Source organism: Pseudophryne corroboree, chromosome 9 (assembly GCF_028390025.1).
Source record: "Pseudophryne corroboree isolate aPseCor3 chromosome 9, aPseCor3.hap2, whole genome shotgun sequence".
Classification (NCBI taxonomy): Eukaryota; Metazoa; Chordata; class Amphibia; order Anura; family Myobatrachidae; genus Pseudophryne; species Pseudophryne corroboree.
Genome location: NC_086452.1, coordinates 24,151,212 through 24,295,390, shown reverse-complemented (window position 1 = coordinate 24,295,390; position 144,179 = coordinate 24,151,212). Strand labels below are relative to the sequence as shown.

General features: G+C 48.5%; 2 protein-coding genes, 2 non-coding genes and 2 pseudogenes across 7 annotated transcripts in view; 2 read left to right on the top strand and 4 right to left on the bottom strand.

The window, feature by feature from the left end:
- Positions 1-20,972, bottom strand: part of LOC134957294 (zeta-crystallin-like) — a 75,111-nt gene extending 54,139 nt beyond the window's left edge. For 2 of the 3 annotated variants that reach the window (XM_063939073.1, XM_063939074.1), the window contains exons 1-2: positions 20,803-20,972; positions 18,644-18,764 (exon numbers count right to left, since the gene is read on the bottom strand). In XM_063939073.1, coding sequence (XP_063795143.1) covers positions 18,644-18,754 — 111 coding nt within the window. In that variant the 5' untranslated portion in view covers positions 18,755-18,764; positions 20,803-20,972. The remainder of the gene's footprint in view (positions 1-18,643; positions 18,765-20,802) is intronic. The other variant, XM_063939072.1, reaches the window with a different exon arrangement.
- LOC134959553 (U6 spliceosomal RNA) lies at positions 13,541-13,647 on the bottom strand. Its single transcript, XR_010187568.1, has one exon. It is a non-coding gene; the product is annotated as a U6 spliceosomal RNA (small nuclear RNA).
- On the bottom strand, positions 14,241-14,355 carry LOC134959503 (U5 spliceosomal RNA). The gene has a single exon (XR_010187534.1). It is a non-coding gene; the product is annotated as a U5 spliceosomal RNA (small nuclear RNA).
- A 17,069-nt stretch (positions 20,973-38,041) lies between the features above and the next one.
- Positions 38,042-110,414, bottom strand: LOC134957291 (quinone oxidoreductase-like). 2 transcript variants are annotated; one of them, XM_063939066.1, is made up of 9 exons: positions 110,323-110,414; positions 88,276-88,396; positions 85,982-86,134; positions 63,965-64,128; positions 60,407-60,458; positions 59,831-59,980; positions 39,194-39,295; positions 38,942-39,043; positions 38,042-38,300 (listed from the first exon to the last, which is right to left on the bottom strand). In XM_063939066.1, exons 2-9 carry the CDS (start codon positions 88,384-88,386, stop codon positions 38,139-38,141), a joined length of 996 nt encoding a protein of 331 aa, XP_063795136.1. In that variant the 5' UTR covers positions 88,387-88,396; positions 110,323-110,414; the 3' UTR covers positions 38,042-38,138. The 2 variants fall into 2 exon arrangements, with proteins under 2 accessions (XP_063795136.1, XP_063795137.1); XM_063939067.1 differs by lacking the exon at positions 88,276-88,396.
- LOC134961773 (5S ribosomal RNA) lies at positions 71,526-71,645 on the top strand (annotated as a pseudogene).
- On the top strand, positions 76,327-76,446 carry LOC134961772 (5S ribosomal RNA; annotated as a pseudogene).
- Positions 110,415-144,179: the final 33,765 nt, after the last annotated feature.

Sequence of the window (144,179 nt, the reverse complement as noted above, 5' to 3'; positions counted from 1 at the left end):
AGTGATTATTTCATTGCATATACCAGTACTATTTATTTGTATCTACAATTATCTTTGACATATTTTCTGTTCCTTACACCAGTACCAATGTACACATATATATAAAAACATTTCTTGATCCGTGTTTCCTTATCCATTTGTATCTATACGGACGGGTAATTTTTATCACCCGTTCCTAATAACTACAGCCTAATTGATCTCCATTTTCCTTTTTAGGGTTTTTTTCATAAATCTATATATCTTCGTTTTTTTCATAAATCTATATATCTTCCTTTTTCGTGGACTCTCATTTGTGATCCAGGGACACAATACCACCGGTGTGGGACTTGATGTCTCCTGCCTAACACAAAAAGCAGATCCACACTGTATCTATAAGACCCAGCTAATTATCCCCCCCTATATAGGTGCACTCTCATTGGACGTCTGACCAAATCCTTCTACTATCAAACTACACTGCTAATGCCCGATCTCGTCCGATCTTGGAAGCGAAACAGTGTGGGCTGAGTTAGTACCTGAGGTGGAGACTCACAGGGAATACTCAGTGTTGTAGAACATCAATCATTGCATATGATGTGTGGTATGTGACTCCAACAGCAGCATCACCATTTGTTCCTATCCTTTTCTTTCTTTACCCTGGTATATCCTTTGATTTGTTTCTATTATTACTCATTGCCATAATAACTGTTATTCCTTCATTAGGATTATGACAGAATCTAAAATCAATTGACTTAATTGATCTCATTAACACAGATCATCTGTACTGGCCGGGTGAGAAAGGGTTTATGACTTGCAGTGTCTCTACCCCTCTCCATCTCATTTCCTGAGGCAGGACCAGAACATTTTTATCTGGGATCATTCACATCTCCTCAACCAGGGGCAATTATATTCTTAATATTTCCAAATAAATTTTGTTTTATCTGCTGACTAATCAACCTAGTGTTATTCATTCTAGTTATTTAACTATCATGAATGAGTGCGCCCACACAAGAGCCTTCTTCTTTCTCCCTTTTGTTTATGCATATGTCACTGGCTCTGGGCGCACCCCCAAACTGGACATTATATTAAAGATTTTACTTGAAAATTGTCCAAATTTGGTTTTTCTGTAATCAAAAACTATTTTTAGACCGGTGCCGGGTCGCCCCCTTTGTGTAATAGCTCGGATAACTCCCTGGCTTTCTCTTCCGGGAGAAACACCTTTTTTCTGGACTGTGTCCAGGAACATCCCTAGGAAACAGAAGACAAGTCGTCGGAACCAGCTGCGATTTTGGAATATTGAGAATCCAATCGTGCTGCCGCAACACTACCTGAGATAGTGCTACACCGACTTCCAACTGTTCCCTGGATCTTACCCTTATCAGGGAATCGTCCAAGTAAGGGATAACTAAAATTCCCTTCCTTCGAAGGGATATCATTTCGGCCATTACCTTGGTAAAGACCCGGGGTGCCGTGGACCATCCCTACGGCAGCGTCTGAACTGATAGTGACAGTTCTGTACCATAACCTGAGGTACCCTTGGTGAGAAGGGTAAATTTTGACATGAAGGTAAGCATCCTTGATGTCCCGAGACATCATGTAGTCCCCTTCTTCCAGGTTCGCAATCACTGCTCTGAGTGACTCAATCTTGAATTTGAACCTCTGTATGTAAGTGTTCAAAGATTTTAGATTTTAGAATCGGTCTCACCGAGCCGTCTGGCTTCGGTACCACAATAGTGTGGAATAATACCCCGTTCCCTGTTGCAGGAGGGGTACCTTGATTATCACCTGCTGGGAATACAGCTTGTGAATGGCTTCCAAAACTGCCTCCCTGTCAGAGGGAGACGTCGGTAAAGCCGACTTTTGGAAACGGCGAGGGGGAGACGTCTCGAATTTCAATATGTACCCTTGAGATATTACCTGAAGGATCCAGGGGTCTACTTGCGAGTGAGCCCACTGCGCACTGAAATTCATTGAGAACGGGCCCCCACCGTGCCTGAGCTTGTAAGGCCCTAGCGTCATACTGAGGGCTTTGCAGAGGCGGGAAAGGATTTCTGTTCCTGGGAACTGGGTAATCTCTTCAGCCTTTTTCCTCTCCCTCTGTCACGAGCAGAAAAGAGGAACCTTTTGTCCGCTTGCCAACAAAGGACTGCGCCTGATAATACGGCGTCTTATTTTGAGAGGCGACCTGGGGTACAAACGTGGATTTCCCAGTTGTTGCCGTGGCCACCAGGTCTAAAAGACCGACCCCAAATGTCCCCTTTCAAAGGCAATACTTCCAAATGCCGTTTGGAATCCGCATCACCTGACCATTTTACTGGTAGAATTGGACAACGCACTTATACTTGATGCCAGTCGGCAAATATTCCGCTGTGCATCATGCATATATAGAAATGCATCTTTTAAATGCTCTATAGGCAATAATATACTATCCTTATCTAGGATATCAATATTTCCAGTCAGGGAATCCGACCATGCCAACCCAGCACTGCACCTCCAGGCTGAGGCGATTGCTGGTCGCAGTATAACACCAGTATGTGTGTGAATACATTTTTGGATACCCTTCCTGCTTTCTATCAGCAGGATCCTTAAGGGCAGCCATCTCATGAGAGGGTAGAGCCCTTGTTCTTACAAGCGTGTGAGCGCCTTATCCCCCCTAGGGGGTGTTTACCAACGCACCCTAACCTCTGGCGGGAAAGGGTATACAGCCAATACTTTTTAAGAAATTATCAATTGTTATCGGGGGGAAACCCACGCATCATCACACACCTCATTTTATTTCTCAGATTCAGGAAAACTACAGGTAGTTTTTCCCTCACCGAACATAATACCCCTTTTTGGTGGTACTCGTATTATCAGAAATGTATAAAACATTTTCCATTGTCTCAATCATGTAACGTGTGGCCCTACTGGAAATCACGGCTGTCTCTTCACCGTCGACACAGGAGTCAGTATCCGTGTCGGCGTCTGTATCTGCCATCTGAGGTAACGGGCGCTTTAGAGCCCCTGACGGCCTATGAGACGTCTGGACAGGCACAAGCTGAGTAGCCGGCTGTCTCATGTCAACCACTGTTTTTTTATACAGAGCTGACACTGTCACGTAATTTTCCGTAAGGACATGGGGATTATACCAAAGCTCCCAAACGGGCGGGAGAGTGCGGATGACTCTGCAGCACCAAATGAGAGAACTCCAGGTCCTCCTCAGCCAGGGTATCAATTTTGTAGAATTTTACAAACGTATTTGCTCCTGACCAAGTAGCTGCTTGGCAAAGTTGTAAAGCCGAGACCCCTCGGGCAGCCGCCCAAGATGAGCCCCCTTCCTTGTGGAGTGGGCATTTACAGATATTTGGCTGTGGCAGGCCTGCCACAGAATGTGCAAGCTGAATTGTACTACAAATCCAACGAGCAATAGTCTGCTTAGAAGCAGGAGCACCCAGCTTGTTGGGTGCATACAGGATAAACAGCGAGTCAGTTTTTCTGACTCCAGCCGTCCTGGAAACATATATTTTCAGGGCCCTGACAACGTCTAGCAACTTGGAGTCCTCCAAGTCCCTAGTAGCCGCAGGCACCACAATAGGTTGGTTCAGGTGAAAACGCTGAAACCACCTTAGGGAGAAACTGAGGACGAGTCCTCAATTCCGCCCTGTCCGAATGGAAAATCAGATAAGGGCTTTTACAGGATAAAGCCGCCAATTCTGACACGCGCCTGGCCCAGGCCAGGGCCAACAGCATGACCACTTTCCATGTGAGATATTTTAACTCCACAGATTTAAGTGGTTCAAACCAATGTGACTTTTGGAACCCCAAAAACTACATTGAGATCCCAAAGTGCCACTGGAGGCACATAAGGAGGTTGTATATGCAGTACCCCTTTTACAAACGTCTGAACTTCAGGGACTGAAGCTAGTTCTTTTTGGAAGAAAATTGACAGGGCCGAAATTTGAACCTTAATGGACCCCAATTTCAGGCCCATAGACACTCCTGTTTGCAGGAATTGTAGGAATCGACCCAGTTGAATTTCCTCCGTCGGACCTTACTGGCCTCGCACCACGCAACATATTTTCGCCAAATGCGGTGATAATGTTTTGCGGTTACATCCTTCCTGGCTTTGATCAGGATAGGGATGACTTCATCCGGAATGCCTTTTTTCCTTCAGGATCCGGCGTTCAAAACCGCCATGCCGTCAAACGCAGCCGCGGTAAGTCTTAGAACAGACAGGGTCCTTGCTGGAGCAGGTCCCTTCTTAGAGGTAGAGGCCACGGATCCTCCGTGAGCATCTCTTGAAGTTCCGGTTACCAAGTCCTTCTTGGCCAATCCGGAGCCACGAATATAGTGCTTACTCCTCTCCATCTTATCAATCTCAGTACCTTGGGTATGAGAGGCAGAGGAGGGAACACATACACTGACTGGTACACCCACGGTGTTACCAGAGCGTCTACAGCTATTGCCTGAGGGTCCCTTGACCTGGCGCAATACCTGTCGAGACGGTTTATAATCATGTGGAAGACTTCTGGGTGAAGTCCCCACTCTCCCGGGAGAAGGTCGTGCTGAGGAAGTCTGCTTCCCAGTTGTCCACTCCCGGAATGAATACTGCTGACAGTGCTATCACATGATTTTCCGCCCAGCGAAGAATCCTTGCAGCTTCTGCCATTGCCCTCCTGCTTCTTGTGTCACACTGTCTGTTTACGTGGGCGACTGCCGTGATGTTGTCCTACTGGATCAACACCGGCTGACCTTGAAGCATAGGTCTTGCTAAGCTTAGAGCATTGTAAATGTCCCTTAGCTTCAGGATATTTATGTGAAGTGATGTCTCCAGGCTTGACCATAAGCCCTGGATATTCCTTCCCTGTGTGACTGCTCTCCAGCCTCGCAGGCTGGCATCCGTGGTCACCAGGACCCAGTCCTGAATGCCTAATCTGCAGCCCTCTGGAAGATGAGCACTCTGCAACCACCACAGGAGGGACACCCTTGTCCTTGGTGACAGGGTTATCCGCTGATGCATCTGAAGATGCGACCCGGACCATTTGTCCAGCAGGTCCCACTGGAAAGTTCTTGCGTGGAATCTGTCGAATGGGATTGCTTCGTAGGAAGCCACCCTTTTACCCAGAACCCTTGTGCACTGATGCACTGAGACTTGGCTCGGTTTTAGGAGGTTCCTGACTAGCTCGGATAACTCCCTGGCTTTCTCCTCCGGGAGAAACACCTTTTTCTGGACTGTGTCCAGGATCATCCCTAGGAACAGAAGACACGTCGTCGGAACCAGCTGCGATTTTGGAATATTGAAAATCCAATCGTGCTTCCGCAACACTACCTGAGATAGTGCTACACCGACCTCCAACTGTTCCCTGGATCTTACCCTTATCAGGGAATTGTCCAAGTAAGGGATAACTAAAATTCCCTTCCTTCGAAGGAATATCATCATTTCGGCCATTACCTTGGTAAAGACCCGGGGTGCCGTGGACCATCCATACGGCAGCGTCTGAACTGATAGCGACAGTTCTGTACAATAACCTGAGGTACCCTTGGTGAGAAGGGTAAATTTTGACATGAAGGTAAGCATCCTTGATGTCCCGAGACATCATGTAGTCCCCTTCTTCCAGGTTCGCAATCACTGCTCTGAGTGACTCAATCTTGAATTTGAACCTCTGTATGTAAGTGTTCAAAGATTTTAGATTTAGAATCGGTCTCACCGAGCCGTCTGGCTTCGGTACCACAACAGTGTGGAATAATACCCCGTTCCCTGTTGCAGGAGGGGTATCTTGATTATCACCTGCTGGGAATACAGCTTGTGAATGGCTTCCAAAACTGTCTCCCTGTCAGAAGGAGACATCGGTAAAGCCGACTTTAGGAAACGGCGAGGGGGAGACGTCTCGAATTCTAATTTGTACCCCTGAGATATCACCTGAAGGATCCAGGGGTCTACTTGCGAGTGAGCCCACTGCGCACTAAAATTCATTGAGACGGGCCCCCCACCGTGCCTGATTCTGCTTGTAAAGCCCCCGCGTATACTGAGGGCTTGGCAGAGGCGGGAGAGGGTTTCTGTTCCTGGGAACTGGCTGATTTCTGCAGCCTTTTTCCTCTCCCTCTGTCACGGGGCAGAAATGAGGAACCTTTTGCCCGCTTGTCCACGAAAAGACTGCGCCTGATAATACGGCGTCTTCTCATGTTGAGAGGCGACCTGGGGTACAAACGTGGATTTCCCAGCTGTTGCCGTGGCCACCAGGTCTGAAAGACCGACCCCAAATAACTCCTCCCCTTAATAAAGCAATACTTCCAAATACCGTTTGGAATACGCATCACCTGACCACTGACGTGTCCATAACCCTCTACTGGTAGAAATGGACAACGCACTTAGACTTGATGCCAGTCGGCAAATATTCCGCTGTGCATCACGCATATATAGAAATGCATCTTTTAAATGCTCTATAGGCAAAAATATTTTCAGTCAGGGAATCCGACCACGCCAACCCAGCACTGCACATCCAGGCTGAGGCGATTGCTGGTCGCAGTATAACACCAGTATGTGTGTAAATACCTTTTAGGATACCCTCCTGCTTTCTATCAGCAGGATCCTTAAGGGCGGCCATCTCAGGCGAGGGTAGAGCCCTTACAAACGTGTGAGCGCTTTATCCACCCTAGGGGGTGTTTCCCAACGCACCCTAACCTCTGGCGGGAAAGGATATAATGCCAATAACATTTTAGAAATTATCAGTTGTTATCGGGGGAAACCCACGCATCATCACACACCTCATTTGATTTCTCAGATTCAGGAAAACTACAGGTAGTTTTTCCTCACCGAACATAATACCCCTTTTTGGTGGTACTCGTATTATCAGAAATGTGTAAAACATTTTTCATTGCCTCAATCATGTAACTTGTGGCCCTACTGGAAGTCACATTTGTCTCTTCACCGTCGACACTGGAGTCAGTATCCGTGTCGGCGTCTATATCTGCCATCTGAGGTAACGGGCGCTTTAGAGCCCCTGACGGCCTATGAGACGTCTGGACAGGCACAAGCTGAGTAGCCGGCTGTCTCATGTCAACCACTGTCTTTTATACAGAGCTGACACTGTCACGTAATTTCTTCCAACAGTTCATCCACTCAGGTGTCGACCCCCTAGGGGGTGACATCACTATTACAGGCAATCTGCTCCGTCTCCACATTATTTTTCTCCTCATACATGTCGACACAAAAGTACCGACATACAGCACACACACAGGGAATGCTCTGATAGAGGACAGGACCCCACTAGCCCTTTGGGGAGACAGAGGGAGAGTTTGCCAGCACACACCAGAGCGCTATATATATATATATATATATATATATATATATATATATATATATATATATACAGGGATAACCTTTATAAGTGTTTTTCCCCTTATAGCTGCTGTATAGTTAATACTGCGCCTAATTAGTGCCCCCCTCTCTTTTTTAACCCTTTCTGTAGTGTAGTGACTGCAGGGGAGAGCCAGGGAGCTTCCCTCCAACGGAGCTGTGAGGGAAAATGGCGCCAGTGTGCTGAGGAGATAGGCTCCGCCCCCTTATCGGCGGCCTTATCTCCTGTTTTTCTATGTATTCTGGCAGGGGTTAAATGCATCCATATAGCCCAGGAGCTATATGTGATGCATTTTTTTTTGCCATCTAAGGTGTTTTTATTGCGTCTCAGGGCGCTCCCCCCCAGCGCCCTGCACCCTCAGTGACCGAAGTGTGCTGAGAGCAATGGCGCACAGCTGCAGTGCTGTGCGCTACCTTGTTGAAGACAGGACGTCTTCTGCCGCCGATTTTCCGGACCTCTTCTGCCTTCTGGCTCTGTAAGGGGGCCGGCGGCGCGGCTCTGGGACCCATCCAAGCTGGGCCTGTGATCGTCCCTCTGGAGCTAATGTCCAGTAGCCTAAGAAGCCCAATCCACTCTGCACGCAGGTGAGTTCGCTTCTTCTCCCCTTAGTCCCTCGATGCAGTGAGCCTGTTGCCAGCAGGTCTCACTGAAAATAAAAAACCTAAACTAAAACTTTCACTAAGAAGCTCAGGAGAGCCCCTAGTGTGCACCCTTCTCGTTCGGGCACAGAGATCTAACGGAGGCTTGGAGGAGGGTCATAGGGGGAGGAGCCAGTGCACACCAGATAGTCCTAAAGCTTTCTTTAGATGTGCCCAGTCTCCTGCGGAGCCGCTATTCCCCATGGTCCCCAGCATCCACTTAGGACGTTAGAGAAATATACAGGATAGAAACAGTAAAAAAAAAAAAAAAAAAAGAGTGATTTGAAACATCATTATCAAACGTGTTCAACAATAGGTGCCCATAAGCCCAGAACTCTAAATTATAAGTATAAAAGAACAAAGTCTATGTTATAAATGGAAATGATCAGACTAGGTTCATAATACTGAATATACTATAGGAAAGAAAATGGATAATCCATAAATCAAATCGATAAGAATATCCTAACAGCAAAAACGGAGCAAGATTCGCCGTTGTCTGACGGCATCACACAATGACGCGGTAGTCCGGAGTGGCGTTGGCAGCTGGTACACAATCCACTGGTGTTGCCTGCTTGGCGCCCGGCAATGGCGGACACACACATCTGACGTCTATGTTATATAAGGTATGTCAAGCGCATTTTTTGCTACATTGTTCTTCAAAAAAGTCTGACGGACTGAAACATCAAACAGAACTACCCTGTGTGGTTGTGGATTTTTTGTTGGGAGACCTGTGAGCGCCAACTTGTGTTAGTGGATGTGTTTGGTTCCAGTTTACCCCGGAGGGCACCAGGACAGAGTATCATCATTATCAGTGGAGTTCCAGCTGTTTTGGTTTGGTTTTTTTTTGTTTTTTTTTGTTCCCTTGTATTACAAATGAACTTACATCAGTTTACTTGGATTGCATGGGATGTCTAAACATTACCTGTGACTTGTGCATTATCAACAGATGGTTCAGTTATAAAGGGAACATCTTGCCAATAGATTGGCTTTGTATGTTTGTTACATTATGGGGTATATGCAATTGCGGTCGAATTCCCGAAATTGTCGAATTTCGGGTCATTTTCGCCCAAAAAAAAAAATTCGTCAATGCAATTCAGTACTTTCCGACAAAAAAACTGACTTTCAAAATTCGACTTTTTGAAATTCGATTTTTTGCAAATTCGACTTTTCTGCAATGATACAAGTGCTGTAATTCGACAAAAGCATATTCAATTCAAGTTTGGAAATTCGACAGCAGTGCTTTTAGACAGCAAATTCGTCATTTTCAATCCGCCACACTTTGGAGGGTGAAAACAATAAAAAAAAATTTAAACATGTTTTTTTTTGTGTTTTTTTTTTTTTGGGAATAGCATATCTATTTATATTAGAAGGGATTAGGTACTTTTTTTTTTTTTTTTTTTGGAGGCACAAGTATTATTTATATATTTTTTAAAATATTTTTTTATTTTTTATTGCTGGAATGGTAAATAGCCTCGGGCTTCACCCCTGGCCCTTGGGTGGCTGGGGGGGGGGGACCCCTTGATTGAAGGGGTCCCCACTCCCCCAGGGTACCCCGGCCAGGGGTGACTAGTTGGATATTTAATGCCACGGCCGCAGGGCACTGTATAAAAGTGACCCCCGGCTGTGGCATTATCTGTCCAGCTAGTGGAGCCCGATGCTGGTGTGAAAAATACGGGGGACCCCTACTCGTTTTGTCCCCCGTATTTTTTGCACCAGCACCAGGCGCAGAGCCCGGTGCTGGTTTTAAAAATACGGGGGATCCCTTGTCAATTTTTCCCCTGCATTTTTAGAACCAGGACCAGCTCGAAGAGCCCGAGGCTGGTTATGCTTTGGAGGGGGACCCCACGCCATTTTTTCCCGATTTTTAAAATCGCGGCAAAATCCGGCAAATCGGCCGTTTTTCGCCCGCGGGAATGTCGAATCCGTTTTTTCATTGAATATGGTGAATTCCGGCAGCCACCTGCCGGAATTCACCTGTCGAATTGTGTCGAATTAAAAAACGGCGATAATTTGCCGCGATTCGCCGTGAATTGCATATACCCCTTAGACTGCTATAAGGACATTATGCCTACAAAAGACAATACTACAACAACCTCTACTGAAGGAGGATCGTTCCTATTTACAACTGCCCATTGGAGACGCTTTAAGTTTTAGAGAATCTGAGGCAGAAACCGCGTATTTTAAAGAGTCACTGTTAGACACAGCAGGGCCGGACAGCAAGAAAGATCTGTATAATTCTCTTAAAATTAAAGAAAAAGGAGATTGATTACTAATTACAGAGGTTTCCGGATTAGAATCCTACCTACGAAAGGCAGAATTAACCCTGAATTTAGCAGGCGATGGGGCGCTGTTTTAAACAAATGCTCACTTGAATTTAATATTTTGGTGATCGCAGAATCCGCAAAGGAGCGGAGTTCACTCAGGACAAAATTAAAATCTTTGAAGTCCAACATTTGTCAGCTCTTGCAGAGCTCACCAGTGATAATTTGTTAATTAAGTTTAACACTGAAATAGAGAGGTACAAGAAAGGATTTATCAAGTACAAGAAAGAAAAATTAACCAAGGCCAACTTGGATTACCAAGAGTAGAGGGTGTATCTGGGCGACGGGTAGAACACAATCCAATAAAGTCGCAAAGTTTGGGGACCTGATTTATTCTGCAGGAAGACAATGATCCCAAACATACAGCCAATGTCAGAAAGAACCATCTTCAGAGTAAAGAAGAACAAGGAGTCCTGGAAGTGATAATATGGCCCCCACAGAGCCCTGATCTCAATATCTTCGAGTCTGTCTGGGATTACATGAAGAGACAGAAGGATGTGAGCAAGCCTACATCCACAGAAGATCTGTGGTTATTTCTCCAAGATATTTGGAACAACCTCCCTGCCGAGTTCCTTCAAAAACTGTGTGCAAGTGTACCTAGAAGAATTGATGCTGTTTTGTAGGTAAAGGGTGGTCACACCAAATATTGATTTGTTTTAGATTTCTCTTCTGTTCATTCACTTTGCATTTTGTTAATTGATTAAAATAAACTATGAACACTTCTATTTTTGAAAGCATCCTTACTCTGCAGCATTTTTTCAAAACCTGCCTACAATTTATCGATATAAAAATAATTATTTGTGTGTGAATAAAAGGCATGGTAGACAGTATCAACAGCTGTAATGGTGGCATGTTACCTTTTGTATTACAGCCTGGATCATTTTAAATTGTCTATTTATAGTCTCTTTAAAACGTACTCGTTATGACGGTAGTGTGGATATCCTACTTAACATAGATATCATTGTTTGTTAACATTTTTACTTAAACGCCCTCTTTTTGGCATGTGCAAGTTCGGCATTCGGGTTGAGTTTTCGGGTATCAATATTTTTTGAGATGGCGGACAAAATTCTTGCTCCGTTTTTGTTGTTAGGATATTCTTGGCGTGTCAGTCGGTTATTAGTCGGATTTTCCTTCAGGCTTATTTCTACCTATTGTAGGTAGGTTTCTAATCAGGAAACCTCTGAGAACTTATCTTTCCTTAGGGTAATCTGTGAGTGTAACACCGTGTAATTAGTAATCAATCTCCTTTTTCTTTCATTTTAAGAGAGAATTATACAGATCTTCCCTGCTGAATAATGGGGGTCATTCCAAGTTGATCGCACGCTGCCGTTTTTCGCAGCACAGCGAACAGGTCACTACTGCGCATGCAGCACAATGCGCAGGCACGTCGTACGGGTACAAAGCGGATCGTTGCTGAGCGATGGATTTAACAAAGGATCCATTCGCTCAGCCGATCGCAAGGAGATTGACAGGAAGAAGGCGTTTGTGGGTGGCAACTGACCGTTTTGTGGGAGTGTTTGGAAAAACGCAGGCGTGTCCAGGCGTTTGCAGGGCGGGTGTCTGACGTCAATTCCGGCACCAATAAGACTGAAGTGATCGCAAAGGCTGAGTAAGTTTTGAGCTACTCAGAAACTGCACAAAATGTTTTTGCAGAGCTCGGCTGCAAAGCCGTTCGCACACTTGCAAAGTGAAAAATGGGATTTTGGTACTTACCAGGTAAATCCTTTTCTTTGAATCCATAGGGGGCACTGGAGTACTCTTGGGATATGGACGGGCGTAGCCGAACAAAGGCACTGAATATTCAAATTTAGGACCCTCCCCCCCCTCCATATCCCCAAGTACCTCAGTGTACTTTGCCAGTGTTTTTTTACTGAGCGAACAGGATATAGAGAGGTTGACAATGGAGAATCCCTATAACATAACGGACAACCACAAAGTTGATCCGTAACCTTATTGTCAACTAAACAGTTGACACCTTAACCGATAGAACCTTATAATTTGAGCCAATCGGTGAAAATGTGTTACCATAAGCTCCTTTGAGCTTAATACCCCCCAAGTAAAATTTGTTCACTAAGCTCCCTTGAGCTTAAAACAACCCAGGTAAAACTGCTCTGGGTGGGCGTCCAGTGCCCCCTATGGATTCAAAGAAAAGGATTTACCTGGTAAGTACCAAAATCCCATTTTCTTTATCATCCACTAGGGGTCACTGGAGTACTCTTGGGACGTACCAAAGCTTCCCTCGTGGGCGGGAGAGCTGTTTGATACTTGTAACAGTAGGCAGCCAAAGCTAAATGCTGATGGCGCCACCATTTATAACGTATAAACGTGCACAAACGTGGTGCACTGAAGGCTATGTAGCCGCGTCGTAGACGCTCCACGACCCGTTGGGTCTGACATTCCCACAGAACCTGTGGGATGAACTATTACTGACGTAGGCGATTGTAACTTAGCCTTAAAGTAAGTCTGACTTGTAGTCATTATTATCCAACTGGATAATGTCTGCTGAGAAACTGGCTAACCCCAGTTTGCAGTATCATATAGAACAAACAACATATTCATATCACGTACTGTAGACGTTTGGTACATATATAAACGCGTAATGCGTGTACCACATTCCGAATTCTAGAATGTGCTGTCCCCACAGGAACCACTATTGGTATATTGATGTGAAGAATACGAAAGCGGCTTTCGTCCGAAGATCTGCTTTGTCATGAGAAACTCAAATACGGTGGCTTGGAATACAAGGCACCCAAATATGAAAACAAAACCCTTGCCGAAGCCAAGGCTAGAAGCCAAGGCTAGAAGAAAAATGTTTTCCAAAGTGAGAAACTTAATTCTCATTTGTTGTAAAGGTTCAAAAAAATATGAAACTTAATTTCCCTTTGTTGAAAGGGTTCCAAAATATGAAAACTGTAATAAATCTGATCCCAACCTCAAATCGCCTGGCGTTGTAGGTGGGATAAATAGAGTCTGAACTTTGGTGACACCTTGTAGAAAGATATTTACAGACGCAAATAGAGGCAAACGTCTTTGAAAATACGTTTACCACACAGATACCTGCACTGTTAGTGCAGATGAACGCAGTTTTCCATCCCATCCCGTTTAACAGAATACGGGTACTTGAAGTATGATGTTGGAAACTTCCGAGGTTTACAACCTATGTAAGCACACGAAATTTTTTTAATAATGAGCTGCCTTAAGCGGCTTACTATTTCGTTACATGGTTGGTATAACCGATACTGTAATGCTCTATTTTTTTTAAGAGGGCGGTCTTATGGAACGCTTCACGAATTTGCGTGTCATCCTTGCGCAGGGGCCATGCTAATCTTCTCTGTATCGTTCCAATTTTAGTATATGTGCTGCCGAAGCGAGCACTGAACCCTCATCCCGTCAACTGCAGCTGCGGTACATAGATAATAGGTACATAGGTAACTATGGGTAAAAGAACGTTCCCTGATGTAACAGGTTGGACGTATTATGAGCGGGCCAAGATCGTGTGCAAGTATTCCTTGAAAATTCGAGAAGCAAACTTCTCCGAAACCCATGAGATACCACCAGTATGACTGTGACGAACTGTCTTCTGATCCGTTTTGGCAACGAAGAGAGAAGCGGAAAATGGTGGAGCCAGATACACGATGCTGAATGACCCCATGAATGTGATGTACACATACTGAGCTTTTGTAATTGTGGCGAGATGCCATCATGTATACTTGAGGGTAACCCCCTTCTGTGGACTCACATATGAAACACCTCTGGATTTAATGTCCAGTTTTCAAGATCCAAACCCTGACGGGTGAGATCGTATGTCTAACAGATGTCCACTCACGGATTGATCTCTTGACATTTTCACATAATGGCGTTCTGAGCCATTGAAGATTTGAGTTACCTGCCGCATTGCCATGCGGCTTCTTGGTTCTCACTGGTTGTTGAGTATGCAACTGCCGTTGCTTTGTTTGACTGCTTAAGGGCAGCGTGAGCCAGGCATGAAAAACAAAATTACATGAAACTCACGGTTGTTCCTCTCCACAGAAATCTTTAGTAAAAAGCGAAAGATTTATTCGTTCTGAAGAGAAACCAGAGTCTATCCCTGGTCAGACTGAAAGCGAATCCTTTATTGCATTGTAAAATGCACAGAGTTCTAGGACATGTATCGACAGCCATCTGTCGTGTTTTAGAACCTTTGCGCTGATTGTAACTACAAATCCCGACTCTCTGCGACTGTCGTCCAGAGTATATGCACCCTTGTCCCTCTGTGGGAAACGCGAGTGAAGGGTGGGGACCTAAATTGAAAACACATCTTTATTCTTAATAGGTGAATACACCAATGTACCGCTAGTGTGCGTGTTTTGCACTAATTACTAGATGTACCTTCTTGCTGGTGTAGTAGGTAAAAGTCTTTGATTTACCGTATTTGTAATCTTACCTAGGAATTGACATCGTTTAGACAGAATTAGATGCGATTGTTTTCGAACTTGATCTGCTATCGCAGTATACCTTAATAGCGCAAGTTAGAGGAACTTTGTTAATACATAGTTCGTATGTGAGATGAGCTATCATCCCATCATCACATTGGTAAATACCGGAAGCGATAAGCAACGGTCGACATGAAGATCAAATGCAATTATGCAATTTTGTGGCTCCAATAAGCAAATACTAACTGCAGAAAATCCATTTTCTAACTGTAGTAAATGACTTGCTTATTGATATAGCAACGGAGCTGTTTGGTTTTGCTCAAACAGAGGGGAATAAGTAACTTGGCGTACTATTGCCTGGTTTATAAGCCAGCAAAGAGTAAATGATCACCTGCCAAACCCTTCGACAGAAGCAGTTTTGTACTTTAAGCTGTAAATAGCTGAGACATATATGAGTTGAAGTCATGAAACCTCTCAAATGTAACATGTAAAGACACGCTTCCACAATTGTAAAAGAGGTCATCAAACCACTGGTTTGCTGACTGTAACGTCCTGTCGTTACAAGGCGTGACTAAAAACACCGTGACAAGTATACTGTATGCGCTAATGGCTGAATATCATCAAGGGATAAAATGCCGTTACAAGCATATCAAATTTAGGAGCAAACAAGCTCTGGCCTTGTCGCGTTTACTAGCGACAATGAAAATAACCGGCGTTAGCAGAAGCTTTACAGATATACTCTGCAGCTTCTTTTAACAGTGATCGGCATGGTTTCATACATAGCTTCTAGTGACCCAAATGTATCCTGGGTTTTTATAATGTTTGACAGAAACGCATCTACCAATGGCGGATCGCATTCTTTTGGAAACGATTATGTATGATTGTCCAAAACCCCGCACTATCTGAGTGCTGGAGTAATGTACCGTTCTTACTCGTAGTTATTGGTGTGAGATTTGACCTATAATCGTGCATTAAATTATAAGACCAGTGAAATAAACCCTCTGGTACCCAAAGGGAAATTGGCCCTTTGGAAAAAAAAACTGTCTTTTGTTAGAGCTGGCGGAGTAACTCCGAGACTCCGATTACCGCTCTTTTAATTTGAATTGCCACTGTAATATTTTTAAAAGTAATTTTAGTCTGCACTAGAGCCTTATTCGCTATGTAGACAGACAACATAATTGGCAACAGACAGACACTTGCCCGATTATATGGCACACATATATATATATATATATATATATATATATATATATATATATGTTATTGCTGAACAGCATATTTATATGAAACTCATGGTTGTTTCTCTGTACGGAAATCTTTAGGAAACTAAAGTGTTCTTTATGTGAAAAGCAGTTCACATGGGCATATGAAACCCGAACCAAATTCCTATTAACACCCCTGCGCCTTCTGGTGGCTTAAAGATGTAGGGCAGGAATGTTCTAGAATTATCCTGAACAAAAAATTCCCACTAACACCCCTGCGCCTCCTTGTGGAGCAGAGGTGTATGGCCGGAATGTATAACTGGAAAAACAGCAATGATTGAAATGGCCGTCATGCCATGCTTTTACAGAAAATCACAGTACAGTTACCTGCTGCAGTTTTAATATAGGCTTAATAGCCTATTATACAGATTATACAGTGATAATACAGGTGTATGTCTGTATTATTATGAACACTGCCTGCAGTGTTATTATCTTGCAGTCTTAACAGAAAAGAACAGAAAACATGATTAAACCTGCAATAGGCTATGCCCCTGATAGGCCATTGCTAGGCCAAGCCTCATATATATATTATATATATAAAATGTACTTAACCATATAATCACAGTTGATACTGATATTATACACAGTTGTGCTAGCAAACAGCTTCATTATATATTATATATATAAAATTTACTTAACCATATAATCACAGTTGATACTGATATTATACACAGTTGTGCTAGCAAACAGCTTCATTATATATTATATATATAAAATGTACTTATTATATATATATAAATTGTGCTGAAACATAATTTCCTGATATTATAGCCCATGACTTTAAAATTGCTGCACTGCTTGTGATAGTTTGAGCAGCCTATCTTTAACCCATGCAGCCTTCTGCTGCTGCTATGGGCATTACTCCCCCTCCCCCCCCCTGCCTCCCCATGTTACCTTACGGGGATCGGGTGCAGGGAAAGGAGGAAAGCGCTGTATATAGCGCCGGGGAGCCGTCCGGAAGAGCGGGCGGCGGCGGCGCCTTCCTACAGCCGTACACAGTCTCCCTGTGTCCGGCCTCAGCGGCGTGCGGTGACTGGAAGAGCGGCCGGCGTCCGTGAGTGACGTGTGGCCGCTCGTTAGCACACGGGTAATCTCGGCGGCGTGTGCCGGGGCATCAGCGTAGTGAGAGCGGCCGGCGTCTGAGTGACGTGCGGCCGCTCTGCGCATCGTTCAGGAAGACTTTCAGCGGCGTGTTCAGCGGCTATAACACTCACACACAGCAGGGCGGCAGCGTGAGCTGACCGCCTTGACACTCATACCTTGTGCCGCCTTCTCTTGGCTGTGACGAGCTTCCGAAATGTGGCCTTGCCACAAGCCGATGTTCATCTGTGAGCACCGAAAAAACACTGGCAAAGTACACTGAGGTACTTGGGGATATGGAGGGGGGGGAGGGTCCTAAATTTGAATATTCAGTGCCTTTGTTCGGCTACGCCCGTCCATATCCCAAGAGTACTCCAGTGACCCCTAGTGGATGATAAAGAAATACACTCCCCCGTGGGCAGCGACTAAGCGTTTGTACGGCTGCTAAAAGTAGCTAGCGAGTGATCAACTCGGAATTACCCCCAATGTCCTGAGAGCAGTCTAAATAAAACAAATACACAAAGCCTATCTATTGGCAAGCTGTTCCCTTTATAACTAAACCATCTGTTGATAATGCACATACTCGTGTTCCAAAAAAAGGTTTCTGTTACACAAAGTCGCAATTAATGTTTAGAGGCGCCATGAAATCCAAATAAACTGATGTAAGTTCATTTGGCAATACAAGAAAGCTAAAAAAAACAACAGCCGGCACTCACGAGTTTATCCGCGGTAGTCCGGAGTGGCAGCTGGTACACAATCCAATGGTGTCGCCTGGCAATGAGGGACACACACATCTGTGCACTTTGGCTCCCATGTTATATAAGGTATGTTCAGCTCATTGTTCTTGAAAAAAAAAAAAAAAAAGTCTGGCCGACTGAAACGCCGAACAGAAGTACCTTGTGTGGCTGCAAAATCTTTGTTGGGAGACCTGTGAGCGCCACCTTGTGAGATTCACTAGAACGTGAGCTGCGATGGGAGGTTTGAACGCATATTATAAACAGCAGTGGTCGCCAACGAGACAATTCCCTGCTGGTCCTGTCACCAGGGAGAGCTGGTATGAGGACATCCCACTTTATACACTGTCTCAGCTTCAGTGGGCCTAATTCAATCCTGATCGCTCGCTAGGGTTTTTTTGCAGTCCTGCGTTTGCATAGTCGCCGCCCATAGGGGAGTGTATTTTCGCTGTGCAAGTGTGCAGACGCATGTGTTGCACAGCAGTTCAAACAGATTTTGTGCAGTCTCTGAGTAGACCAGGACTTACTCAGCCGCTGCGATCACTTCAGCCTGTCCGGGACCGAAATTGACATCAGGAACCCTCCCTGCAAACGCTTGAACACGCCTGCGTTTTTCCAACCACTCCCTGAAAACGGTCAGTTGACACCCGCAAATGCCCTCTTCCTGCCAATCTCCTTGCGAACGCTGGTGCGAATGGACTCTTCGCACAAACCCATCGCTGAGAGGCGATCCGCTTTGTACCCGTGTGATGCGCCTGTGCATTGCGGTGCATACGCATGCGCAGTTTACACTGGTGACTATGCGTACGCAGGACTGCAAAAAAAACCTAGCGAGCGATCAGGTCTGAATTAGGCCCAGTAACGGATAAGCAGAGGCCTGTACCTGGTTGTCTCCTGGGGAAGGCAGCGGGACATCTGTGAAGAGCTTAAGAACATCAGGTTTCCCGAATTCCAGCACCCGGATCGCACGCATGACTCTCCCCACTGCTGCCATGTTCCTTTATCTGCAACACACGTCATCAATATATACAGTATTTAAATATGGGCAACAGCTTATATCCATCATATGAGAGTCTTGCCACACAGGAACCTTCTGAAGGGGTTACTCCTCCAACTAGATGCCACCAGTGACAGCCCAGACGGATATGGGCGTGATAAAGGACTGGGTGCCCACAATTCCAGTCCCTCCCCACCCTTACTGCGTTTGACCCATGTAATGTGGTTTTCATCTTGTTTTTTTTCCCTCAGTCCAAACACATACTGATCGGCTAGTGGCCTCTCACAGTGTGCTAAGGCAATTAGATTGTAAGCTCCACTGGTGCAGGGAATAAGAACATGAAACAATCTGCTCTGATAATATATTATAACATATTTTTTTGCCGTTTTGTTCACTTATGTGACACAGCCCAAAAATTGTTGCATTGCCTACAGGTGTTTAGACACCCTAAAAACCGCTGCCAGTACCCGGATTACAGATTGGGGGTGCTGACTGGATAATCGGTTAGGGGCAGCAGGTGACCTCTGCAGATTACTGAATCTGCCGCAGATACATGAATCACCCAATCCCCAGTGTTTTTAAGAATAAAAAAACAAAACTTGTAATCACTCCACTTCCCGTCTGTATATTGCGGTATATAAGCGCCATTCACTCTGTAATGCTCAATGTGTTGAAAGCAGGGCACGGACAGTATTGGAGCATCAATAAACATAGCCTATTAGAATGCAATTCTAGACAAGTGCCGAAACAATATTCCCCATATATCTAAAATCATCTGGACGCCCAGCCCATCTGTTCCCCAAATACACAACGTGAAATCCCACACAGGTAATAAAAATGATTACTGAGATGTGATTTCAGTGTTTCTGGAACCAATTAAAAGTGTATACGTTAAGGATTCTGGCTGTCGGTATCTGGCAACCATCAGAACACCAACGATCGCATCCCAAAAGGATCAGGATGCTGACGTTGGAATTCCGACAGCCAGGATCTTGAAGGTAAGTATTAACGGCCGGGTTAGGTTTAGACTGTGAGAGGGGGTGGGGGTGGGGGGGGGGGGGGTTTGGGCAGGGGTTCAGGGATTGGCTGCGGGTGAAGGAGGTTAGGGTTAGGCACCACCTGTGGGAGGTTAGAGTTAGGCACCAATAGGAAGGCTAGGGTTAGGCTGCCGACAGGCAGGATACAGACGCCAGAATCCCGAATGCCGACAGCCGGAATTCCAGCGTTCAGCAGCTATTCCCAGTCGTGGGTGAGAATAGAACCTGTGGAGAGTGCAGCGAGCCTTCAAGGGGAATCTTAGCGTTCGCCCCGATGCTGGCGGGCGGGATGCAGCTGTCAGAATGTTCACAGCCGGCATCTCGCCCGCCGGTAAACATTATGTATTCTGTACAATCAGTTGGTTTAGTTGATGACAGTGTTGCTTGTATAAGGGCCCCATTTATCAACGAGTCTTATCATACGCAACGAGTTTTGAAACTCGTTGGGTACGATAAATGGTGCTCCAAGCTGATTGGCTGGAGCACCATTTATCATACGCAGCGAGTTTCAAAACTTGTTGCATATGATAAAACGCGTTGATAAATGGGGGCCTAAGTTAGTATAAGGGTTAATATCCGCACATAGCGGCATGTATGGCCTTCTGTACCGGTGACCTGCGCTCTGCCCCAGTGGCGCCCCCTATAGGAGGCCGGTGAGAGCTCTCTGACCAGTAATATCTGACATTATGCGACATATTAGTTACAGTAACACAGAGGAAGTGACACTATGCCTGAGAGTAATGCGGCCAGCGGAGGCTCAGGGGCCCTGCTCATACTGCACTATTATATTACTCTCTGCAGTCCAGCACCCACCTGCAGGAGACCAGGGGCAGCTGCACTCAGTGCTGGGCAGTTATAGTCCAGCATGCAACCACAGATTGTGTGGCACTACAAGACACAGCATGCACTGACAGTCTGATACATGCTGGGATTTGCAGTACTACAGCTCTGTACTGTTGCTCTGTAACATCTAATCACTCAGATACATGTATATAAATATATACATACATAATAAGCAATGTTACTGCCGGGTCCCCGGGAGCACGCACTCCGTCCGCTCGGCTGCAGGTGCCCGGCCACCAGGGGGAGTGTCACTCACTGACAGGGGTGATCTTCAGGATGAATCGCGGCGGCCGCCATGTCTGTGTAGGGAAACCCAGCCACTGCGGTACGTTCACGGGTCCGTCTGTAGTCCCTGGCTGCCAGTACTCAATATGGCCGCCGGTCTCTGCGGAATGTTAATCTTCTGTACATAGTGTTTATGTTTCTTCAAATTAAAAATATGCTGATAGAACACTAGACTGTCAGCGCCCCTGGCTCGTTCTTCAGCATGCCCCCGCCCTGCACACAATGCTCTCCTCAGCCTGGTGCATATTCCCCTCCAGCATGTCCCCTGTCTCCCACCGTGCACACAGGGCTCTGCTCCTGCACCGCCCACTTACTTATTTAGTTAAACTAATTAGCTGATTAATAGAAAGTTTTTCTTAAACAGCCTCCATACCTCCCAACATGACCTCTCCAGGAGGACACAATGCTCTGCTCCTGCACTTCCCTCTTACTGTATGATTACCATCACCTGTGCTGTACCCTAATACTGATCCAGTGCTCATACCTATGTCATACCTCCCAACATGACCTCTCCAGGAGGACACAATGCTCTGCTCCTGCTCTTCCCTCTTACTGTATGATTACCATCACCTGTGCTGTACCCTAATACTGACCCAGTGCTCATACCTATGTCATACCTCCCAACATGACCTCTCCAGGAGGACACAATGCTCTGCTCCTGCTCTTCCCTCTTACTGTATAACTAGGTGCTTCATCGCGCCCTATGGGCGCTCTTCACACCGTCGCAAGGGGCTACGCCCCCTTAACCCTTGCATGCTTTTCTGGGGTTCAATATTTGTATTATATAAAGTATTACCTGCATTCCTTTGTTAGTGGTTAAATATTGCACAATGAAAGGGCGTGCGATGGTGAAGGAGGCGCAGCCCCTTGCGACGGCATGAACAGCACCTGCAGGGCACGATGTACAGAAAGTAGCGGGGGCGGGGGGGACTGCGGATGGTGTCTGTAGATGCTGCAGGTGGAGGGGGGGCAGAAGTGGGGGTGGGGCCCGGATTGGGAAGAGTCGGGAGGTGCTGCGGGTGGGGGAGGGGCAGAGGAGTGGGGGATGCAGATTGGGGAGGTGTCCGGAGGCACTGCAGGTGGGGGAGGGGCAGGGGTGCCATGGGTGGGAGAGGGGCAGGTGTGGGGATGTTGTGGATGGGTGAAGGGTTCCGGAGGTGCTGTGGGATGGGAAGGGGCGGGAGTGCCGGGGGTGGGGTAGGGGTCCGCAGGCGCCATGGGTAGGGGAGGGGCAGGTACGGGTGGTGCGGCGCATAGGGAAGGAGGTCCGGAGGTGCTGCTGGTGGTGGAGGGGCAGGTGCGGTGGTGCCATTGGTGGGGGAGGGGTGGGTGAGGGGGGGACCGCGGATGGAGGAGGGTGTCTGCAGATGCTGCGGGTGGAGGGGGGCAGGTGTGGGGGGAGACATATAAAGGGGGTGGATGGTGGAGGGGGCCTGGAGGTGCTGTGGGTGGTGTAGGGGCGGAGGAGTGGGAGCCGCGGGTGGTGTAGGGGGTCTGGAGGCACAGCGTGTGTGGGAGGGGTGGAGGGGAAGGTGCGGAGGTGTGGTGCATTGGGGAGAGGTCTGGAGGCGCTGCGGGTACTGTACCTGCAAAAAAGGTAGTTGGAGGGTATGCAGTAACAGGGTCAGGACAGGGGTGACAGGGTCAGAACAGGGTTGACGGGGCCAGGACAGGGGTGACAGGGTCAGAAAAGGGGTGACGGGGCCAGGACAGGGGCGATGGGGCCAGGACAGAAATGACAGGGACAGGATAGGGGTGACAGGCCAGGGTAGGGGTGGCAGGAACAGGACAGGGGTGACAGGGCCAGTATAGGGTTGACAGGGCAAGCACAGGGGTAACAGGGCCAGGATAGGGGTAACAGGGCCAGCATAAGGGTAACAGGGCCAGCATAAGGGTGACAGGGCCAGGATAAGGGTGAAAGGGCCAGGATAAGGGTGACAGGGCCAGGATAAGGGTGACAGGGCCAGGATAAGGGTGAAAGGGCCAGGATAAGGGTGGCAGGGCAAGGCCAGGGGTGACAGGGACATGACAGAACACAGGGCACGGGAGAGATTGATATTAGGGACAAAACAGTGGTGACAGACAGATGTGTCTTACCGGAGTCACTGCTGCTGGCTGCTGCTGTTCCACTCCAACCTGTTGGGATCTGCTGCTGGTGGAGACTTGGCATGGCTGACTCTCTTAGGCTGGAGTCCTGCTTCCTCTGCCCGTCCGCATCCCTCCCCCCCTCCTCAGTCACACACCGCAGACCTCGCGCAGCTGCCGGGCACTGTGGTAAGGGGAGACTGGGAGTGACTGGTTAGCCCCCAGGAGATGCTGCGGCTGGAGGGAGGAGGGGGTCGGAGCCTGCAAGCAGCTCGGACTTCTGCAGCGTTACCCGCCGGCTAAAGTGTGTGAAGGAGCTGGGCGCACCTCACTGTGGGTGGCAGCGCTGCAGCTAGCGGTGGGGTTGCCGGGGCTGGAGATAACAGAGGCAGTACGGAACCTGCACAGCGGCAGGTGCCCCACAAAACTGCAGCTAAGAAGCGTGGAGTGTGCCAGAAAGTGACGCTCCTCCGCGCCAGAGAGGGGGGGGGGGTCAAGCACACAGTGAGCCGGTGCCCGTCTGTCTGTACGGCATATCCCCTCACACACTCCCATACCTCCCAAATGTCCCGATTTTCGCGGGACAGTCCCATTTTTTTGGGTCTGTCCCGCTGTCCCACCCGCGGGTCGCAGTGTTCCGCGGTAACGGGGGGGTCAGTTGGAAAGTTCCTGTACTCGCTGTTCTGCTTAGCAGAGCAGCGGTGAATAGTTGAGACAGAGGGAGAGGGGGCATCAGGGGGTATGGATTAAGGGGGGGTTCCAGCAGCAGAGCCGGATTAAGGGGGAGGGGCAGGGGGTACGTACCGTTGGCCCCACAGTTTTAGGGGGCCCCCCGGCTCGAGTAGCTCTGTCCCAGCTCAGAAGCCCCCCCCCCCCCACCCCGTCCTGCCAGCAACAACGGCAGCATTGTGCTACTGTCAGCACACGCTGCTGCGTGTTGGCAGGTCTGTGGTGTTGCAGGGAGGCAGCAGTCTCCCTGCTTTCTTCTGCCTGTGCGGGTGTGTAGGGGGGAGCGACCACCTCCTCTGGATTTACCCCTAGCTGAGGGGCCAAAATTCCATTTAAAAAAAAACAAAAACAAAAAACGGAATTTGCGTGAGGGGGCGTGGCTTCGCGTCCCGCGATTAGGCCACGCCCCCAACCCACAGCAGGCACAGCAATGAGATAGGGCTCCCCTGTCTCAAGTGCCCTGACCCCCCCGGAGTCATAATCAGCCCCTGGGGGCATGCCAGCAGCTCACAGAGCGCTGGGCATGCCCCCTCATTGACGAAAACGGGGCCCTCCCGTGAAGCCACGCCCCCTTTTCGCCGAGTGTGTGTCCCTCCTTCTGCCTGGAGAAAGCTCCTGCAGAAAGTTGGGAGGTCTGCACCCCTGCCTGTGACATGCCCAATGCCCATGCTATCTGCTTCTGCTCCTAGTCTCCTGTAGATTTGGCCAGATCTCTGTGACTCATTTGAATAACTCCGCCCACTGTTGTGACTCCGCCCAGCGTTAGCAAATGAATCAGAAAGTCACAGATCTGGGCTATTATATAGGAGATTACCATCACCTGTGCTGTACCCCAGCACTGATCCAGTGCTCATACCTATGTCATACCTCCCAACATGACCCTCTCCAGGAGGACACAATGCTCTGCTCCTGCTCTTCCCTCTTACTGTATGACTACCATCACCTGTGCTGTACCCTAATACTGACCCAGTGCTCATACCTATGTCATACCTCCCAACATGACATCTCCAGGAGGACACAGTGCTCTGCTCCTGCTCTTCCCTCTTACTGTATGATTACCATCACCTGTGCTGTATCCTAATACTGACCCAGTGCTCATACCTATGTCATACCTCCCAACATGAGCTCTCCAGGAGGACACAATGCTCTGCTCCTGCACTTCCCTCTTAATGTATGATTGCCATCACCTGTGCTGAAACACCTTTCTTATCCATTAACCTGTTCAACACAGGTGCTGCCAGTCATACATTAGGAGAAAAGTCCAGAAGCCGAGCATTCTGTTCCTCCTGGAGAGGGTTATGTTGGCAGGTATGCAGGTGCTAAGTCCAGGAGCAGAGCATTGCGTACATGGTGGAAAGGGTGATGCTGGAGTATCTGTTGCTGCATCCATCACGTCGGTATCCTCAGACAGGTGTACCATCAGATCCAGGGGACTTTCTCTCTCAGGCGGGTGCACCGTCAGACCCGGGGGTCCCTCTCTCAGGCGGGTGTACCGTCAGACCCAGGGGACTCTCAGGCGGGTGTACCATCAGACCCAGGGAACTCTCTCTCAGGCGGGTGTACCGTCAGACCCGGGGGACTCTCTCTCAGACCGGTGTACCGTCAGACCCAGGGGACTTTCTCTCTCAGACAGGTGTACCGTCAGACCCGCGGGACTCTCTCTCTCTCAGACCGGTGTACCGTCAGACCCGGGGGACTTTCTCTCTCAGACAGGTGTACCGTCAGACCCGGGGGACTTGCTCTCTCTCAGACAGGTGTTATGACAGACTTGGGGGACTCTCTTTTTCAGACGGGTGTACTGTCATACCTTGGGGAATCTCTCTCTCTCAGACAGGTGTACCGTCAGACCCAGGGGACTCTCTCAGACAGGTGTACCGTCAGACCCAGGGGACTCTCTCAGACAGGTGTACCGTCAGACCCAGGGGAATCTCTCTCTCTCTCAGACAGGTGTACCGTCAGACCCGGGGGACTTTCTCTCTCAGACAGGTGTACCGTCAGACCCGGGGGACTTTCTCTCTCAGACAGGTGTACCGTCAGACCCGCGGGACTCTCTCTCTCTCAGACCGGTGTACCGTCAGACCCGGGGGACTCTCTCTCTCAGACAGGTGTAATGACAGACTTGGGGGACTCTCTCTTTCAGACGGGTGTACTGTCATACCTTGGGGAATCTCTCTCCCAGACAGGTGTACCGTCAGACCTGGGGGACTCTCTCTGACAGGTGTACCATCAGACCCGGAGGACTCTCTCTCAGACAGGTGTACCGTCAGACCTGGGGGACTCTCTCTGACAGGTGTACCATCAGACCCGGGGGACTCTCTCTCAGACAGGTGTACCGTCAGACCCAGGGGACTCTCTCTCTCAGACTGGTGTACCGTCAGACCCGGGGGACTTGCTCTCAGACAGGTGTAATGACAGACTTGGGGGACTCTCTCTTTCAGACGGGTGTACTGTCATACCTTGGGGAATCTCTCTCTCTCAGACAGGTGTACCGTCAGACCTGGGGGACTCTCTCTCGGACAGGTGTACCATCAGACCCGGGGGACTCTCTCTCAGACAGGTGTACCGTCAGACCCGGGGGACTCTCTCAGACAGGTGTAATGACAGACTTGGGGTCTCTCTCTTTCAGATGGGTGTACTGTCATACCTTGGGAAATCTCTCTCTCTCTCAGACAGGTGTACCGTCAAACCCGGGGGACTTTCTCAGACAGGTGTAATGACAGACTTGGGGGACTCTCTCTCAGACAGGTGTACCGTCAGACCCGCGGGACTCTCTCTCTCTCAGACAGGTGTACCGTCAGACCCGGGGGACTCTCTCTCTCTCAGACAGGTGTACAGTCAGACCCGGGGGACTCTCTCTCAGACAGGTGTACCGTCAGACTCGGGGGACTTTCTCCAGACAGGTGTACCGTCAGACCCAGGGGACTCTCTCTCTCAGACAGGTGTACCGTCAGACCCGGGGGACTTGCTCTCTCTCAGACAGGTGTAATGACAGACTTGGGGGACTCTCTCTTTCAGATGGGTGTACTGTCATACCTTGGGGAATCTCTCTCAGACAGGTGTACCGTCGAACCCTGGGGACTCTCAATGACAGGTGTACCATCAGACCCGGGGGACTCTCTCTCAGACAGGTGTACCGTCAGACCCAGGGGACTCTCTCTCTCAGACAGGTGTACCCTCAGACCCGCGGGACTCTCTCTCTCTCTCAGACAGGTGTACCGTCAGACCTGGGGGACTTTCTCTCTCAGACAGGTGTACCGTCAGACCCGGGGGACTCTCTCTCAGACAGGTGTACCGTCAGACCCGGGGGACTTGCTCTCTCTCAGACAGGTGTAATGACAGACTTGGGGGACTCTCTCTTTCAGATGGGTGTACTGTCATACCTTGGGGAATCTCTCTCAGACAGGTGTACCGTCGAACCCTGGGGACTCTCTCTGACAGGTGTACCATCAGACCCGGGGGACTCTCTCAGACAGGTGTACCGTCAGACCCAGGGGACTCTCTCTCTCTCAGACAGGTGTACCCTCAGACCCACGGGACTCTCTCTCTCTCTCAGACAGGTGTACCGTCAGACCCGGGGGACTTTCTCTCTCAGACAGGTGTACCGTCAGACCCAGGGGACTCTCTCTCAGACAGGTGTACCGTCAGACCCGGGGGGACTCTCTCTCAGACAGGTGTACCGTCAGACCCGGGGGGACTCTCTCTCAGACAGGTGTACCGTCAGACCCGGGGGACTCTCTCAGACAGGTGTACCGTCAGACCCAGGGGACTCTCTCTCTCTCAGACAGGTGTACCGTCAGACCCGGGGGACTCTCTCAGACAGGTGTACCGTCAGACCCAGGGGACTCTCTCTCTCAGACAGGTGTAATGACAGACTTGGGGGACTCTCTCTTTCAGACAGGTGTACCGTCAGACCTGGGGGAGTCTCTCTCAGACAGGTGTACCATCAGACCCGGGGGACTTGCTCTCTCTCAGACAGGTGTAATGACAGACTTGGGGGACTCTCTCTTTCAGACGGGTGTACTGTCATACCTTGGGGAATCTCTCTCAGACAGGTATACCGACAGACCTGGGGAACGCGCTCTCTCTCTCACGCCGGTGTATAGACAGACCCGTGGTACTCTCTCCGGGTGTACCGTCATACCCGGGGGGCTCTCTCTCTCAGACAGGTGTACCGTCATACCCGGGGGGCTCTCTCTCTCAGACAGGTGTACCGTCATACCCGGTGGACTCTCTCTCTCTCAGGCGGGTGTAACGATTGACCAGCGGGACTCTCTCTCTCTCTCAGATGGGTGGACCATGAAACCCTGGGACTCTCCCTCACACGGGTGTATTGTAAGACCTAGAGAATGTTTGAGACAGCGACCTACACAACCCAAGGATTCCTTGACATGGAAACCCTCCTGTGGGATTTAGCCACATACACAAAGAACCTTCCATTCCTTAGATGGATGTAACCACAGATCCTAGGAACTCTCCTTCAGCCGGATGGGGTACCAGCTTCAGTATGGTGAAACTTCACATTATGGAAACCATCTTTCAGCTAGGTATACATGCTGGAGCCAGGTGCACCTGCACACCCAAGGAACTCTAGTGGAGCCAAATGTATGCAAAGACCTGGGGAACTCTCCATCCAGGTGTACCCGCAGAACTATGAAACTCATCTGCCAAGGGTATGCTCGGACCTGGGGAATTCTCCTGCAATGGGTACCCACAGGCCAGGGGAACTCTCCTGCCAGGGGTACGCGCAGACCCATGAAACTCACCTTGCAGGGGTACCCGCAGCCCTGAGGAACTCTCCTTCCAGGGGTATGCATTGACCTGTGGAACTCTCCTGCTAGGGGTACCCGCAGCCCTGAGGAACTCTCCTTCCAGGGGTATGCATTGACCCGTGGAACTCTCCTGCTAGGGGTACCCGCAGCCCTGAGAACTCTCCTGCCAGGGGTACGCGCAGCCCCAGGGAACTCTCCTTGCAGAGGTACCCTCAGCCCCGGGGGAACTCTCCTGCCAGGGATATGCGCAGCCCCAGGGAACTCTCCTTGCAGAGGTACCCTCAGCCCCGGGGGAACTCTCCTGCCAAAGGTAAGCGCAGACCCAGGAAGCTCTCCAAGTGTGCGCGCAAACCCATGAAACTCTCCTTGCAGGGGTACGCACTGACCCAGAAAGCTCTTCTGCAGGCGTACGCGCAGACCCTGGGATCTCTCCTTCAATGGCATCACCAGGAAGGGGCGGGCTGCACCCAGGTGTCACCAAAATGCTGTCCCCTCCTCAGTAACAGGTGTACCTCAAACATCCAGGAAACCTCCTTGAGCCTGATATTCCACAAACCCAGAAAATATAAATATCATTATTAATATTAATGGAAATTAGTATAGTAACTTATTCTTTAAATATTTGTGTTCTTGTATTCTGTGATTGATCGATATCCCATCATTCTCATTTATTGCCAGACTGGTAACCTAGAAGACATTTATGTACAACACCAACATTCCAGAATTCACATATGACTCTCTTCCAACCTTCAAACAATTTAGTGTTCCCTGTTCACTTATCACCTGAACAACGATTGCTAAATTACATACCTGTGGTTACCCCAATTTGCATCTCCAGGGGCTCTTTGAAAAAGCTGCAATCTGAGCTCTTTTTCCTGCATGTCCAGTGTCGCACTAGATAATAATCTGATGTTCTGCCGGAATAGTACAGATTATCTATAACTGACTTCGGTATCCTTATGTGAATGCTCTTTACTCTTCTTTTATATCTGAATATACAGTAGAATTACAACCAGCCTTTAGATTTGGCTATTGCTCTGTCTCTTTCTCACTAGCTTGCGGCGAGCAGTCAACCCTTTGCCGTCAGCTGTCAGTGGTTCTCTGGTTTCATACACAGTCTCATGAGCAGTTATCTGTTCATGGATAGGTGCACAGGGGCCTCCCTGGCGCTCATGACAGGCCTCTTGGCTCACCGGATCTATACCAGAGTGTGACAATGACTGTGTGAATGTTTGAGCACTTAGGGGTCAACCCAATTAGCTGCGATGATCTCGCGGTATGAATCATCGCAGCTGCTGCCGCACTTTACAGAGGCCCTGATTTGCACAAAAATGCTCTCCACCCCATAGAAGTCAGAGCAAATGTGTGCAAATTGGGGCTGGTTTCAGCCCTGCAAAGGGTGCCAGATCGGGTGCTGTTGGTGACTTTAAAAAGTTGCAGCAATGGCACATCGCACCATGGCAAAACCATGTGCACTGCAGGGGGGGGGGGGCAGATATAACATGTGCAGAGAGTTAGATTTATTGTAGAGTAAAAATAAAGCAGCCAGTATTTACCCTGCACGGAAACAATATAACCCACCCAAATCTAACTCTCTCTACAAATGTTATATCCGCAACCCCCCCCGCAGTGCACATGGGCCCTCATTCCGAGTTGTTCGCTCATTCTTTTTCTTCGCATCGCAGCGATTTTCCGCAAACTGCGTATGCGCAATGTTCGCACTGCGACTGCGCCAAGTAAATTTGCTATGGAGTTTGTTCTTTTACTCACGGCTTAACGAAGAAATTTCTTCGTTCTGGAGATCGTAGTGTGATTGACAGGAAGTGGGTGTTTCTGGGCGGAAACTGGCCGTTTTAGGGGAGTGTTTGGAAAAACGCTGCCGTTTCTGGGAAAAACGTGGGAGTGGCTGGAGAAACGGAGGAGTGTCTGGGCGAACGCTGGGTGTGTTTGTGACGTCAAACCAGGAACGAAACTGACTGAACTGATCGCAGTGTAGGAGTAAGTCTCGAGCTACTCAGAAACTGCTAAGAAATTTCTTTTCGCAATTCTGCTATGCTAAGATACACTCCCAGAGGGCGGCGGCTTAGCGTGTGCAATGCTGCTAAAAGCAGCTAGCGAGCGAACAACTCGGAATGAGGGCCATGGTTTTCCCAATTAGGTAACAAATTTGCTGCTGCGATCAGGTCTGAATTAGGCCCTGTATCTCTGGAATCACCGTTAGCAAGTGGTGGAAAACTATAGATATTCTCTCTCTATCCTCTTGTGAATAAACCACTTGCAGTGCTCAGCCGTGCCCTGGGGCACACTTACAGATGCCATGTTTTACCCATATCATTTAATACGCAGTACTAGTGTGATCCCATGGCAGAAGCGGGCAGTGGACACTGAGCTGGAATGTGAGGCTCCTGGATGATAATGATAGAGAGCATCTGACAGCAGTGATATGAGAGCAAGGCAGCGGGCACAGTGGTTACAATAAGGGCTGAGCCCAGCCGGCATCCCCTATCACTCACTGCTAAATAGCTTATGCTACAAATATATTACTGCGTTTGTGCTTTATGTTACAGTTACACAATTCTTTAGTGTTGCCAGCCAACTACAGCATAAACTCACTGGTACATCGGGTCTGGCATGGTAAATGCAGTCACTATTCTAGTGCACAGTATAGAGACACATGTAACCCATCTAATCTCAGCTAGGATTGGGGAGAAGGAATCCACTGAACAACTGCATTCTTTCCCGCCAGGAGACCTCCTGTGTGTACTGTATGTCTGCATTAAGATTTCCAGTGGAAAGTCCCCATGAGACTATAGTGATGAAGAGGATATTTGGAAAGCGTTAATGTACAGTATGCCCTGCTCTCAGACTACACTCCCTGATGCTCAGCAATAAAATATAATTTAATTGCCGGTGGCACTACAAGGGCTCTGTAGCACCATATTAAGGGGGAACCTGGACAAAATACTTAAATACAAACCGTATGTAAATGTACGAGAATACATTATTACAGTGTGTGGGCAGGATAATTATGTGGAGAAAACCCTACTCCTATAAGCTATAGGCAGGGACGTATCTAGGAGTCCGAGCGCCCCTGGCAAAGTAAGGGACTGGTGCCCCCCCCCCCCCATATTTGAAATAGGGAAAGTGCTCATTCTGAAAAAGGGGTGTGGCCACACAATAGTACCCCCGAAACAAATTAACCACAGTGGGGTCACTTATTCACATTACACTGCACAGTAGTGTCCACTATTCACATTATGCCACACAGTACACACGTTACACCACACACTAGAGCCCCTTATTAACATTATGCCACACAGTAGAACCCCTTACACAATATATATATATATATATATATATATATATATATATATATATATATATATATATACACACACATATAGCCCACAGTCGGCGGCACTCACGGCTCCCTCAGCGGGGAATAAAACGAGACCAAGTCACGTAGAGAGTCAACGTTTCAATGTTATAAACAAAACATTTTCATCAGGACATTAACCACAATGCTTACAACACATACCTATATACCATCGAGGCCGTCCATGGCGCCTGCCGTCCGCCCGCTTCACGTCCATCACAAATGACGTCACAGTGCCGCGCCAGTCGCGGCGTCACGGAGAGCCCCGTTACACCTGTGGATGAAAACAGCATAATGAGCTGTTAAAGTGAAATAAACAAACAAAACATACAATTGGCATTGAAAATCATGTGTCAATGAAGCAACTACTGAAACATAATATCAATCAATGCGGCAAAGCAATAATATACATATGTCCAAGGCAGTCATTTTAGATATATACCCATATTTGTTATCTATCTCTATCCTGCATATCAGAATAAGTAATATCTACAGATAAACCTGATGTAGTTCTAAATAAATCAAGTTAAATGTATAATAGTGATCGTTAATGGCTATAAATTATAAACGGATGCATAGCTATAATAATGTAACACCTATATTATGAGATACATTAGATGGAAACATTAAGGCTCATTATAGATCTTAAAGAAAACAATGTAGCCCAGAGTGTTCATTTAGACCTCTGGGTGAAAGGGTATCCACCAAAAAAAAAAAAAAAAATCCAACGGGCCTCAGCCTTCAAAAGTATTAACCCCCTGTCACCTCCCCGTTTGAGGGGGGGAATGTGATCAATAATTTGATGTCTTAAAACCGCTAATGAATGGTTGGCAGTTAAAAATTGTCGAGCGACCGGCTGGTCGCTTTTGCCAGTGGACAGGGCAGCTCTTATGGATGCCCGGTGGCCTGCCATCCTTTCCTTAAATGTACATTCAGTTTTGCCAATATAATGTAAGCCGCATGGGCAGCTTAACATATATATGACAAATTTCGTGGAACATGTTAGTCTATGACGAATTTTGTACCGTTTTCCAGTGTATGGGTGGCAAAAACTATTGCCTACAATCATATGGTTGCAGGTGGTGCAGCCAAGGCATTTGAAACAACCAACTTTCAGAGGGTTCAAAAAAGAAGACGAGGGATTAGATGTAAATGAGGAATGTGGAGGAAACTGAATATTAGTTTTCACTAAGTGATCTCGCAAGTTGCGCCCGCGTTTATAAGCTGGCATTAAGCTGGTATTAGACAAGGAGCTAAGTTGTTGATCGGATTGAATTATGGGCCAAAAATTCTTACTAGTCCGATTAATCTTATTACTGAGGGTGTTATATTTGTTGACCCAAATGAATTTATCCTGATTGGTTTTTTTCTTTCCTGGCTCCAATAATTGTGAACGTGGTGTATTCAAAACCCGGGTTTTTAAAGTGTTTAACTCGGAGAGATGATACCCTCGCTCAACGAACTTGGCAATCATGGTGTCTAGAGATGCCTCGACCTTAGATTCATCACTCACAATTCTCCTCACTCTAAGCATCTGCGAGTAAGGGAGACCACTGAGTAATGCTTTAGGATGGTGGCTGGAGGAGAGTAACATGTTGTTGCGATCTGTGGGTTTCACAAACATATTGGTAGTAATTTTACCATCACAGATCCACTTATTCTGATATGCAGGATAGAGATGGATAACAAATATGGGTATATATCTAAAATGACTGCCTTGGACATATGTATATTATTGCTTTGCCGCATTGATTGATATTATGTTTCAGTAGTTGCTTCATTGACACATGATTTTCAATGCCAATTGTATGTTTTGTTTGTTTATTTCACTTTAACAGCTCATTATGCTGTTTTCATCCACAGGTGTAACGGGGCTCTCCGTGACGCCGCGTATGGCGCGGCACTGTGACGTCATTTGTGATGGACGTGAAGCGGGCGGACGGCGGGCGCCATGGACGGCCTCGATGGTATATAGGTATGTGTTGTAAGCATTGTGGTTAATGTCCTGATGAAAATGTTTTGTTTATAACATTGAAACGTTGACTCTCTACATGACTTGGTCTCGTTTTATTCCCCGCTGAGGGAGCCGTGAGTGCCGCCGACTGTGGGCTATGTTTGGAGACATCCCTGCTGGGGATGCTATACGGAAGGCACCGGCCTAATTTACTTGTACTACTTAGTATGGAGTGCTGCTGATCACTACAGAGATTTTATATATATATATATATATATATATATATATATATATATATATACTGCTCAAAAAAATAAAGGGAACACTTAAACAACACAATGTAACTCCAAGTCAATCACACTTCTGTGAAATCAAACTGTCCACTTAGGAAGTAACACTGATTGACAATCAATTACACATGCTGTTGTGCAAATGGAATAGACAACAGGTGGAAATTATAGGCAATTAGCAAGACACCCCCAATAAAGGAGTTGTTCTGCAGGTGGTGACCACAGACCACTTCTCAGCTCCTATGCTTTCTGGCTGATGTTTTGGTCACTTTTGAAAGCTTGCGGTGCTTTCACTCTAGTGGTAGCATGAGACGGAGTCTACAACCCACACAAGTGGCTCAGGTAGTGCAGCTCATCCAGGATGGCACATCAATGCGAGCTGTGGCAAGAAGGTTTGCTGTGTCTGTCAGCGTAGTGTCCAGAGCATGGAGGCGCTACCAGGAGACAGGCCAGTACATCAGGAGACGTGGAGGAGGCCGTAGGAGGGCAACAACCCAGCAGCAGGACCGCTACCTCTGCCTTTGTGCAAGGAGAAACAGGAGGAGCACTGCCAGAACCCTGCAAAATGACCTCCAGCAAGCCACAAATGTGCATGTGTCTACTCAAACGATCAGAAACAGACTCCATGAAGGTGGTATGAGGGCCCGACGTCCACAGGTGGGGGTTGCGCTTACAGCCCAACACCGTGCAGGACGTTTGGCATTTGCCAGAGAATACCAAGATTGGCAAATTCACCACTGGCGCCCTGTGCTCTTCACAGATGAAAGCAGGTTCTCACTGAGCACATGTGACAGAGTCTGGAGACGCCAAGGAGAACATTCTGCTGCCTGCAACATCCTCCAGCATGACCGGTTTGGCAGTGGGTCAGTAATGGTGTGGGGTGGCATTTCTTTGGGGGGCTGCACAGCCCTCCATGTGCTCGCCAGAGGTAGCCTGACTGCCATTAGGTATCGAGATGAGATCCTCAGACCCCTTGTGAGACCATATGCTGGTGCTGTTGGCCCTGGGTTCCGCCTAATGCAAGACAATGCTAGACCTCATGTGGCTGGAGTGTGTCAGAAGTTCCTGCAAGACAAAGGCATTGATGCTATGGACTGGCCCGCCCGTTCCCCAAACCTGAATCCAATTGAGCACATCTGGGACATCATGTCTCGTTCCATCCACCAACGCCACATTGCACCACAGACTGTCCAGGAGTTGGCGGATGCTTTAGTCCAGGTCTGGGAGGAGATCCCTCAGGAGACCATCCGCCACCTCATCAGGAGCATGCCCAGGCGTTGTAGGGAGGTCATACAGGCACGTGGAGGCCACACACACTACTGAGCCTCATTTTGACTTGTTTTAAGGACATTACATCAAAGTTGGATCAGCCTGTAGTGTGTGTTTCCACTTTCATTTTGAGTGTGACTCCAAATCCAGACCTCCATGGGTTAATAAATTTGATTTCCATTAATAATTTTTGTGTGATTTTGTTGTCAGCACATTCAACTATGTAAAGAACAAAGTATTTAATAAGAATATTTCATTCATTCAGATCTAGGATGTGTTGTTTAAGTGTTCCCTTTATTTTTTTGAGCAGATATATATATATATATATATATATATACACACACACACACACACAAATAACTTTTTCAGCCACTGCGCTCATAAGTCAGCGATTGAAGCTATTAAAAGCCGCACACAAAGATAAGTGTTCACACATAAAAATCAATACTATGGGGGTCATTCAGAGTTGATCGCTCGCTGAGTTTTAGCAGCCGTGCAAACGCTATGCCGCCGCCCACTGGTGAGTGTATTTCAGCTTAGCAGAAGTGCGAACGCTTGTGCAGCCGAGATCAGCAAAAACAGTTTGTGCAGTTTCACAGTAGCTCTGAACCTGCTCAGCGCTTGCGATCACTTCAGCCTATTCCTGTCCGGATTTGACGTCATACACCCGCCCAGCGAACGCCCAGCCACGCCTGCGTTTTTGCAATCACTCCCTGAAAACGGTCAGTTGACACCCAGTAACGCCCCCTTCTTGTTAATCTTCTTGCGGCCGTCAGTGCGACTGAAAACTTCGCTAGAACCTGAGCACATCCACAAAGAGCTATGTACCCGTACGCCGCACGTGCGCATTGCGGGGCATACACATGCGCAGAAATGCTATTTTTTCACCTGATCGCTGCAAAAATCGTCAGCGAGCGATCAACTCGGAATGACCCCTATATGTAGGTGATAGAGTCCATAGGTTCAAATTTTTCCGGACCAATGCTCCCTTCTTCACAGATCCTTATGTTTTTTTTCTGATTATATATATATATATATATATATATATATATACATATATATATATATATACAGTCCCTTATCGGCCGGCACTCAAGCGGTATAGCTCAGCAGGCCCCGGTGCCATAGTCCACAGAAACATAGATATCCAAAGGGGAAACAATTAAAGGCACTCGAGAGGACAACAAATACTCAGAGATTCAGATGGTTCTTAATCGACGTTTCGGAGCTTACGCCCTTTATCAAGACATATCATACACCAGGAGCGTATCACTTTCTTATAGCGGATGGTCTTTAGGATTCTAAATCAGTATTTGACATGATACATTTGCCCTTATTTATCAGTGAGTGATAAAATGTCACTGTGAGTGATAAATTGCACCAGCCAATCCGCTCCTAGCTGTCATTTTTCAAACACAGCCTGTGACATAGAAGTTAGGAGCGGATTGGCTGGTGCAATTTATCACTCACAGTGAAAATTATTTCTTTCGCTGGATACCTCATAATAACGGATACAGTTTATGCACTCCAGTTACACAGATAGAGGAAAAGTATAACCTCCTAATTATGCTGCACTTTTTAATTCAGTAAATGCAGCTGGATATCACATAATCACAGATACATTCATGCTTAGGCTCAGTAGCGGATCTTGCCACGGGCAAGCAGGACTTTTGCCCGGAGGGCGCCGGCGCCATCCGGAGGGCGCCGCACCATGGCAAGATCCGCCACTGTGCCCCCCGCAGTGCCCCCCGCATGCCCCGCTGTGCCCCTCGCTTTGAAGGGAACCAGACGCGTAGAGTCTAGTTTCCCTTCATGGAGAGGACCTTTGTTGTGCGGTGCGCGATGACGTCATCGCGCACCGCACAGCATAGTGGCACAGACACTAGGGGTCATAATTGACCTCTAGTGTCTATGCTGTTCTATGGGAGAGACGTAATAACGTCTCTCCCATAGATCGAGGAGAGGAGAAGAGCGGCGCCAGCGGAGGTCTGGAATCAGGAGTGGGGATAGTAAGTATACTTTTTTTTTTTTTTTATCTTTCAGCGGCGCTACAGGGGGCACAAATGGGGGCGTAACTGACCACGCCCCCATTTGAAGTCAAGCCCCTATACCATGGGTCTTCATCCTGTGGCCCTCCAGCTGCTGTGAAACTACACATCCCAGCATGCCCTGCCACAGTTTTGCTATTAAGGTATGCTAAAACTGAGGCAGGGCATGCTGGGATGTGTAGTTCCACAGCAGCTGGAGGGTCGCAGGTTGAAGACCCATGCCCTATACTTTGCCCGGGGCGCCACAAGGGCAAGAACCGGCCCTGCTTAGGCTGAGTGTGCACCTGACATCCCATGAGTGGAGCTTAATCCGTAGTCTGTGCTGCATGTAGAGCTAGGATGGGGTTACATGGTAGAATGCGGAGGGTACACAGAAGATGGGGGCTGTCTGGCGTCATGACGAAGTTACAGCAAGGCCTAACGCTACACACTGCCATAATGGAGCAATACACAGCCCCCACCTCGCAGAAGGAAGCAGCTGAGTAATGTGTGTTACTGTAACAAAAATGTATTTCAGGGTTTTTTTTGGGGGGGTTTTTCAGCACATTTAACAAAATGACCCCAGGATTGGGGTAATTAGACATTGATGTACAAACAAGTTACTCCCTACAGTTTCAGCGTTTATTTCATGGATCATAAGTGCTCTGTGTGATTTATTAATGTTATTAGACACCAGCAGTACAGCGTAATGTCCACCTAGGGAACAAGGACCATCTTGCCGGTGGCTCCAGTACCCTGTATGATGTCCTCATGGGCCTGAACGGTTTTCTCCAGGGGATACTCAGGTCCAATCAGTGGATTCAGCCAGCCAGCCTCCATGCCCCCAATCAGCGCTGCCCCAGTCTCCTTCCAGTCCTCCTAAAGCCAGAAATTAAATTGGAAAAAAAAAAAAAATTGTAAAAAAAACCTTTACAGGCATACAGGGCAATTCAGTAGTTCTACCCGAAACTGCCACTAGATGGCGCTGAACAGAGCAATTCAATTGTTCCTCCATTCAGGAGTGAGTAGGTGCGGGGGGCGGAGACATATTTCAGCTTGCAGCCTATGCACGGTATGTTGGGAGTTTGGGCACCCAGAGCATGTGCGGTTAAACCTGTCACTTCTGGGAGCACACCTGTTGCACTTGCACCCAATGGATGGGGAGGACACAATTGAATCCAGCCTTTGGGCATCACAAAATGAAGTAAAATTCTCCACAGAATTAGGATGTTTATGCGTAATCTTACACTTCTGTTCTCCGTCCTCACATGTCCACTCAATTTCTTCTAAGTCCCAAAGTGTAAACATTCCGCCTAATGGAAACGAATGATGTACAGGCATATGGTACACCACCAGGGAAGGTCCGTTTCTAAGCCGTATGTCTATGTATGAGATCATTGACATGGGCTTTGTAGTTGTCTGATTTACAGTAAAAAGGCAGAAACATGCTAATTTACATACGACTACCCATAATTCCAAGGTGCTGGGTACTGCTCCACTAAGGTTCTATAGATCATTACCTTATTTGCCATGTGAACTAAGAGTGAAACTCCAGTTATAACGGTTTCTTTGGCCATTGTCTCTCTTGGGTTTATTTCAATATTACCTCTGCAGCCAATAACCTGGTACAAAAGGAAAGAACTTTGTCAATGTGAAGAATGCTGGTTATAGTAGTACCTGGAGAAGGAAGGGGGGCACGCACCAGGCAAGCCAAGTATGAGGATGGAGGAACATCAGATAGAGTATTAGCTCTCAGGATATCTGGTACTTACAATCACTCTGCCGCCAACTGAGAGGATTTTCATGTCATTACTGAGGTTGACATTGGCCAACATTTCCAGTATAATATTAACTCCGTCTCCTCCGGCAGCCTCCTAAACATAACAGGACAGGGTTAGCTGTATTATCTGTCCATCAACAATTTTATTTTGCTTGTGTCTGCTCACTTGTGAATATGAAGACCGTGTTTGCCAATACTAGGTCAGATAGGAACATTCTGTAAGCGACTTATGGAAATATATACATATATACGTTATGGTAAGAACTTACCGTTGATAATGGTATTTCTCCTAAGTCCACAGGATAACAATGGGATTTGATGGAGCGACAGCGGATTTGCACCAATCGGTCAAAGCTTTCCGGCCTCCCAGCATGCAACGGGCCCGTCCATATATCCCCACCCCCTGGCTCAGGCAAATCAGTTGTATTCCAAAGCTCAAGGCAGGAGCATCATGTAGAACCTTAATCAGGCAAGAAGAACACACATGCACATCCTTCCGTACAAGAAGGGAGAGGTTAGTGAGTAAGAGGATCCTCAAATCAGGCGAGTCAGGGTGGGATCCCTGTGAACTTAGGAGAAATACCGTTATCAACGGTAAGTTCTTACCATAACGTATATTTCTCCAGCAGGGTCCACATGTTATCCACAGGATAACAATGGGATTTCCCAAAGCAATTTAGTGGTGGGGACGCTCCTGATGCACAGGAGAATCCTTCGCCCGAATTCAGCATTGTGAGAGGCAAAAGGTATCCAAGGCATAATGTCTTAGTGAATGTGTAATGGCTGCCTTACATACCTGTTCTGTTTAAGCCCATGAAGGACCTACCTTACGAGTAGAGTGAACAGAGACATTAGCCGAAACAGGGAGATCAGCTTGAGAATATGCTTCGTCATCTGAAGTCATCTTGCCAGCGTCTGCTTACCAGCAGGCCATCCTCTCTTGTAAAATCCATAGAGAATGAAGAGAGAATATGCTTTTCTGATGACACTGGTACAATCCACGTGGATCCTTAATGCACGGATCACGTCCTGCGATGCATCTCCCGCAGAAAAGGCCCGGAACCTAAAAAGCCGAGACATTTTCTTTGTTAAGGTGGAACTTAGTCATCACCTTAGGAAGATACCCAGATCTAGTTCTGATAAGTACTTTATCTAGATAAACAATCAGAACTGGGGAACAACATGACAATGCCCCTAAGTCTGATATTCTTCTAGCTGACGCCCTAGTCAGTAGAAAACAGGGATGTGCAGTCAGGGGAGGCAGTGCCTCCCCTGTCATAATGATTAAAATAATAGAAAGATAATAACACATTATACTTTGTATTATTTTAGCTAAATCTCTATGGGAGGCAGCGAGAGCGCTGCCTCCCAGTAACAATAATAAAGTGTCTGAAGAGGGGGGCGGGCAGGGGGTGGAGCCAAATCACGGGCTGGAAAAGCCCATTGAAAATTGAAAGAAATGCGGCACCAGCAGATCTGCCTCATTGACAGGGGCTGTGCCTTGAGCTCACATCAAGGCACACCCCTGTCAATCATTGGACAGTGGCAGGGGGTGGGCTGGAAGTGGAACGGATGGGCAATGTCAGATGCCCCCCTTCCGAGTGGACACATATCCCTACTCCGCTCGTGCAGGACCAGCGGGAGCCTCTGTGTGCTGCGCTGTCTACCCCCCTCCCTTAAGCCTCGCGAACTCAGCTACGCTCCCGCGAACCCCCCCCCCCCCCGCTCCCTTAGCCCCAGTGTTCTCAGCTCCCCCCCCCCGCTCTCTTAGTCTACCCTGTGCGCTCAACGGCCCTGCTCCTCTCCTGGCCCCCCCCTGACTGCTGAGCTGCTGCGCCCCCCCCGCTCCTCTTGGCCTGCAGTGCAATGTACAGACCGAGGGAGCGCCAGGTTTGGAGCCTGCAGCAGCGCCGGAAGAAGATATCAGGTAAGTGGCTGCCTACATACTACACTACACCACACTACATTACACTACACTACAGTACACTACATTACCCCCTAAGGGTAGAGGGGGTGTAAAGTGCTTTACCTACTGTGTAAAAGGGGGCTGTAGCTGCCGTAATGTGTAAAAAAAAAGGGGGACTGTCTGCTGTAATGTGTAAAAAAAGGGGATGCTGTCTGTCATAATGTGTACAAAGGGTACGCTGTCTGCCATAATGTCTAAAACGGGGACGCTGTCTGCCGTAATGTGTATAAAGGGGACGCTGTCTGCCGTAATGTGTAAAAAGGGGGACGTTGTCTGCTGTAATGTGTAAAAAGGGGACGCTGTCTGCCATAATGTGTAAAAAGGGGACGCTGTCTGCCATAATGTGTAAAAAGGGGACGCTGTCTGTCATAATGTGTAAAAAGGTGGACGCTCTCTGCCGTAATGTGTAAAAAAAAGGGACGCTGTCTGCCATAATGTACAAAAAGGGGACGCTGTCTGCCGTAATGTGTAAAAAAGGGGACGCTGTCTGCCGTAATGTGTAAAAAAGGGGACGCTGTCTGCCGTAATGTGTAAAAAAGGGGACGCTGTCTGCCGTAATGTGTAAAAAAGGGGACGCTGTCTGCCGTAATGTGTAGAAAGGGGACGCTGTCTGCCGTACTGTGTAAAAAAAAAGGGGACGCTGTCTGTCATAATGTGTACAAAGGGTACGCTGTCTGCCGTAATGTCTAAAACGGGGAAGCTGTCTGCCGTAATGTTTAGAAAGGGGACGCTGTCTGCCGTAATGTGTAAAAAGGGGGACGTTGTCTGCTGTAATGTGTAAAAAGGGGACGCTGTCTGCCATAATGTGTAAAAAGGGGACGCTGTCTGCCATAATGTACAAAAAGGGGACGCTGTCTGCCGTAATGTATAAAAAAGGACGCTGTCTGCCGTAATGTGTAAAAAAGGGGACGCTGTCTGCCGTACTGTGTAAAAAAAAAAGGGGACGCTGTCTGCCATAATGTGTACAAAGGGGACGCTGTGTGCCGTAATGTGTAGAAAGGGGACGCTGTCTGCCGTAATGTGTAAAAAGGGGGACGTTGTCTGCTGTAATGTGTAAAAAGGGGACGCTGTCTGCCGTAATGTGTAAAAAGGGGACGCTGTCTGTTGTAATGTGTAAAAAGGTGGACGCTGTCTGCCGTAATGTGTAAAAAGGTGGACGCTGTCTGCCGTAATGTGTAAAAAGGTGGACGCTGTCTGCCATAATGTGTAAAAAGCTGGACACTGCCGTAATGTGTAAAAAGGGGACGCTGTCTGCCGTAATGTGTAAAAGGGGCTCTACCTGGTGTAGTGGTGCTACTGTGCGGCGTAATTTGAATAATGGAGACTACTGTGCACCGTTATAAGAATTGGTATTATTTTGTGGCCACACCCCTTCCCCACGAAGCCGCGCCCTATATCTCTTGCGCGCGCCTGCGGCACGCACTGCCCCTGTTTTACGTAAGGGGGGGGGGGCTCTGATGCAGTTTCTTGCACACAGCGCTTAAATGTCTAGTTACGGCACTGTTGCTAGGTATCTATTTCCCTGGCCCTGAGCAGTTCCCCCTTACCAGATCATCTCTAGGGGTGAGGGGGTGGACTTGGACGGGATGGGGGGGGGGGTCCAAAGCATTTTGTCGCACCTGGGCCCACCGCTCGCTAGTTCCGCCACTGGCTCTACCTGCTGTAATGTGTAGTCGGGGGCTGTACCTGCCGTACTGTGTAAAAGGGAGCTGTACCTGCCATAATGTAAAAAAAGGATCTCTACCTGCCGTAATGTGTAATAAGAGGCTGTACCTGCCGTAATGTGTAAAAGGGGACTCTACCTGCCGTAATGTGTAAAAGGGAGCTCTGCCTGCCATAATGTGTAAAAGGGAGCTCTGCCTGGCGTAATTTGTGTAAGTGGCGTTACTATGCGTCGTAATTTGACTAATGGAAGCCCTGGACAACAAAATCGCATTCATGTCCTCCTCCCACTCTCTTCCCAGTCCCAAACACTAATTATTTTTTTTCTATAAAAATGTACAATATATCACAAGTATGATGAGCAGGCAGGCAGCGGGCATTGGTGGCAGTGGCGGCATCGGACTGAGATGCAAATTAGTGACGGAGGGCTGGGTCAGTTGATGGTGGGCGAGTTTGTAAGCCATTGGTGGTGGCAGCAGGCATCGCCACAGGGGCAGTAGCGGGCATTGGCTCGTCGGCGGTAGGGGTCATCGGCAGGATTCGGCGGACATTATGGCTGTAGTGCCTCACCAGTCACTGACCTCACCGCACGCCTCTGGTAGAAAAGACACTTTAGCTGTCAACCATTTATGATCCATATTATTAAGTGGTTCAAATGGGGCACCTTGAAGGGCTTTCAGGACTAAACAAGTCCCACGGCACTGTAGGAGGAACAACCAGAGGTTGAGTGCGCAGCATACCCTGGAAAACAGTACGCACATCCTGTAAGTTGGTCATTTACTTTTGGAACCCTACAGTCAATGCCGACCCTTGCTCTCTCAAGGAAGCCATCCATTCCTGCCTGAAGGAATGCTAAGACCCTGGAAACTCAGAAAATTGGACCCTAAAAATTTTAATTCACTGCACCAATGAATATAGGCTTGCCATATTTGGTGATAAATGCGAGCTAAGGAAGGTTTTCTTGCTCAGAACACTTTTTGAAAATATCCTCTTGACCTCAGGATAGAGGTTTCAAAGGCCACGCTGTCATAGACAGTCAATCCTGTGATAACCAGGACCCTGCGTTATTAGGTCTGGACGTTGAGGGAGCAGAAGTAGAGCATTCATTGCCATTATCTGCTAGTCTTCCTATTTTAACTTTCTCACCACCCTGGGTAATAGGGTAATTAGAGGAAAACCCATCCGCCAGACGAAGGTCCCATCTCACTGATAAGGCATCCACAAAGATCGCCCTGGGATCCTTTGTTCTTGACCCATATGTGAGCACTTTGTTGTTCAACCAAGACGCTATGAGATATATCTCTGGCAAGCACCTCTTGTTTTCTAGAGTCCGGAAGATCTCTGGGTGTAGAGCCCATTCACTTCCCTGAATGGTGTGTCGACTTGAGAAAGTCCGCTTCCCCGTTTAGGATTTCCGGAATGAGAACGGCGGACAAGGTTGGATGATGAAGTCCTGCCCACTTAGGTATGTGACTTGCCTTCTTCATCACTTTTCAGCTGAGAGTTCCTCCCTGATGTTGAGGTACACTACTGCCGTCGCATTGTCCGAGCGGAACTGGACTGGTTTTCCCTGAAAACTGTCCCATGCCTACACCAGTGCCCGGTATATGGCCCGAGGTTCCAACCTTTATCGGTAGACAACTTTCTTCTTTGGGAACACAATCTTCCTGACACTGATCCCCAGTGTCAGAATCTTCCCAATCTGATATCAAAAGGATTTCCCTTTGTCCAGCTGGGATGTCTGTAGCCACCAGGCTAACGACCTTCTTACTTTTCTCGTAAGTACCATAGTCCGTCTTTATTATCTGATGCAATCCATTAATACCTACAACACCTTGTATTCCCAGCTGGTCCCTCCAGGTACCAACCAGGCCAACACTGCTGATCTTCCACGATCCAATGAAATCTGGGCATATCCAGTGTGGTGTGACTGTAGATTCTATTTGGTAAGAATCAGACGCTGCAGAGACCTAGAGTGGAATTGTGCATACTCCCTCCTGTCGATGCAGATACCATCAAACCCATCACCCGTATTGCTGCGTGAATGGATACCGTTTGACTGTGTGGCAAGTCCTGAATCCTATACTGAACCCTGGATATCTTGTTGCGATGTAAAAATTACTCTCTGCAGACCTGATCCAGTACAGCCCCCAAGTGAGTCGTCCGGAGTTACGAAACTGGAGACGATTTTTCCCAAGTTATGAGTTACTTGCCCCTGCAAACACGTTATTGTCTGTTGCAGATGACAAAGAGCAATCTCTGTGACTGTGCCAGGATTAAAGGTATGGGAAAATCCTTAACCCCTGCTGGCGGAGATAAGGTGTTATTACCCCCATATTCTTGGTAAATACTCTGGGGACTGTGGCTAACCCAAAGGTTAAGGCCTAGAACTGAAAATGCTGTTTGGAGGATAGCAAACCTTGGATAACACTGATGTGGTATAGGAACATGTAGGTAAGCATCCTGTACATCCAGGGATATCATAAAACCCCAGCTCCATGCCACACATAAGGAACGTAATGATTCCACATGCAACTGAGGTTCCAAATGTATTTGTTCAGCATGGGCCGAAATGACCCATTTGGCTTCAGACTATAACCAGGTTGGAGTAAAACCTTGTCCTCGTTTGCCAGAGGAACTGGAATGACTATTCCTGACTGAAGCAATTTCTGACCAGCTTCTTGCAAAGCCATGGCCTTCGTCTCGACCCGGGACAGGCTGTCTTGAAGGCAAAAGCATAAACTAGAGATACCGTGCCAGATCTGTGTGACCTGAAGAAGTCGGCCCCCCAACCTGGGGTCTCCCAGGCGGAGGCCCACACCATCAGACTGATGGTTTATTTTTCTACAGCACCAGGTATTCCCAGATGGTCTCCCATCCGAGTACTAACCAGGCCCAACACTGTTTAGTTTCCTATCTAGTGTTGTGTAGCTGTAGTCTTCTGGTAGCCCAATGCTTTCCTAGTCTTCCCCGACTTGTTAGATACCAAAAAGGGCTGAAATGCAGAACTTTTAGGTTTGAAACTGTATGTGGAAGGAACCTGACCTTCTTGGAGTCTGCTTCTGACTCCAGTATATCTGTCAATTCTTACCAAAAATAATATTTTCAGAAAAAGACAATGATTCCAAAACCTTCCTAGATTCTGAATCAGCTTTCGTGTACCCAGCAAAACTGCTCTACGAGCAGGTATAGTTGGGGCTGATGCCTTGGAGTAAATATTTTGCCCATATCCAATGCTATCAGGAACATTGCAGTTTTTTTATATGAGCTATATGAGATTTTTGCTCTATTGAAAAATCTCCTTTCAATGCATCAGCCCAGGCAACCACTGCCTTTGCCTTTCAAGCCGAAGCCAAGGCTTGGCCTTATAACTGCCCTAGACAGGAAAAAGAATGTTTTTTTTTACACTCATCCACTCTCCTATCCGTGATGTTGAAAGCAAAGATAATGTAGATTATTTTGCATCTACTTTAGGAGCCACCTCCCCTTTTTTTAAACAATCCCCAGCTGGAAGAGGATAATTTGAATTCCATTTCTTAGGAATTCTAAACTTCTTATCGGGCGTAGCCCAAGCCTCTTCCATCGATTTCCGTCAGCTGATCTGACCCTGGAAACTCAGGTTTTGAGATGTTTAAATACAGGTGCCTTGGTTTTTAACACAGGCTCTGCTGTATCCTCTAAGGCAGGCTTTTTCAACCAGTGTGCCGTGGCACACTAGTGTGCCGCAACCAGTTGCAAGGTGTGCCGTGGAGCCAGAGCAGCTTCCTGCACCTTTAGAGTGAACTGTTGGCCCGGGATCTTCTTAGAGCAGGGGTTGGGAACCTCCGGCCCGCGGGCCGTATACGGCCCGCGAAGCCGTTTGGTCCGGCCCTCCAGGTTGTGTCAGTGAGACACGCTGCCGCTCAGTCGGGCGGCAGCGTGTCTCAGCTGTCAGAGCAGGGAGACGGAGGAGAGCGCGGCTGTAGAATGGGACCAGCGGCGTGTAGTACTTCAAACCAGCCGCCGGTCCGTGAGCCAATCAGAGCTCGCGGACCGGCAGCCAATCAGGAGCCGCGGCTGCCGGTCCGCGAGCTCTGATTGGCTCTCGAACCGGCGGCTGATTTGAAGTACTACACGCCGCCGCTTTCACCCGACAGCCTCGCTCTCCTCCGTCGCGTCCACGGTAAGCAGCACGGAGAGGAGAGGGGAGGGCATTTGTATACCTGGCACTGTGGGGGCTGTATACCTGGCACTGTGGGGGGTATTTGTATACCTGGCACTGTGGGGGCTGTATACCTGGCACTGTGGGGGGTATTTGTATACCTGGCACTGTGGGGGCTGTATACCTGGCACTGTGGGGGGTATTTGTATACCTGGCACTGTGGGGGGCATTTGTATACCTGGCACTGTGGGGGAATCTGTATACCTGGCACTGTGGGGGCTGTATACCTGGCACTGTGGGGGGCATTTGTATACCTGGCACTGTGGGGGGCATTTGTATACCTGGCACTGTGGGGGAATCTGTATACCTGGCACTGTGGGGGCTGTATACCTGGCACTGTGGGGGGTATTTGTATACCTGGCACTGTGGGGGGCATTTGTATACCTGGCACTGTGAGGGGCATTTGTATACCTGGCACTGTGGGGGGTATTTGTATACCTGGCACTGTGGGGGGCATTTGTATACCTGGCACTGTGGGGGCATCTGTATACCTGGCACTGTGGGGGCATCTGTATACCTGGCACTGTGAGGGGCATTTGTATACCTGGCACTGTGAGGGGCATTTGTATACCTGGCACTGTGGGGGCAATTGTGGATCTGGCACCGCACTATTGGGGGCATATGTGTATCACGTCCCATTTTAACTGGCCACACCCATTTTTTTGGCACGTGCGCGCCTCCGGCGCGCACACAGTAACTCTAAGGGGCAGACCTACTGGGGGGCAGGGTCATTTTTTAAGTTGAAAATTTTTGTTTGGCCCCCGAAGGATTTTATAAATATCCAAATGGCCCTCGGTAGAAAAAAGTTCCCCACCCCTGTCTTAGAGGATCAGTCGTGCTGCGGCCATGACCTAAGCCTTGTAGACGCGGCGGTGTGATATCATAGGTCATGACCGCCGCATCTCACCACCCAGCCAGACCACCCGCCTGCATACACATCTTCCAGTTCCCGCCTGCATACACAGCTTTCATTGCACACCAATATCCACACCTGCCCGACTGATAATAATATTTGTTATTTTATTTCTCCTGTGGGGAACAATAGGATTTCAATAGGATTTATGAGGGAGAATAGAATTTATGGATTTATGGGGGGAACAATGTGAATAATTCATGTGGGGAGCAATGTGATTGTTTTTTCTGTGTAGGCCAATGTATGTGTGGATTTTTATATTTTTTTTACTATGAGGGCGAATGTGTGTGTTTTGTTTTTTTCTGTTGGGGAACTGATGGTGTGCCTTGGCAATTTTAAAATGTTGTTCGGTGTGCCGCGAGTAAAAAAAGGTTGAAAATCACTGCTCTAAAGATATAATGGCTTCATTGCTTTAATTAACTCAGCTATATTCCAGAGCTGAGACCTACCTCTTTTTCATATGATGAAGTAGAATAAATTGCGCTTTCATCTTCTGATGAATCTGAACAATGGCCCTCATTCCGAGTTGTTCGCTCGTTATTTTCTTTCGCTTCGGAGCGATTAGTCGCAAACTGCGCATGCGCAATGTTCGCAGTGCGCCTGCGCCAAGTAAATTTGCTCAAAAGTTTGGTATTTTACTCACGGCGTTACGAGGTTTTTTCATCGTTTTGCTGATCGTAGTGTGATTGACAGGAAGTGGGTGTTTCTGGGCGGAAACTGGCTGTTTTATGGGAGTGTGTGGAAAAACGCAGGCGTTTCAGGGACAAACGCGGGAGTGTCTGGAGAAACGGGGGAGTGGCTGGGCGAACGCTGGGTGTGTTTGTGACGTCAAACCAGGAACGAAAAGGACTGAACTGATCGCAGTGTAGGAGTAAGTCTCGAGCTACTCAGAAACTGCTAAGAATTTTCTATTCACTATTTTGCGAATCTTTCGTTCGCTATTCTGCTAAGCTAAGATTCACTCCCAGAGGGCGGCGGCTTAACGTGTGCAATGCTGCTAAAATCAGCTAGCAAGCGAACAACTCGGAATGAGGGCCAATGTGTAGCCTGTGAGGGTGTAGATTTACTTACCACCCGTTCTGAGAAGCTGCTGCTAGGAACCTTATCCCTGGTACAGGATTTTGGGGGAATTATCCATTCAACATATTGGGTAAAGTCTGTGCAAAGATCGCCGAAGGTTCACGTGTACCTTTGCTGAGCTAAAACATTATGCACACAAGCCATCCTGAACCAGATCATGAGATGATAATACAGCTTTGCAAAACAAACATGGTATGAGTGTCCTCATCATTGCCGCTCTTATACATGATAAATAACCAGCACTTCCACAGTGTACTACACAATTTTGGGGGTAATTCCAAGTTGATCGCAGCAGGAAATTTTTTAGCAGTTGGGCAAAACCATGTGCACTGCAGGGGAGGCAGATATAACATTTGCAGAAAGTTAGATTTGGGTGGGTTATAGTGTTTCTGTGCAGGGTAAATACTGGCTGCTTTATTGTTACACTGCAAATTAGATTGCAGATTGAACACACCACACTCAAATCTAACTCTCTCTGCACATGTTATATCTGCCTCCCCTGCAGTGCACATGGTTTTGCCCAACTGCTAAAAAATTACCTGCTGCGATCAACTTGGAATTACCCCCCTTGTTACTGTAATCACTTTAACCTTTTTTCTTTAAAATTATATCCATCCAACCCTACTCATGCACCAGCATTGAGGATCTGCAAAACAAACTGACAGACATATAGTAAAATTAGCATCATACTAGCAGTCAGTCACATGTTATACATTAGTATAATAAGTAGTGATGAGCGGGTTCGGTTCCTCGAGATCCGAACCCCCCCGAACTTCACCCATTTTACACGGTTCCGAGGCAGACTCGGATCTTCCCGCCTTGCTCGGTTAACCCGAGCGTGCCCGAACGTCATCATCCCACTGTCGTATTCTCGCGAGATTCGTATTCTATATAAGGAGCCGCGCGTCGCCGCCATTTTCACTCGTGCTTTGGAGATGATAGCGAGAGGACGTGGCTGCGTTCTCACAGTTTCTGTGTTCAGTGTGCTGAAAATATCTGTGCTCAGTGTGCTGCAAATATCTACGTTCTCTGCCTGAAAAACGCTCCATATCTGTGCTCAGTGTGCTGCAAATATCTGTGCTCAGTGTGCTGAAAATATCTACGTTCTCTGCCTGAAAAACGCTCCATATCTGTGCTCAGTGTGCTGCAAATATCTGTGCTCAGTGTGCTGAAAATATCTACGTTCTCTGCCTGAAAAACGCTCCATATCTGTGCTGCATTGTAGTATATAGTAGGAGGACAGTGCAGAATTTTGCTGACCACCAGGGCCGGTGCTAGGTTTCTAGACACCCTAGGCAAAGCTACAAAATACCGCCCCTGCTCCCCAAAAAAATACCCCCCTCTCCCCCGCCCAGTCAGTCACATACATAATTGACTACTTCAAATAATATTATATTAATTTTTAGATTTATGAACATAAAAATAGAATAACACTATAATATGTATTACAATGCAGGACCACCATGTACTGTAATGCTAAGAGCATTTTAGTAACCACCAGACAACACAAAGAGCATATAAATGAATGCCAGACAATAAGGAGTCAATTTAAGTGAACACGAGACATTACGGAGAACATTTCTTTGACCACCATAAAACACTGACTGCCTTTTAGTGGCTGCCCCACAATACTAAGAGCATTTTTGTGACCACTGCACAATAAGGAGATCATTTTTGGGACCACCAAGCAATATAAGAGAATTTTAGTGACCATCAGATAATAAGAATCAGAATCAGCTTTATTGGCCAGGTGTACTCACGTACACTAGGAATTCTTTGTGGTACAATGCATCGCCAAGCAGCTACATAGCATAAGAAGGGGGGAAAACATAGCATACATTACAAACATTACACGTAGGAGTTGATACTGCACATTGCAACTGTATGATAGACTCGACATATTAGACATATTATACATGTAAGACTAAAAACAAAGGCTGCTTGGCAGAGCAGCACCGAGTAAGACCATTACTGTGACAGCCATACAATATTAACAGCATTTAAGTGTCTGTACCACAATACTAAGAGCATTATTTTGACAGCCAGACAATACGGAGAACATTTTTATGACCACCAGACAGTACAGAGAGCATTTTCATGACCGCCAGACAGTACGGAGAGCATTTTCATGACCGCCAGACAGTGCAGAGAGCATTTTTATGACCGCCAGACAGTGCGGAGAGCATTTTTATGACCGCCAGACAGTACAGAGAGCACTTTTATGACCGCCAGACAGTACAGAGAGCATTTTTATAACCGCCACAGTACGGAGAGCATTTTTATAACTGCCAGACAGTACGGAGAGCATGTTTATGTCCGCCAGACAGTACGGAGAGCAATTTTGTGATCAATGAAAATCTTACCTCATCATTAAATAACCTTCCTAAAAATTCATTAACTGCTTCAGCAACAACCTCATTCACCATAATTAGCCAATAATAATCATTAACTCCCTCATACCCACCATACCCCTACATTATTAATTACATTTATTTTCCATAATGCTCAATCTGCTCTATGTAATCTAAAGTACCAATTCCTAACCTTAATAAAAATATTAAGCCAACCATACAGCATTAACCCATTACACTATAATAAAACCCACATAGCTTACCCCTTATACTTATTAATAGCCACACCATCTCCCCCCTGCGTCTCTCTACCACATCATCTTCCCACTGCGTCTCTTACCCACACCATCTCTCCCCTGTGTCTCTCTACCACACCATCTCCCCACTGCGTCTCTCTACCATACCATCTCTCCCCTGCATCTCTCTACCAAATCATCTCTCCCCTGCGTCTCTCTACCACATCATCTCTCCCCTGCATCTCTCTACCACACCATCTCCCCACTGCATCTCTCTACCACACCATCTCCCCACTGCATCTCTCTACCACACCATCTCTCCCCTGCGTCTCTCTACCACATCATCTTCCCACTGCGTCTCTTACCCACACCATCTCTCCCCTGTGTCTCTCTACCACACCATCTCCCCACTGCGTCTCTCTACCACACCATCTCCCCACTGCGTCTCTCTACCACACCATCTCTCCCCTGCATCTCACTACCACACCATCTCTCCCCTGCGTCTCTCTACCACACCATCTCTCCCCTGCGTCTTTCTACCACACCATCTCTCCCCTGCGTCTCTCTACCACACCATCTCTCCCCTGCGTCTCTCTACCACATCATCTCTCCCCTGCGTCTCTCTACCACATCATCTCTCCCCTGCGTCTCTCTACCACATCATCTTCCCACTGCGTCTCTTACCCACACCATCTCTTCCCTGTGTCTCTCTACCACACCATCTCCCCACTGAGTCTCTCTACCACACCATCTCTCCCCTGCGTCTCTCAACCACACCATCTCTCCCCTGCGTCTCTCTACCACACCATCTCACCCCTGCGTCTCTCTACCACATCATCTCTCCCCTGCGTCTCTCTACCACACCATCTCTCCCCTGCATCTCTCTACCACATCATCTCTCCCCTGCGTCTCTCTACCACACCATCTCTCCCCTGCATCTCTCTACCACACCATCTCCCCACTGCGTCTCTCTACCACACTATCTCCCCACAACGTCTCTCTACCACACTATCTCTCCTCTGCGTCTCTCTACCACACCATCTCCCCACTGCGTCTCTCTACCACACTATCTCTCCTCTGCGTCTCAGCCACACCATCCCCCCCCAGCATCTCTAAGCCACACCCCCCCCCTGCATCTCTAAGCCACCATCATCTCCCCCCTACATTTCTCAGCCACACCATCATCTCCCCCCTGCATCCTCAGCTGCACCCCCTGCATCTCTCTGCCTGCCGCAACTTGTGTCTCTCAGTATGTATGCATGCATGTAAGCCAAGAGTCACAGTAACATAGTTCCCAAACAGAACATACATAGAACACACCAGCTGCACACATAGAACATGCATGTAACCAAGAGGAAACAGTTACATGGGTCCACATAGACCATACATAGCATATACCCACTGCACACTGTGAAAATACATGTGCTACATTAAACCCATACCCATACAGAACATGTGTTACATTGTACATGGAATATACGTGCATTGCTAAGCAAATAAAATATGTATGGAAGCTGCATGTCCGGGGCTCACATGGCAAGCTTTGCCAGGATCTAAGGTCACCATGGCAACCAAACAGCTCCCCAGTCCGCCCGCTGAGCCGCTTACCATCAGATGGCCCGCAGTGTGTACAGCAGGGGAGTCTCTTCTGAGCTCTCCCTGCCGCGTCCCAGACATCACATGGACCGGGGGTAGCGGAGTACAGGTGGCACTGGCACTGCAGGCGGGTAGCTGCGTGGAGCGCATAGCAAGAGTCCTGGATCCTCTTGCGCAGGGACAGGAAGCGTGACTGCACGGCGTCAGCGTCACGCTCCCAGCCGCCCTGCCTGACTACTAGTAACGCCGCCGAGCACTGTGGAATTAGCTCGGCGGTGCAGTTACGTTTGTAATCGGGTGGGGGGAGGAGGAGGAGAGGGAGGAGAGGGAGGGAGAGGAGGAGAGCGTAGTGGAGAGAGCGGGTAACATCATGACGCGGGGAGGAGCGGGTGATATGCTGGAGCTCAATCAAGGAGTGGAGTGCGGGGCTGGTATAGCTTTGCCGCGTGCTGTGGCGGAGGAGAGGGGGCGGCAGTATTGCAGAGACAGAGACAGGATGATAATAAAAGCATTCTCTCTCATTCACTGTGCGGTGCCGCCCTCCAGTGGTCGCCGCCCATAGGCAGCTGCCTAAAGCTGCCTAGTGGTGGCGCCGGCCCTGCTGACCACCAGTATATATCTAGCAGTACGGTACAGTAGTCTGCTGCTCTACCTCTGTGTCGTCAAGTATACTATCCATCCATACCTGTGCTGCATTTTAGTTGTGCGCAGTATATAGTAGGAGGACAGTGCAGAATTTTGCTGACCACCAGTATATATCTAGCAGTACGGTACAGTAGGCCATTGCTATTGATATATATATTACTGGCATATAATTCCACACATTAAAAAATGGAGAACAAAAATGTGGAGGGTAAAATAGGGAAAGATCAAGATCCATTTACACCTCGTGCTGAAGCTGCTGCCACTAGTCATGGCCGAGACGATGAAATGCCATCAACGTCGTCTGCCAAGGCCGATGCCCAATGTCATAGTAGAGAGCATGTAAAATTAAAAAAAACAAAAGTTCAGTAAAATGACCCAAAAATCTAAATTAAAAGCGTCTGATGAGAAGCGTAAACTTGCCAATATGCCATTTACGACACGGAGTGGCAAGGAACGGCTGAGGCCCTGTCCTATGTTCATGGCTAGTGGTTCAGCTTCACATGAGGATGGAAGCACTCATCCTCCCGCTAGAAAAATGAAAAGACTTAAGCTGGCAAAAGCACAGCAAAGAACTGTACGTTCTTCTAAATCACAAATCCCCAAGGAGAGTCCAATTGTGTCGGTTGCGATGCCTGACCTTCCCAACACTGGACGGAAAGAGGTGGCGCCTTCCACCATTTGCACGCCCCCTGCAAGTGCTGGAAGGAGCACCCGCAGTCCAGTTCCTGATAGTCAGATTGAAGATGTCAGTGTTGAAGTACACCAGGATGAGGATATGGGTGTTGCTGGCGCTGAGGAGGAAATTGACAAGGAGGATTCTGATGGTGAGGTGGTTTGTTTAAGTCAGGCACCCGGGGAGACACCTGTTGTCCGTGGGACGAATATGGCCATTGACATGCCTGGTCAAATTACAAAAAAAATCACCTCTTCGGTGTGGAATTATTTTAACAGAAATGTGGACAACAGGTGTCAAGCCGTGTGTTGCCTTTGTCAAGCTGTAATAAGTAGGGGTAAGGACGTTAACCACCTAGGAACATCCTCCCTTATAAGTCACCTGGAGCGCATTCATCAGAAGTCATTGACAAGTTCAAAAACTTTGGGTGACAGCGGAAGCAGTCCACTGACAACTAAATCCCTTCCTCTTGTAACCAAGCTCCTGCAAACCACACCACCAACTTCCTCAGTGTCAATTTCCTCCTTAGACAGGAAAGCCAATAGTCCTGCAGGCCATGTCACTGGCAAGTCTGACGAGTCCTCTCCTGCCTGGGATTCCTCCGATGCATCCTTGAGTGTAACGCCTACTGCTGCTGGCGCTGCTGTTGTTGCTGCTGGGAGTCGATCGTCATCCCAGAGGGGAAGTCGGAAGACCACTTGTACTACTTCCAGTAAGCAATTGACTGTCCAACAGTCCTTTGCAAGGAAGATGAAATATCACAGCAGTCATCCTGCTGCAAAGCAGATAACTCAGGCCTTGGCAGCCTGTGTGGTGTCAAACGTGTTTCCGGTATCCACCGTTAATTCACAGGGAATTAGACAATTTATTGAGTTAGTGTGTCCCCGGTACCAAATACCATCTAGGTTCCACTTCTCTAGGCAGGCGATACCGAGAATGTACACAGACGTCAGAAAAAGAGTCACCAGTGTCCTAAAAAATGCAGTTGTACATAATGTCCACTTAACCACGGACATGTGGACAAGCGGAGCAGGGCAGACTCAGGACTATATGACTGTGACAGCCCACTGGGTAGATGTATTGCCTCCCGCAGCAAGAACAGCAGCGGCGGCACCAGTAGCAGCATCTCGCAAACTCCAACTCGTTCCTAGGCAGGCTACGCTTTGTATCACCGCTTTCCATAAGAGGCACACAGCTGACAACCTCTTACGGAAACTGGGGAACATCATCGCAGAATGGCTTACCCCAATTGGACTCTCCTGGGGATTTGCGACATCGGACAACGCCACCAATATTGTGCGTGCATTACATGTGGGCAAATTCCAGCACGTCCCATGTTTTGCACATACATTGAATTCGGTGGTGCAGAATTATTTAAAAAACGACAGGGGCGTGCAAGAGATGCTGTCGGTGGCCCGAAGAATTGCGGGCCACTTTCGGCATTCAGCCACCGCGTGCCGAAGACTGGAGCACCAGCAAACACTCCTGAACCTGCCCCGCCATCATCTGAAGCAAGAGGTGGTAACGAGGTGGAATTCAACCCTCTATATGCTTCAGAGGATGGAGGAGCAGCAAAAGGCCATTCAAGCCTATACATCTGCCTACGATATAGGCAAAGGAGGGGGAATGCACCTGACTCAAGCGCAGTGGAGAATGATTTCAACGTTGTGCAAGGTTCTGCAACCATTTGAACTTGCCACACGTGAAGTCAGTTCAGACACTGCCAGCCTGAGTCAGGTCATTCCCCTCATCAGGTTTTTGCAGAAGAAGCTGGAGAGATTGAAGGAGGAGCTAAAACGGAGCGATTCCACTAGGCATGTGGGACTTGCGGATGGAGCCCTTCATTCGCTTAACCAGGATTCACGGGTAGTCAATCTGTTGAAATCAGAGCACTACATTTTGGCCACCGTGTTCGATCCTAGGTTTAAAGCCTACGGTGTATCTCTCTTTCCGGCAGACACAAGTCTGCAGAGGTGCAAAGACCTGCTGGTGAGACACTTGTCAAGTCAAGCGGAACGTGACCCGTCAACAGCTCCTCCTTCACATTCTCCCGCAACTGGGGCTGCGAGGAAAAGGCTAAGAATTCCGAGCCCACCCGCTGGCGGTGATGCAGGGCAGTCTGGAGCGAGTGCTGACATCTGGTCCGGACTGAAGGACCTGCCAACGATTACTGACATGTCGTCTACTGTCACTGCATATGATTCTGTCACCATTGAAACAATGGTGGAAGATTATATGAGTGACCGCATCCAAGTAGGCACGTCAGACAGTCCGTACTTATACTGGCAGGAAAAAGAGGCAATTTGGAGGCCCTTGCACAAACTGGCTTTATTCTACCTAAGTTGCCCTCCCTCCAGTGTGTACTCCGAAAGAGTGTTTAGTGCAGCCGCTCACCTTGTCAGCAATCGGCGTACGAGGTTACTTCAAGAAAATGTGGAGAAGATGATGTTCATCAAAATGAATTATAATCAATTCCTCCGTGGAGACATTCACCAGCAATTGCCTCCAGAAAGTACACAGGGACCTGAGATGGTGGATTCCAGTGGGGACGAATTAATACTCTGAGGAGGGGGATGTACACAGTGAAAGGGGTGAGGAATCGGACGATGAGGAGGAGGTGGACATCTTGCCTCTGTAGAGCCAGTTTGTGCAAGGAGAGATTGATTGCTTCTTTTTTGGTGGGGGCCCAAACCAACCAGTCATTTCAGTCACAGTTATGTGGCAGACCCTGTCGCTGAAATGATGGGTTTGTTAAAGTGTGCATGTCCTGTTTATACAACATAAGGGTGGGTGGGAGGGCCCAAGGACAATTCCATCTTGCACCTCTTTTTTCTTTCATTTATCTTTGCATCATGTGCTGTTTGGGGACTATTTTTTAAATCTGCCATCCTGTCTGACACTGCAGTGCCACTCCTAGATGGGCCAGGTGTTTGTGTCGGCCACTTGGGTCGCTTAGCTTAGTCACACAGCTACCTCATTGCACCTCTTTTTTTCTTTGCATCATGTGCTGTTTGGGGACTATTTTTTAAATCTGCCATCCTGTCTGACACTGCAGTGCCACTCCTAGATGGGCCAGGTGTTTGTGTCGGCCACTTGGGTCGCTTAGCTTAGTCACACAGCTACCTCATTGCACCTCTTTTTTTCTTTGCATCATGTGCTGTTTGGGGACTATTTTTTAAATCTGCCATCCTGTCTGACACTGCAGTGCCACTCCTAGATGGGCCAGATGTTTGTGTCGGCCACTTGGGTCGCTTAGCTTAGCCATCCAGCGACCTCGGTGCAAATTTTAGGACTAAAAATAATATTGTGAGGTGTTCAGAATAGACTGGAAATGAGTGGAAATTATGGTTATTGAGGTTAATAATACTATGGGATCAAAATGACCCCCAAATTCTATTATTTAAGCTGTTTTTGAGGGTTTTTTGTAAAAAAACACCCGAATCCAAAACACACCCGAATCCGACAAAAAATTTTCAGGGAGGTTTTGCCAAAACACGTCCGAATCCAAAACATGGCCGCGGAACCGAATCCAAAACCAAAACCCGAAAAATTTCCGGTGCACATCACTAATAATAAGCAATATGAGCACATCATCAACTACAACAACATTTTAAGTATGTAGGAGAACACATTTACTGAATCATGTTTAACAGATCTAACGTATTCAGACGCAATGCGAAAGAAACAACAGTGAATGTATACAGACTCATATGCAATATGCACTTATCTAACTATTCGTACTAAAAAGGTAGATATAGATTTAGTGCTGTATTAACCGTACTCAGTAGAGTGGGATACAGGGAGACTCACCCCGCTTTCAAGATTGATCATACGTTAGCGAACACTGGCCCTCATTCCGAGTTGTTCGCTCGTTCTTTTTCATCGCATCGCAGTGAAAATCCGCTTAGTACGCATGCACAAAGTTCGCACTGCGACTGCGCCAAGTAACTTTACTATGAAGATAGTATTTTTACTCACGGCTTTTTCTTCGCTCCGGCGATCGTAATGTGATTGACAGGAAATGGGTGTTACTGGGCGGAAACACGGCGTTTCAGGGGCGTGTGGCTGAAAACGCTACCGTTTCCGGAAAAAACGCAGGAGTGGCCGGGGAAACGGTGGGAGTGCCTGGGCGAACGCTGGGTGTGTTTGTGACGTCAACCAGGAACGACAAGCACTGAACTGATCGCACAGGCAGAGTAAGTCTGGAGCTACTCTGAAACTGCTAAGTAGTTAGTAATCGCAATATTGCGAATACATTGGTCGCAATTTTAAGAAGCTAAGATTCACTCCCAGTAGGCGGCGGCTTAGCGTGTGTAACTCTGCTAAATTCGCCTTGCGACCGATCAACTCGGAATGAGGGCCACTGAGTGGATCCAGGCGCTACTAGTGTACACTGCCGCTCCATGACTTAGTGAACACAGACGCTCAGTGAACACAGACGCACCGGTCACACTGCCGTCTATGCTGCGACCGGGTCCTCTCGTGGTAGCATCTGGGACGGAAGCGAGAAAACAGTTTATGGCGGGAGACGCACGGAAACCGGTCATGAACTGGGGGGAGGGGCAACCAGGAGAGCGTCTGACTCCCCACCGCTGACATCAACCCTAGGGATCGCAGCCTCAAACTAATCCTGGTGCCTTATGATCCCTAAGGCCTAGCGCTGGAGCACCCGTGGTGGCGGCGCGTCAGCTACTGTTTAGTAGTCTCCTCCCAAAACAGTGCGGCTGTGTCCATATTCCATCTACTGAGCGGAATCGATGCCTTACCTTCTCCCCGTGCTCAGGCCACAGCCTGGTAACGTCTGCTGGACCTGCTAGTATATCCAACACAGACGCCCGCCGAAACAGCACTGTACTCGTGGGTAAGCGTTGTCGCGACCCGGCGGAGAGTTGTTGGAGCGACTCTTTCTAAGGTACGTATAAGACGCTGTTTAGAAAGATCACTCAAAAATTAGTAAGACTGTAATAATAAAATAAGAAAGATTAGGGCTGCTAAAAAACAGCAGCCCTCTGACCATGATCCGGCTCCTGCCGCACCAAACAAAAAAATGATTTGCCTGAGCCAGGGGGCGGGGATATATTGACGGGCCCGTTGCATGCTGGGAGGCCGGAAAGCTTTGACCGATTGGTGCAAATCCGCTGTCGTTCCATCATATCCTATTGTCATCCTGTGGATAACCTGTGGACCCTGCCGGAGAAATACATGATCTAATTCTCATAAAGTGCCATAATCCAGTATTACAGGACATACTAGTTGGGGAACACTTATATAAAGTGTAAGACACTATAATATGGGACGGACATTACCTGGATCTTCTCAATGTAATCTTTATCTCTGTGGTTGAACGCTTTGTGTGCGCCACTTTGCAAGACGATATTTAAGCCCTCATCGGTACCTGCCGTCCCAAACACCTTGAAGCCATAGGCTCTGGCAAGCTGACACGCTGCGATCCCCACCTATAGGGGAGAGAGGACAGAGGGTAAGTGCACAAACCTACCATAGTGCAGCCCATGCAGTCATGAGTAACATTCCTGACTAGGTACTTGTGTGGGGTTTGTATGTTCTTCCTGTGTTTGTGTGGGATTCCTCACATTCTCCAAAGACATACTGGTAGCTAACTGGTTGCGGATTTATATAGCGCCACCGTATTATACAGTGCTGGTGCATTACAGACTATAAAGCATGACATGCAAAAACATAATAATTTAGCTCAGGGATAGTTCTGTAGAATTAGTGTGGGGATAATCTGATTTACAGCATTCAGCATGACGCTGTACACAACACCTGCGTACGGTGGAAATGAATAACACATATTCTATGCGAATACCAGGTATCATTACTAGTAATGCAGCTGCAGATAGGACATTTGCTGCGTTACTTACTCCCCCGCTGGCACCGTGTATGAGAACCACCTCCCCGGGTCTGCCGCGCGCTCTGTATAACAGAAGGAGAATTACAGATCAAACCATGTGCATCGTGGACAATTTATATATAGAATATGAGGATATAAAATGATTATTTTTCACAGCATAACGGCATATCCTTCTACAGTAATTCTGCAGTCCTTATCTCTGTAGTTTCTTCCATATAAAGTGTGTACCCAGCTTAACAGGAGCAGAGTTCTCACTGACGTCCCACCTTAGCCCCCTTTTAAACGTCAAGTAAACCAGAAATTCCCACTAGCACAGCTGGAAGTGGAAGTGAAGATCAGCCAATTAGATTTGGTTACAGCAGTGTTCCCCAAACTCAGGGCCTAATTCAGACCTGATTGCAGCAGCAAATTTGTTACCAAATAGGCAAAACCTTGGGCCTAATTCAGACCTGATCGTAGATGTGCTAAATTTAGATTTGAGTGTGCACTCACACTTGTGATCTGCCTGATCTCAGAGAGGTACCGCCTGGTATAGGCAAGGCCGTAACCTTAGATAATTTTGCTGAAGGAACATCAACTTTCTGGAGGTTCTCTCAGCACAATATCTATCAGAAATGAGGCGCATAGACTCAGTGTCAGACTGAGGGGGTGATTCAAACCTGATCGCACGCAAGCAGTTTTTTGCAGTGCTGCGATCAGGTAGTTGCCGCCTACAGGGGGAGGGGGTACTTGCTGTGCAGGGGTGCGATCACTTTTGCAGAGAGCTGGACACACAAAAGTGTGTGCAGTCTCTGCACAGCCCAGGACTTACTCAGCCGCTGCGATGATCCGGCCGGGAGCTGACGTCAGGAACCCTCCCTCCAAAAGGCTGGGCACGCCTGCCTTTTTCCGGACACTCCCCAGAAACGGTCAGTTGACACCCACAAACGGCCTCTGTCAATTTTCTTGCGATCGCCGGTGCGATCGCTTTCTTCGTTAAAGCCGTCGCTGTCCAGCGATCCCCATCGCTGGCGACCGGCGCGCCTGCGCATTGCGGATATAGATTAATTACAAATCTATACCTTAGTGTTTCAAAGTAACCATTTGGTGTTTTATACAAGTGTGTGTTGAACTAATCAAAGCAGAGTTCTTTGTATTATATTTTATTGTTTAATAAATGTTATAAAGATAATGCGCTCTCTGAGAGATATATATATGTATATATGCTCAAAAAAAGATCTAGCTTAATTTGTGTTAGTACAACTTCAGAGTACTAGGTGGGAGCAGCCTATATGTTTATAACCTTTTTAATTGACCAGTTATTTTTAATCTTTTCTATTTAATTAATTCACTACTGCGCCTGAGAATATATGCACAAGCGGACATAGTTTTCTAAAAAGAGAAGTTTTAATTTATTTTCGAAAACAAAGTTTACTTGTCTGTATGTGCATATAGTACCTGTAGAAAGGGAACTATAAATTGTGACACTCTGACATGGATATCCTATTAATTTGGATTTATGGGGATACATGTGGCTATATAGGTACCATCACCCATATACTTGAGACAACTTGGGTGAGACACCTACATTTTCCCTAAAAGGAACCCTCACTTCTCACTGGCCGGCACAGTGCAGCTGAAAGGGTTAACAGCTTCCCCTTGTCTAGGTTGCTAGACGACGCCAGCAACCAAAGGACAGCAACTTGTGGAGCACTAGGACCCAGGTGCAGACCTGCAGAGCAGGAGGAATCGAAGCTGCTGGTTGGGTGGTGCAGAGCGGGAAGAGCCCATTTCCTGAGGAGATGCGCTGTGCAGAACCTTACACCGTGTTAGTCAGGCTGACATCTTCATTGCTAAAAGATATTAGACTTCTTTACATGCTACTGTCTGCCTGTACCTCTCTCTGGTTCTTGAACTGTGAACATTTGCTGGCTTAAACAACAGAGAACGCAGTTGCCTGGCTTCTAAGTAAAGGACTTCTTTGATCTAAGTCAATTATTCCTGTCCTTATAAACGAGTAATCTGTCCAGCTGCCTGCTGGCTCCCTGACTTACCGCTCTGTTTCGCATGCTTGCTCATTGCTTCCAAACTGAAATGTGTACCTCACAACTTCTGCTTCATTCTGCTGCTTAATGGAACTGTGAACTTTGTGGGGTCATTCCGAGTTGTTCGCTCGCTAGCAGTTTTTAGCAGCTGTGCAAACGCTATGCCGCCTCCCACTGGGAGTGTATTTTAGCTTAGCAGAAGTGCAAACGAAAGGATTGCAGAGCGGCTACAAAAAAAATTTGTGTAGTTTCAGAGTAGCTCCAGACCTACTCAGCGCTTACAATCAGTTCAGACTGTTCAGTTCCTGTTTTGACGTCACAAACATGCCTTGCGTTCGCCCAGCCATGCCTGCGTTTTTTCTGGCAGCCTGCATTTTTTCGAACACTCCCTGAAAACGGTCAGTTGACACCCAGAAACGCCCTCTTCCTGTCAATTACTCTGCGGCCAGCAGTGCGACTGAAAAGCTTTGCTAGACCTTGTGTAAAACTACATCGTTCGTTGTAATAGTACGACGCGCGTGCGCATTGCGCCGCATGCGCAGAAGTGCTGATTTTTTGCCTGATCGCTGCGCAGCGACCGAAATCTGCTAGCGAACAACTCGGAATGACCCCCTTTATGCCTTTGTACTTCCAGGAGTTGCATGCATAGTACCGCACCACTGTGTGAATGAACTGTGCTATTGCTTTAAGTCATGGCTTAAACTGCTCTTGCTCTTCACTCTGCTTATAGAAAATGTACTTCTGCATGGGCAGGTTACATAAACAGTGTGATGGTATAACCCCGCCTAATACCTTCCACCCTGTTTTAGTACTGTAAATACCGAGTAGGATATTAAGAGTAACAGGACTTCCCTATCAAGCATAACAGATCCCAACAACAGGGGACTCTGGATAGGTATATTTGAGGTTCAGGGACTGAATCCTGGAGACTTTTAAAGCCATCACTTGGGGGACTATTACTACATTGCATTATATTTATGAAAGTAGTGGTAAATTGCATGATATTGTATACTGAACTGGTAATGACATCGTTGTACCTGTTATACATTGGGAGTTGTGAATACTTTAATGGTTGATCGTTTAGCTGCAAAACGTTTAACGCAGTTACTTTCACAGCGATGACCAGTTTCCTGAATAATAAAGTATATGTCACTGTCCTAACGTGTGGTGACTATTGTGTTGGGTCCTCTAGGGTTGGGGTTCCTCGTTTCTCTGCCTAGGGTTCCAGCAGTGAGGTCCGGTTATAGCGGTAACTTCAGGCGAAGAATCCAGGTACGTCCACCTGCACCTGCACAACACATCCTCAGTACTTACCTGTATCAGCTCCTAACTCTCATGTCACAGGCTGGGTTTGAAAAATGACAGTTAGGAGCTGGCTGGTACTTTATCTCCATCCAAGGCTTAGTAAATAGGGATGTAGTTACATTGCCAGCAGTTGAGATCCCAAGGGGCCAGATTATAAATGTGTATAGCCACATTAGGATAGAGGCAGCCAGAACCTGAAATTATCCTTAGAACACAGAACAAACATTCCTATAACTAACTTGGTAATGAGCGCCCGGTGGGCGGTGAAGTACGGAACAGATATGGCGGCTCCTTGTTTGAAGTTCAGCTTTTCAGGCAGAGGGAAAACCGTATTTCCAGCAGCCACGGTGTACTCCGCATAGCCACCTGTGATGGTCCCCGTGGTGAACACACGATCGCCTTTCTGTGCAACATCAAATGAACACAACATGTTACAGTAATCCTTCAGGCTGCAGACACCATGAAGCAAGTGATACAATGTTACTATGCTCATTCATATTTACAGCTGCAGAACATTATACACAAGAGAAAAAGAACATTATACACAAGCATAGGCGGATCCAGGGGGGGGGGGGGGGGGCACTTGGGCCCGTGCCCCCCCCCTGTCATTTCTGACTTTTTTTTTCTTCAAAAGGAGAACAGCAGCAGCACTACTGCTATTTCCGTCATTCAGATTTTATAAAAGAGCCGGCAGGCACTAGGACCCGCCGCAGCTCTAACAACAAGTCCGTGTGGTCAGGGCCGGTGCTAGGGTATTCGGCGCCTCCCTGCAAACTATCATTTTGCGCCCTCCCTTAACTTATAAAGGGACGGCACACACGGCAAGCATACGCTGCAAAAAAGGTGGTGTGGTCTCCCTCATACTATTACCTTCAATTCAAATGATGCCACACAGTAACACAATCTTATTCACATTACACTGCACGTAGTCCCCATGATTCATATTACACCACATAGTAGTGTCTTAGAAACGTCGCACCATACAGTAATATCCCTTAGATACATTACACCACACAGTAGTAACTCATATACAATTTCCACAGTAGTGCCCCTTATACACAATACCTTAATAGCAGTGCAGGTCCTACTTTATTGCTCAAAATAATCAGGGGTGCCCTCAAAGGTCCAGGGATAGGACCGAAAATAAGATTTTACTTACCGATAAATCTATTTCTCGGAGTCCGTAGTGGATGCTGGGGTTCCTGAAAGGACCATGGGGAATAGCGGCTCCGCAGGAGACAGGGCACAAAAAGTAAAGCTTTTCCGATCAGGTGGTGTGCACTGGCTCCTCCCCCTATGACCCTCCTCCAGACTCCAGTTAGGTACTGTGCCCGGACGAGCGTACACAATAAGGGAGGATTTTGAATCCCGGGTAAGACTCATACCAGCCACACCAATCACACCGTACAACTTGTGATCTAAACCCAGTTAACAGTATGATAACAGCGGAGCCTCTGAAAGATGGCTTCCTTCAACAATAACCCGAATTAGTTAACAATAACTATGTACAATTTATGCAGATAATCCGCACTTGGGATGGGCGCCCAGCATCCACTACGGACTCCGAGAAATAGATTTATCGGTAAGTAAAATCTTATTTTCTCTATCGTCCTAGTGGATGCTGGGGTTCCTGAAAGGACCATGGGGATTATACCAAAGCTCCCAAACGGGCGGGAGAGTGCGGATGACTCTGCAGCACCGAATGAGAGAACTCCAGGTCCTCCTTAGCCAGAGTATCAAATTTGTAAAATTTTACAAACGTGTTCTCCCCTGACCACGTAGCTGCTCGGCAAAGTTGTAATGCCGAGACCCCTCGGGCAGCCGCCCAAGATGAGCCCACCTTCCTTGTGGAGTGGGCCTTTACAGATTTAGGCTGTGGCAGGCCTGCCACAGAATGTGCAAGTTGGATTGTGCTACAGATCCAACGAGCAATCGTCTGCTTAGACGCAGGAGCACCCATCTTGTTGGGTGCATACAATATAAACAACGAGTCAGATTTTCTGACTCCAGCTGTCCTTGCAATATATATTTTTAATGCTCTGACAACGTCCAGTAACTTGGAGTCCTCCAAGTCACTTGTAGCCGCAGGCACTACAATAGGCTGGTTCAGATGAAATGCTGACACCACCTTAGGGAGAAAATGCGGACGAGTCCGCAGTTCTGCCCTGTCCGAATGGAAAATCAGATATGGGCTTTTGTAAGATAAAGCTGCCAATTCTGACACTCTCCTGGCAGAAGCCAGGGCTAGAAGCATGGTCACTTTCCATGTGAGATATTTAAAATCCACCTTTTTTAGTGGTTCAAACCAATGAGATTTTAGGAAGTCCAAAACCACATTTAGATCCCACGGTGCCACTGGAGGCACCACAGGAGGCTGTATATGCAGCACTCCCTTAACAAAGGTCTGGACTTCAGGGACTGAAGCCAATTCTTTTTGAAAGAAAATCGACAGGGCCGAAATTTGAACCTTAATAGATCCCAATTTGAGACCCATTGACAATCCTGATTGCAGGAAATGTAGGAATCGACCCAGTTGAAATTCCTCCGTCGGAGCACTCCGATCTTCGCACCACGCAACATATTTTCGCCAAATTCGGTGATAATGTTGCACGGTTACTTCCTTCCTTGCTTTAATCAAAGTAGGAATGACTTCTTCCGGCATGCCTCTTTCCTTTAGGATCCGGTGTTCAACCGCCATGCCGTCAAACGCAGCCGCGGTAAGTCTTGAAACAGACAGGGACCCTGCTGAAGCAAGTCCCTCCTTAGAGGTAGAGGGCACGGATCTTCCGTGATCATCTCTTGAAGTTCCGGGTACCAAGTCCTCCTTGGCCAATCCGGAACCACTAGTATCGTTCTTACGCCTCTTTGCCGTATAATTCTCAATACTTTTGGTATGAGAGGCAGAGGAGGAAACACATACACCGACTGGTACACCCAAGGCGTTACCAGCGCGTCCACAGCTATTGCCTGCGGATCTCTTGACCTGGCGCAATACCTGTCCAGTTTTTTGTTGAGGCGAGACGCCATCATGTCCACCATTGGTCTTTCCCAACGGGTTACCAGCATGTGGAAGACTTCTGGATGAAGTCCCCACTCTCCCGGGTGAAGATCGTGTCTGCTGAGGAAGTCTGCTTCCCAGTTGTCCACTCCCGGGATGAACACTGCTGACAGTGCTATCACATGATTCTCTGCCCAGCGAAGAATCCTTGCAGCTTCTGCCATTGCCCTCCTGCTTCTTGTGCCGCCCTGTCTGTTCACATGGGCGACTGCCGTGATGTTGTCCGACTGGATCAATACCGGTTTTCCCTGAAGCAGAGGTTCTGCCTGGTTTAGAGCATTGTATATTGCTCTTAGTTCCAGAATGTTTATGTGAAGAGACGTTTCCAGGCTCGTCCATACTCCCTGGAAGTTTCTTCCTTGTGTGACTGCTCCCCAGCCTCTCAGGCTGGCGTCCGTGGTCACCAGGATCCAATCCTGTATGCCGAATCTGCGGCCCTCCAATAGATGAGCACTCTGCAACCACCACAGAAGAGACACCCTTGTCCTTGGAGACAGGGTTATCCGTAGGTGCATCTGAAGATGCGACCCTGACCATTTGTCCAACAGATCCCTTTGGAAAATTCTTGCGTGGAATCTGCCGAATGGAATCGCTTCGTAAGAAGCCACCATTTTTCCCAGGACTCTTGTGCATTGATGTACAGACACCTTTCCTGGTTTTAGGAGGTTCCTGACAAGCTCGGATAACTCCTTGGCTTTTTCCTCCGGGAGAAAAACCTTTTTCTGAACCGTGTCCAGAATCATCCCTAGGAACAGCAGACGAGTTGTCGGCATTAACTGGGATTTTGGAATATTCAGAATCCACCCGTGCTGTTTTAGCACTTCTTGAGACAGTGCTAATCCCATCTCTAGCTGTTCTCTGGACCTCGCCCTTATTAGGAGATCGTCCAAGTATGGGATAATTAATACGCCTTTTCTTCGAAGAAGAATCATCATCTCGGCCATTACCTTTGTAAAGATCCGAGGTGCCGTGGACAATCCGAACGGCAGCGTCTGAAACTGATAGTGACAGTTTTGTACAACGAACCTGAGGTACCCCTGGTGTGAGGGGTAAATTGGAACGTGGAGATACGCATCCTTGATGTCCAAGGATACCATAAAGTCCCCCTCTTCCAGGTTCGCTATCACTGCTCTGAGTGACTCCATTTTGAACTTGAACTTCTTTATGTACAGGTTCAAGGACTTCAGATTTAGAATAGGCCTTACCGAGCCATCCGGCTTCGGTACCACAAAAAGAGTGGAATAATACCCCTTCCCTTGTTGCAGAAGAGGTACCTTGACTATCACCTGCTGAGAGTACAGCTTGTGAATGGCTTCCAACACCGTCTCCCTTTCGGAGGGGGACGTTGGTAAAGCAGACTTCAGGAAACGGCGAGGTGGATCTGTCTCTAATTCCAACCTGTATCCCTGAGATATTATCTGCAGGATCCAGGGATCTACTTGCGAGTGAGCCCACTGCGCGCTGTAATTTTTGAGACGACCGCCCACCGTCCCCGAGTCCGCTTGAGAAGCCCCAGCGTCATGCTGAGGCTTTTGTAGAAGCCGGGGAGGGCTTCTGATCCTGGGAAGGAGCTGCGTGTTGCTGTCTCTTTCCTCGACCTTTGCCTCGTGGCAAATATGAATAGCCCTTTGCTCTCTTATTTTTAAAGGAACGAAAGGGCTGCGGTTGAAAAGTCGGTGCCTTTTTCTGTTGGGGAGTGACTTGAGGTAGAAAGGTGGATTTCCCGGCTGTAGCCGTGGCCACCAAATCTGATAGACCGACTCCAAATAACTCCTCCCCCTTATACGGCAAAACTTCCATATGCCGTTTTGAATCCGCATCGCCTGTCCACTGTCGCGTCCATAAAGCTCTTCTGGCCGAAATGGACATAGCACTTACCCGTGATGCCAGTGTGCATATATCCCTCTGTGCATCACGCCTATAAAGAAATGCATCCTTTATTTGTTCTAACGACAGTAAAATATTGTCCCTGTCCAGGGTATCAATATTTTCAATCAGGGATTCTGACCAAACTACCCCCGCACTGCCCATCCAGGCAGTTGCTACAGCTGGTCGTAGTATAACACCTGCATGTGTGTATATACTTTTTTGGATATTTTCCATCCTCCTATCTGATGGATCTTTAAGTGCGGCCGTCTCAGGAGAGGGTAACGCCACTTGTTTAGATAAGCGTGTTAGCGCCTTGTCCACCCTAGGAGGTGTTTCCCAGCGCTCCCTAACCTCTGGCGGGAAAGGGTATAATGCCAATAATTTCTTTGAAATTATCAGCTTTTTATCAGGGGCAACCCACGCTTCATTACACACGTCATTTAGTTCTTCTGATTCAGGAAAAACTATAGGTAGTTTTTTCATACCCCACATAATACCCTGTTTAGTGGTACCTGTAGTATCAGCTAAATGTAACGCCTCCTTCATTGCCAAAATCATATAACGTGTGGCCCTACTGGAAAATACGGTTGATTCGTCACCGTCACCACTGGAGTCATCGCCTGTGTCTGGGTCTGTGTCGACCGACTGAGGCAAAGGGCGTTTCACAGCCCCTGACGGTGTTTGAGTCGCCTGGACAGGCACTAATTGATTGTCCGGCCGTCTCATGTCGTCAAACGACTGCTTTAGCGTGTTGACACTATCCCGTAGTTCCATAAATAAAGGCATCCATTCTGGTGTCGACCCCCTAGGAGGTGACATCCCCATATTTGGCAATTGCTCCGCCTCCACACCAATATCGTCCTCATACATGTCGACACACACGTACCGACACACAGCAGACACACAGGGAATGCTCCTAATGAAGACAGGACCCACTAGCCCTTTGGGGAGACAGAGGGAGAGTTTGCCAGCACACACCAAAAGCGCTATATATATATCAGGGATAGCCTTATAATAAGTGCTCCCCTATAGCTGCTTTGTTATATAAAAATATCGCCATAAATTTGCCCCCCCTCTCTGTTTTACCCTGTTTCTGTAGTGCAGTGCAGGGGAGAGACCTGGGAGCCGTCCTGACCAGCGGAGCTGTGAGAGGAAATGGCGCCGTGTGCTGAGGAGATAGGCCCCGCCCCTTTTCCGGCGGGCTCGTCTCCCGCTATTTTGAGAAATCAGGCAGGGGTTAAATATCTCCATATAGCCTCTAGGGCTATATGTGAGGTATTTTTAGCCTTTATAGGTACTCATTTGCCTCCCAGGGCGCCCCCCTCCCAGCGCCCTGCACCCTCAGTGACTGCCGTGTGAAGTGTGCTGAGAGGAAAATGGCGCACAGCTGCAGTGCTGTGCGCTACCTTTAGAAGACTGCAGGAGTCTTCAGCCGCCGATTCTGGACCTCTTCTGTCTTCAGCATCTGCAAGGGGGCCGGCGGCGCGGCTCCGGTGACCATCCAGGCTGTACCTGTGATCGTCCCTCTGGAGCTTGATGTCCAGTAGCCAAGAAGCCAATCCATCCTGCACGCAGGTGAGTTGACTCCTTCTCCCCTCAGTCCCTCGCTGCAGTGATCCTGTTGCCAGCAGGAATCACTGTAACATAAAAAACCTAGCTAAACTTTCTCTAAGCAGCTCTTTAGGAGAGCCACCTAGATTGCACCCTTCTCGGCCGGGCACAAAAATCTAACTGGAGTCTGGAGGAGGGTCATAGGGGGAGGAGCCAGTGCACACCACCTGATCGGAAAAGCTTTACTTTTTGTGCCCTGTCTCCTGCGGAGCCGCTATTCCCCATGGTCCTTTCAGGAACCCCAGCATCCACTAGGACGATAGAGAAACATTGATGTGAACATTTGCTATTTTATTGATGTGATATGAACAAAAGACATTAAGAAGACTGGTGAGTACAGGTGGTCTTTAGTATGCTGGCCATTGGGATCTCGGCGCTCAGTATACCGGCGCCGGAATCCCGACACCCGACATACTGACAAGTATTCTCCCTCTTGGGGGTCCACGACCCCCCTGGAGGGAGAAGAAATAGTGTGGCATGCGTAGCGCGCCACCATGCTCGCAGAGTGGCAAGCGCAGCGAGCCAGCAAGGGGCTCATTTGCGCTCGCCCAGCTGCCGGCGGTCGGGATCCCGGCACCGGTATGCTGGCTGCCGGCATACCATACTACACCCGTGAGTTCACCCCTGATTTTGTAGTTTTGTATTTAAAGGGATATATGTGGATGTATTGCTCCATGGGAAGCTACCCCAGCCACTTCCACTTAAGGTGAAAGTGTGGATCATTTTGGAGATTATATATATTTATATATATATATATATATATATAAAAATAGAAAAAATTACTGCGCCACTTGTGTTCATCAACGTTAGATATAGATAAAGACAATATTTATCTGACACTCCCTAGAATTTTAAAAAACTTTTAAAGACTCAAACCCAGAAGCATTGACTTTTAAAGCTATTGAACTTGTGAAACTGGGAGAAAGAGGTGGCGATTTGGCCAACAGACTATCACGCAGAGAAATGTACTGGATCTTCCAACTACAGACACTTCATCCAAAGGGTTTCAACGACTACTATGAAATTGCGCCGTTCCTGTAATTTTAATCCTGGCATCAGGACCACACGTCGGATCTTTAACATCTCATCTAACGTATTGGCCTCCCCCCCCCCCCCCTTCCTCCTCCCACCCCCAACCCCCCCCCCCCACCCCCACCCCCCCCACACCTCCCCCCCCCCCGCCCAATCACCCACCACCACCACAAATCCACTGCAACGTGCAAAGTTATGTAAATAACACTGACACATGTAAGGTAAGTGATTCTTACAGTCAAACCACACTGGACACGCCCAATCTCGTCCGATCTTGGAAGCGAAGCAGTGTCGGGCCTGATCAGTACCAGAACAGGGAGACCACCTGGGAATATCAGGTACTGTAAACAAACTAACTAAAAATAGCCTACATGAGCATGTCAGTTTTCCGAAAAAGCACGAAAGCAATGCACACCTACTACCATCCCTTCCCTTACCTTTAAAACTCACTTAGCGCAATAATATGCTTAAAAACACTTTTAATGCACTGCCCTAAATCTGCACTTTGGAATATGCAATATGCATAAATTACCTTAATTATATACACACATATTTATTATATTATTATTATTACATTTATGATATTCCGTCTTTTATATGTATTTAAATTATTGATATCCCCCTTTTTGTTCATATAATGCTCTAAATATAAAGTACTGTATTGACATCGTTTTTAGATACACTAATCCCCTTTTTTCTATTTATTTCCTATTTCTATATCAAAAAATACTATAACTGTCTGCAGTGCTGCCCTCCACTAAGATGGCCGCCGCATAGAGAGACTGAAGGAAAAGTCTCCACAAAGATGGCCGCCGCCAAGAGAATTGTGAATACAGAACTTAGCCCTCTGGACACTGTAAGCAGTGGAAACCGCCGGCGCATGCGCAGTCCGATTTCCGGAAGTGGGGCGGAAGTGACGCGACGCCGTGAAACCGGAAGTGGGGCGGAAAATGCACTGGCGCACCTTATAACTGTTTTATTCAGCTTTCTGGACTCCAAATCTACTCCCAAACCAAATAACTAACATCTGGACCTTATGTACTATTAAACTATATCACTTACTAGTGTAAAATAAGAATTCTTAGTCTGTCACAAAATACCATGTGGTACCAACAGGAAATGATGTCATAATTGATACCATATTAGTATGGGTATAAATAGATGCCTGGTCCCAGTCTGCCAACACCCCTTGATGAAGTCTGAAGGATGAAACGCGTTGGGCTATCTGGCAGTGACTACATACCAAGTTAAGGAATCTTTTTTACTATTTATTCACTTTTAACTGGTATTTTATAGTTCTGTATGTATAGTTTTTATCCCATTTTTTTAGAAGAAGTTTTCTGTCATTTTTTATAAAAAGTTTCTTGTCATTTTTTTTTTTTAAATTGTACACACTAATAAATTGTATTTTACTTTGAAAATATACACTTAAAGTGTGATTCTTATAGACACCATTGGTCGCTAAACCCCCTCCCCCCAACTACATGTATTTTTTTACACAGGGAACCGCCATCCCTGTTAGGGGGTAAGCAGACGCCCTTTTTTAAAATTCTAGGGAGTGTCAGATAAATATTGTCTTTATCTATATCTAACGTTGATGAACACAAGTGGCGCAGTAATTTTTTCTATTTTTAAATCTTTTGGGCAAGTACTTTTTACTGCTGCCTGGTGTATCACAACGTTTGTAGAAGAATGTGGAGGAATTCAGATAGAGCAACCAAAAGACAAAACTGGTGCCAAAAAATATTTAATGAAAAACAACACATAAATGAACCCTCACCACCATGTGATTTAGATGAATTATTTTGGGGCATAGAAAGACTCCTCACCAAGGAAGTGAAAACATGGTGGGATATCAAGGGTTTGGAACATTACATATCAGTTAATAGAATTCCCAGGGGACTTAGACTCCTTAAACAACCCACATTCGGTAATCTTGACACTGCTTTTTTGGAAAAATGGGATAAAACATTACATAATTGCTCCATTGAACTCATGAAACTCTTGATTGAGGAAAAGAAGAACTCCCTCTCAGAATTAGAAAAGAGTATCCAACATAAAGAAACTGAACTGGAACCTTTTAAAGATAAAGAGGACTATAAAATTAACGAAAAAGTTCTTCATAAAAAAATGGAGCATATCGAAGGAGAAGTCACCAAGAATAAAGAAAAGAAATTTATAAGGGACAAAACAGACTACGAACAAGGAAAGATAAAGAATTGGAGTAGGTTTGGAACCATGAATCAGCAAATAAACAGAACAGACAGACAGTATTGGAAAACCGTTCCAATAAAAAGAAGACCATCACGGAATCAAGAAGGAATATCACCATCACCAACTGTAAGGTTACAGAACAGATTCACAACATTACAACGTTTCAACTCTAATAGTGACCAGGCTTTTTTAGCCCAGAGAACAGGAACAAGACCAAGAGAAACCACAGGAAATTCCCTGAAAGAGGACGTTCGCCTGGCATCACCACTAAAAAGAAGATATACAGAAGAAGAGGAAAACGGGGCAGTAGGAGGAAGAGAGAACAAGAAAAGAGCACTATAATGACGGATACAAATGAAAAAGGAATATTTAACCTTTCAAAACATGCACTATCGAAACCGGAAGTCTCATTGCTTAACAAAGGTCTCACATTCGCACCCACAGGAGGTCTCAATAAATTTGAGACCTTCATTGACTTAAATAAGTTCATCAGAAAACTCACACTGAAGAGACATTTTTTAAAGAAAGATAATGCTATTGTTAGTAACTACGAAACCCAATCGAAATCAGGTTTAAAACCCACTTCTAAGTTTTATCCATTAGAATCAAAAGGGAGTAACATCGATATTTTTTATGAAATGGTGAAAAAGGACCTATGTGACACCGATCTAGAGAAAATAAAGGAGAAGAACATCACGAATAGAGAAAAAGAAGCACTAAAAAAGCTACAAAAAAACAAGGAAATCGTTTTAAAACAGGCTGACAAAGGGGGGGGTCTGGTCATAATGGACCGTGATAAGTACATCACAGAAGCAGAGAGATTATTGGGAGACAACGCTTCCTACATAAAATTATCCAATGACCCTAAAAATGCTTTCATTGAAGAACTGAGAACATTACTAGTGCGTGGTCTACGTACGGACATTCTTACGAAGGAAGAATTACAATTTTTGTTCAAATCAGACCCCATTACCCCTATTTTTTATTTCCTGCCAAAGATCCACAAAAATCTGGAAAACCCGCCCGGAAGACCCATTGTAGCGGGTATCGACTCTCTTACATCCAATTTGTCAGAATATGTAGATGTCTTTTTAAAACCCCTCGTAAAAGATTTACCATCATTTTTAAAGGACACCACTTCTGTATTGAACTCCCTAAAAGATTTTGTGTGGAAAGACACCTTCAAGTGGGCAACAATAGATGTTCAGTCACTGTACACCTGTATAGATCACCAAAAAGGTGTAACCGCATGCAGAGATTTCTTGGAGAATGATACAACACTAACAACCTCCCATAAAGATTTTATCTGTGATGTCATGTTTTTCATCCTTCAACACAATTATTTTAAATTTTTAGAAGACTTTTATTTACAACGATGTGGGACCGCGATGGGTACAATTTTTGCACCAAGTTTCGCTAATCTTTTTATGGGCAGCTGGGAGAAGAATTTTATATACGGCAAACATGATTTTAAGGAACATTTAATCTTTTACCGTCGCTATATAGATGACATTTTAATCATCTGGGATGGAACAGAAGAAAGATTTTATGAATTCCTGGAACATCTGAGCAACAATGATATGAATCTCGTTTTTACATCCAAGATCAACCAAGAGTCTATTGAATTTCTGGATTTGGTTTTAATGGGTAGGGGCAGTAAAATCGAGACAAAAAACTTTATCAAGCAAGTAGATACGAACAGCTATCTACACTACAGAAGCAATCATTTAAAGAAATGGAAAAATAATATCCCCTTCTCCCAATTTAACAGGATAAAAAGAAACTGCACTAACCAGGAAGAATGCGAAGCCCAAATCGAGAAATACAAACAAAGATTCGAGGACAAAGAGTACCCTGTGAATATTATAACAGAGGCAGCTACTAAAGCAAAAGCTCTAGAGAGATCCACATTACTAGAATATAAAACCAAAGAAACGAAAAAGGACTCCGTCTCCTTTATCACCACATATAACCGTCATGAAAAAGCCATTAGAGACTCACTCAAGAACCATTGGGGAATCTTATTAATGGATCCCGTACTCAAAGAAATTCTACCTCCTCGCCCCGAGATCATCTTCAGAAAACCAAAAAATCTTAGATACACTAGCACCCAGCATGTTACGTAAGGATATTAAAGAAGATCTAAGAATGCCGAAATGCACTGGATCTTATAAGTGCGGCAGGTGTAACATCTGCAGGTACTTACATCCAGTAAGAAAAACTTTCACGGACACTGAAAAAAGGGAAACTTACAAAATCAAAGACTTCATAAACTGTAATACCCAATCAGTGATCTACCTTTTAGAATGTGGGTGCGGAAAGCAATATGTGGGAAAGACTAAGAGACCCCTCAAAATAAGAATCCAAGAACACGTCCGTAACATTAAGAATAAAATAGAAACGCATGCAGTATCCAGACATTTCAATTTAGTACATGACTCAAACCCAGAAGCATTGACTTTTAAAGCTATTGAACTTGTGAAACCGGGAGAAAGAGGTGGCGATTTGGCCAACAGACTATCACGCAGAGAAATGTACTGGATCTTCCAACTACAGACACTTCATCCAAAGGGTTTCAACGACTACTATGAAATTGCGCCGTTCCTGTAATTTTAATCCTGGCATCAGGACCACACGGTCGGATCTTTAACATCTCATCTAACGTATTGGCCTCCTCCCACCCCCAACCCCCCCCCCCATCCCCCCCACACCCGCCCCCCCCCCCCCCCCCCCCCGCCCAATCACCCACCACCACCACAAATCCACTGCAACGTGCAAAGTTATGTAAATAACACTGACACATGTAAGGTAAGTGATTCTTACAGTCAAACCACACTGGACACGCCCAATCTCGTCCGATCTTGGAAGCGAAGCAGTGTCGGGCCTGATCAGTACCAGAACAGGGAGACCACCTGGGAATATCAGGTACTGTAAACAAACTAACTAAAAATAGCCTACATGAGCATGTCAGTTTTCCGAAAAAGCACGAAAGCAATGCACACCTACTACCATCCCTTCCCTTACCTTTAAAACTCACTTAGCGCAATAATATGCTTAAAAACACTTTTAATGCACTGCCCTAAATCTGCACTTTGGAATATGCAATATGCATAAATTACCTTAATTATATACACACATATTTATTATATTATTATTATTACATTTATGATATTCCGTCTTTTATATGTATTTAAATTATTGATATCCCCCTTTTTGTTCATATAATGCTCTAAATATAAAGTACTGTATTGACATCGTTTTTAGATACACTAATCCCCTTTTTTCTATTTATTTCCTATTTCTATATCAAAAAATACTATAACTGTCTGCAGTGCTGCCCTCCACTAAGATGGCCGCCGCATAGAGAGACTGAAGGAAAAGTCTCCACAAAGATGGCCGCCGCCAAGAGAATTGTGAATACAGAACTTAGCCCTCTGGACACTGTAAGCAGTGGAAACCGCCGGCGCATGCGCAGTCCGATTTCCGGAAGTGGGGCGGAAGTGACGCGACGCCGTGAAACCGGAAGTGGGGCGGAAAATGCACTGGCGCACCTTATAACTGTTTTATTCAGCTTTCTGGACTCCAAATCTACTCCCAAACCAAATAACTAACATCTGGACCTTATGTACTATTAAACTATATCACTTACTAGTGTAAAATAAGAATTCTTAGTCTGTCACAAAATACCATGTGGTACCAACAGGAAATGATGTCATAATTGATACCATATTAGTATGGGTATAAATAGATGCCTGGTCCCAGTCTGCCAACACCCCTTGATGAAGTCTTAAGGACGAAACGCGTTGGGCTATCTGGCAGTGACTACATACCAAGTTAAGGAATCTTTTTTACTATTTATTCACTTTTAACTGGTATTTTATAGTTCTGTATGTATAGTTTTTATCCCATTTTTTTAGAAGAAGTTTTCTGTCATTTTTTATAAAAAGTTTCTTGTCATTTTTTTTTTAAATTGTACACACTAATAAATTGTATTTTACTTTGAAAATATACACTTAAAGTGTGATTCTTATAGACACCATTGGTCGCTAAACCCCCTCCCCCCAACTACATATATATATATATATATATATATATATATATATAAAGAAACACACCCACCCCTATCTGTTTTCCCTCCCCTCTTTCCTCTTCTTACTCCCACTACTTTGGGAGTTACACGGAGGGTGAGGGAGGGACGCTGGGGGGGGGGGGGGGGGGGGGAGTTAGATGGGGGTTAAGGAGGGACGCTGGGGGGGGGGGGAGTTAGGGGGAGGGTGAAGGCAGGGACGCTGGGGGGGGGGGGAGTTAGGGGGAGGGTGAAGGCAGGGACGCTGGGGGGGGGGGGGGAGTTAGGGGGAGGGTGAGGGCAGGGACGCTGGGGGGGGGGTTTAGGGGGAAGGTGAAGGCAGGGACGCTGGGGAGAGGTGGTAGTTAGGGGGAGGGTGAGGGCAGGGACGCTGGGGGGGGGAGTTAGGGGGAAGGTGAAGGCAGGGACGCTGGGGAGAGGGGGGAGTTAGGGGGAGGGTGAGGGCAGGGACGCTGGGGAGGGGGGGAGTTAGGGGGAAGGTGAAGGCAGGGACGCTGGGGAGAGGGGGTAGTTAGGGTGAGGGTGAGGGAGGGACGCTGGGGGAGAGTTAGATGGGGGTGAAGGCAGGGACGCTGGGGGGGGGGGAGTTAGGGGGAGGGTGAAGGCAGGGACGCTGGGGGGGGGGGGGGAGTTAGGGGGAGGGTGAGGGCAGGGACGCTGGGGGGGGGGAGTTAGGGGGAAGGTGAAGGCAGGGACGCTAGGGAGAAGGGGTAGTTAGGGGGAGGGTGAAGGCAGGGACGCTGGGGAGAGGGGGTAGTTAGGGGGAGGGTGAAGGCAGGGACGCTGGGGAGAGGGGGTAGTTAGGGGGAGGGTGAGGGCAGGGACGCTGGGGGGGGGGAGTTAGGGGGAAGGTGAAGGCAGGGACGCTAGGGAGAAGGGGTAGTTAGGGGGAGGGTGAAGGCAGGGACGCTGGGGAGAGGGGGTAGTTAGGGGGAGGGTGAAGGCAGGGACGCTGGGGAGAGGGGGTAGTTAGGGGGAGGGTGAGGGCAGGGACGCTGGGGAGGGGGGGAGTTAGGGGGAAGGTGAAGGCAGGGACGCTGGGGAGAGGGGGTAGTTAGGGTGAGGGTGAGGGAGGGACGCTGGGGGAGAGTTAGATGGGGGTGAAGGCAGGGACGCTGGGGGGGGGGGGAGTTAGGGGGAGGGTGAAGGCAGGGACGCTGGGGGGGGGAGCTAGGGGGAGGGTGAGGGCAGGGACGCTGGGGGGAGTTAGGGGGAAGGTGAAGGCAGGGACGCTAGGGAGAAGGGGTAGTTAGGGGGAGGGTGAAGGCAGGGACGCTGGGGAGAGGGGGTAGTTAGGGGGAGGGTGAAGGCAGGGACGCTGGGGAGAAGGGGTAGTTAGGGGGAGGGTGAAGGCAGGGACGCTGGGGAGAGGGGGTAGTTAGGGGGAGGGTGAAGGCAGGGACGCTGGGGAGAGGGGGTAGTCAGGGGGTGGGTGAAGGCAGGGACGCTGGGGAGAGGGGGTAGTCAGGGGGAGGGTGAAGGCAGGGACGCTGGGGAGAGGGGGTAGTTAGGGGGAGGGTGAAGGCAGGGACGCTGGGGAGAGGGGGTAGTTAGGGGGAGGGTGAAGGCAGGGACGCTGGGGAGAGGGGGTAGTTAGAGGGAGGGTGAAGGCAGGGACGCTGGGGAGAGGGGGTAGTTAGGGGGAGGGTGAAGGCAGGGTCGCTGGGGAGAGGGGGTAGTTAGAGGGAGGGTGAAGGCAGGGACGCTGGGGAGAGGGGGTAGATAGGGGGAGGGTGAAGGCAGGGACACTGAAGGAGTACATGCTATGCAACGAGTGTCCGTGACTGTCACTTACAGTACATGATATTGGTTGATTGAAGCAGTGCCTCCGGGACAAGCAGCTGTTGGCGCTCTGATGCCTCCTCCTGGGCTCCGCTTCCCATGTGTGCTTCTTTAAATCCACGGGTAGCTGCGGCATCACGTGATGATGTCACACCAGCAGCAAAGCCTAACCCTCCCCCTGCAATGACTAACCGGGGAGGAGCGGAGCGCAATAACCAGAGGCACACATGGGAGGCGGAGCCCGGGACGGGACTCGGACCTCTGGGAGGGTGGCAACAGCGGATGCTAATTACATTTAAAAACGTATCCTACAGTATATGGGTAATGGGTGGTCCGCTGCACACTTGGACCACCCCTTTGTTCTGGCACGCACAATCAATAAGGAGACAGAGGGGGAGAGGCGGGACCTTCATGCTGCCAGCGCACACTGCACACAATAGCATAGCTCAGCAAGGTGACAGAGCGGGGAGAGCGCCTCTCCTGCCCGGCGCCTATCTGCTTTGCGGACCTTGCTGAGCGGGTAGCGCCGGGCCTGCGTGTGGTAACCAATGGGGAGGCCCACTGCTCACACCGCAACCTACCTCCCCCATTGCCAGCCGGCCAGAGTCCAGCCCAGGCGCGGGGTTCAAATGCTAGCATCGAGTAAGACTGTTACTTATGATGGCGCAGAAGACTTAATTCACCCTCACTGCACCGCACAGTATCGCAGCGCTTCCTCCTCCACTTCCCTTACCACCATGCTAGGTGCAGTCACACTCAGCCTCAGCTTTGAGAAGGCGGCCCGTGTGACTGTGACAGGGCTGTCCTGCAGATGTCTTATGCTGTGTGACTGTGACAGGGCTGTCCTGCAGATGTCTTATGCTGTGTGAGTGTGACAGGGCTGTCCTGCAGATGTCTTATGCTGTGTGACTGTGACAGGGCTGTCCTGCAGATGTCTTATGCTGTGTGATTGTGACAGGGCTGTCCTGCAGATGTCTTATGCTGTGTGATTGTGACAGGGCTGTCCTGCAGATGTCTTATGCTGTGTGACTGTGACAGGGCTGTCCTGCAGATGTCTTATGCTGTGTGACTGTGACAGGGCTGTCCTGCAGATGTCTTATGCTGTGTGACTGTGACAGGGCTGTCCTGCAGATGTCTTATGCTGTGTGATGTGACAGGGCTGTCCTGCAGATGTCTTATGCTGTGTGACTGTGACAGGGCTGTCCTGCAGATGTCTTATGTTGTGTGACTGTGACAGGGCTGTCCTGCAGATGTCTTATGCTGTGTGATGTGACAGGGCTGTCCTGCAGATGTCTTATGCTGTGTGATTGTGACAGGGCTGTCCTGCAGATGTCTTATGCTGTGTGATTGTGACAGGGCTCTCCTGCAGATGTCTTATGCTGTGTGATGTGACAGGGCTGTCCTGCAGATGTCTTATGCTGTGTGACTGTGACAGGGCTGTCCTGCAGATGTCTTATGCTGTGTGACTGTGACAGGACTGTCCTGCAGATATCTTATGCTGTGTGACTGTGACAGGGCTGTCCTGCAGATATCTTATGCCGTGTGACTGTGACAGGGCTGTCCTGCAGATGTCTTATGCCGTGTGATTGTGACAGGGCTGTCCTGCAGATGTCTTATGCTGTGTGACTGTGACAGGGCTGTCCTGCAGATGTCTTATGCTGTGTGACTGTGACAGGGCTGTCCTGCAGATGTCTTATGCTGTGTGACTGTGACAGGGCTGTCCTGCAGATGTCTTATGCTGTGTGAGTGTGACAGGGCTGTCCTGCAGATGTCTTATGCTGTGTGACTGTGACAGGGCTGTCCTGCAGATGTCTTATGCTGTGTGAGTGTGACAGGTCTGTCCTGCAGATGTCTTATGCTGTGTGACTGTGACATGGCTGTCCTGCAGATGTCTTATGCTGTGTGAGTGTGACAGGGCTGTCCTGCAGATGTCTTATGCTGTGTGACTGTGACAGGGCTGTCCTGCAGATGTCTTATGCTGTGTGACTGTGACAGGGCTGTCCTGCAGATGTCTTATGCTGTGTGACTGTGACAGGGCTGTCCTGCAGATGTCTTATGCTGTGTGACTGTGACAGGGCTGTCCTGCAGATGTCTTATGCTGTGTGACTGTGACAGGGCTGTCCTGCAGATGTCTTATGCTGTGTGACTGTGACAGGGCTGTCCTGCAGATGTCTTATGCTGTGTGATTGTGACAGGGCTGTCCTGCAGATGTCTTATGCTGTGTGATTGTGACAGGGCTGTCCTGCAGATGTCTTATGCTGTGTGACTGTGACAGGGCTGTCCTGCAGATGTCTTATGCTGTGTGACTGTGACAGGGCTGTCCTGCAGATGTCTTATGCTGTGTGATTGTGACAGGGCTGTCCTGCAGATGTCTTATGCTGTGTGATTGTGACAGGACTGTCCTGCAGATGTCTTATGCTGTGTGATTGTGACAGGGCTGTCCTGCAGATGTCTTATGCTGTGTGATTGTGACAGGGCTGTCCTGCAGATGTCTTATGCTGTGTGACTGTGACAGGGCTGTCCTGCAGATGTCTTATGCTGTGTGACTGTGACAGGGCTGTCCTGCAGATGTCTTATGCTGTGTGATGTGACAGGGCTGTCCTGCAGATGTCTTATGCTGTGTGATTGTGACAGGGCTGTCCTGCAGATGTCTTATGCTGTGTGATGTGACAGGGCTGTCCTGCAGATGTCTTATGCTGTGTGACTGTGACAGGGCTGTCCTGCAGATGTCTTATGCTGTGTGAGTGTGACAGGGCTGTCCTGCAGATGTCTTATGCCGTGTGACTGTGACAGGGCTGTCCTGCAGATGTCTTATGCCGTGTGATTGTGAAAGGGCTGTCCTGCAGATGTCTTATGCCGTGTGATGTGACAGGGCTGTCCTGCAGATGTCTTATGCCGTGTGACTGTGACAGGGCTGTCCTGCAGATGTCTTATGCTGTGTGACTGTGACAGGGCTGTCCTGCAGATGTCTTATGCTGTGTGACTGTGACAGGGCTGTCCTGCAGATGTCTTATGCTGTGTGACTGTGACAGGGCTGTCCTGCAGATGTCTTATGCTGTGTGACTGAGCTGTCCTGCAGATGTCTTATGCTGTGTGAGTGTGACAGAGCTGTCCTGCAGATGTCTTATGCTGTGTGAGTGTGACAGGGCTGTCCTGCAGATTTCTTATGCTGTGTGATTGTGACAGGGCTCTCCTGCAGATGTCTTATGCTGTGTGAGTGTGACAGGTCTGTCCTGCAGATGTCTTATGCTGTGTGACTGTGACATGGCTGTCCTGCAGATGTCTTATGCTGTGTGAGTGTGACAGGGCTGTCCTGCAGATGTCTTATGCTGTGTGAGTGTGACAGAGCTGTTCTGCAGATGTCTTATGCTGTGTGACTGTGACAGGGCTGTCCTGCAGATGTCTTATGCTGTGTGACTGTGACAGGGCTGTCCTGCAGATGTCTTATGCTGTGTGACTGTGACAGGGCTGTCCTGCAGATGTCTTATGCTGTGTGACTGTGACAGGGCTGTCCTGCAGATGTCTTATGCTGTGTGACTGTGACAGGGCTGTCCTGCAGATGTCTTATGCTGTGTGATTGTGACAGGGCTGTCCAGCAGATGTCTTATGCTGTGTGATGTGACAGGGCTGTCCTGCAGATGTCGTATGCTGTGTGATTGTGACAGGGCTGTCCTGCAGATGTCTTATGCTGTGTGATGTGACAGGACTGTCCTGCAGATATCTTATGCCGTGTGACTGTGACAGGGCTGTCCTGCAGATGCCTTATGCTGTGTGAGTGTGACAGGGCTGTCCTGCAGATGTCTTATGCTGTGTGATTGTGACAGGGCTGTCCTGCAGATGTCTTATGCTGTGTGACTGTGACAGGGCTGTCCTGCAGATGTCTTATGCTGTGTGACTGTGACAGGGCTGTCCTGCAGATGTCTTATGCCGTGTGAGTGTGACAGGGCTGTCCTGCAGATGTCTTATGCTGTGTGATGTGACAGGGCTGTCCTGCAGATGTCTTATTCTGTGTGATGTGACAGGGCTGTCCTGCAGATGTCTTATGCTGTGTGAGTGTGACAGGGCTGTCCTACAGATGCCTTATGCTGTGTGATTGTGACAGGGCTGTCCTGCAGATGTCTTATGCTGTGTGATGTGACAGGACTGTCCTGCAGATGTCTTATGCTGTGTGACTGTGACAGTGCTGTCCTGCAGATGTCTTATGCTGTGTGATGTGACAGGGCTGTCCTGCAGATGTCTTATGCTGTGTGATGTGACAGGACTGTCCTGCAGATGTCTTATGCTGTGTGACAGTGACAGGGCTGTCCTGCAGATGTCTTATGCTGTGTGATGTTACAGGGCTGTCCTGCAGATGTCTTATGCTATGTGATTGTGACAGGGCTGTCCTGCAGAAGTCTTATGCTGCTTGTTGGAGATCCAGCTGGCTTGTTCTGCTAATTAAAGATGGGCAGTACGTGTTCTGCAGCCTGAGTCTCAGTGCAGTGCCCAAAACAAGGTATGCTGCACCTGCCACAACCAACTAAAAACTATAATAACTATATTGTGCTGGGGTGCCTTCCAGGCTCCCATAACTAATGGAACAGGTGACCAACATTTCAAGGCCCAATCAGCCTTTTCATCAGGGTGAAACATTGGCAATAAACCAGGATGCGCTCCTACAGCCAATCATTACCTGATGGCGTATTCTGTGAGGCCACGCACCCTGTGATACCACTCCTCTTATCTGGGAGCACGCATGCCTTAGGTGCATATAAATATAACTATTACCGTTCCCCTATCATGGTGCCCCCCCTTTCATTTTCTTCTGGATCAGCCCCTGTACCCAAGCATTCCACACTGTACAGCATTATATTAAGACCAGGGATCGGCGTTTCATTTTGAGGGGGTAACTAGCATATACCAAGTAACTAGTACTTAATACTTGCCTTAGGACCTGCTTTATACTTGTAAGTAAACTAGAAAAGGAAGCAACTGGGCAAAACCATGTTGCACTGCAGGTGGGGCTGATGTAACATGTGCAGAGAGATTTAGATTTGGGTGGGATATATATTTTCTATGCATGGTAAATACTGGCTGCGTTTGCATGTAGCCCACCATTACAGCTTTATTTTTACACTGCAATTTAGATTTCAGTTTGAACACAACCCACCCAAATCTAACTCTCTCTGCACATGTTACATCTACCCCGCCTGCAGTTCACATGGTTTTGCCCAGTTGCTTGCTTTTTAGCTTTACTTCCAAACAGGGCCTTAGCGCACTTGTTAGTAGAAGCAGCCTACCCATTCGCTGGTGACATCATTGGGGCACATCATGTCACTGGTTCCTAAGAAACGCTTCATTTCATTATCGCTGCAGTTAGAAGGCGGCTACTTTCACTGTGACTACTGAAGTACCCGAGGTCTGTCCCTGGCTACGAGTGAAATAATAGGCTGCATTCTCCTGAATAAACGGGTCAGTCTAACGCACCGCCTCAAACAGAGCTCATAACGCAGGACCACACCTGCGCACTGAAGTACAGTGCTCCATTCAGGGAAACTCCTCTTTTATGTATTTGTTATTTTTTTTATTAATTGGCACTGTGGGAGTGTTTTTGGGGGTTTTTTTTTTTGGTTCAGATTTACGTTTACTTTGCAAATTTGCTTTTGCTAATACATTTGCATTCAACCTTGAATTAGGCCCAATATCACATGACAAAGGACAACACATCCTCTAATTAAAATTAGATAAAATAGGCCGCGCTAGAGAGCCAAAAATAACCATACCGGTGGTACCAATTAATTATACATTTATTTTCCACAAGATAAAACATTTAAAATTGCTAATTTCTAGAAATAACCATTATAGATACATGTAACATTGTAAAAGAACCAAAATGAATATATTCACTGGATCTGCTACTTCTATTACAACCCAAGCTGTATATGTGTCTTTTTACTAATTATGTAGCAGTCCAGATAGATAGCTGGAGGATTATAATAAATGACAAGTTGTATGCGGAGCAAATTAACTATTGAAGTCCATAAATCCCACTGCGGATGAGAGATAAGGAATCCAACAGAAAGTTCTAATGCAGGTAATTGTTACCTTCCGCGCACAGTATAATGCATTTGAAGACCGCTGCTGGGAGCCGCTTTCTCACTCTGTCCCTGCTGTCCGGGACCCGTTTGTAGGCTTGAGGAGATGACAGTTCCCGCGCGTCCTCTGGTAATGCAGCAATGGACGGCAGTGGCCGTATGGATGAAACAGCTGACTCCGGCTGATGGTAGCCAATAGGGAGACAGTGGGCGGTAGTGCGGCTATGACTGACAGCAGTCGTGTGTATGTAGCTGCTTGCTCCAAATGGTGACCGCCAGTTAGAGCGGAGTGTGATTCAGACTGTCAGCGGCTAAGTGCGGGAGCCGTCACTGTTACGGCTATGATGACAATCTCAATACTCCAGCTATGCAGAGAGTCCTATACGCCTTTTGTCACTTCCTGTGACTTTCTCAATAGGCAATCCTCTAATCAGTATCATAAGTGATTAGCAGAAAGTATTATGTTCCATTTAATATATAATTTATACACTTAAATAAAAAAATGTTTGTTTTTTTAAAAGAAAGTTACCTTAAATGAGGTTACGTTGTTCCCAACGTGAGCCACGACCCCAGCTACATCAGAGCCAGGGGTGTACGGCATGTCCAGCTTGTAGTAATAGACACCAGATCTGACATAAGTATCCAATGGATTCACCCCACAGGCGTGCACTTTGATTAAAACCTTTAAGAAAGCAAAAAAAAAAAAACAGTCAAGCTTACCAAATCCAGTGCCTAGTACAGCCATGAATCAACTGCCGCCACCACAACAGTACTCCGTTCACCGACATAGACAGGGGTGTACCGTCATACCAGTCACCCAGAGGCAAGATTGGTTGGTGGCTTTCAGGAGACCCCCCCCATCCATCCAAAGCATTCACCACCAGTACACCAACCGCACCCACCCACCAAGAGTAACAACAACCCAGCGGCACCAAAGGCCCCCCAGTCAAAATAATTCACTAGGGCACCCCAACATACACCACCCTCCTGTGAAGAGCATTACCTTACAAACGCCACAACTCTGCACGTGGCCTTCATGTAGCACATACTCACACCACCATGTCCTTTAAAAAGTGTTATATACACAGTTGAGGCATCCGTTGTGTGCCGAGACCAAAAACATAATTACCAGGAGCTAGTTACATCACCAAGGCAGGGTTTAAATTAGAGGTTCTCAAACGTGGTCCTCAAGGCACCCCAACAGTCCAGGTTTTAAGTCTATTCATGCTTGGCCACCGGCGACTTACTTTACTTAGTACTTCAGTCAAATTGAGCCATGGATATACCTAAAACCTAGACCGTTAGAGTGCCATGAGGACCACATTTGAGAACCTCAGGTCTAACTAATCTTAGATGAAGTCTAGGTTCCTAATGAATTTAGTGGCTACATATACAGGAAATTAAACCTTCCAGCCACATGCAGCAAATAGGGAAGTTGCCCCCTACCAAGAACCCCTTACCTGAATCAAAAACAAATCTACCACAGTACCACAATTGTTTTCCCAGCAAAAAGAAAAGTCCATTGCAAGAGGTCTACATAATAGAGCAGGTGGGCAATGGACGAGTCCTCACATCATCTGGCAGAGCCGTCACAAGATTTTGGTTCCCTGTGCCAGGAAGAGCATTGGTGACTGTTAAACAGGGACAAAGGGCCATGATCTCATGGGGAAGGGGCATGGCTACACAGTAGTGCCTCTAATACTACAAAATCCACACAGTAGTAGTTCCCCTTATAACACATTCAAACACAAAATATTGCTCCATATAGCACATTATGCCGCAAATAAGTAATGCCCCTATACACATAGGGGGTCATTCCGAGTTGTTCGCTCGTTATTTTTTTGTCGCAACGGAGCGAATAGTCGCTACTGCGCATGCGCAATGTCCGCAGTGCGACTGCGCCAAGTAAATTTGCTATGCAATTAGGAATTTTACTCACGGCATTACAAGGTTTTTTTCTTCGTTCTGGTGATCGTAATGTGATTGACAGGAAGTGGGTGTTTCTGGGCGGAAACTGGCCGTTTTATGGGTGTGTGTGAAAAAACGCTGCCGTTTCTGGGAAAAACGCGGGAGTGGCTGGAGAAACGGAGGAGTGGCTGGGCGAACGCTGGGTGTGTTTGTGACGTCAAACCAGGAACGACAAGCACTGAACTGATCGCAGATGCCGAGTAAGTTTGGAGCTACTCAGAAACTGCTAAGAAGTGTCTATTCGCAATTCTGCTAATCTTTCGTTCGCAATTTTATTATGCTAAGATTCACTCCCAGTAGGCGGCGGCTTAGCGTGTGCAAAGCTGCTAAAAGCAGCTTGCGAGCGAACAACTCGGAATGACCCCCATAATGCCACACAGTAGTGACCCTAATAACACAAAACTCACACAGTAGAAGTGCCCCTTATAACACATTCTGACACAGTAATGGTGCCCCATATAGCACATTAATCCACACAGTAGTAATGCCCCTTATACACATAATCAACATTTGTACACTTCAGCGAGTCGCTTCATTTGTTGCCTTTAACTTTTACCCTCCCCCTTTCTAGTTCACCAGCGGGCATCTCCTGACTGGGGCTATACCTTTATGGAGATACAGATCTCCCATCCTTACACATCAATAACAGATTGGGGAGAACAGAACTCTGACATCGGGAAAGGCTATTGAGTATCTGATGCAGCATGCTGAATGGCAGGTAATGTGGGAAGCGGGGATGTATGTAACAGACAGTGGCGGTCCAAAAACACGACCATTCCCTGTTGATCAAGGTGTAAATTCCCTTCAGTGTTTAAATGCTGTGACTGCAGTAAGTGATAAGTAAGAGTTCTGTACCTGGCCGTCTCCTGGGGAAGGCACGGGGACATCTGTAGCGAGTTTAAGAACATCAGGGTTCCCGAATTTGTGGACACGGATAGCGCGCATGAATCTTCCCACTGAAGACATGGCTGTTTATCTGCAACACACATGATAAATATATATTTCTGTAGGATCAAGCGTTTATTTATATAAAGGTGTCTGACCACACAGAGCCTCCCTAGAACCTTCTGATGGGGTCACTCCTCTAGTGGCATCCTAAGCCTGGAAACTTTGGTTCTCTCCCAAACACATACCTGTAGGCCAATGGATTAATGGTTTATAGGTGTGTAGGTGGTCAGGCAATTAGATGAGAGTCACTGGGGCAGGTAATTGTGCGTCTGCTGCAAACACACTGCTACTAGATAAATAAAAGACTAAATATCATGACTCTTAAGGGCAGACAGGATCTGGCATTGTCTTTCCATTTGGGGTATTTACTCTGCAAACATGTAGTATAGCCCCAGCGCCATTGTGTACTGCTGCTGCCAATTCATGGATTATCCACTGGGCGGTGCGGACTGGATAACTGGCCTGGATGAGCTGCAGGTCATGTCTACAGATTACTGTGCAACAGATAGGTTTCAGCCCAATCCCCAATGCATTCCAGGACACACAGGGTCACTCTCCGAGCAGTCTGTTGTGTTGTACAGGCTTCATTCTCCGGGTGTGGATCAACAGATGGACTGTCAACAGGTCGGCATGAAAAAGGTCGACAGTATAAAAAAAGTCAACAAAAGTTATTTTTTATTTTAGGGTGTTATTGTGTATGTTTAACCATATAATGACCCAAATTACTAGAAACGCTCCCCCTCTGTCTCACTTCGCTCCCCACAAGGTGACAATGTAATACAGGTTGAGTATCCTATATTCAAATATTCCGAAAGACAGAATATTCCGAAATACGGACTTTTTTGAGTGAGAGTGAGATAGTGAAACCTTTGTTTTTTGATGGCTCAATGTACACAAAATTTGTTTAATACACAAAGTTATTAAAAATATTGTATTAAATGACCTTCAGGCTGTGTGTGTAAGGTGTATATGAAACATAAATGAATTGTGTGAATGTACACACACTTTGTTCAATGCACAAAGTTACAAAAAATATTGGCTATAATTACCTTCCCAGGGCCGGTTCTAGACCTTGTAGCGCACAGGATGAAAGTTTCCTGGGGGGTGACTCCCCCCTACCCTTCCTTAGGTAAAATAGAGTTTCTGCACCCAAAAATAGGGGCGTGGCTTCTTCATAGGGAAGGGGCACGGCCACAGTTATCCCCCTGTACTTGTGCCCCCCTGTAGCTGTGCCCCCAGTAGTTGTGCCCCCCTGTAGCTGTGACCCCCAGTACCCTATACTCAGTGTGATTGTAGTAAGACACATTTCAGGTTAAGTTAGGGCATTAGCATAAGAGAAAAAGTAACCAGCGCTTCTCAGCTAATGAGACAGTTACATTGTAACAGAAGCCAACTACATACAAATGCACATTTATTCCACCAACACTACGATATAAACAAATATAATAATAATGAAATATAATAATAATAATAAAGAAATATAATATGATATAAAGAAATATAATATGATATAAAGAAATATAATATAAAATAATATAATATAAGAAACCGTGAACTTTTCACAAGCTCCTAATTGTGCAAAGTGTATTTTATAAAAAAAGACTGTGGAGAAGCAGAACAGAGGATATACAATCTCTCAGATGACTTATCTTAATTGATAAACTCACTTGGTCTAAGGACTGGAGAATTATCTGTCCATAACAATGGTCCAGGATACAGTCTCCTGTACAGTTTCCTGTATCCTGAACAATTGTTCTGGACAGATAAGCGCACTTGTTCTTTTCTTTTTCTACGTTTGTTACCTGCATTTATATTGTGGATTTTGTAAATTAAACTGTATTTTCTTACTTCTCAGAAGTGCTTGACGTTGCATATATTTTGGACCCGCTGTTGGTCCTAAACTTTGAAAAGTAGTTTTATGAATAATAATAAGTGTTAAAACAGTACACACTATGTTTTTGCCGTGCTTTTAATTTTCATGTACTCAGCAACTCATGGTTGGTCTAAGGACCAGGGACGTGCAGTCAGGGGAGGCAGGGGAGGCAGTGCCTCCCCTGTCATTAATGAGTAAAATAATACAAAGAAGATACTTATGACACATAAGTATCTTCTTTATTATTTTACCTATCATTAAACTGTTCCTAATCAGTTTGGGAGGCACCGATCGTGGTGCCTCCCGTAGTGATTAGGAAAAGTATGGGGAGCGGGGGGCGGGCGCGGGCGGCGCCTAGCAATGGGCTGGAAAAGCCCATTGAAATAATTAGTGGTGCCGCTTTCCTACAGGGACGTGCTTTCAACCTATGAAAGCACGTCCCTGTGAGTGAGGCCACAGTGATTGGCCAGCGGATCCGTCACTGGATCTGCTGTCAATCACTGTATGGGGCGGCATCGGTACCTGCGGAGGTGCGGGCGGCGGAGGTGCGGGATGCGGCGGGCCGGGCGGCGGAGGTGCTGGCGGCGGCGAGACGCGCTTTCAGGCTCCTTGTGCAGAGTTTGGCAGCGGAAGCGGTACCCATTTCAAAAATGGCGCCTCAGCGTCATTTTTGAAATTCAAGATGGCCGCCACGAGCCAATCATGGCTCGCCGCGTCATCGCCCCGCCCCCTCCCGCTGACTTATATAAGTCAGCGCGAGGCAGCGGCTGTCAGTCCGACGGCGGAGGAGGAGCGGAGAAGTGCTCCTGAAGACTGAAGACGCCGTGGAAGTCCTGGATGGGCGGCGGCTATGCAAAAGAGCTTAGCAGCCGCCGCCCACCAAGTGAAGATGCTGGAAGTCCTGGGAAGGCGGCGGCCATGCAAAAGAGCTTAAAGGCCGCCGCCTCCCAGGTGAAGACGTCGTGGAAGTCCTGGATGGGCGGCGGCTATGCAAAAGAGCTTAGCAGCCGCCGCCCACCAGGTGAAGACGCCAAAGGAAGACCCCAGAAGCCCTGGGGAGGTGGCGCCCTCCCAGGTGAAGACGCCGGAAGCCCTGGGAAGGCGGCGGCCATGCAAAAGAGCTTAAAGGCCGCCGCCCCCAGGTGAAGACCCAGTTTAATAAAATATTTTTTAAAGAATGTGTTGTGTTTTTTTTTTTATATTTTCTTTACAGGTGGACTACAGGTGCCAGCGGGCCCTTTATGTCCGGGCATGCTGGCACTTGTGGTTCTCCAAGTGCCAGCATGCTGGGGCAGGCTTGCTGGGACCTGTAGGCCACCTGTAAAGAACAATATTACTATTCTTTGCAGGTGGACTACAGGTGCCAGCGGGCCCTTTATGTTCGGGCATGCTGGCACTTGTGGTTCTCCAAGTGCCAGCATGCTGGGGCAGGCTTGCTGGGATCTGTAGGCCACCTGTAAAGAACAGAACATACAATGAACCCCGCACCCACCGCCACCAGGGGTGCAGGGCATAGCACTGGGCTATCAGCCCAGTGCTGGTTGTTGCTCGGGAAGGGGGACCCCATTTTGATTTTTTGGGGGCCCCACTTTCCGAGGAATTCCAGCCCTGGCCTGACTGGTTTGGGGGGTGTTTAATGGCATGGCAGGGGGACCCCACACTGAGTGTCTCCCCTGCTATGGCATTATCCCCCCTGGCTGGTTCTGCCTGGTGCTGGTTTTAGTGGTGTAAGGGGACTGCACTTTTTTTTTTTTTTTTTTTTCGGTGGGGGGGGGGGGGGGGGGGGGGTTTAGCTGGAGTGCCTCCCCAGGCCCTGACCTCACCGCACGTCACTGCTAAGGACTGAATAACTATCAATTAAGATAAGTCATCTGAGATATTGTGCAGTATATCCTCTGTTCTGCTTCTCCACACAATCTATTTTATAAGACACACATTGTACTATTGGGCACTTGTGAAAAAGTCACTGTTTCTTATACATACAATACATACATACAAAATATACACACACTGACACACACAGTTGTTATAAAATACTCATAACTCCATACAAGGTCTCGTGTAGCACAAACTACATTGATCCAGATGTTGCAATATCAGGTAAGGTGGTTATCAGGTGCACAATGCCATATGGATAACGATATACCTGTACGCCACACCATTTACACACCTGATACTGGAACAGCATCCAGATTAATGTAGTTGTAGTTTGCCCTTTAACAAGTCGCTGCCAGCAGACCTCATTATATCTGAGCCATCACAGATTATATAACCACGTGTACACATTTTACAGAATATACTATTATACTAGGTGATTCATCGCACCCTACGGGCACTCTTCACACCGTCGCAAGGGGCTGCGCCCCTGTAACCTGAGTGCTGTGCAAATGTATTCTTGGCTTAAACCCATGGCAGAGATCCACTTTGTACCCGTGCGATGTGCCAGCACAATGCGGTGCCTACGCATGCACAGTTTAGACCTGATGTTAGCGTAGGTCAAAATGCTAGCGAGCGTTCAGGTCCTAATGACCTGCTTTAGTGTGAAGGTGTACAATAAGGGGGTAAGGCGATAACAGAAATATGCAGTGCGGTAAGTAGGGGCTACAGAGATGTAGAGTGTTAAAGAGAGAATAAGTAGATACCGGCTGGTCCACAGAAGTTTGGAAGTGAATGTAGAGATCGGAAGGGCCAAAGAGGGAATGCAGGGAAATGCAGCATGGTAGGCAAAGATTTGGGATTTTCAGTGTGTTAGGGAGAAGCTACGGACACGCCGGATGGTAGGGATAGTCTACGGAAAGGGAGGGCTGTAAGGAGTAGAGAGAGGCAGGGCAGTAGAGATGTTATACCTAAACAGTGCGTGTCAGTGAGAAGATAAATAAATGCAATTGAGTAAGGAGGAAACTTAGGGGGTCATTCCAACGTGATCGCACGCTGCTGATTTTCGCAACACAGCAATTAGGTCACTACTGCGCATGCACCGCAATGCTCAGGCGCGTCGTATGGGTTCAAAGTAGATCGGTGCTGGGCGATGGATTTAACAAAGAATCCATTTGCACAGTTCATTGCAAGAACATTGATAGGAAGAGGGGGTTGGTGGGTGTCAACTGACCGTTTTGAAGGAGTGGTTGGAAAAACGCAGGCGTGTCCAAGCATTTGCATGACGGGTGTCAATTCTGGGAGTGGACAAGCTGAAGTGATCGCTTTCTTTGGTGTTCTTGTCGTTGCCCAGCAACGGCCGTCGCTGGGCAATAACGCGCCTGCACATTGCGTCCGCCGCATATGCGCAGTTCTGACCCATTCGCATGGCTGCGAAAACCAGCAGCGTGCGAACGGGTTGGAATGACCTCCATAAGGTATAAGAACTAACTGTGGACCTGTACCCCCTCCAGCAGTGCATTTCGACCACAGACACACTCGATACTCACATTGAGCACTTGACCACACCCCTCACACAATTGGTCACACCCACTGAAACTTGATCACGCCCACTCCACTTCTAACTCCACCCCTCCTTGATAGCGCAACCACTTATGGTGCCCCCCCCTGTCATTTTTTTCTGGATCCGCCCCTGGTGGTGGGGCAGGCTTTTCTGTTGGAATAACTGTGCAGGTCTGTGGAGAAGGTGGAACTAGTTCCACCTATCATCAGAGGTGATGGAACTCAGTTCCACCCCGTCCCCCACTTTAACCCCTGGCTCTCTACCTTGGTCTCCCAGCAAAACAATTGGACCGCTTACAGCTGGTACAAAACACAGCTGCCAGGCTATTAACTAACCAGCCCCGTTCCAGCCACATAACACCCATACTCCCTCCACTGGCTGTCTGTAAGATGGCAAATAATTTTCAAGTTTGGCTTACTACCTTTCAAAGCCCTACATGACCAGGGCAGCTTCTGATTCCTTACCTCCCCACTTGATTACCAAGATCTGTAGATGAAGGACTATTAGCAATACCTAGATTCTCCTGGAATTCAGGGTAGGACTGGCCCACAGGGGTACATGGCAAACCCCCAGTAGGCCCCGCTGCCTAGGGCCCCACCGCCTCTTCTTCTGTCCACACCCCCATACATAGGTCCCTATAACGGATAACGGCATTCCCTGGTGGGCCCATCATGCCCCAGTCCGACACTGTATATATATATATATATATATATATATATATATATATATATATATACATACATATACATACACACACATACACATATATACACACTAGGTGATTCATCGCGCCCTACGGGCGCTCTTCACACCGTCGGAAGGGGCTGTGCCCCTGTAACCTGAGTGCTGTGCAAATGTATTCTTGGCTCAAACCCATGGCAGAGATCCACTTTGTACCCGTGCGATGTTCCAGCACAATGCGGTGCCTACGCATGCACAGTTTAGACCTGATGTTAGCGTAGGTCAAAATGCTAGCGAGCGTTCAGGTCCTAATGACCTGCTTTAGTGTGAAGGTGTACAATAAGGGGGTAAGGCGATAACAGAAATATGCAGTGCGGTAAGTAGGGGCTACAGAGATGTAGAGTGTTAAAATAAGAATTTACTCACCGGTAATTCTATTTCTCGTAGTCCGTAGTGGATGCTGGGTACTCCGTAAGGACCATGGGGAATAGACGGGCTCCGCAGGAGACTGGGCACTCTAAAAGAAAGATTAGGTACTATCTGGTGTGCACTGGCTCCTCCCTCTATGCCCCTCCTCCAGACCTCAGTTAGGGAAACTGTGCCCGGAAGAGCTGACACTTCAAGGAAAGGATTTGGAATCCAGGGTAAGACTCATACCAGCCACACCAATCACACCGTACAACTCGTGATAACTATACCCAGTCAACAGTATGAATAACAACTGAGCCTCACTGAACAGATGGCTCATAACAATAACCCTTTAGTTAAGCAATAACTATATACAAGTATTGCAGAAAATCCGCACTTGGGACGGGCTCCCAGCATCCACTACGGACTACGAGAAATAGAATTACCGGTGAGTAAATTCTTATTTTCTCTGACGTCCTAGTGGATGCTGGGTACTCCGTAAGGACCATGGGGATTATACCAAAGCTCCCAAACGGGCGGGAGAGTGCGGATGACTCTGCAGCACCGCATGAGGAAACTCAAGGTCCTCCTCATCCAGGGTATCAAACTTGTAGAATTTTGCAAACGTGTTTGACCCCGACCAGGTAGCAGCTCGGCAAAGTTGTGATGCCGAGACCCCTTGGGCAGCCGCCCAAGAAGAGCCCCCTTCCTCGTGGAATGGGCTTTTACTGATTTAGGATGCGGCAGTCCAGCCGCAGAATGTGCAAGTTGAATCGTGTTACAGATCCAGCGAGCAATAGTCTGCTTAGAAGCAGGAGCACCCAGCTTGTTGGATGCATACAGGATAAACAGCGAGTCAGTTTTTCTGACTCTAGCCGTCCTGGAAACATAGAATTTCAGGGCCCGGACTACGTCCAGCAACTTGGAATCCTCCAAGTCCCGAGTAGCTGCAGGCACCACAATAGGTTGGTTCAAAAGAAACGCTGATACCACCTTAGGGAGAAATTGGGTACGAGTCCTCAATTCTGCCCTGTCCATATGGAAGATCAGATAAGGGCTTTTACATGACAAAGCCGCCAATTCTGACACACGCCTAGCCGAAGCCAAGGCCAACAGCATGACCACTTTCCGCGTGAAATACTTCAACTCCACGGTCTGAAGTGGCTCAAAACAATGTGATTTTAGGAAATCCAACACTACGTTGATATCCCAAGGTGCCACTGGAGGCACAAAAAAGGGGCTGAATATGCAGCACTCCCTTAAGAACGTCTGAACTTCAGGCAGCGTCTTTCCTAGCCTTTAACAGCGTAGGAATCACTTCATTTGGAACGCCCTTTTCCGTTAGGATCCGACGTTCAACCGCCAAGCCTTCAAACGCAGCCGCGGTAAGTCTTGGAACAGACAGGGCCCCTCCAGTAACAGGTCCTGTCTGAGAGACAGAGGCCATGGGTCCTCCGAGATCATTTCTTGTAGTTCTGGGTACCAAGTTCTTCTTGGCCCATCCGGAACTACGAATATAGTTCTTACTCCTTTCTTACTTACTATCCTCCGTACCTTGGGTATGAGAGGAAGAGGAGGGAACACATAAAACCGACTGGTACACCCACGGTGACACTAGTGCGTCCACAGCTATCGCCTGAGGGTCTCTTGACCTGGCGCAATACTTTAGCTTTTTGTTGAGGCGGGACGCCACCATGTCCACCTGTGGCCGTTCCCAACGGTCTACAATCTGCGTGAAGACTTCTGAATGAAGTCCCCACTCTCCCGGGTGGAGGTCGTGCCTGCTGAGGAAGTCTGCTTCCTAGTTTTCCACACCCGGAATGAACACTGCTGACAGTGTTAGCACGTGATTCTCCGCCCATCGGAGAATCCTTGTGGCTTCTGCCAACGCCATCCTGCTTCTTGTGCCGCCTTGTCGGTTTACATGGGCGACAGCCGTGATGTTGTCTGACTGAATCAGTACCAGCTGGTTTTGAAGCAGGGGTTCTGCTTGACTTAGGGCATTGTAAATGGCCCCTAGGTCCAGCATATTTGTGTGTAGGGAAGTCTCCTGACTCGACCATTGTCCTTGGAATTTTCTTCCCTGAGTGACTGCTCCCCAACCTCGGAGGCTTGCATCCGTGGTCACTAGGACCCAGTCCTGAATGCCGAATCTGCGGCCCTCGAGAAGATGAGCACTCTGCAGCCACCACAGCAGAGACACCCTGGCCCTCGGGGACAGGGTGATCAGCCGATGCATCTGAAGATGCGATCCTTACTTGACTAACAGGTCCCACTGAAAGTTCCTTGCATGGAACCTGCCGAAGGGAATTGCTTCGTAAGCAGCTACCATCTTTCCCAGGACTTGCGTGCAATGATGCACCGACACCTGTTTTGGTTTCAGGAGGTCTCTGACCAGAGATGACAACTCATTGGCCTTCTCCTCCGGGAGAAACACCTTCTTCTGTTCTGTGTCCAGAAACATGCCCAATATCAGCAGACGCGTTGTAGGAATCAGCTGCGACTTTGGGATATTCAGAATCCAGCCGTGCTGTTGTAACACTTCCTGAGATAGTGCTACACCGATCAACAACTGCTCCTTGGACCTCGCCTTTATAAGGAGATCGTCCGAGTACGGGATAATTATAACTAGAGATGAGCGCCTGAAATTTTTCGGGTTTTGTGTTTTGGTTTTGGGTTCGGTTCCGCGGCCGTGTTTTGGGTTCGAACGCGTTTTGGCAAAACCTCACCGAATTATTTTTGTCGGATTCGGGTGTGTTTTGGATTCGGGTGTTTTTTTCCAAAAACACTAAAAAACAGCTTAAATCATAGAATTTGGGGGTCATTTTGATCCCAAAGTATTATTAACCTCAAAAACCATAATTTACACTCATTTTCAGTCTATTCTGAATACCTCACACCTCACAATATTATTTTTAGTCCTAAAATTTGCACCGAGGTCGCTGTGTGAGTAAGATAAGCGACCCTAGTGGCCGACACAAACACCGGGCCCATCTAGGAGTGGCACTGCAGTGTCACGCAGGATGTCCCTTCCAAAAAACCCTCCCCAAACAGCACATGACGCAAAGAAAAAAAGAGGCGCAATGAGGTAGCTGTGTGAGTAAGATTAGCGACCCTAGTGGCCGACACAAACACCGGGCCCATCTAGGAGTGGCACTGCAGTGTCACGCAGGATGGCCCTTCCAAAAAACCCTCCCCAAACAGCACATGACGCAAAGAAAAAAAGAGGCGCAATGAGGTAGCTGTGTGAGTAAGATTAGCGACCCTAGTGGCCGACACAAACACCGGGCCCATCTAGGAGTGGCACTGCAGTGTCACGCAGGATGGCCCTTCCAAAAAACCCTCCCCAAACAGCACATGACGCAAAGAAAAAAAGAGGCGCAATGAGGTAGCCGACTGTGTGAGTAAGATTAGCGACCCTAGTGGCCGACACAAACACCGGGCCCATCTAGGAGTGGCACTGCAGTGTCACGCAGGATGTCCCTTCCAAAAAACCCTCCCCAAACAGCACATGACGCAAAGAAAAAAAGAGGCGCAATGAGGTAGCTGTGTGAGTAAGATTAGCGACCCTAGTGGCCGACACAAACACCGGGCCCATCTAGGAGTGGCACTGCAGTGTCACGCAGGATGTCCCTTCCAAAAAACCCTCCCCAAACAGCACATGACGCAAAGAAAAAAAGAGGCGCAATGAGGTAGCTGTGTGAGTAAGATTAGCGACCCTAGTGGCCGACACAAACACCGGGCCCATCTAGGAGTGGCACTGCAGTGTCACGCAGGATGTCCCTTCCAAAAAACCCTCCCCAATCAGCACATGATGCAAAGAAAAAGAAAAGAAAAAAGAGGTGCAAGATGGAATTATCCTTGGGCCCTCCCACCCACCCTTATGTTGTATAAACAAAACAGGACATGCACACTTTAACCAACCCATCATTTCAGTGACAGGGTCTGCCACACGACTGTGACTGATATGACGGGTTGGTTTGGACCCCCCCCAAAAAAGAAGCAATTAATCTCTCCTTGCACAAACTGGCTCTACAGAGGCAAGATGTCCACCTCATCTTCACCCTCCGATATATCACCGTGTACATCCCCCTCCTCACAGATTATCAATTCGTCCCCACTGGAATCCACCATCTCAGCTCCCTGTGTACTTTGTGGAGGCAATTGCTGCTGGTCAATGTCTCCGCGGAGGAATTGATTATAATTCATTTTAATGAACATCATCTTCTCCACATTTTCTGGATGTAACCTCGTACGCCGATTGCTGACAAGGTGAGCGGCGGCACTAAACACTCTTTCGGAGTACACACTTGTGGGAGGGCAACTTAGGTAGAATAAAGCCAGTTTGTGCAAGGGCCTCCAAATTGCCTCTTTTTCCTGCCAGTATAAGTACGGACTGTGTGACGTGCCTACTTGGATGCGGTCACTCATATAATCCTCCACCATTCTATCAATGTTGAGAGAATCATATGCAGTGACAGTAGACGACATGTCCGTAATCGTTGTCAGGTCCTTCAGTCCGGACCAGATGTCAGCATCAGCAGTCGCTCCAGACTGCCCTGCATCACCGCCAGCGGGTGGGCTCGGAATTCTGAGCCTTTTCCTCGCACCCCCAGTTGCGGGAGAATGTGAAGGAGGAGATGTTGACAGGTCGCGTTCCGCTTGACTTGACAATTTTGTCACCAGCAGGTCTTTCAACCCCAGCAGACCTGTGTCTGCCGGAAAGAGAGATCCAAGGTAGGCTTTAAATCTAGGATCGAGCACGGTGGCCAAAATGTAGTGCTCTGATTTCAACAGATTGACCACCCGTGAATCCTTGTTAAGCGAATTAAGGGCTGCATCCACAAGTCCCACATGCCTAGCGGAATCGCTCCGTGTTAGCTCCTCCTTCAATGCCTCCAGCTTCTTCTGCAAAAGCCTGATGAGGGGAATGACCTGACTCAGGCTGGCAGTGTCTGAACTGACTTCACGTGTGGCAAGTTCAAAGGGCATCAGAACCTTGCACAACGTTGAAATCATTCTCCACTGCACTTGAGACAGGTGCATTCCACCTACTATATCGTGCTCAATTGTATAGGCTTGAATGGCCTTTTGCTGCTCCTCCAACCTCTGAAGCATATAGAGGGTTGAATTCCACCTCGTTACCACTTCTTGCTTCAGATGATGGCAGGGCAGGTTCAGTAGTTTTTGGTGGTGCTCCAGTTTTCTGTACGTGGTGCCTGTACGCCGAAAGTGTCCCGCAATTCTTCTGGCCACCGACAGCATCTCTTGCACGCCCCTGTCGTTTTTAAAAAAATTCTGCACCACCAAATTCAAGGTATGTGCAAAACATGGGACGTGCTGGAATTGGCCCAGATTTAATGCACACACAATATTGCTGGCGTTGTCCGATGCCACAAATCCACAGGAGAGTCCAATTGGGGTAAGCCATTCCGCGATGATCTTCCTCAGTTGCCGTAAGAGGTTTTCAGCTGTGTGCGTATTCTGGAAAGCGGTGATACAAAGCGTAGCCTGCCTAGGAAAGAGTTGGCGTTTGCGAGATGCTGCTACTGGTGCCGCCGCTGCTGTTCTTGCGGCGGGAGTCCATACATCTACCCAGTGGGCTGTCACAGTCATATAGTCCTGACCCTGCCCTGCTCCACTTGTCCACATGTCCGTGGTTAAGTGGACATTGGGTACAGCTGCATTTTTTAGGACACTGGTGACTCTTTTTCTGAGGTCTGTGTACATTTTCGGTATCGCCTGCCTAGAGAAATGGAACCTAGATGGTATTTGGTACCGGGGACACAGTACCTCCAACAAGTCTCTAGTTGGCTCTGCAGTAATGATGGATACCGGAACCACGTTTCTCACCACCCAGGATGCCAAGGCCTCAGTTATCCGCTTTGCAGTAGGATGACTGCTGTGATATTTCATCTTCCTCGCAAAGGACTGTTGAACAGTCAATTGCTTACTGGAAGTAGTACAAGTGGGCTTACGACTTCCCCTCTGGGATGACCATCGACTCCCAGCGGCAACAACAGCAGCGCCAGCAGCAGTAGGCGTTACACGCAAGGATGCATCGGAGGAATCCCAGGCAGGAGAGGACTCGTCAGAATTGCCAGTGACATGGCCTGCAGGACTATTGGCATTCCTGGGGAAGGAGGAAATTGACACTGAGGGAGTTGGTGGGGTGGTTTGCGTGAGCTTGGTTACAAGAGGAAGGGATTTACTGGTCAGTGGACTGCTTCCGCTGTCACCCAAAGTTTTTGAACTTGTCACTGACTTATTATGAATGCGCTGCAGGTGACGTATAAGGGAGGATGTTCCGAGGTGGTTAACGTCCTTACCCCTACTTATTACAGCTTGACAAAGGGAACACACGGCTTGACACCTGTTGTCTGCATTTCTGGTGAAATACCTCCACACCGAACTGACCGAAGAGCTGATTTTTTTGGTATTTTCACCTGGCATGTCAACGGCCATATTCCTCCCACGGACAACAGGTGTCTCCCCGGGTGCCTGACTTAAACAAACCACCTCACCATCAGAATCCTCCTGGTCAATTTCCTCCCCAGCGCCAGCAACACCCATATCCTCCTCATCCTGGTGTACTTCAACACTGACATCTTCAATCTGACTATCAGGAACTGGACTGCGGGTGCTCCTTCCAGCACTTGCAGGGGGCGTGCAAATGGTGGAAGGCGCATGCTCTTCACGTCCAGTGTTGGGAAGGTCAGGCATCGCAACCGACACAATTGGACTCTCCTTGTGGATTTGGGATTTCGAAGAATGCACAGTTCTTTGCTGTGCTGCTTTTGCCAGCTTGAGTCTTTTCATTTTTCTAGCGAGAGGCTGAGTGCTTCCATCCTCATGTGAAGCTGAACCACTAGCCATGAACATAGGCCAGGGCCTCAGCCGTTCCTTGCCACTCCGTGTGGTAAATGGCATATTGGCAAGTTTACGCTTCTCCTCCGACAATTTTATTTTAGGTTTTGGAGTCCTTTTTTTACTGATATTTGGTGTTTTGGATTTGACATGCTCTGTACTATGACATTGGGCATCGGCCTTGGCAGACGACGTTGCTGGCATTTCATCGTCTCGGCCATGACTAGTGGCAGCAGCTTCAGCACGAGGTGGAAGTGGATCTTGATCTTTCCCTATTTTTGGAACCTCAACATTTTTGTTCTCCATATTTTAATAGGCACAACTAAAAGGCACCTCAGGTAAACAATGGAGATGGATGGATTGGATACTAGTATACAATTATGGACGGGCTGCCGAGTGCCGACACAGAGGTAGCCACAGCCGTGAACTACCGCACTGTACTGTGTCTGCTGCTAATATATAGACTGGTTGATAAAGAGATAGTATACTCGTAACTAGTATGTATGTATAAAGAAAGAAAAAAAAACCACGGTTAGGTCACTGGTATATACAATTATGGACGGGCTGCCGAGTGCCGACACAGAGGTAGCCACAGCCGTGAACTACCGCACTGTACTGTGTCTGCTGCTAATATATAGACTGGTTGATAAAGAGATAGTATACTCGTAACTAGTATGTATGTATAAAGAAAGAAAAAAAAACCACGGTTAGGTCACTGGTATATACAATTATGGACGGGCTGCCGAGTGCCGACACAGAGGTAGCCACAGCCGTGAACTACCGCACTGTACTGTGTCTGCTGCTAATATATAGACTGGTTGATAAAGAGATAGTATACTCGTAACTAGTATGTATGTATAAAGAAAGAAAAAAAAACCACGGTTAGGTGGTATATACAATTATGGACGGGCTGCCGAGTGCCGACACAGAGGTAGCCACAGCCGTGAACTACCGCACTGTACTGTGTCTGCTGCTAATATATAGACTGGTTGATAAAGAGATAGTATACTCGTAACTAGTATGTATGTATAAAGAAAGAAAAAAAAACCACGGTTAGGTCACTGGTATATACAATTATGGACGGGCTGCCGAGTGCCGACACAGAGGTAGCCACAGCCGTGAACTACCGCACTGTACTGTGTCTGCTGCTAATATATAGACTGGTTGATAAAGAGATAGTATACTCGTAACTAGTATGTATGTATAAAGAAAGAAAAAAAAACCACGGTTAGGTCACTGGTATATACAATTATGGACGGGCTGCCGAGTGCCGACACAGAGGTAGCCACAGCCGTGAACTACCGCACTGTACTGTGTCTGCTGCTAATATAGACTGGTTGATAAAGAGATAGTATACTACTAATATTATATATACTGGTGGTCAGGTCACTGGTCACTAGTCACACTGGCAGTGGCACTCCTGCAGCAAAAGTGTGCACTGTTTAATTTTAATATAATATTATGTACTCCTGGCTCCTGCTATAACCTATAACTGGCACTGCAGTAGTGCTCCCCAGTCTCCCCCACAATTATAAGCTGTGTGAGCTGAGCAGTCAGACAGATATATAATATATATAGATGATGCAGCACACTGGCCTGAGCCTGAGCAGTGCACACAGATATGGTATGTATGTGACTGAGTCACTGTGTGCTGTGTATCGCTTTTTTCAGGCAGAGAACGGATTATAAATAAAAGTGGTGGTCACTGGTCACTATCAGCAAAACTCTGCACTGTACACTACTGAGTACTCCTAATGCTCCCCAAAATTAGTAAATCAAGTGTCTAAACGGAGAGGACGCCAGCCACGTCCTCTCCCTATCAATCTCAATGCACGTGTGAAAATGGCGGCGACGCGCGGCTCCTTATATAGAATCCGAGTCTCGCGATAGAATCCGAGCCTCGCGAGAATCCGACAGCGTCATGATGACGTTCGGGCGCGCTCGGGTTAACCGAGCAAGGCGGGAAGATCCGAGTCGCTCGGACTCGTGAAAAAAAACATGAAGTTCTGGCGGGTTCGGATTCAGAGAAACCGAACCCGCTCATCTCTAATTATAACTCCCTTCTTTCGAAGGAGTATCATCATTTCGGCCATTACCTTGGTACACACCCTCGGTGCCGTGGACAGACCAAACGGCAACGTCTGGAATTGGTAATGGCAGTTCTGTACCACAACCTTGAGGTACTCCTGGTAAGGTGGGTAAATGGGGACATTTAGGTAAGCCTCCATGATGTCCAGTGACACCATAAAATCCCCCTCTTCCAGGCTTGCAATAACCGCCCTGAGCGATTCTATTTTGAACTTGAACTTCCTTATATAAGTGTTCAAGGATTTAAAATTTAGAATGGGTCTCACCGAACCGTCTGGTTTCGGTATCACAAACATTGTGGAATAGTAATCTCGTCACTGTGGAAGGAGAGAAACTTTGATTATCACCTGCTGGAGGTACAGCTTGTGAATTTCCGCCAGTACAACCTCCCTTTCCTTGGGAGTAGCAGGCAAGGCTGATTTGAGGTAACGGCGAGGGGGAGACGTCTCGAACTCCATCTTGTATCCCTGAGATGCCTGTAGAACCCAGAGATCCACCCGTGAGCGAACCCACAGGTCGCTGAAGTTCCGGAGACGGGCCCCCACCGCACCTGGCTCCACCTGTGGAGCCCCAGCGTCATGCGGTGGACTTAGTGGAAGCAGGGGAGGATATTTGTTCCTGGGAACTGGCTGTCTGGTGCAGCTTTTTCCCTCTACCCCTGCCTCTGGGCAGAAAGGACGCGCCTCTTACCCGCTTGCCTTTCTGAGGCCGAAAGGACTGTACTTGATAATACGGTGCTTTCTTAGGCTGTGAGGGAACCTGAGGTAAAAAAAGTCGACTTCCCAGCTGTTGCTGTGGACACGAGGTCCGAGAGACCATCCCCAAACAGTTCCTCACCCTTATAAGGCAAAACTTCCATATGCCTTTTAGAATCAGCATCACCTGTCCACTGCCGAGTCCATAATACTCTCCTGGCAGAAATGGACATTGCATTAATTCTAGATGCCAGCCGGCAAATGTCCCTCTGTGCATCTCTCATATATAAGACTACGTCTTTAATATGCTCTATAGTTAACAAAATAGTATCTCTGTCAAGGGAATCAATGTTATCTGACAGGGAATCAGACCATGCTGCTGCAGCACTACACATCCATGCTGAAGCAATAGCAGGTCTCAGTATAGTACCTGAGTGTGTATACACAGACTTCAGGATAGTCTCCTGCTTTCTATCTGCAGGCTCCTTTAAGGCGGCCGTATCCTGAGACGGCAGTGCCACCTTTTTTGATAAGAGTGTGAGCGCCTTGTCCACCCTAGGGGATGTCTCCCAGCGTAACCTATCCGTTGGCGGGAAAGGGTACGCCGTCAGTAACCTCTTAGAAATTACTAGTTTCTTATCAGTGGAACACCACGCTTCTTCACACAGTTCATTCAACTCATCAAATGGGGGAAAAGTCACTGGCTGCCTTTTCTCCCCAAACATAATACCCTTTTTTGTGGTAACCGGGTTTATGTCAGCAATGTGTAAAACATCTTTCATAGCCGTAATCATACATCGGATGGCCCTTGTGGACTGTACATTTATCTCATCCTCGTCGATACTGGAGTCAGACTCCGTGTCGACATCTGTGTCTGCCATCTGAGTCAGCGGGCGTTTTTGAGCCCCTGATGGCCTCTGAGACGCCTGGGCAGGTGCGGGCTGAGATGCCGACTGTCCCATGGCTGTCACGTCGTCAAACCTTTTATGTAAGGAGTTGACACTGTCGGTTAAAACCTTCCACATATCCATCCACTCCGGTGTCGGCCCCGTAGGGGGCGACATCACACTTATCGGCTCCTGCTCCGCTTCCACGTAAGCGTCCTCATCAAACATGTCGACACAGCCGTACCGACACACCGCACACACACAGGGAATGCTCTGAATGAGGACAGGACCCCACAAAGTCCTTTGGGGAGACAGAGAGAGAGTATGCCAGCACACACCACAGCGCTATATAATCAGGGATTTACACTAACAAAAGCGATTTTCCCTATAGCTGCTTTTATATATAGTTTGCGCCTAAATTTAGTGCCCCCCCCTCTCTTTTTTACCCTTGATGCCTGGAAACTGCAGGGGAGAGCCTGGGGAGCCGTCTTCCAGCGGAGCTGTGAAGAGAAAATGGCGCCGGTGTGCTGAGGAAGATAGCCCCGCCCCCTTCTCGGCGGACTTCTCCCGCTTTTTAATCTGTATAATGGCGGGGGATTATGCACATATACAGCTTAAAAGCTGTATTATGTGTCAATTAGCCATGTAAGGTACTCTAATTGCTGCCCAGGGCGCCCCCCCCCCCCCCCCCACCCCACCCCAGCGCCCTGCACCCATCAGTGACCGGAGTGTGTGGTGTGCATAGGGAGCAATGGCGCACAGCTGCAGTGCTGTGCGCTACCTTAATGAAGACCGAAGTCTTCAGCCGCCGATTTTCAGGATTCTCTTCTGTCTTCTGGCTCTGCAAGGGGGACGGCGGCGCGGCTCCGGGACCGGACGATCGAGGTCGGGCCCTGTGTTCGATCCCTCTGGAGCTAATGGTGTCCAGTAGCCTTAGAAGCCCAAGCTAGCTGCAAGCAGGTAGGTTCGCTTCTCTCCCCTCAGTTCCTCGTAGCAGTGAGTCTGTTGCCAGCCGAAGCTCACTGAAAATAAAAAACCTAACAAATACTTTCTTTTTCTGGAAGCTCAGGAGAGCCCCTAGTGTGCAACCAGCTCGGGCCGGGCACAGATTCTAACTGAGGTCTGGAGGAGGGGCATAGAGGGAGGAGCCAGTGCACACCAGATAGTACCTAATCTTTCTTTTAGAGTGCCCAGTCTCCTGCGGAGCCCGGCTATTCCCCATGGTCCTTACGGAGTACCCAGCATCCACTAGGACGTCAGAGAAAGAGAGAATAAGTAGATACCGGCTGGTCCACAGAAGTTTGGAAGTGAATGTAGAGATCGGAAGGGCCAAAAGAGGGAATGCAGGGAAATGCAGCATGGTAGGCAAAGATTTGGGATTTTCAGTGTGTTAGGGAGAAGCTACGGACACGCCGGATGGTAGGGATAGTCTACGGAAAGGGAGGGCTGTAAGGAGTAGAGAGAGGCAGAGCAGTATAGATGTTATACCTAAACAGTGCGTGTCAGTGAGAAGATAAATAAATGCAATTGAGTAAGGAGGAAACTTAGGGGGTCATTCCAACCTGATCGCACGCTGCTGATTTTCGCAACACAGCAATTAGGTCACTACTGCGCATGCACCACAATGCGCAGGCGCGTCGTATGGGTTCAAAGTAGATCGGTGCTGGGCGATGGATTTAACGAAGAATCCATTTGCACAGCTGATTGCAAGAAGATTGACAGGAAGAGGGGGTTGGTGGGTGTCAACTGACCGTTTTGAAGGAGTGGTTGGAAAAACGCAGGCGTGTCCAGGCATTTGCATGACGGGTGTCAATTCCGGGAGTGGACAGGCTGAAGTGATCGCAGCGGCTGAGTAAGTTCAGACCTGCTCAGAAACTGCACAAATTATTTTTGTACTGCTCGGCTGCACAGGCGTACGCACACTTGCAAAGCTAGAAGACACTCCCCAGTGGCCGGCGACTATGCGTTTGCACGGCTGCAAAAAGTAGCTAGCGAACGATCAACTTGGAATGACCCCCTTGTGCGCTAATAATAAAAATAACATATGCATGGCGGGAGATAGGAGCGACAGACACGCAGGGCAGTACACAGGGCATACAGCTGGCGGCGGTGGAGGAGTCCAGGCTCTGGTCCAGCATGTCCATGTGTGGGGGATCGTGGTGCGGGGGTGGTGCAGCAGTAGCCGCAGGTAAGTGGGTAGGCGTGGGCTGGGGGAGGAGGAGGCAGGAGGTGTGGCCGGCGAATGCTGAGGTCAAGGGGACAAACAGGGATGTCTCGGCTGCCTCTCTTGCGTGGCCACCTTGACACGTGAGGAAGAGGGAGGTGGGGAAAGCACAACAGCACTACCCGGCTCTGCAGCTCTCACACATGGCGGCGGGACGCACCAAGCAGCAGCGTGGAGGGAGGCAGGAGCGTGAGGGAGAGCACACAGCAATCACAGCAGTGGGTGGGCCAGACAAGGTAGGTCTGTGACTCCGCCCAGCATTGTGTCTCTGGGCAGCATTTGAAGATGAGTCACAAAGTCACAGATCTGGCCAAATATATAGCAGGAGTGGTTGGTGCATATCTAGTTTTGTGAGTGTGTAAATATTGAACGGCGATAGTGCGTTCGATCTTGAAGGGGGCGTAGGCCCTTTTGTGGGCGTGAACAGCACAGGGGTGACCGCATATGGGGGAGGGTGTCTGTGCATGCTGCGGGTGGAGGGGAGGGCATATGTGGGGGGGGGGTGCAGGTGGGAGAGGGGGTCAGGAGGTGGTGGGGGAGGGGTGGTGGATGGAGGAGGGGGTGGGAAGTGCTGTGTTGGAGGTGCTGGGGTGGGGGATGGCCAGGTGCAGGACTGTTGCGTTTGTGGCAGGGGTTCCGGAGGCGCTGGGGGTGGGGAAGGGGTAGGTGTACAGTGGGTGGTGCGGCGGGCCTGTGAGGGGCTGAGGTTATGTGGGTGGGGGAGGGGCAGGGGTGTGGTGGATGGTGGAGGGGTTCCAGAGGCGTTGCAGGTGGGGAATGGGCGGGTGTGCCACGAGTGGTGTTGGGGGTTCGGTGGTGCGGCGGGCTGGTGAGGGGCTGAGGTTATATGGGTGGGGGACGGGCAGGGGTGGTGGTGTGGTGGAGGGGTTCCAGAGGTGTTGCGGGTGGGGAAGGGGCGGGTGTGCTGCGGGTGGTGTTGGGGGTCCAGTGGTGCGGCGGGCCGGTGAGGGACTGGGGTTACGTGGGTGGTGGAGGGGCGGGGGTGCAGTGGATGGGTTCCAGAGGCTCTGCGGGTGGTGTAGGGGTGGGTGTGGGTGTGCTGTGGGTGGGATGGAGGTAGGTTTAGTATATATGTTATACAGAGGCTGAATACATTAATGCATATACAGTATAAGATAGTGGGGAGGTGGGTTACCCTGTATATGAAGGGAGATGCAGGTCTGCAGCCTCTGGATCTATGTGCTGGGTGTCCCCCTTCTCCTCAGGCTCCCTCCGCCTGCTACTGCTGCTGCCCCCGCTCCGGTGTCCGCACATAGTGGCCGGGTATGTACTTCTTGCTGTAGGTCAGGGCGAGTAGGCAGAGGTTGTGCCTGATACCGCTCTGGAGCACGCAGGGGCAGAGGAGCGGTTTGGTGTGCATGCTCCAGAGCATCCCCAGCTCCCTCCATCTAGCGGGGACGGCGGGCGCGGGCACGGGCACCTTACCAATCTGTCCGCCGCGTGGCATCCCAGTGTCCGGCAGCGGCTCCATGTGTGAGAGGGGGCCCAGCAGGAGTCAAGTATTGCGCTGCTCGCAGCTAGCCGCAGCGGCCAATCACAGCGCGGGCTTCCGCCATCTGTCCAATGGCTGGCGTCGGGGGCGGGACCTGGACGGAGCCTTAACGTGGTGCAGCTGCTGATGTCTCCACACAATCCACCAGCGGTCTGTATTGTTCTGAGTACATCCTGCGGTACTTGTATCATCAATAATTCTATCTATATAGCCTATTCGCCTATGTAATTATCCTATTCTCCTAGATCTCTCCAATATATTAGGGCAGATCTGTGACTTGACTCCGCCCAGCAATGTGACTCCGCCCAGCGTTAGCAAATGAGTCACAAAGTCACAGATCTGGGCTAATATATAGGAGATATTTACATTGTGGATGTGGTGGATGGTTATCTTGTCGCCTTTGTGAGTCACCTTTTTTTCCGATTACATAATTATCATCAGCTGGTCCTAAGCCAATCAGCAGGCCAGTCACAGTATTAGAGTTACACAGGGTGTATTGCGCCCATGGGGGTAGTTCTGCACTCCCCCCCCCCCCCCCCCCCCCCCCAGTAATCTAGGGGTCTATTTACTAAGCCTTGGAGAGAGATCAAGTAAAGAGAGATAAGGTTCCAGCCAATCACCTCCTGTCATATTATATGCTCTGTTTAAAAAAAATGACAGTTAGGATCTGATTGGCTGATACTTTCTCTCCATCCAAGTAAATAGACTCCTTTATCTCTTTCAAAAGCATAGTAAGTAGACCTCCTAGTTACCTGAAAGCTGTTCTGCTCCACAAGCAAAGATTCCTAGATAGATAGATAGATAGATAGATAGATAGATAGATAGATAGATAGATAGATAGATAGATAGATAGATAGATAGATAGATAGAGACACACACACAGGGGAACACAGATGTAAGAGCTATGTATCACCAGCATGAATGAGTGCCAGGGTCATCTCTGCATATAGTGGCATACTGTATATGGCATTATACACACGACACATCCTCTGCTGCAGTCACACCCCACTATATACACCCGGTGACCCATCTCTCAGACATTTCTAAAAAAGTGAAACCCTAAGTTTATCTAAATATTAAAAGTGACATAATAAGACAGAGGGTAATGAGGAGGAGGACATAGTGGGTCAGAGCCAGATATCAGGATTGCTCCATTCTTATATACAGAGAGCATAAACTTTGGAGACTCCTGCTGATGTGGCACTACAAGCCTCAGCATGCACTGACAGCCCTATGACACTTGCAGTACCACAGTGAGACATGCAATAGTCTATGTTACCGTCACACTGAGCTCCCAGCGCCCGGAGATCCCTGTGCAGTGACTGAGCGCTGTCTCTGGCAGCTGCAACTTATGTGCGGCCACAAGGGGGCGTGTCTGCGCAGATGTTACCAGCAGGGGGCACGTTAGGTCACAGTTCTGTTACACATAGCCCCGCCCCCCAGCTATCATTGTCATCATGGGGTTATCTGCAGCTGGGTGCAATGTGACTGCTCTACCAGAGACCCCTTACTGCCCACATAGTGGCCTGACCCTCCAATATGACCCGCTCCACTAGGTACAAAATGCTCTGTTTCTGGACTTCCCTCTTAATTTATGATTTTCATCACCTGTGTTGAACTAGTTACATGATAAGAAAGCTGTTTCTTCACAGGTGATGGCAATAATAAATGAAGAGGGAAGTCCAGAAACAGAGCCTTATGTACCTAGTGGGGCGGGTCATGTTGGAGGGTATGACTGGCTGCTGCCGTGACTCCCAGTAACCCCTTACTGCCCACATACTGCCTGCTACTGTGACTCCCAGTAACCCCTTACTGCCCACATACTGCCTGCTACTGTGACTCCCAGTAACCCCTTACTGCCCACATACTGGCTGCTGCTGTGACTCCCAGTAACCCCTTACTGCCCACATACTGCCTGCTGCTGCTGTGACTCCCAGTAACCCCTTACTGCCCACATACTGCCTGCTGCTGCTGTGACTCCCAGTAACCCCTTACTGCCCACATACTGGCTGCTGCTGTGACTCCCAGTAACCCCTTACTGCCCACATACTGGCTACTGCTGTGACTCCCAGTAACCCCTTACTGCCCACATACTGGCTGCTGCTGCTGTGACTCCCAGTAACCCCTTACTGCCCACATACTGGCTGCTGCTGTGACTCCCAGTAACCCCTTACTGCCCACATACTGGCTGCTGCTGTTACTCCCAGTAACCCCATACTGCCCACATACTGCCTGCTGCTGCTGTGACTCCCAGTAACCCCTTACTGCCCACATACTGGCTGCTGCTGTGACTCCCAGTAACCCCTTACTGCCCACATACTGGCTACTGCTGTGACTCCCAGTAACCCCTTACTGCCCACATACTGGCTGCTGCTGCTGTGACTCCCAGTAACCCCTTACTGCCCACATACTGGCTGCTGCTGTGACTCCCAGTAACCCCTTACTGCCCACATACTGGCTGCTGTGACTCCCAGTAACCCCTTACTGCCCACATACTGGCTACTGCTGTGACTCCCAGTAACCCCTTACTGCCCACATACTGGCTACTGCTGTGACTCCCAGTAACCCCTTACTGCCCACATACTGCCTGCTGCTGTGACTCCCAGTAACCCCTTACTGCCCACATACTGGCTGCTGCTGTGACACCCAGTAACCCCTTACTGCCCACATACTGGCTGCTGCTGCTGTGACTCCCAGTAACCCCTTACTGCCCACATACTGGCTGCTGTGACTCCCAGTAACCCCTTACTGCCCACATACTGGCTGCTGCTGTGACACCCAGTAACCCCTTACTGCCCACATACTGGCTGCTGCTGTGACTCCCAGTAACCCCTTACTGCCCACATACTGGCTGCTGCTGTGACTCCCAGTAACCCCTTACTGCCCACATACTGGCTGCTGTGACTCCCAGTAACCCCTTACTGCCCACATACTGGCTACTGCTGTGACTCCCAGTAACCCCTTACTGCCCACATACTGGCTACTGCTGTGACTCCCAGTAACCCCTTACTGCCCACACACTGGCTGCTGCTGTGACTCCCAGTAACCCCTTACTGCCCACATACTGGCTGCTGCTGTGACTCCCAGTAACCCCTTACTGCCCACATACTGGCTGCTGCTGTGACTCCCAGTAACCCCTTACTGCCCACATACTGGCTACTGCTGTGACTCCCAGTAACCCCTTACTGCCCACACACTGGCTGCTGCTGTGACTCCCAGTAACCCCTTACTGCCCACATACTGGCTGCTGCTGTGACTCCCAGTAACCCCTTACTGCCCACATACTGGCTACTGCTGTGACTCCCAGTAACCCCTTACTGCCCACATACTGGCTGCTGCTGCTGTGACTCCCAGTAACCCCTTACTGCCCACATACTGGCTGCTGCTGTGACTCCCAGTAACCCCTTACTGCCCACATACTGGCTGCTGCTGTGACTCCCAGTAACCCCTTACTGCCCACATACTGGCTGCTGCTGTTACTCCCAGTAACCCCTTACTGCCCACATACTGGCTGCTGCTGTGACTCCTAGTAACCCCTTACTGCCCACATACTGGCTGCTGCTGTGACTCCCAGTAACCCCTTACTGCCCACATACTGGCTGCTGCTGTGACTCCCAGTAACCCCTTACTGCCCACATACTGGCTGCTGCTGTTACTCCCAGTAACCCCTTACTGCCCACATACTGGCTGCTGCTGCTGTGACTCCCAGTAACCCCTTACTGCCCACATACTGGCTGCTGCTGTGACTCCCAGTAACCCCTTACTGCCCACATACTGGCTGCTGCTGTGACTCCCAGTAACCCCTTACTGCCCACATACTGGCTGCTGCTGTGACTCCCAGTAACCCCTTACTGCCCACATACTGGCTGCTGCTGTGACTCCCAGTAACCCCTTACTGCCCACATACTGGCTACTGCTGTGACTCCCAGTAACCCCTTACTGCCCACATACTGGCTGCTGCTGTGACTCCTAGTAACCCCTTACTCAGAGCCGGCCCTAGCCAATTTGATGCCCTAGGCAACATTTTGTCTGGTGCCCCCTAGCTCCGCCGCTAGTTCTGCATCTGTACCTGCAACGCTCAGGTAGTGGGGCCCACCGGGGGGTTACCCTGTGGGCCAGTTCAACTCTGCACAATGCCACACAGTAATGACCATAATACATATAATTCCACACAGTAAAGGAACCTTACACATATGCCCCACATTAGTAATGCCCATAATACACATATACTGCCACACTTGCTGCTTATACAAAAAGATCAGTATCAAACATGTAGAAACTGTCCATTCTCTTCACTATTCAGTGTGTTTGCTCAGTGGCGGATTTAGGGGGGGGGGCACCAAGGCACGTGCCCCCCCTGTCATTTTTAGTGCAGACTGACATGCGGACGAGTGTCCGCATGTCAGTCTGCGGTCTCGTTTCGTCCCCTGCTGTTAGGAGGGACACGGAGGGCACAGTGCGCGCCTCCCTGTGTCCCTCCTGTGTCTCCGGCGGCCGCTGGTCTCATAAAGGAAGTGCCGTTCGTGAGCACTTCCTTTATTACAGTGACCCGCGGCCGCCGGAGACCCAGGAGGGACACAGGGAGGCGTGCACTGTGCCCTCCGTGTCCCTCCTAACAGCAGGGGAGCGGGGGGAGCAGCGGCGGCGGCGGAGGAAGGGGGGGGGGACGGGGGACGCACTGGGGGGGAATATCTGGCACTGGGGGCATATTTGCAGGGAGGGGGGGGGGCGAATATCTGGCACTGGGGACATATATGGCACTGGGGGGAATATCTGGCACTGGGGGCATATCTGGCACTGGGGGGAGGATATCTGGCACTGGGGGCATATGTGGCACTGGGGGGGGGATATCTGGCACTGGGGGGAATAACTGGCAGGGAAGGGATATCTGGCACTGGGGCATTGTCTGGCACTGGGGGCATATGTGGCACTGGGGGGGGGGGATATCTGGCACTGGGGCATATGTGGCAATGGGGGCATATATAGCACTGGGGGCATATGTGGCACTGTCGGGGAATATCTGGCACTGGGGGTATATGTGTACCTGGCACATGGGGGGGGGGCTATATTTGGCACTGGGGGCATGTGAGTACCTGGCACCGTGGGGGAATATCTGGCACTGGGGACACATGTGGCACTGGGAGCACAGCCCTAGCAACAAGGACTACCTCCTAGCAACGAGCATGACACCCAGTGCATGAAACCCCTGGCAACGAGCATGACACCCAGTGCATGAAACCCCTGGCAACGAGCATGACACCCAGTGCATGAAACCCCTGGCAACGAGCATGACACCCAGTGCATGAAACCCCTGGCAACGAGCATGACACCCTGAGCATGAAAACCCCTGGCACCGTGCATGGAACCAAGAGCATGAAACCCCTGGCAACGAGCATGACACCCAGTGCATGAAACCCCTGACAACGAGCAGGTATTTGAAAAGTAATTAGAAGCCTTACTGTAGGACTTAATGTGTAATGGGCATTACGGTGTGTGGCATAATGTATCACGGACATTGCGGTGTGTGTCATAATGTGTCGCAGGCATTACGGTGTATGGTATACTCTATCGCTGGCATTGTGATATGTGGTATAATGTCTCAGGGTCATTGCAGTGTGTGGCATAATGTATCACGGACATTGCGGTGTGTGTCATAATGTGTCAGGCATTACGGTGTGTGGTATACTATATCACGGGCATTGTGGTATGTGGTATAATGTCTCAGGGTTATTACAGTGTGGCATAATATATAACGGGCATTGCGGTGTGTGGCATAGGGTATAACGGGCATTGCGGTATGTGTCACAGGCATTACGGTGTATGGTATACTATATCACGGGCATTGTGGTATAATGTCTCAAGGTCATTGCAGTGTGTGGCATAATGTGTCCCAGACATTGTATGTGCTATAATGTATCAGGGGCAGTGCAGTGTGTAGCATAATGTATAACGGGCATTGCGATTCCTGTCATAATGTGTCACAGGCATTACGGTGTGTGGCATAATGTGTCTGGGGCATTACAGTGTGTGCATATTGTGTCATGTGCATTATTGTGTGTGGAATAATGTCTAAGGGCCATTGCAGTATGTGGAATAATGTATACTGGGCATTACTATAAGGAGGAAAAATTACAAATGATGTAAGGGGCATGAATCAGGATTATTTTTCTTTTCTGTGGTGGCCAACGTCTGGGCGTGCAGGTTGCAAAATTGGGGTATAAGGTAGTCTTTTCCTGCAATACCACGCCCATTCCAACGAAGCCACGCCCATTCCAACGAAGCCACGTCCCTTATGGTGCCCCCCCTGTAATTTTTTTCTGGATCCGCCCCTGTGTTTGCTGGTGTCTGTTACTCCCGTTAACTGCATGCACTTTACTTTATACTGTGGGAGCTAAATGCTCTGCCCTCCAGTCTGATGTGTCCAAAAGTCACGCTGCACTGATGTTTCATATAGAAATAGCACAACGCAACTTACTGACCACGTTACAGTGCTAGATGGCAGGGGAATTTTACGGTATGGACTGACTAGGAAATAAAGTGTGGGGAGAACACTGTCCATGTTATGTCCCTGCAGACACCTGGGGTTTGCACAGGGATAAGGGACACACACAGGATGGCAGGGTCCCCCTGCCCCATGTGCACAAGCAGTATAGGTGATGTCAGGTTTCTGTGAAGCAGTCTTCCAAAATACGTGTTATCATAAGAAGCCATCCAGTAATAACCTTATATAGTCAGTAAAAATGTCACAGGTCCAGGAATTGCATTTACTGGGCTTCTGCTGTCTGTCTGAGGTCTCACAAGTCAGGGGCATTCAAGCATGTCCGAGGAAGTTTAAGGCACAGTGTGCATTTTTTTTGACAAATGTAAACAGCAGTGTATACAAGTACTGATTGAATATATTTGGAAAGTAACAGTTAGTTTGCGGACTGTCCCTCTCAGCATGAGATTCTACAGGGACATGCTTGGATGCCCCTAGACATGCTTGAATGCCCTAGGCAAATGCCTAGCCTGCCTATAGCTAAGGCCGGCTCTGCCCTTACTGCCCACATACTGGCTGCTGCTGCTGCTGTGACTCCCAGTAACCCCTTACTGCCCACATACTGGCTGCTGCTGTGACTCCCAGTAACCCCTTACTGCCCACATACTGGCTGCTGCTGCTGTGACTCCCAGTAACCCCTTACTGCCCACATACTGGCTGCTGCTGCTGTGACTCCCAGTAACCCCTTACTGCCCACATACTGGCTGCTGCTGCTGCTGTGACTCCCAGTAACCCCTTACTGCCCACATACTGGCTGCTGCTGTGACTCCCAGTAACCCCTTACTGCCCACATACTGCCTGCTGCTGCTGTGACTCCCAGTAACCCCTTACTGCCCACATACTGGCTGCTGCTGCTGTGACTCCCAGTAACCCCTTACTGCCCACATACTGCCTGCTACTGTGACTCCCAGTAACCCCTTACTGCCCACATACTGGCTGCTGCTGCTGTGACTCCCAGTAACCCCTTACTGCCCACATACTGCCTGCTACTGTGACTCCCAGTAACCCCTTACTGCCCACATACTGGCTACTGCTGTGACTCCTAGTAACCCCTTACTGCCCACATACTGGCTGCTGTGACTCCCAGTAACCCCTTACTGCCCACATACTGGCTGCTGTGACTCCCAGTAACCCCTTACTGCCCACATACTGGCTGCTGCTGTGACTCCTAGTAACCCCTTACTGCCCACATACTGGCTACTGCTGTGACTCCTAGTAACCCCTTACTGCCCACATACTGGCTACTGCTGTGACTCCCAGTAACCCCTTACTGCCCACATACTGGCTACTGCTGTGACTCCCAGTAACCCCTTACTGCCCACATACTGGCTACTGCTGTGACTCCCAGTAACCCCTTACTGCCCACATACTGGCTACTGCTGTGACTCCCAGTAACCCCTTACTGCCCACATACTGGCTACTGCTGTGACTCCCAGTAACCCCTTACTGCCCACATACTGGCTGCTGCTGTGACTCCTAGTAACCCCTTACTGCCCACATACTGGCTGCTGCTGTGACTCCCAGTAACCCCTTACTGCCCACATACTGGCTACTGCTGTGACTCCCAGTAACCCCTTACTGCCCACATACTGGCTGCTGCTGTGACTCCCAGTAACCCCTTACTGCCCACATACTGCCTGCTACTGTGACTCCCAGTAACCCCTTACTGCCCACATACTGGCTGCTGCTGTGACTCCTAGTAACCCCTTACTGCCCACATACTGGCTGCTGCTGTGACTCCCAGTAACCCCTTACTGCCCACATACTGGCTACTGCTGTGACTCCCAGTAACCCCTTACTGCCCACATACTGGCTGCTGCTGTGACTCCCAGTAACCCCTTACTGCCCACATACTGGCTGCTGCTGTGACTCCTAGTAACCCCTTACTGCCCACATACTGGCTGCTGCTGTGACTCCCAGTAACCCCTTACTGCCCACATACTGGCTGCTGCTGTGACTCCCAGTAACCCCTTACTGCCCACATACTGCCTGCTACTGTGACTCCCAGTAACCCCTTACTGCCCACATACTGGCTACTGCTGCTGTGACTCCCAGTAACCCCTTACTGCCCACATACTGGCTACTGCTGTGACTCCCAGTAACCCCTTACTGCCCACATACTGGCTACTGCTGTGACTCCCAGTAACCCCTTACTGCCCACATACTGGCTACTGCTGTGACTCCTAGTAACCCCTTACTGCCCACATACTGGCTACTGCTGTGACTCCCAGTAACCCCTTACTGCCCACATACTGGCTGCTGCTGTGACTCCCAGTAACCCCTTACTGCCCACACACTGGCTGCTGCTGTGACACCCAGTAACCCCTTACTGCCCACATACTGGCTGCTGCTGTGACTCCCAGTAACCCCTTACTGCCCACATACTGCCTGCTACTGTGACTCCCAGTAACCCCTTACTGCCCACATACTGGCTGCTGCTGTGACTCCCAGTAACCCCTTACTGCCCACATACTGGCTACTGCTGTGACTCCTAGTAACCCCTTACTGCCCACATACTGCCTGCTACTGTGACTCCCAGTAACCCCTTACTGCCCACATACTGGCTGCTGCTGTGACTCCCAGTAACCCCTTACTGCCCACATACTGGCTACTGCTGTGACTCCCAGTAACCCCTTACTGCCCACATACTGCCTGCTACTGTGACTCCCAGTAACCCCTTACTGCCCACATACTGGCTGCTGCTGTGACTCCCAGTAACCCCTTACTGCCCACATACTGGCTACTGCTGTGACTCCCAGTAACCCCTTACTGCCCACATACTGGCTACTGCTGTGACTCCCAGTAACCCCTTACTGCCCACATACTGGCTGCTGCTGCTGTGACTCCCAGTAACCCCTTACTGCCCACATACTGGCTGCTGCTGTGACTCCTAGTAACCCCTTACTGCCCACATACTGGCTGCTGCTGTGACACCCAGTAACCCCTTACTGCCCACATACTGGCTGCTGCTGTGACACCCAGTAACCCCTTACTGCCCACATACTGGCTGCTGCTGCTGTGACTCCCAGTAACCCCTTACTGCCCACATACTGGCTACTGCTGTGACTCCCAGTAACCCCTTACTGCCCACATACTGGCTGCTGCTGCTGTGACTCCCAGTAACCCCTTACTGCCCACATACTGGCTACTGCTGTGACTCCCAGTAACCCCTTACTGCCCACACACTGGCTGCTGCTGTGACACCCAGTAACCCCTTACTGCCCACATACTGGCTGCTGCTGTGACTCCCAGTAACCCCTTACTGCCCACATACTGCCTGCTGCTGTGACTCCCAGTAACCCCTTACTGCCCACATACTGCCTGCTGCTGTGACTCCCAGTAACCCCTTACTGCCCACATACTGGCTGCTGCTGTGACACCCAGTAACCCCTTACTGCCCACATACTGGCTGCTGTGACTCCCAGTAACCCCTTACTGCCCACATACTGGCTGCTGCTGTGACTCCCAGTAACCCCTTACTGCCCACATACTGGCTACTGCTGTGACTCCCAGTAACCCCTTACTGCCCACATACTGGCTGTTGTGACTCCTAGTAACCCCTTACTGCCCACACACTGGCTGCTGCTGTGACACCCAGTAACCCCTTACTGCCCACATACTGGCTGCTGTGACTCTCAGTAACCCCTTACTGCCCACATACTGGCTGCTGCTGCTGCTGTGACTCCCAGTAACCCCTTACTGCCCACATACTGGCTGCTGCTGTGACTCCCAATAACCCCTTACTGCCCACATAATGGCTACTGCTGTGACTCCCAGTAACCCCTTACTGCCCACATACTGGCTGCTGTGACTCCTAGTAACCCCTTACTGCCCACACACTGGCTGCTGCTGTGACACCCAGTAACCCCTTACTGCCCACATACTGGCTGCTGCTGTGACTCCCAGTAACCCCTTACTGCCCACATACTGGCTGCTGCTGTGACTCCCAGTAACCCCTTACTGCCCACATACTGCCTGCTGCTGTGACTCCCAGTAACCCCTTACTGCCCACATACTGGCTGCTGCTGCTGTGACTCCCAGTAACCCCTTACTGCCCACATACTGGCTGCTGCTGTGACTCCCAGTAACCCCTTACTGCCCACATACTGGCTGCTGCTGTGACTCCCAGTAACCCCTTACTGCCCACATACTGGCTGCTGCTGTGACTCCCAGTAACCCCTTACTGCCCACATACTGGCTACTGCTGTGACTCCCAGTAACCCCTTACTGCCCACATACTGGCTGCTGTGACTCCTAGTAACCCCTTACTGCCCACACACTGGCTGCTGCTGTGACACCCAGTAACCCCTTACTGCCCACATACTGGCTGCTGCTGTGACTCCCAGTAACCCCTTACTGCCCACATACTGCCTGCTGCTGTGACTTCCAGTAACCCCTTACTGCCCACATACTGCCTGCTGCTGTGACTCCCAGTAACCCCTTACTGCCCACATACTGGCTGCTGCTGCTGTGACTCCCAGTAACCCCTTACTGCCCACATACTGGCTGCTGCCGTGACTCCCAGTAACCTCTTACTGCCAACATACTGGCTGCTGCTGTGGCTCCCAGTATCCCCTTACTGCCCACATACTGGCTGCTGCTGTGGCTCCCAGTATCCCCTTACTGCCCACATACTGGCTGCTGTGACTCCTAGTAACCCCTTACTGCCCACACACTGTCTGCTGCTGTGACACCCAGTAACCCCTTACTGCCCACATACTGGCTGCTGCTGTGACTCCCAGTAACCCCTTACTGCCCACACACTGGCTGCTGCTGTGACACCCAGTAACCCCTTACTGCCCACATACTGGCTGCTGCTGTGACTCCCAGTAACCCCATACTGCCCACAGACTGGCTGCTGCTGTGACTCCCAGTAACCCCTTACTGCCCACATACTGGCTGCTGTGACTCCTAGTAACCCCTTACTGCCCACACACTGGCTGCTGCTGACTCCCAGTAACCCCTTACTGTCCACATACTGGCTGCTGCTGTGACTCCCAGTAACCCTTTACTGTCCACATACTGGCTGCTGCTGTGACTCCCAGTAACCCCTTACTGCCCACATACTGGCTGCTGCTGTGACTCCCAGTAACCCCTTACTGCCCACATACTGGCTGCTGCTGTGACTTCCAGTAACCCCTTACTGCATACTGGCTGCTGCCGTGACTCCCAGTAACCTCTTACTGCCCACATACTGTCTGCTGCTGTGACTCCCAGTAATCCCTTACTGCCCACATACTGGCTGCTGCTGTGACTCCCAGTAATCCCTTACTGCATACTGGCTGCTGTGACTCCCAGTAACCCCTTACTGCCCACATACTGGCTGCTGCTGTGACTCCCAGTAACCCCTTACTGCCCACATACTGGCTGCTGCTGTGACTCCCAGTAACCCCTTACTGCCCACATACTGGCTGCTGCTGTGACTCCCAGTAACCCCTTACTGCCCACATACTGGCTGCTGTGACTCCTAGTAACCCCTTACTGCCCACACACTGGCTGCTGCTGTGACTCCCAGTAACCCCTTACTGTCCACATACTGGCTGCTGCTGTGACTCCCAGTAACCCTTTACTGTCCACATACTGGCTGCTGCTGTGACTCCCAGTAACCCCTTACTGCCCACATCTGGCTGCTGCTGTGACTCCCAGTAACCCCTTACTGCCCACATACTGGCTGCTGCTGTGACTCCCAGTAACCCCTTACTGCATACTGGCTGCTGCCGTGACTCCCAGTAACCTCTTACTGCCCACATACTGGCTGCTGCTGTGGCTCCCAGTATCCCCTTACTGCCCACATACTGGCTGCTAACCCCTTACTGCCCACATACTGGCTGCTGCTGTGACTCCCAGTAACCCCTTATATCCCGCATACTGGCTGCTGCTGTGACTCCCAGTAGCCCAGGCTCTGCACAGTCATTATAAGTCATCAGACGGCCTGGTCACCATCCCAGAGACCCCTCAGCACTGTGCACCCTCAGATTCAGGACACCCCACTACAGGCACTCAGAAATCCGGGGTACCAGCATAAGCATCAATCAGGGAGAACCCTCCCTCAGCCGGGTGTACCCACAGACCCAGAGAACCCACCCTCAGCCATGTGTACCCACAGACCCAGGGAACCCTCCCTCAGCCGGGTGTACCCACAGACCCAGGGAACCCTCCCTCAGCCATGTGTACCCACAGACCCAGGGAACCCTCCCTCAGCCATGTGTACCCACAGACCCAGGGAACCCTCCCTCAGCCATGTGTACCCACAGACCCAGGGAGCCCTCCTTAGCCAGGTGTACCCACAGACCCAGGGAACCCCCTTCAGCCATGTGTACACACATACCCAGGGAACCCTCCCTCAGCCGGGGTTACCCACATACCCAGGGAACCCTCCCTCAGCCGGCTGTACCCACAGTCCCAGGGAACCCTCCCTCAACCAGGTGTACTCACAAACCCAGGGAACCTTCCCTCAGCCGGGTGTACCCACATACACAGGGAATCCTCCCTCAGCCAGCTGTACCCACAGCCCAGGGAACCCTCCCTCAGCCGAGTGTAACCACATACCCAGGGAACCCTCCCTCAGCCTGGTGTACCCACAGACCCAGGGAACCTTCCCTCAGCCGGATGTACCCACAGACCCAGAGAACTTTCCCTCAGCAGGGTGTACCCACAGACCCAGGGAACCCTCCTCAGCCAGGTGTACCCACAGACCCAGGGAACCCTCCTTTAGCCAGGTGTACCCACAGACCCAGGGAACCCTCCCTCTGCCAGGTGTACCCACAGACCCAGAGAACTTTCCCTCAGCCATGTGTACCCACAGACCCAGGGAACCTTCCCTCAGCCGGGTGTACCCACAGACCCAGGGAACCCTCCCTCAGCCATGTGTACCCACAGACACAGGAAACCTTCCCTCTGCCATGTGTACCCACAGACCCAGGGCACCCCCTCAGCCAGGTGCACCCACAGACCCAGGGAACCCTCCCTCAGCCAGCGGTACCCACAGACCCAGGGAACCCTCCATCAGCCGGCTGTACCCACAGACCCAGGGAACCCTCCCTCATCCGGGTGTACCCACAGACAAAGGGTAACCCTCCCTCAGCCGAGTGTACCCACAGACCCAGGGAAACCCCCTCAGGCAGGTGTACCCACAGGACCAGGTAACCCTCCTTCAGCCATGTGTACCCACAGACCCAAGAAACCCCCTCAGCCAGGTGTACCTACAGACACAGGGAACCTACCCAGGGAACCCTCCCTCAGCCATGTGTACCCACAGACCCAGGGAACGCTCCTCAGCCAGGTGTACCTACATACCCAGGGAACCCTCCTCAGCCAGGTGTACCCTCAGACCCAAGGAACCCCCCCTCAGCCATGTGTACCCACATATCCAGGGAACCCTCCCTCAGCCAGGTGTACCCACAGACCCAGGGAACCCTCCCTCAGCCGGGTGTACCCACAGACCCAGAGAACTTTCCCTCAGTCAGGTGTACCCACAGACCCAGGGAACCTTCCCTCAGCCGGGTGTACCCACATACCCAGGGAATCCTCCCCCAGCCGGGTGTACCCACATACCCAGGGAACCCTTCCTTAGCTGGTTGTACCCACAGACCTAGGGAACCCTCCTCAGCCTGGTGTACCCACAGACCCAGGGAACCTTCCCTCAGCCGGATGTACCCACAGACCCAGAGAACTTTCCCTCAGCCAGGTGTACCCACAGACCCAGGGAACCTTCCCTCAGCCGGGTTTACCCACATACCCAGGGAATCCTCCCCCAGCCGGGTGTACCCACATACCCAGGGAACCCTTCCTCAGCTGGTTGTACCCACAGACCTAGGGAACCCTCCTCAGCCTGGTGTACCCACAGACCCAGGGAACCTTCCCTCAGCCGGATGTACCCACAGACCCAGGGAACCCTCCTTCAGCCGGGTGTATCCACAAACCCAGGTAACCCTCTCTCAGCCATGTGTACCCACAGATCCAGGGAATGCTCTCTCTCAGTCATGTGTACCCACAGACCCAGAGACCTCTCCCTCAACCAGGTGTACCCAGGGCCATCTCATAGGCACCCCGGGCAGCTGTCCAGGGTCCCACGATTTTAGGGGCCTTTGAGCAGGGGTGGGCTGATGCCTATAGATAGGCTTACCTTACTATCCCTTTAAACCACTACACACAGGTTCTGTGGTGGAATAAAACCAGGTGAAATACAGGCATGAAATCAGCCAGCCACAGAACATGTGTAATTCTTGAGTGTCCTGATTTAAAGGGATAGTAAGGTAAGCCTATCTATAGAGCTTCTTTTGGGAGGCAGGTAGAGAATGCTATCCAGCTGCTCTGATTGTGAATTACACACTGTCAGAGCGGCCAGGCAGCATTCTCTATTTGCCTACCAGCCTGCAGCCATACAGTGAAAGAGTGTTAGCAGGAAGCGTGTAGAGAGAAGATGCGGGACCATAGGAGGGGTAAATTATGATTTTATTTTTTTATGTATTCACGTGAATGGAGGGAAGGGGGCCCCAGGGCATTGCTTTGCCCAGTACCTACACCGCTGTTAAAATGGCAGTACGGATGGTGTAATGGTTAGCATTACTGCCTCACAGCACTGAGGTCATGGGTTTGATTCCCACCATGGCCCTAACTGTGTGGAGTTTGTATATTCTCCCCGTACTTGCGTGGGTTTCCTCCGGGTACTCTGGTTTCCTCCCACACTCAAAAAATATACTGGTAGGCTAATTGGCTCCCCAAAAAAAAAAATTTTTAACCCTAGCATGAATGTGTGTGTATATGTGGTAGGGAATATAGATTGTAAGCTCCACTGGGGAAGAGACTGATGTGAATGGCCAAATATTGTGGCAGATGTATTAAACCTGGAGACGGCATAAGGAAGTGATAAACCAGTGATAAGTGCAAGGTGATAAACGCACCATCCAATCAGCTCCTCAATAATTTACATATTGGAGCTGATTGGCTGGTGCGTTTATCACCTTGCACTTATCACTGCTTTATCACTTCCTTATGCATTCTCCAGGTTAATGCATCTGCCCCATTCTCTGTAAAGCCCTGTGGAATATGTGTGCGCTATATAAATAACTGGTAATAAATAAATAAATAATGGCGCTGGGAGTACTGACCTACGGAACCCTCCCTCAGACGAGCATATCGTCAGACCCAGGTAACCCCCGATCAGACAGCTGTACCCCCAGAGAATCCTCCCTATTGCTGGTGTACTCTCAGCCTCAGACAACCCTCCCTTAGGCCCTCATTCCGAGTTGTTCGCTTGCTAGCTGCTTTTAGCAGCATTGCACACGCTAAGCCGCCGCCTACTGGGAGTGAATCTTAGCTTTGCAGAATTGCGAACGAAAGATTAGCAGAATTGCGAATAGAAATTTCTTTGCAGTTTCTGAGTAGCTCGAGACTTACTCTGCCACTGCGATCAGTTCAGTCAGTTTTTTGCAAATTTACTTGGCGCAGGCGCACTGCGAACATTGCGCATGCGCAGTTTGCGACTAATCGCTCCGATGCGAAGAAAAATAACGAGCAAACAACTCAGAATGAGGGCCTTAGCCTTTTGTTCCAAAGACCAAGAGAACCCTCCATCAGTCGGATGTAGCCCCAGATGTGTGGGCATGTGTGTTTGTTTTCTTGGGATTGCTGCTTTAAAGTTTCCCAAATGCCACCATTACAGTCCAGGTTTTAAGGGTATCTCTGGCTGAGCACAGATGGTTAAATTAAATTGCCTGAGGTACTAATTAAGTCAGCAAAAAGAAATTTGTTAACTGCTCAATGCAAATAGTAATGTCATCCAGGTGCATGAAAGGGAGGGCTTATTCTGAACATGAAACAAAACCCACAGGTATAGCTGCCCATACATCAGCCACGGATTGGGGCAATGTGATGATTTTGAGATAATTGCCCCAAACCATCGCCGATGTATGGCCATCCACAACTGATTATTGCGATCAAAAAGTGATCGCAATCACCATCGCAGATTGTCCAACATGTCCTCCGATTCCTAATGTATGGCGGAGATCGTCTTTTTTGCGACCGTTCCGCCGAACATACAATACTCCCACTGCTGTCAGCAACTGTTGTGGGCATTTCAACATGCCCAGGTGGGGACCAGTGGGAGGAGCGCCTGCTCAGCTCCGGGACCTGCCTACATGACTGAAGTACAGCGCACAAAGTAGAAAGAAGCTGTGTCTTCTGTAAAGTATGTACGTATGTATATATACATCCAAAGTTTTGCCCCGGCACTCCTCCTATTACCTTGCTGAGGTGCACTTCCTTGTGGACATGCTAGTCCACCCACATGCAATAGGAAAAAAGAGGTGGCACTCACAGACTTGTAAATGGTGAAAAATGATCTCCACGCCGTGGAGACTTTATTGAAACAAACAGGTGACGTTTCGGGGACGTGTCCCCTTCCTCAGACAACAATACAGTGCAAACATGGTGTTTAAATAGAAGCATAAATCCCACTTACCCCCATGATTATGACTCTCAGCTGCGTGGACCACGGAGTGTCCGGCGTCTCATGTCCCGCACTTCCGGTTTCGGCAACACGGCCCGGCCGGAAGTGACGCGATCACATCAGCCGGTCCCCGTGGCAACGCGCCGGGAGCCCTATAAACAATAATAAAAACACAAATGTGACAGGCGCATGTGAAGAAACTGCTCACATATACAAAACACGCTCAACTGAGCTGGAGTGAGCATATAAACATCAGTACAGTGAATACAACAATGTATCATGTAAAAACGACTTTAAAAAAACGATTTTTATAAAAACAATTTACATCATTCCTGTGTGCAATTGGTGTTGGACCTGCTAGGCTACCTATTTATCTAAGTGTAGCTAACAATTTTTTATATCTTAAATTTTATTATGTCATCGATGTTCTACAAAACATCGATGGTGGAATTTTTTTTATTTTTTTAAAAAATTGGATTTAATTCTTATTTAGTGGCCTTTTTAAATCTACAAGGAGGCCAACCCGAGGAAGAGCAGGTGATATATCTATGATTCTTAGCCTGGTAGTAATAATCACCCTAAATGGGTGATGGGAGAGCCAGACGGCTGATGAAACAAAGTGCCGACTGTCACTCAAAGCAAAGGGAAGGGTTTGAAGAGTGGGAGACTCTGTGGGACTGAGCAGCATAAAGGCCGTGTCTGTACAAAAGTACATATACACAGGGTACGTGAACAAATATAAGTACCCTAGAAGGGGAGCCTGTACCCAGGGGGTGGTGGTAGGTTTTTTTGGGGGGCTGATTCACAAGAAATTAATAAGACCTAGGGACTCATTTAGCCCCTTGGGTGCCAGGCAATCCAAGCGAAAAATCCACTTGGATTCAAGTTGGAGAAGCTTTCTCCCCCTATCTCCCCCCCGGATGGATGCTGGTACGTGGTCAATTGCTCGGTATCTCAAACTGGCAAGGCTATGTTTGAGTTTAGCAAAATGCCTTGCCACCGGCTGCTCACTTGTCCCCGTGGCTATGGCTGCCCGAATGGCCGACCTGTGTTGTGTTAACCGTGTTTTTAATTGACATTCGGTTTTGCCTACGTAGTAGAGCCCGCATGGGCACACCACTACATAGACCACAAACCGAGATGTACAGGTTAATGGCCACCTGATTTTTAAACGTTGGCCCGTATGTGGATGGGGGAACGTCTCCCCTACGATGAAAAAGGAACAGGTCGTACATCCCAGGCATTTGAAACACCCATTTTTCTTACTTAAAAAATGTCTGGATGTCTCATTGGTGTCAAAGCCAGTGATGTCAGTTTTGACCACTAGGTCTTTCAAATTTCTGCCCCTAGAGAAACTGGGCATCAGTTTACTGTTTCGAAAACATTTGAGGTCAGGGTCGGAGTAAGAAAAATGGGTGTTTCAAATGCCTGGGATGTACGACCTGTTCCTTTTTCATCGTAGGGGAGACGTTGGCCATTAACCTGTACATCTCGGTTTGTGGTCTATGTAGTGGTGTGCCCATGCGGGCTCTACTACGTAGGCAAAACCGAATGTCAATTAAAAACACGGTTAACACAACACAGGTCGGCCATTCGGGCAGCCATAGCCACGGGGACAAGTGAGCAGCCGGTGGCAAGGCATTTTGCTAAACTCAAACATAGCCTTGCCAGTTTGAGATACCGAGCAATTGACCACGTACCAGCATCCATCCGGGGGGGAGATAGGGGGAGAAAGCTTCTCCAACTTGAATCCAAGTGGATTTTTCGCTTGGATTGCCTGGCACCCAAGGGGCTAAATGAGTCCCTAGGTCTTATTAATTTCTTGTGAATCAGCCCCCCAAAAAAACCTACCACCACCCCCTGGGTACAGGCTCCCCTTCTAGGGTACTTATATTTGTTCACGTACCCTGTGTATATGTACTTTTGTACAGACACGGCCTTTATGCTGCTCAGTCCCACAGAGTCTCCCACTCTTCAAACCCTTCCCTTTGCTTTGAGTGACAGTCGGCACTTTGTTTCATCAGCCGTCTGGCTCTCCCATCACCCATTTAGGGTGATTATTACTACCAGGCTAAGAATCATAGATATATCACCTGCTCTTCCTCGGGTTGGCCTCCTTGTAGATTTAAAAAGGCCACTAAATAAGAATTAAATCCAATTTTTTAAAAAAATTAAAAATTTTCCACCATCGATGTTTTGTAGAACATCGATGACATAATAAAATTTAAGATATAAAAAATTGTTAGCTACACTTAGATAAATAGGTAGCCTAGCAGGTCCAACACCAATTGCACACAGGAATGATGTAAATTGTTTTTATAAAAATCGTTTTTTTAAAGTCGTTTTTACATGATACATTGTTGTATTCACTGTACTGATGTTTATATGCTCACTCCAGCTCAGTTGAGCGTGTTTTGTATATGTGAGCAGTTTCTTCACATGCGCCTGTCACATTTGTGTTTTTATTATTGTTTATAGGGCTCCCGGCGCGTTGCCACGGGGACCGGCTGATGTGATCGCGTCACTTCCGGCCGGGCCGTGTTGCCGAAACCGGAAGTGCGGGACATGAGACGCCGGACACTCCGTGGTCCACGCAGCTGAGAGTCATAATCATGGGGGTAAGTGGGATTTATGCTTCTATTTAAACACCATGTTTGCACTGTATTGTTGTCTGAGGAAGGGGACACGTCCCCGAAACGTCACCTGTTTGTTTCAATAAAGTCTCCACGGCGTGGAGATCATTTTTCACCATTTACAAGTCTGTGAGTGCCACCTCTTTTTTCCTATTGTATGTATATATACACATATATAACAGCTCACTCCAAGGGAGAGGAAAACAAGACCTGCACATTCTGCAGCTGTTTTAGTAATTTGGAACTCCGGGTTTTCTGGATTGCACAGCCCAAAGTGGAAAAAATAAGATTTTACTCACCGGTAAATCTATTTCTCGTAGTCCGTAGTGGATGCTGGGAACTCCGAAAGGACCATGGGGAATAGCGGGCTCCGAAGGAGGCTGGGCACTCTAGAAAGAATTAGGACTACCTGGTGTGCACTGGCTCCTCCCACTATGACCCTCCTCCAAGCCTCAGTTAGGACACTGTGCCCGGACGAGCTGACATAATAAGGAAGGATTTTGAATCCCGGGTAAGACTCATACCAGCTACACCAATCACACCGTACAACTCGTGATACTATATCCAGTTTGACAGTATGAAAACAACTGAGCCTCTCAACAGATGGCTCAACAATAACCCTTTAGTTAGCAATAACTATTTACAAGTATTGCAGACAATCCGCACTTGGGATGGGCGCCCAGCATCCACTACGGACTACGAGAAATAGATTTACCGGTGGGTAAAATCTTATTTTCTCTGACGTCCTAGTGGATGCTGGGAACTCCGAAAGGACCATGGGGATTATACCAAAGCTCCCAAACGGGCGGGAGAGTGCGGATGACTCTGCAGCACCGAATGAGAGAACTCAAGGTCCTCCTCAGCCAGGGTATCAAATTTGTAGAATTTTGCAAACGTGTTTGCCCCTGACCAAGTAACAGCTCGGCAAAGTTGTAAAGCCGAGACCCCTCGGGCAGCCGCCCAAGATGAGCCCACCTTCCCTGTGGAATGGGCTTTCACTGATTTAGGATGCGGTAGTCCAGCCGCAGAATGCACCTGCTGAATCGTGTCACAGATCCAGCGAGCGATAGTCTGCTTAGAAGCAGGAGCACCCAGCCTGTTGGGTGCATACAGGATAAATAGCGAGTCAATTTTCTTGACTCTAGCCGTCCTGGAAACATAATTTTTCAAGGCCCTGACTACGTCCAGTAACTTGGAATCCTCCAAGTCCCTAGTAGCCGCAGGCACCACAATAGGATGGTTCAAGTGAAAAACTGATACCACCTTAGGGAGAAACTGGGGACGAGTCCTCAATTCTGCCCTATCCATATGGAAAATCAGATAAGGACTTTTATATGACAAAGCCGCCAATTCTGATACACGCCTGGCCGAAGCCAAGGCCAATAACATGACCACTTTCCGCGTGAGATATTTTAGATCCACGGTTTTTAGTGGTTCAAACCAATGTGATTTTAAGAAACTCAACACCACGTTGAGATCCCAAGGTGCCACTGGAGGCACAACCGGGGCTGAATATGCAGCACTCCTTTTACAATGTCTGAACTTCAGGTACTGAAGCTAATTCTTTCTGGAAGAAAATCGACAGAGCCGAGATCTGTATCTTAATGGAGCCTAATTTTAGGCCCATAGACACTCCTGCTTGTAGGAAATGCAGAAATCGACCTAGTTGAAATTCCTCTGTTGGGGCCTTTTGTGGCCTCACACCAAGCAACATATTTCCGCCATATGCGGTGATAATGTTTTGCAGTTACATCTTTCCTGGCTTGAATCAGCGTAGGAATGACTTCCTCCGGAATGCCCTTTTCCTTTAGGATCCGGCGTTCAACCGCCATGCCATCAAAACGTAGCCGCGGTAAGTCTTGGAACAGACAGGACCCCTGCTGCAGCAGGTCCTGTCTGAGCGGCAGAGGCCATGGGTCCTCTGATATAATTTCTTGAAGTTCTGGGTACCAGGCTCTTCTTGGCCAATCCGGAACCACGAGTATCGTTCTTACTCCTCGCCTTCTTATTATTCTCAGTACCTTTGGTATGAGAGGCAGAGGGGGAACACATAAACCGACTGGTACACCCACGGTGTTACCAGAGCGTCCACAGCTATCGCCTGAAGGTCCCTTGACCTGGCGCAATATCTTTTATAGCTTTTTGTTGAGGCGGGACGCCTTCATATCCACCTGTGGCCTTTCCCAATGGTGTACAATCCTTTGGAAGACTTCTGGATGAAGTCCCCACTCTCTCGGGTGGAAGTCGTGTCTGCTGAGAAGATCTGCTTCCCAGTTGTCCACTCCGGGAATGAACACTGCTGACAGTGCTAACACATGATTTTCCGCCCATCGGAGAATCCTTGTGGCTTCTGCCATCGCCATCCTGCTTCTTGTGCCGCCCTGTTGGTTTACATGGGCGACTGCCGTGATGTTGTCTGATTGGATCAGGACCGGCCGGTTTTGAAGCAGAGGCCTTGCCTGACTCAGGGCATTGTAAATGGCCCTCAGTTCCAGAATATTTATGTAGGGAAGTCACTTGACTTGACCAAAGTCCCTGGAAGCTTCAAAGGCTGGCATACATGGTCACTAGGACCTAGTCCTGTATGTCGAACCTGCGGCCCTCTTGAAGATGGGCACTCTGCAGCCACTACAGTAGAGATACCCTGGTCCTTGGAGACAGGGTTATCACCCGATGCATCTGAAGATGTGATCCGGACCACTTGTCTAACAGGTCCCCCTGAAAAGTTCTTGCATGGAACCTGCCGAATGGGATTGCTTCGTAGGAAGCTATCATTTTTCCCAGGACTCGCGTGCAATGATGCACCGATAACTGTTTTGGCTTCAGGAGGTCTCTGACTAGAGATGACAGCTCCTTGGCTTTCTCCTCCGGGAGAAACACTTATTTCTGGTCTGTGTCCAGAACCATCCCCAGGAACAGTAGACGTGTCGTAGGAAACAGCTGTGTCTTTGGACTGTTTAGAATCCAACCGTGCTGTTGTAGCACTTTCCAAAATAGTGCTACCCCGACTAGCAACTGCTCCTTGGACCTCGCCCTTATAAGGAGATTGTCCAAGTACGGGATCATTAAAAACTCCCCTTTTTCGAAGGAGTATCATCATTCCGGCCATTACCTTGGTAACACCCTCGGTGCCATGTACAGTCCAAACGGCAGAGTCTGGACTTGGTAATGGTAATCCTGTACCACAAATCTGAGGTACTCCTGGCGAGGATAGTAAATGGGGACATGCAGGTAAGCATCCTTGATGTCCCGGGATACCATGTAATCCCCCTCGTCCAGGCTTGCAATAACCGCCCTGAGCGATTCCATCTTGAACTTGAATTTTTTTATGTATGTGTTCAAGGATTTTAAATATAAAAAAGGGTCACACCGAACCATGCGGTTTCGGTACCCCAAACCGTGTGGAATAGTAACCCCGTCCTTGTTGAAGTAGGGGCACCTTAAGTATTACCTGCTGGGAATACAGCTTATTAATTGCCTCTAGCACAGCCTCCCTGCCTGAGGGAGTTGTCGGCAAGGCATATTTGAGGAAACGGCGGGGGGAAGACATCTCGAATTACAGCTTGTACCCCTGAAATACTACTTGAATGAAACAGGGATCCACCTGTGAGCGAGCCCACTGATCGCTGAAATTTTTGAGACGGCCCCCCACCGTACCTGGCTACACCTGTGGAGCCCCCGCGTCATGCTGTGGACTCAGAGGAAGCGAGAGAAGAATTATGATTCTGGGAACAGGCTGACTGGTGCAGCTTTTTCCCTCTTCCCTTGTCTCTGTACAGAAAGGAAGCGCCTTTGACCCGCTTGCTTTTCTGAAGCCGAAAGTACTGTACCTGATAATACAGTGCTTTCTTAGTCTGTGAGGAAAACTGAGGTAAAAATATTTCTTCCCAGTTGTTGCTGCGGATACGAGGTCCCAGAGACCATCCCCAAATAATTCCTCACCCTTATAAGAATCTCTATGCGCCTTTTAAGGTCAGCATCACCTGTCCAGTGACAGGTCTCTAATACCCTCCTGACAGAATGGACATTACATTCATTTTGGATGCCAGCCGGCAAAATATCCCTCTGTGCATCCCTCATATATAAGACGACGTCTTTAATATGTTCTCATGTTAGCAAACTAGTATGTTTGACAGGGTCACCGACCACGCTGCAGCAGCATGCTCTGCAGGTTTCAGTCTAGTACCTGAGTGTGTAAATACAGACTTCAGGATAGCCTCCTGCTTTTTATCAACAGGTACCTTCAAAGTGGCCGTTCCTAAAACGGCAGTGCCACCTAGTTTGACAACCGTGTGAGCGCCTTATCCACCCTTGGGGATATCTCCCAGCGTAACTTATCCTCTGGCGGGAAAGGGTACGCCATCAGTAACTTTTTAGAAATTACCAGTTTCTTATCAGGGGGAACCCACGCTTTTCACACACTTCATTCATTCATCTGATGGGGGAACAAAACACTGCCTGCTTTTCCTCCCCAAACATAAAAACCCATTTTTAGAGGTTAATGTCAGAAATGTGTAACACATTTTTTATTGCCGGGATCAAGTCACGGATGTTCCTAGTGGATTGTGTATATGTCTCAACCTTGTCGACACTGGAGTCAGACTCCGTGTCGACATCTGTGTCTGCCATCTGAATGAGCGGGCATTTTTGAGCCCCTGATGGCCTTTGAGACGCCTGGGCAGGCGCGGGCTAAGAAGCCGGCTGTCCCACAGCTGTTACGTCATCCACCCTTTTATGTAAGGAGTTGACACTGTCGGTTAATACCTTTCACCTAACCATCCACTCTGGTGTCGGCCCCACAGGGGGCGACATCACATTTATCGGCATCTGCTCCGTCACTATATAAGCCTCCTCCTCAAACATGTCGACACAGCTGTACCGACACACCGCACACACACAGGGAATGCTCTGACTGAGGACAGGACCCCACAAAGCCCTTTGGGGAGACAGAGAGAGAGTATGCCAGCACACACCAGAGCGCTATATAATGTGGGGATTAACACTATAACTGAGTGAATTTTCCCCCATAGCTGCTTGTATATACAATATTGCGCCTAAATTTAGTGCCCCCCCTCTCTTTTTAACCCTTTGAGCCTGAAAACTAAAGGGGAGAGCCTGGGGAGCTTTCTTCCAGCTGCACTGTGAAGAGAAAATGGCGCCAGTGTGTCTGAGGGAGATAGCTCCGCCCCTTTTCCGCGGCCTATTCTCCCGCTTTTTTCTGGATTCTGGCAGGGGTATTTACCACATATATAGCCTCTGGGGCTATATATTGTGGTATTTTTGCCAGCCAAGGTGTTTTTATTGCTGCTCAGGGCGCCCCCCCCCAAGCGCCCTGCACCCTCAGTGACCGGAGTGTCAAGTGTGTATGAGAAGCAATGGCGCACAGCTGCAGTGCTGTGCGCTACCTTGGTGAAGACTGATGTCTTCTGCCGCCGATTTTCCGGACCTCTTCTTGCTTCTGGCTCTGTAAGGGGGACGGCGGCGCGGCTCCGGGACCGAACACCAAGGACTGGGCCTGCGGTCGATCCCTCTGGAGCTAATGGTGTCCAGTAGCCTAAGAAGCCCAATCCGGCTGCAAGCAGGCGAGTTCGCTTCTTCTCCCCTTAGTCCCTCGCTGCAGTGAGCCTGTTGCCAGCAGGTCTCACTGAAAATAAAAAACCTAAATCTATACTTTCTTTCTAAGGGCTCAGGAGAGCCCCTAGTGTGCATCCAACCTCGGCCGGGCACAAGATCTAACTGAGGCTTGGAGGAGGGTCATAGTGGGAGGAGCCAGTGCACACCAGGTAGTCATAAATCTTTCTAGAGTGCCCAGCCTCCTTCGGAGTCCGCTATTCCCCATGGTCCTTTCGGAGTTCAGCATCCACTAGGACGTCAGAGAAATAGAATTCCCGATCTTAAAGCTCACCCAGAGCCAGCAGGAAGTCAGAAGCAGGAGAGGGGAATAAAAATTAAAACACCCACTAAACGGGGCACTGATGCCTGTTGGAGGCCAGTGAGTAGGCTACAGTTTTATAGTGCCATATATATATTCTTTGTAGACAGCTGTCACTAATCACTTCCATATATATTTGCCTTGGTGCTCTCCAGCGCATCCACACACCTTGCAATAGAGAACATTTGCAGCTGCACTCACAGGACTTGTCAAACGATAAAATAAAATGACAACTGTGTCTCTCTTGTTGAACGTAAATAAATAAAATAACCCACCCAAATCTAACTCTTTCTGCACATGTTATATCTGCCTCCCCTGCAGTGCACATGGTTTTGCCCAATTGCTATCAAAAATCCTGCTGCGATCAACTTGGAATTACCCCCACTGTGTATGTGATGTGTGTACAGTAGGTGACACTGTGTATGTGATGTGTGTACAGTAGGTGACACTGTGTATGTGATGTGTGTACAGTAGGTGACACTGTGTATGTGATGTCTGTACAGTAGGTGACACTGTGTATGTGATGCGTGTACAGTAGGTGACGCTCTGTATGTGATGTGTGTACAGTAGGTGACACTGTGTATGTGATGTCTGTACAGTAGGTGACACTGTGTATGTGATGCGTGTACAGTAGGTGACGCTCTGTATGTGATGTGTGTACAGTAGGTGACACTGTGTATGTGATGTGTGTACAGTAGGTGACGCTCTGTATGTGATGTGTGTACAGTAGGTGACACTGTGTATGTGATGTCTGTACAGTAGGTGACGCTGTGTATGTGATGTGTGTACAGTAGGTGACACTGTGTATGTGATGTGTGTACAGTAGGTGACACTGTGTATGTGATGTCTGTACAGTAGGTGACGCTGTGTATGTGATGTGTGTACAGTAGGTGACGCTGTGTATGTGATGTCTGTACAGTAGGTGACGCTGTGTATGTGATGTGTGTACAGTAGGTGACACTGTGTATGTGATGTGTGTACAGTAGGTGACGCTGTGTATGTGATGTGTGTACAGTAAGCGACACTGTGTATGTGATGTGTGTACAGTAGGCGACACTGTGTATGTGATGTCTGTACAGTAGGCGACACTGTGTATGTGATGTCTGTACAGTAGGTGACGCTGTGTATGTGATGTCTGTACAGTAGGTGACACTGTGTATGTGATGTCTGTACAGTAGGTGACGCTGTGTATGTGATGTGTGTACAGTAAGCGACACTGTGTATGTGATGTGTGTACAGTAGGTGACGCTGTGTATGTGATGTGTGTACAGTAGGCGACACTGTGTATGTGATGTGTCTGTACAGTAGGTGACGCTGTGTATGTGATGTCTGTACAGTAGGTGACACTGTGTATGTGATGTCTGTACAGTAGGTGACGCTGTGTATGTGATGTGTGTACAGTAAGCGACACTGTGTATGTGATGTGTGTACAGTAGGCGACACTGTGTATGTGATGTGTCTGTACAGTAGGTGACGCTGTGTATGTGATGTCTGTAGGTGACGCTGTGTATGTGATGTGTGTACAGTAGGTGACGCTGTGTATGTGATGTGTGTACAGTAAGCGACACTGTGTATGTATTGTGTGTACAGTAGGCGACACTGTGTATGTGATGTGTGTACAGTAGGTGACACTGTGTATGTGATGTGTGTACAGTAGGTGACACTGTGTATGTGATGTGTGTACAGTAGGTGACACTGTGTATGTGATGTGTGTACAGTAGGTGACGCTGTGTATGTGATGTCTGTACAGTAGGTGACGCTGTGTATGTGATGTCTGTACAGTAGGTGACGCTGTGTATGTGATGTGTGTACAGTAAGCGACGCTGTGTATGTGATGTGTGTACAGTAAGCGACACTGTGTATGTATTGTGTGTACAGTAGGTGACACTGTGTATGTGATGTGTGTACAGTAGGTGACGCTCTGTATGTGATGTCTGTACAGTAGGTGACACTGTGTATGTGATGCGTGTACAGTAGGTGACACTGTGTATGTGATGTCTGTACAGTAGGTGACGCTCTGTATGTGATGTGTGTACAGTAGGTGACACTGTGTATGTGATGTCTGTACAGTAGGTGACGCTCTGTATGTATTGTGTGTACAGTAGGTGACACTGTGTATGTGATGCGTGTACAGTAGGTGACACTGTATGTGATGTCTGTACAGTAGGTGACGCTGTGTATGTGATGTGTGTACAGTAGGTGACGCTCTGTATGTGATGTGTGTACAGTAGGTGACACTGTGTATGTGATGTCTGTACAGTAGGTGACGCTCTGTATGTGATGTCTGTACAGTAGGTGACACTGTGTATGTGATGCGTGTACAGTAGGTGACGCTCTGTATGTGATGTGTGTACAGTAGGTGACACTGTATGTGATGTCTGTACAGTAGGTGACACTGTGTATGTGATGCGTGTACAGTAGGTGACGCTCTGTATGTGATGTGTGTACAGTAGGTGACACTGTGTATGTGATGTGTGTACAGTAGGTGACACTGTGTATGCGATGTCTGTACAGTAGGTGACGCTGTGTATGTATTGTGTGTACAGTAGGTGACACTGTGTATGTGATGTCTGTACAGTAGGTGACGCTGTGTATGTGATGTGTGTACAGTAGGTGACGCTGTGTATGTGATGTGTGTACAGTAGGTGACACTGTGTATGCGATGTCTGTACAGTAGGTGACGCTGTGTATGTATTGTGTGTACAGTAGGTGACACTGTGTATGTGATGTCTGTACAGTAGGTGACGCTCTGTATGTGATGTGTGTACAGTAGGTGACACTGTGTATGTGATGTCTGTACAGTAGGTGACACTGTGTATGTGATGTGTGTACAGTAGGCGACACTGTGTATGTATTGTGTGTACAGTAGGTGACGCTGTGTATGTGATGTGTGTACAGTAGGTGACGCTGGGCAGGTATAGGGCTACGCAGAATCTGCAGTGACTGTTTGTGTACTTGGTGTTTGGCTATCTGCAGATATACGTATGCACCGCCCTATACCCAGGTACAATCATTCTGAATGTGAGCTGTATTCCTGTGTTTAGCTTATGTTGGTAAGTGCATCATTCACGGTGACTCTTCTTCTGTTTTTGTTTTTTAGTTTGCACTGTGGGCGTGTGTTGTTTTTTGTGTGCAGATTTGCGTTTGCAAATTTGCTTTTGCTAATATATTTGCGTTCATCCTGGAATCAAGCCCCGTGTCACCATGCCAGCACGTCATACACCAGTATAACATGTCTACCTCACAGCAGAGCGTTATCATTTTCTCCATGTCTCTACTTATTTACACAAGGAGTGCCCCATTTTTCCTCAGTGGCCCTGTTGAAACCAGAACCCACAGCTGGACAGTGACATTGTTTGGAGTAACTATACTTAGTGTTACATGCATTTGTCTGATCTCTACTGTGTAATCCTCATAAAACATGAGTTTTGCACGATTTATGAAAGCCTTCATTACAATGAAAGATTATGGGGGTCATTCCGATTTGTTCGCTCGCAAGCTGCTTTTAGCAGCATTGCACACGCTAAGATGCCGCCTACTGGGAGTGAATCTTAGCTTATCAAAATTGCGAACGAAAGATTAGCAGAATTGCGAATAGACACTTCTCTGTGCAGTTTCTGAGTAGCTCGAGACTTACTCGGCATCTGCGATCAGTTCAGTGCTTGTCGTTCCTGGTTTGACGTCACAAACACACCCAGCGTTCGCCCAGACACTCCTCCGTTTCTCCAGCCACTCCCGCGTTTTTCCCAGAAACGGTAGCGTTTTTTCGCACACACCCATAAAACGGCCTGTTTCCGCCCAGAAACACCCACTTCCTGTCAATCACATTACGATCACCAGAACGAAGAAAAAACCTCGTAATGCCGTGAGTAAAATACATAACTGCATAGCAAATTTACTTGGCGCAGTCGCACTGCGGACATTGCGCATGCGCATTAGCGACTAATCGCTCTGTTGCGAGAAAAAAATAACGAGCGAACAACTCGGAATGACCCCCTATATACAGGTTGAGTATCCCATATCCAAATATTCCGAAATACGGAATATTCCGAAATACGGACTTTTTTGAGTGAGAGTGAGATAGTGAAGCCTTTGTTTTTTGATGGCTCAATGTACACAAACTTTGTTTAATGCACAAAGTTATAAAAAATATTGTCTAAAATTACCTGCAGGCTGTGTGTATAAGGTATATATGAAATATAAATGCATTCTGTGCTTAGACTTGGGTCCCATCACCATGATATCTCATTATGGTATACAATTATTCCAAAATACGGAAATATCCGATATCCAAAATACCTCTGGTCCCAAGCATTCTGGATAAGGGATACTCAACCTGTATTATGATTATTAGCAGTTACTTATATAGCGTAGCATATTCCGTTGCACTTTACAATTGGAACAACAGTAGTAAAACAAAACTAGGTACAGTGGGGGTCATTCTGACCCGATCGCACGCTGCAGTTTATCGCAGTGGTGCGATCGGGTCAGAACTGCGAATGCGCCGGCGCCGCAGTGCGCCGGCACATGCCAGACGGCCGAAGGACGTTGGGCCACTACGATCAATCAGGCAGAGGCGGTCGATGGGCGGGACGGCGGCGTTTGCCCGCTTTCGTGGGCGCGGTCCGGCCAACGCAGGCGTGGCTGGACCGAACGGGGGGCAGGCCGCAGCGGCTGCGTGACATCATATGTAGCCGCTGCGGGTCGGGGAGTGATGAGTAGCTCCCGGCCAGCACGCTAAAGCTGCGCTGGCCGGGAGCTGCTCTTGAAGTGCAAAGGCATCGCCGCTGTGTGATGCCTTTGCACGTCTGCGGGGGGGGCGGCACTGACATGCGGGGCGGGCTAGCCCTGTGCTGGGCGTCCCCCCGCATGTCAGTGTGAATGATCGTAGCTGTGCTAACTTTAGCACAGCTACGATCATCTCGGAATGCCCCCCAATATACAGGGAACTAGGCACTGATACACAAGGATAGATGCTACCTGTTTCAGAATGGTCCTTCCAGATTGCAAAAGTACTTATTGGGCTGCATGATGTGGTTGCACAGCAATGTTGGCAAAGGGGTGTATTCAATTCATGTCGGATCCTTTCCGTCGGACACATGAGTATTCAATGACTCGGCTAAACTCGACAGGTTTGGCCCATTCCCGACAATGTCAATCCAAAAAATGTTAAAGTCAGATTGACATTGTTGGAAACGGGGCGAAAACCTGTCGAGTTTGGCCGCGTTCCCGACAATACACGTGGATTCCGACAAGTCGGGAATTCCCGACTTGTTGGAAAAAAACGAGTCCCACTGAATAGGTCAGAACCCCTTCTGACCTAAAACAGGCGGAAACTGCAGTCTTTCCAACAAGACGGCAGTTTCTGACAAGAATTTAATACCCCCCCAAAGAGTCAGGAGGATGGGTAAGTGAAGAAAGACAAAATATATGAGGATATGTGTGACCTGTACAGAGGGGATGTAATTAGACAGCATCTTGAACTGTATATAAATAATTCTTATAATCACTGTTAAACAATAAATTGGAAGAGAGGGAGCCTAAATGTACCCATGGGATGTCCAGGAGGCGGAATTAAACTTTCATGAATTTTAGGACGGGCTATCTATGGCTGAGAACAGGAATTTACATTATTCCCTTAATATGCCCCAAATGTCAGGAATTTTAGCTGTTCCTGAATCTGCTCAGTGGGATCGGTAGAACGTTTGACATAAAACTGGTTAAGCTACACACATATACCGTGAGGGCGCTTATGGTGCTTTAAAGTTTTCCGACACACCTTGGGGAACTCTTCAGAATGGTTCCTTATAAAAACACTCTTAGACTTTTACAACATGATGGACATAATTATGAATTATACTTGAAAGGTTTTTCTTGTGGGGTGACCTCCTCCCTGCGACACCATTAAGATCAAAAAGAGGACTCGGCCATTAATCTGAAGTCTTGGTGTCAGCCTGTAGTTCCTCCCTATCCAGACTTATACTGCATTAAGGTTGCTTTGTTCTAGCCGTCTATTTTACTGCACAATACTCTTGCAACAAAAGGATCTTGTATAGCTGTGATGTGAGCCGGGTACAAACTCAGGCTGTGGAGTCAGGGGTGAGTGAGGGCCACAGAGACATTGGGAAGGCTGAGACACTGGGGGGCTGTGGTACGTTGGGGAGCCTTGATCACTGTATTGCATGGTTACACCTCCCCTGCACTTCTGGACCCCTATACAGACACGGGTCATCTGCATCTGCTCCACCTGCACTTGTGGGGAGGACTCAAGTTGCAGGAGCTGGTGCAGGTATGGCAATAGAGAGTGAGCAACCCACAGGTGGCAAGGAATGCAGTGACAATACTTTATTGAAAAAAGAGCAGCAGGTTAATTAGTGAATCGCTGTAATATGCTTTTCTGAATTCCCCAATAAAAAACTTTTGGTAAAGGGGCGCTGTGAAAAAAATACTTATACTCTAGGGCGTCGTGATTGAGAAAAGTTTGGAACCACCGGGCTACATGGCAGAATGCTGCGGGTACATGGAATAAAGATGGGGTCTGCCTGGAGCTGTGACCGTGGTATCTGGTGACATGACGGAGTCACAGCGCGGCATAACACTATACACCATCACAGCAGAGCAAACAGGAATTTAATACCTACCGGTAATTCCTTTTCTCGTAGTCCGTAGTGGATACTGGGAATTGAAGATTACCATGGGGTATAGATCGGGTCCACTGGAGCCTGGCACTTTAAGAAATTAAAACTTTGCTAGAACCTGTGCACAACCACAACGGGCTTTGTACCCGTACGACGCGCATGCGCATTGCGGTGCATACGCATGCACATAAATGCCATTTTTGCACCTGATCGCTGCGCTGCGAAAATTGGCAGCGAGCGATCAACTCGGAATGACCCCCATTAACAAGATAGCAGAGCTAACCAAAACAGAGGAAAGCAACGCTAACAGTAATAAAGGATAGCAACGCTAACTAAACATAGAATAGGGAAAGCAACAGCAAACCCAACCAAGGAAACTTACAACCAGGTAAGCAGGAAACAAAGCGCTGGGCGGGCGCCCAGTATCCACTACGGACTACGAGAAAAGGAATTACCGGTAGGTATTCAATTCCTATATTCTCTAGCGTCCTAGTGGATACTGAGAATTGTAGATTACCATGGGGACGTCCCAAAGCTCCCAGAACGGGTGGGAGAGTGCTGAGACCCCTGCAAAACCACCTGACCAAACTGAAGGTCATCTTTGTCCAAGGTGTCAAACCTGTAGAACTTTACGAACGTGTTCAAACCAGACCAAGTAGCTGCCCGGCACAACTGTAAGGCCGAGACACCCCGGGCAGCCGCCCAGGAAGAACCCACCGACCTAACGAAGGAAGCGGTTGCAGAGCTGACCGCAAAGAAGATTGACAAGAAGAAGGCGTACCTGGGCGGATCCGGAAACGCAGGCGTGTCCAGCAGAACGGAGGGCGATGTCTGACGTCAAAGCCGGCTTCAGCATCGCAAAGATCGTCGCACAGGGTAAGTAGGTATAGGGCTGGTCTTGTTCTGCATGAAAAATGTTTAGCTTAGCAGGGCTGCACAAGCGATCGCAGCCCTGCTAAGCTAAAATACACTCCCCCATAGGCGTATACTAGTTGATCGCAGCAGTAGCAAAAAGTTGGTGGCTGCGATCAACTCGGAATGACCACCAAAAAGCGAGTCAGATTTCCTGTGACGAGTCTTTTTGACGTAAATTTTCAAAGCCCTCATTACATCCAGAGACTTTGGAGCAACAGAAGTGTTGGATAACACTGGAACCACAATTGGTCGCTTTACGTGAAAAGCCGACACTACTTTCGGCAAAAACTGTGGGCGAGTCCTGAGCTCCGCCCTATCCTCGTGAAACATCAAGTACGGCTATTATAGGATAAGGCCCCCAATTCCGACTGTCGAAGTCAGAAAATATTACAGTACACACATTACGTACAAACACCACATAGATGGCCTCCGTGTGCGTACGTTTTCGGCCGTGCGTGCACATATTCACAATTTGTGTATGGTCGCTTCCTCGGTCCTGCGCATTAGAGCGTGATATGAGTAATTACAGTGAAGTTTGTACTCGCATGAAAAAGCCACAAAGACATATCATATATCTAATCCATATATTGCATAAATCCCCCACTGTCTGCTTCCTCTTCTAATAGCATGAAGATCGGTCACACATAAATTAAACTCCCAGAGACTCAAATACAATGGCCTTATTTACACAAAGCTTTGAAATTCTATGAAGAAGGCAAACACCTTTGTTTACTCCTATTATTCTAGGGTAGCCCAGTTTCTATCGAAAACAATAAATATTGGGTTGTCATTGTCTTACCTGAAGACAAGACAAACAAAAAGACAATACCCAGGAACCTAGGCTGAGGAGAAACTCAATAAGCAATAGCTAACAAAAATACAAACCAGACATTTAGAAATCTAAACTCTTGGAGATGTATATATTTGTGTATACACAAATATATATATATATATATATATATATATATATATATATAAGTCCTAACAAACTGTAATAGCAGGAGTATGTGTGTATGTGTGCATATATATATATATATATATATATATAAAAGTATATGTATATCTTGAGGATGGAAATAGATAATCATATCATGTGTGGGATCATATTGTTCAGAGTCACGTAAACATTAGTCTGGTGGGAATAAGAATATTATCATATATTACCACATTAAATTATTAATAATACCAGATTTATGTATGATTAATGTGATGGGTTTAACTGGTCATGGGGCGGGAACTCAGATGCAAACAACAGAAATCACATCTCAAGTCTTAGCCATCGCCCACTTCTTGAGCTGACCAATGATCCCCGGTGCACAGGATATGTCCCACCCCCGAACCAATGGAAGAAGAGCACACAGTGTCTATTGTATTATGTTTTAATCCACTGTATAAAGAGCCAGCTGCATGCCAGGTCACTATCACAGACTCTAAAGGTCATCTACCCAGATGACTGAGGACCAGACTGGGAAGCGCAGGCGAAAACCAAACACGTATGTACCATTGACTGTAGCCATTATTCTATTGTATTGTTATTGTAACCCCCTTTCAGTAATTATATGTTGGTGTGTTGGAACCCGGCATTTTAAATACAATCTGGTGTCGTGTTTCCTTTCCCTGCTAAGGTTTAAAGTGTATTTACAGCCACTCGGGCTGCTGCATTGTGCTAACAGCGTATAGGCCTGTGTACGCAAACTGTGTAGTCACTACGCCCTTTAGGCGTACGTACGCAGAGTGCGTACACTGTGCGACTTTGTGTATGTAAAGTTTGTGAATAATATAAAGGTGAAAGGTTAATTACTGCGGCCACAGCGGCTCAATTTTAAAGTGTATCAAGTGTGTTTAAGGTATATGCTTTTTAGTCCTGTAAGTAAACTAGCGTTTACAATTGGGGGCATCGTCCGGTTTTCACATGCTCACAGCCTAACAGGTCATAGCAGACTTAATCTATCAGCATAGGGCGGAAAGTCATCCTACGTAACCTTTCCATGGTCGATGGATGTGCTGAAAACCCTATTTGTGTGCTGTTA

Coding starts and splice junctions, on each gene's coding strand:
- LOC134957291 (XM_063939066.1), bottom strand. CDS start 88,386: ATGTCTTCAGTGGGAAGATTCATGCGCGCTATCCGTGTCCACAAATTC. Junction 59,981..60,406: donor TACACGGTGCCAGCGGGGGA/GTAAGTAACGCA, acceptor TCTCCCCTATAG/GTGGGGATCGCAGCGTGTCA. Junction 39,044..39,193: donor CAGTTGGCGGCAGAGTGATT/GTAAGTACCAGA, acceptor CTTTTGTACCAG/GTTATTGGCTGCAGAGGTAA.